The sequence below is a fragment of the Oryctolagus cuniculus genome, chromosome 7 (genome assembly GCF_964237555.1).
Source record: "Oryctolagus cuniculus chromosome 7, mOryCun1.1, whole genome shotgun sequence".
Taxonomy (NCBI): domain Eukaryota; kingdom Metazoa; phylum Chordata; class Mammalia; order Lagomorpha; family Leporidae; genus Oryctolagus; species Oryctolagus cuniculus.
The window spans coordinates 112,887,269-113,031,447 of record NC_091438.1 but is presented as its reverse complement, the minus strand read 5'-3'; the positions used below and the strand labels follow the sequence as shown (position 1 = coordinate 113,031,447).

The window sequence follows — 144,179 nt, the reverse complement described above, 5'->3', positions numbered from 1 at the left end:
TGACCAAAGCATTCTGTGTGACCTTTGTGTCCCTGCCATGGGAGACCGGGTTATTTTGGGAGGAATACAGTGCTTCTTTCATCTGTTGCATCCTCAGATCCTAGGACTGTGCACCTCGCTAGAAAACTGGTGTTCTTTTCTTCCAAGTATTCTGAATCATGTTTTATTCCAAGAGTTTTGAACCGTGGAAAATAGAGCCAGGCATTTAGGCTAGTGGTTAAGATACTCACATTTTATGTTGGTGTACCTGGGTTTGATTCCTGTCTCTGGCTCCTGACTCCAGTTTCCTGCTAATGCAGACCCTAGGTGCAGTGGCGATAGCTTAAGTAATTGGGTTCCTGTTGCTCATGTGGGAGACTCGGACTAAGTTCCTGGTTCCCATCTTTGACTAAACTAGTCCTCGTTATTGCAGGTACTTGGGGAAGGGAATATGGGCTCTCTCTCTCTCTGTATATCATATATACATGATATATATGCAAAGATACATATATAAAAGATCTCTCTCGCTCTCTCTCTTTATCCATTTCTGTGTGTCTCGCCGCTCATGTCTTTCAAATAAATTTTAAAAATTAAAAATTAAGAAAACAACTGGTTCAGAGATTCTTTTTTCCCCACTGTGGCTACTGTAACACATCCTTAAAAGCTTTCCCCGTCTCTGTTCTTTTTATCCTTCATTCTCCAAACAATTGTGAGAGTGGTCTATCCAGAAACCAATATTAATAGGCAACCATTTTATATTAAATCTTCTGATGGCTACCCAGCACTTTCTGGGGGGACCTTCAAATATCTTGAGTGTGCACATCTGCTAGTGAAATGTTTTTCAGCATGCACTCCCAACATAGACCTTCTTTGTCTGCTGCAGATTTGTAGTCTTCTTTCAAAAACGTACAGGTAGAAAGCCCAGCAGTCCTTGAGCCTCCCCAGATCCTGTCCCTGACCTCCAGAATCAATCGCTTCCTCCTTTGGTGCTTGAATAATGTCTTTACAGTTACCTCAACTACAATTTTTTGGTACATTGTAGATTTTGGGGTCTGTTTGTATTGATTTCCTGTTCGATTTGAGAGAAGAAGCTGTGTCCCTGACAAATTTCCCAGCTCAGAGTAGAAGTTCAGACACTGTGGAGTGATAAGCGAGCATTAATACTACGTAAGCCTGCAAACATCTCCCACACCGTGCCTTTATGAGCAAACCCCAGTAGCTCCAGCACTACATGGGGCAGCTTCAAGTCTCTGCTCAGGATCTTTTGATCTCTTGAGTTCAGAAGTTCTTTTAAAATTTTTTTCTCTTTTTTTACAAGAGCCTCTTGCTAGGGATTTTTCTTAGTGGTCCCCGAGAGAGGGGGAAGTTTTTTGCTTCACACACTTATCTCCCTCCCATGACTACGTCTATCATTTGTGCACTAAGGGAGAAGGAAGGGACATTCCCCTGGCCTTCTTGGATACCCCATTTTGTTTTTTAAAAACTCTATTGTTGCAGTCTTGTCATCTGATGTGATTTCACTTTCCGAGGTTGGACCAAAGACCTGAACAGGAGGAGCACAAGACTCTATAACAATTAATGGCTTTTATGTTGGTCTGAATGGTCTGTTGTCAACACAGTACAGCAGCACTCCATCTAAGGACTTAAGAAGCCACAGACTGTGTTTCCCAGAATCCCCTCCCCATGTGCATTAACGCGGGCCCATGAGCAGCAGATTTGGAAGGTGGAAGGGAAAAAACTGTCATTCTGCAGACTCGGTTGCTGCCATACGCAAAGCTATTTGCTTTGCGGCCTCAGACAGATGTGTTTGGTGGGGGCTTCCCTGAGCTGTTGTTGAGTCATCAATTTCATGGCAAGTTCTTTAGAATCCATTGTTTATTTATCTCTAATGCTTTTTCAAACTACATGTTTGTATGTTCACTACCTACATGGCTTTTGAGGAGCAGAAAAATACCAACTTCCTTATTGTTCCAAGTTTGAAATGAATAGACCTCTGATTTGAACTTCCGTATCATTTCCCTTAAGCCTTGCCACCTTAAAAAATTAATTAAAAGTAATCCGATAACTTAAACAGAACCTTCTCTGAGAGTCTAAATATTTTAGTCAGTGTTCATGGTCCTCGTGTTTCACATACGTCTGAAAGAACCCAGTAAGTAGATTGAGTTTCATTGATCTCTCCATATCTTAGATCATAAAATCTAGTGCACAGTACTTAGTCAACAAATACTAAACGAATGGATATGTGAATCAGCTCCTTCATTTCAGAGGAAAAAAAGAAGACATTCAGAACTCACTGTGAACAGGTAATGCATTGCCATTGATAGTAAGCTCCAAGGGTGTCAGCGCAGCTCTTACTAGTCACCAAAGACCCTCCTGGCTTCTCTCCTGAGCTTGCTTCCTCCACACATCATGTCCAGCTAAATTTCTGCCCTTTCTTAGTATCACAGCTTTGGCTGGATTTTTGGTGTTAGTTTTGAAATTCTTGATCTGGACCCTTGCTGCCCTATCCGAAACACTTTGGATTCAGTCTCTTCCCATGGTTGCCATCTCTGCCATCCAAACCATGGCTTTGACCACTCCATTACTATCTCCATGGGAGCAGGGACGATGTCTGTGTTGCTCACCAGCATCTACCCAAAGCAAAGTTCAAAAAGCATTATACAGCTGGAACTGAACTGAGGCCATGAACCAGGTCTGTCTGGGTCTCTAACGAGACTGTGGTTTAGAGTGACTGACAGAAATGTATGCTCATGTGCTATGGAAATGCCTTTGTGCCATGAAGGAGCAGGAGGGCAGGCTTTCTCAGCAGGCATCTTGTGAGCCAACAAGGCAAGCCATCCCTAAGGAAGCCTGTCTAACATTGCCACATTGAACCCTGTGTCAGAGGGGCCAATGGTGGCCAATTCCTGTGCATACGTGATCTCCTCCTCCTCCTTCTTCTTCTCCTGTCTCTCTCCCCCTCCCCCTCCCCTCCTCCTCCCCTCCCCCTCCCCCTCTCTCGCTCTCACTTCCTGGAGCACTTTTGCTTATTTAACTTCCCTTAATAACCAGCAGATGGCTTCTGTCTGGGCTATCATCAGCTGGTGCTTAACAATGGCGGCTTTAAGAGGAGACATGGGACTTGTTAGGGATGGGGAATCCAGATGCCGACTTGCAGGATGCCAGATGACGTTGTCCAATATTGCCTAATTGGTGTTGGATGCAGCGAGGACAGCTGAGAGGGGTACTGGGAAGAGTCCTTCCTGGAAGGAGGGGGAGACAGCTGCTCAGCCAGTCAGAGAGAGTCAGACAAAGGCAATGACAATGTGAATCAGGAGCAACTCTAAGACTGAGATGTTACCTAGTACAGTGTATTAGACAGGTAGGTAGTCAACCAGTGCAGTGAATGGAACTCAGATTGAGATGAGTTAGCTAGTATGGTGTATGGAGTTATCTAGTAAGGTGCAGTTATCCAGTATGGGGTATATGATATAATATTATGTATAATATATAACATTATAATAATATTATGCATGGTAAATAAAAACTGGGACCCACCATGTATCCATGTGCTCATCCATATAACAAATGTGTGTGGAAGTCCTGCTGCCCAGCAGGCTGTATCCAGTTTACATAAGCACTTGAGATACAACAACAAACAAATCATCGCCCCTGTGTTTTTTACTTTTTTATTTATCTACTTATTTTATTTTTCAAGAGTTATTATTAAGAGTAACAATATAAATAATTATAAATATAATAATATAAATTCTTAGTGCTGCTTCGATTGGCAAATCATGGTTGAATATGTTGAAGGGGGGCGGTTTGATGGTTTGATATTTGTATATAACATGGCATTGCATGAAAGGGTTTAAGAGCATTCATTCAATAGAATAAACAAACAAGGGGTTCATTGAGCTTTGGAGGGAGGAATTAGGCAGGCAATATGAAAGTAAGGCATGAAAATAATACAGGAAGACAATGAAACTCAAAGTTTGTGCAGAGAAGGGAGAGAAATAAATAGGAGCACAGAGTTAGAGAAAAATCTAAGAAGATCTTAGAAAAGCTCTACTTTGTTCAACCTGATTACACTTCTACTGTGAAAGTATAAATGATGTAACAGGTCACAGGTGAGGAATGTCAAGCCATTTATGACAGTGAGTAGCTTCCCTTCATGTTGGAGTCCAGGCAAGTTCTCCATGTACGTGCCCACTAAGCCTGTGGTATTTGTCTAATTCAGAATTCTGTTCTGGTGATGAGTGTGGGAAACAGTCAATGGCTATCTCTTGAGCCTCCTTTGTACTAGACATTGTCCCAGACTAGGCTCCATGGCACAAGTGGTTAAATTTTAAAAACATAATAAAAGCAGATGGCCTTCATTCTAGAGGGGACAAATGAAGAAAATAATAAGTATTTTAAATTCTTTCAGGCAGTCATAATTGCTATGAATATAAGAGAGTTAAGTAAAGTAAGGGTGGAATTCCCGTGATTGCATACTGGTGGCTTTATAAGTTGAGGGAGAGAAGTACCGGTGTTATGACACAGTGGGTTGTAAACTGTGTCTGCAATGCTGGTAATCCCTCATGGGTGCTCGTTCGAGTCCCTGCTGCTCCACTTCTGATCCAGCCCCTTATATTATGCCTGGGAAAACATCAGAGGATGGCCCAAGTCCTTGGGCCTCTGCACCCATGTGGGAGACCTGGAAAAGGCTCCTGGCTCCTGTGTTCAGCCTGGCCCAGCATCGGCCACTGTGGCCATTTGGAGAATGAACCAGGGGATGGAAAATTTCTCTCTCTCCCTCTCTTTCTAACCCTGCCTTTTAAATAAATAAATAAATAATCTTCTTGAACAAATAGAGAAGAGAGATCAAAGGACATGTTTATATGTACTCTGTGTTTCATTAAGAGATGCTCTGTTCCACATCAGGGATTTGCCAGCAAAGCCATCACCAAATGCTGCACACTTGATCTTGACCCAGAACCATGAACCAAAATTAAACTTTGTTCTTTATAATTTACCTAGTTCATGGTCTATGTGCTATGTTATTAACAACTGAAAATAATTATAATTATATGGCCTTAGACTTGGGTAGGATGGGTGAGGAAAAATGCAAGCAAATCCTGAACTCTTGGTAGTAGTTTTGTCCTATGCAGAAGTATGGTCAAAGCAATTCTTAGAACATTTTGAAACTTTATTTTTTTGAGAGTCACAGAGATAGACACAGAGAGAACTCCCATCCACTGGTTCACTCACAGCCTGCAATGGCTGGGATTGGGCTGGAGCCGGAGCCTCCAGCTGAGACTCAATCCAGGTCTCCAACTAGGTGGTGAGGACCAGCTACTTTAGCCATCTCAGGGTCTGCATTAGCAGGAAGTTGGAATCAGGAGCTGGAGCCGGGGTGGGAACCCAGGAACACCAACGTGGGACATGAGATATTCAAACTGGCATCTTAAGCAAGTAGGTCAAAGTTCCATCCAATTTTTTTTAAAGATTTATTTATTTATTTGAAAGTCAGAGTTACACAGAGAGAAGGAGAGGCAGAGAGAGAGAGAGGTCTTCCATCCGCTGGTTCCCCAAGTGGCCGCAAAGGCCAGAGCTGCACCGATCCAAAGCCAGTAGCCAGGAGCCTCTTCCAGGTATCCCATGTGGCTGCAGGGGTCCAAGCACTTGGGCCATCCTACACTGCTTTCCCAGGCCACAGCAGAGAGCTGGATTGGAAGTGGAGAAACTGGGACTCGACCAGTGCCCATATGGGTTGTTGGCACTGCAGGCGGTGGCTTTACTTGCTATGCCACAGCCCCAGTCCCCCATCCAAATTTTTGAAATATTTAAAAAATATTACAGAATCAAGTACCTGAGTAAATATGTTGATGTTCTGGGAACCAAGACTCTCACTATGAAAGAAGAGATAAAAATATGGAATGGGGGAAAATAGGGAAGTATCCTGTAGAGCTGGATTAATATTAGCAGTATCAGCAGTTTGATCCATGATTTCTGATACATAAGAAGAATCTTAAAAATCTTTTTTTGGAATAATAGAATTAAAAGGAAAGTTTATTTTAGTGTTAGCAATTTTTGCAATGCATGCATTTTTTTTACAATATGTCTTTTCCATGGACTTTTTGAAGACTCATCATTTATGGGGACAAGGAAGGGTCATGCTTACAACAGAACTTTAAGTGTCGAGGATGTGAGAGATGATGGATGTGGAAAGCCATCATTTTACAACATCATCCTAACAAAGACAAGTTCAGGCAAGAATCACCAATGGATGCTAAGTCAAAAGGGACACTTTGATGAAGAGCTGGATATTTTCAAGACCTTAAAATATCTGTTTACTGTACACTTCTTATTTGCAAAGGAAAAGATAGTAAGCATACAGTGGAGAGACTGGGCAACTTTTTGACCAGACAATACAGATAAAAATTACCAATGACGGGTACATCTTATGCCTCTGATTCTGATACCCAGACAATGATACCTGTTGTCTGCTGCATTGCCTGTTTATTCTTCTGGGCTGGAATACATAAACTTAATTTATATATAGGGAATCATAGATAAAATAAATTCTATTTAAAAAGTAGATAAGGGGGATTGGCTGTATTATTTTTTTTTAATTTATTTGACAGATACTTATAGACAGTGAGAGAGACAGAGAGAAAGGTCTTCCTTCTGTTGGTTCATTCCCAAATGGCTGCTACAGCCGGTGCTGTGCTGATCCGAAGCCAGGAGCAAGGTGCTTCTTCCTGGCCTCCCATGCAGGTGCAGGGGCCCAAGCACCTGGGCCATCCTCCACTGCCCTCCCAGGCCACAGCAGAGAGCTGGACTGGAAGAGGAGCAACCAGGACTAGAACCAGGCGCCCACATGGGATGCTGGCGTGGCAGGCGGAGGATTAACCAAGTGAGCCACAGCGTCGGCCCCAGCTGTATTCTTTAAAATACAGATTAAAAAAAAAAAAAAAAAGCTGGGAAAAGATTCCAGTATAAAGAGAAAAAAAAAAAAAGAGAGACACCATTTGGAAAAAAATGCTTTGAAGGGGGTGAGCATTCTGGTATAGCTGGTTAAGCTGATGCTTGAGAAGCCCACATCCTATATCAGAGTACTTGTTTTGAGTCCTGGTTGTTCTGCACTTTGGATCCAGCTCCCTGATAATGTAGGTAGGAGTCAATAGATTATGGCTAGAGTACTCAAGTTCATGCCACCCACAGGGGAGACCCAGAGTTCCTGGCTCCTGACTTTGGCCCTGACTCTTGCAGGCAACAGGTGGAAGATCTCTCCCTTTTTCTCTTTCTGTTTCTTCCTCTCTCTGTCACTCGGACTTTCAAATACATGGATAGATCTTTAATTCTATAAAGGACATCCATTGTGCATCTGTGTGTATCTTTTTCCTAAACACTTTGAGCATAAATTTGCATACATTCTGATCTTATCCAACTTTATTTTCATGTGGTTTAGAAAGCATGTTATACATTTGTATTTATAACATAGATACTTACATGCATTGTAATATAATATGCAGTTATTTACACGCACAAACACAGGGAGGAGAGGTGGAAGCACTCAAATGATAGATAACAAATAGGTCTGAATATTCATAGTAGATAAAGATGGGTAAAGGTTATATGAATTTCCTGTGCATTATTCATATTCTTACAAGTTTTTCTGTGAGTTTGAAATTGTTTTCAAATAAAAAGCACGAAGGAAAAAAAAAAGAAAAAAACAAATATCTGCAGAGCCATTGAGTACCTCAACCCTGGAGATGGTCATGAGAGTGTCTCTTGAATGTCCCATCTGAATTTGAAATTAGCATGTGCTCCTGAATGCAAAAACCTCAGGTGTGTTTTCCCTCTGCTGTTAGAGCTGAACTAATGCACACAAATGCTGTATTTTAGAAAGAGACGACAGGCTGGCGCCGCGGCTCACTTGGCTAATCCTCCGCCTGTGGGGCCGGCACGCCGGGTTCTAGTCCTGGTCAGGGCACTGGATTCTGTCCCAGTTTCTCCTCTTCCAGTCCAGCTCTCTGCTGTGGCCTGGGAGGGCAGTGGAGGATGGCCCAAGTGCTTGGGCCCCTGCACCTGCATGGAGACCAGGAGGAAGCACCTGGCTCCTTCCTGGCTTCGGATCGCTGCAGTGCACCAGCGGTAGCAGCCATTTTGGGGGTGAACCAATGGAAAGGAAGACCTTTCTCTTTCTCTCTCTCTCTCTCTCTCTCACTGTCTAACTCTGCCTGTCACAAAACAAACAAACAAACAAACAAACAAAAAAAACGAGAGAGAGAGAGGAGGAGTGATTTTTTTTTTTTTGGGTGTTCAAACTTCCATTTGCACTCTTGTCTTTCTATTCCACTTAATTTTAGTAGATGAACAATATGCATTTCCTTGCTTTGGTGTTGAACACCACGTAGGTTTTCTAAATGCTAATTAATTACAACTTTACCTGCTGTTGCAAAGACTGGCAGCTAATACTCATCATATGAATGACAGCTGTTTGTAACTTCTTCCTAACAATAAATAAGAAGGAGCTGGTGTTGTGGTGCAGCGGGTTAAGCTGCTGTTTGTGATCCTGGCACCCCCATATCAGAGTGCTGGTTTGAGTCCTGCTTACGCTGCTTCTTATCCAGTTCCCTGCCAATGTGCCTGGAAGACAACATAAGATGGCTCAAGTGCTTGGGCCCTGCCACTTACGTGAACCTCCTGGCTCCTGGCTCCAAGTTGTCCCAGATCAGGCTTCTGTGGCCATTTGGGGAGTGAACCAGCTCTTGGAAGATCTCTTTGTCTCTCTCTCCCTCTGTCTCTATCATTCTGCCTTTCAAATAAATAAAAATAAATAAATCTTTAAGAAGAAGCAAATAAATAAGAAAATAAAAACAACAATAATTTAAATGGAATGTGGTATTTTAAAACATGCTGTGACTTACCTAACTTTCTTCCTTTGAGTGGTGGGATCCCTCTGCCCCCTCCACTTGAATTGCTAGCTGGTAGAAGAATAAAAGGCAGCTGGAGTAGCAGTTGGTGTCTTCTGAAGCTGTCATGAGAGGCAAGCAGCCACCGTGTGGCTCTTAGAACACTTTGTTTCAGCCCTAAGCCAGCAGAGGGCCCGGCACCTTCAGGTCACCAAAGTGACCCAACTGGAGAGGCCACACAGATAAGCAACAAGATTACATGGAAAAAGATGCCTGTCCCCATCATTCCTGCTCCAGCACAATTTGACTAAAACTGCCTGAGGGACCCCAAGTCATAGCTCCCCGCTTGGATGCTTCTAGAGTTTTTGATCTCCGAAGAAATAAAAGGAGAGAAAAGGAAATGGCTGTTTTTGTTCTGAATCTCAGTTTTGGGATGCGTTACTCAACATGACAGTGGAAGAGCAATTCATGGCAGGAAAGAAGATGGAGGCATTAACAGAGAGGAGAATACCGGGGCCTGCAGAAACAAAGTGATAGAAAAGACAAATTAAATTCACAATGCACAAACTTGGAAAAATCTGAAAATTGTATCACTTGGTACTGAAGAAGGTGAGGCATGAGGCTAGAAAAAGATACTGCATTTTCCCTAAGTCTGTGTTAAAATTAGGTTCTTCCTTTGTCCTTTGCAGGTGGGCAAGAAGTCAGATTTGTAGTCTGTGAACATTTGAAGCAGAGTCTCCCACCTTGGCAACACAAGGCATAGTGGAGCAGAAGAGGAAGTCTCTGCATGGAAACTAGGAGGATTTAGTAGAAACCAACAGTGAAATCCTTCATTCTCTTCCAAATTTTCAAGTGCATGCTTCTTAACCATGATGAACAAGTAAGGAAATTCTCATTATGAGAAAAGAACCCTCCCCCCCTCCACCTCCCACATAACACACACACACACTACCCAGACTACAGAACATCTCTTTGCAGGCTAAAAAGACTTCCTGGTTGACAGAGCCCATCATGCGGAGCTGAGCCTCTGTAGACCTGAGAGAAGCCAAGTGGCCAGCTTCTGTGGAGGATGCTGATATCACATGCTAGTCTTCATAATTGAGTTTTTCTGTGCTGCTGTAACTGTTCTAGCTGATGACAATCTTATGCATCTTGAATATTAGCTGCCAGGCTTTGCAACAACACATAAAGTTGCTGTCTCTGTTGAGTCCAATTGCAACGTTCACCCAATTAGCCAGTCAAAGCTGTCTCTCTCCCAAACCAATCATGAGAACTTCCCCTTTCACAGCCTATAAAAATCCTTAGACAATCAGCCCTCTGTGGTTCCATTCTTCAGGGATCACTGCTGGGGACTCTTTCTCTGCTTTCTTTCAATAAACTACTTCTGTTTTATACATTCTTCTTTGTCCATGCTCCTTATTCTCTGTGGATGTGACAGACAAACCCGGCAGAGAAAAAGAATTTTAATAATTGTAGATTCCTGCCACTACATGAGCATCTAACACAATGAATGAAAAAGACCATGCAATGGCACATTAAGTTAAAATTGCAGACCACCAACATCAACACATGACTCCAAAATGCTCCACAAGATGGGAATGAGGTAATACACAAAATATAAAGTAGAATAAAGGCATTGATCTTTGGGAAGCTTGAAACCTAGGGAGGAAACCATGAACCTTACTTGTCATACTGCTCAACAGGATAGGAAGGAGCACAGATATCTGTGCTCCTAATGAGCTATAAATCCCCAAACCCTGGATTTTTTTTTTAAAGATTTTATTTATTAGTTTTAGAGGCAGAGTTACAAACAGATAGAGAGAAACAGAAAGAGAGAGAGAGAGAGAGAGAGAGAGAGAGAGAGAGAAAGGTCCTCCATCCACTGGTTCACTCCCCAAATGGCTGCAACGGCCTGAGCTGGGTTGATCCGAAGACAGGAACCAGGAGTTTCTTCCAGGTCTCCCATGTAGGAGCAAAGCCCAAGGACTTGGGCCATCTCCTACTGCTTTCCCAAGGCTATAAGCAGAGAGCTAAATCAGAAGAGCAGCCGGGACTTGAACGGTTATCCCGCAGATGGAGGCTTAGCCTACTACACCACAGCGCTGCTCCCAACCCTGAATATTTTTGTCCTTTACTACTAAAAATTGCCTAACATAGCAGTTCTATGAAGGGGGATAACCTTAGAACTGATGATCCAATTTCTCCTAGAAGACCATCAGAACCACTTCCATTCCATCCTACTACCTTGAACACCCGCCACCACAAGAGTAGTGATTCTGCGTCTTCCTGGATCCACATCCCTCTACATTTCTGAATATCCACTGACTTGACAATCCTGTACCTCCACCCAGCACCCCAGTGCTTCCACTCTGCTCTTCGGAGTTCACAATTTATTGTCAACAGAATCTTCCATACCTTAAACGCTAATCTGAATGATTCCTTAACTTCGTAGCTATAACTGAAACCAAACTCTACACTGCAGATATTGCTTCCCCATAGTCATTTTGACTTCAGTCCTGTAGGCTGTGTCTTCTCATGTCCTACACGTCACTGAAACCAGACTTGGATGATGTTGCGTGGCTCCTCGTTGTTGCTTGCTTTCTCCTTTCTGCAGCATCACAATTCTTTGAAGCACTAGTCTGCTCTTCACCCCACAGTGCTGCAGTTCATTGATGAACTTGATATCAAGCTTAATCTCTTTCTGTCCACATCTACTCTTCTCACACTCTCGGCGACTTCTATATTGCAAAGATGTTCCATTTTCCACCCAACACTCTGATAACTTGGGTCTTGGTCTCCCTACTTTTAGTGATCTTATCTATTCCTTTTAGCTGTACTCCCCATGGTTAGACCCTTGACAGCTATCTCTTTATAAACAATCTCCAAAAAATCTCCATTTTCAGTATCCCATCTTCCTGCTCTGTTTGTATGATTTTTACCTTTAATTTTCACCCCTCTATTGCTCTTACCTGCTTGCCTCTTTCTCACTCAACTTCCTACAACCCATGCTTCCCATTGTTCTCCTGTGCTCTTCCTGTTCAGCTGTCTCAGCGCCTCAGGTCATTGCTCCTGTGTGTTTGAACTCTCTCATCCACTCTTAGGTTTCCCTCCTAGAGTTTGGCCCCTTCTCCTTTGCATTATTATTTTTTCTCTCTCTATTGAATGATTTAGATAAGTGTGCAAACATGCCTTAATATTATTGAACAAGAAAAAGAATATCATTTTACTCCACGTCTCTCTCCAACTGCTGTTCTCTTGCTATGTTCCTCCTACATGAAAACTCTTCCAAGAAAATTTTATGCTTTCTAGACTCACTGTCTCCAGTTGAATGCAAGATCCTTTAATTCATGGATGTCTTAATATGGCTGCCTCCAAAAGCAACCCTCAAGATAAAGATGTGAGTGCAAACGGTATATTTGGAACATACAGAGAACAATGTCAGGTGATACAGAAAGGGAAACGGTAAGAAAAGAGGCATGATTAGGTCAGCTCTCCTGGGAGATGACTGGAATAAATTTTAGGAAATGGTAAATACAAACAACAAACAACAACAACAAAACCATGCTGTGGGGTTACCTCAGCCCAGAGAAGAGAGAGCTGGGGAAATTGTACAAATCAGCATCTCTGTCATTGGTTGGGCTGCTGCGGGTGCGTGTTCCTTCCACAGCATTTTTCAGATGCAGACATGCAGTGAAAAATACTCTGGGACACAACAAAAGGTCCAGTGCACAAACTATCTCTGATATGCTGAAACCTGAGCCGGCCTTTGATCACCAAAGACTAAAGCATGTTTGGAAGTTAATAGGGGCTTAAAGAATATTTTTGGAATGGGTATTTAGTCAGACTACTAATCAAGGATCAAGCAAGATTTGAAAAATGTGCTAAGATAACTCAATAGGGGAAATAAGAATCTTTTCAACAATTGTCACAGGAACAGCAGTATATCTATAAGCAAAAAGAGAAGTCTGGGCCTCTACTTCGCACTACTCAAAGTGGATCATCTCTCTAAATGTAAATATTAAAAAGTATTCAGCTCTTAGAATAAAACGGGCCGGCGCCGCGGCTCAATAGGCTAATCCTCCACTTTGTGGCGCCGGCACACCGGGTTCTAGTCCCGGTTGGGGCACTGGATTCTGTCCCGGTTGCCCCTCTTCCAGGCCAGCTCTCTGCTGTGGCCAGGGAAGTGCAGTGGAGGATGGCCCAAGTGCTTGGGCCCTGCACCCCATGGGAGACCAGGATAAGTCCCTGGCTCCTGCCATTGGATCAGCGCGGTGTGCCAGCCGCAGCGCACCGGCCACGGCGGCCATTGGAGGGTGAACCAACGACAAAGGAAGACCTTTCTCTCTGTCTCTCTCTCTCACTGTCACTGTCTGCCTGTCAAAAAAAAAAAAAAAAAAAAAAAAGAATAAAACGGGGTGGTACTGTGGCACAGTGTGTTAAAGCCCTGGCCTGCAGCACCTGCATCCCATTTGGGTGTCAGTATGAGTCCTGACTGCTCCACTTCCAATCCAGATCCCTGCTAATGCACTTAGGAAAGCAGCAAAAGATGGTCCAAGTCCTTGGGCCCCTGTACCCATGTGGGAGACCTGGAAGAAGCTCCTGGCTCTTGTTTCCATATTGGCTCAGCTCTGGCCATTGCTGCAACCTGGGAGTGAACCAGCAGATGCAAGACCTCTCTCTCTGTCTTTCAAATAAATAGAATAAATCTTTAAAAAAAGAATAAAACATGGAAGCAATGATTTCTTAGAGACAACATCTAAGACATAAGCCACGAAAGGAGAAATGATAAGTGGGATGTCATCCAGAATAAAACCTTTTTTTTAAAGGATTTTTATCTATTTATTTGAGAGGTAGAGTTACAGACAGTGAGAGGGAGAGACAGAGAGAAATATCTTCCTCCTCAAACTGCTGCAATGGCCGGAGCTGGGCTGATCTGAAGCCAAGAGTCAGGAGCCTCCTCCAGGTCTCCCATGTGGGTGCGGGGGCCCAAATACTTGGACAATCTTCTACTGCTTTCCCAGGCCACATTAGAGAGCTGCATGGGAAGAGGAGCAGCCGGGACTCGAACTGGCACTCATATGGTATGCTCAGAGGATCAACCTACTGTGCCACAGTGCTGGCCTCTAAAAACGTTTCTTAAAAAAGATTTATTCATTTATTTGATGGTCAGAGTTACAGAGAGAGGGAGAGAGAGAGAGAGAGAGAGAGAGAGAGAGAAGGAATGAATCTTCCATCTGTTGGTTCACTCTCCAAATGGTTGCAATGGTGAGGGATGAGACAGGCTGAAGCCAGGAGCCAGGAGCTTCTTCTAGGTCTCTCACATAGGTGGCAGGGACCCAACCACTTTGGGCCATATTCTGCTTCTTTTCCCAAACGATCAGCAGGGAATCAGTTTGGAAATGGAACAAGTGCCCATTTGGGATACTAGCGTCACAGGCAGTGGCTTTACCCACTATGCTGCAATGACCACCCCCTAGAATAAAAACTTTTGCATTTTGTTGACACTGACAAGAAAGTGACAATACATTCTACAGAATGGGAGAAAATATTTGCAAATTACATGCTTGGTAATGGATTCTTATTCATAAAAACATAAATCATCTCATAATACCATAATATAAGGCAAATAACAGTTAAAGTGAAAAAATATTTAAATAGATATTCTTTGAAAGATGTATTATTCACCAAAGAAATATTAAAGATATTCAGCATCATTAGTCATGAGGAAAAGACAAATTAAAACTACAATGAGATATTACTTCATACCCTTTAGACTGACTGTCATACAAATGATATACAAGTCACACAAGTGACAGGTGTTGGGTTGCAGCAGATTGAGAATCCTGCATCCCATGCTGAAGTGCCAGTTTTAGGCCTAGTCACTCTGCTTCTAATCTGGCTTCCTGCTAATGTGCCTGGGGAGGCAGTAGATGATGGCCTAAGTACTTGGGCACCTGCCACCGAAGTGGGAGACCAGGATGCATTTCCTGGATCTGGGCTTTGGCTTGGCCTATACTTGATTGTTTCTGCTATTTGGGGAGTAAACCAGACCGATTGAAGATCTATCTGTGTCTCTCTTTCTCTCTCTGTCACTCTGGCTTTCAAAAAATAAGTAAATCTCAAAGAAAATAGACATACAAGTAAAGTATTGGTAAGAATATGAATAAAATGAAATTCTCTAAAAATTGTTTTTATTTAGATAATGTGAACAAATTTCATTTATACAGATTTAGGAGCATAGTTATACTTCTCACTCTATTCTTTGTCTCTCACCTACGTTCCCACCCTCCCATTTCCCTCCTTTCTTATTCTTTCTTTCAATTTTTATAATGATGTACTTTCAGTTTATCTTTTAATCACAAATATAATTTATGATTATAAGTAAAGATTTCAATAAATAATAATAAGAAAACAAACAAACCAAAAAAACCCCCAAAAAACAAAAAGAACTCTTTCTCAACAGTAGAGACAAGGGCTGTGAAAAGTAATCAAATCTCAAAATGTCAATTTCGCTTATATATATATTACATTTTTTCTGCTCTGTTAGTTACCGCAGATCAGGAAACATATATTTGTCATTTTGGTCTCGCTAATTGCGCTAAGTGTAATGGTGTCTAATTGCATACATTTTGTTGCAAAAGACAAGATTTCATTCTTTTTTATGGCTTAGTATTCTATAGTGTATTATATTGCTAGTGGAAATGAAAAAATTTTGGAAAATAGTATAACAGTTTCTCAAAAATCTCAAACATAAAATTATTATACAACTCAGCAATTCCACTACTAGGTATATACCCACGAAAAGTGAAAACAATGTTCACATGAAGATTCATATGTGGTTATTATAGAAGTATTACAGGCTGACAGAAACTCACATTTTCATAAATTAATTAATGGAACAACAAAAGGTGCTATATTTATAAAATAGAACATACATTGCCTATAAAAGGATATGAAGTGCTGATACATGCTACAAAATGGATAAACCTCAAAAATATTATACTCTCTGAAGAAAACCAGACAAAAAGCCTATGTACTGTATAACTGATTTTACATAAAATTTCCAGAGTATGCAAATTCATAGAGTATGGGATGGGGTTGAGAATGAGTGATCCTTATGTGTATGGCATTATGTGTGTGTGTGTGTAGTGATAAAGTGCTCTAAAAATAGATTGTGATGTTGGTTGCATAACTGGAAATGCAAAAAAATTTAGTTATGCACTTTAATAGAGTAAGTTTTATGGAGTGTGATTTATAGCTCAAAAAAGCTGTGTTATAAAGAAAAATGAAAGCAGAATGGAGGCTTCCTAGAAATATATGCTTCCAAAAAATTTATGTCATAAAATCCACCACCAAGGAGATTGCTGAAAGATATGTTGCGTTGAGTCAATGGGATAAACCTAGAGATTTGTAAATCTATGATCTACATGACTCATGATACTGGAACTCTATGGTAAGACAGCAGCAAAGGAAAGCCAGGGTGGCGACCATGCAGCTGGCCTGAGGACAACCACATAAGCCGCAACTGAAGGAGTAGACTTCCAACCGGGTATCCCCAGGGAAAAGAAAGGATTTTATGGTTATATGATATATTTGATCTTGTGAAAAATACTATTTAGTGTTGACTTTTGGAAAGCTGGGGCGGAATTACTTGTAATATTATTTGAACACTAAATGAGCAGAGAAACTCAATTATTCATGTTGGAAAGCCAAAAACTCAAATAAGAAAGGAAACATAATCAGATTTGACTACTAGTTCCAGTGGTGAACAACACGTCCATAGTCACAATTATAATTGAATTGTGACAAAAATTAGTGTTACTGAATTGGCAATAGACAGTGTAACATACTAAGCAAATAGAAGAGTTGGGACTGATACCTAAGAGGGCAAAATCTACCAGAACCCCATATTCCACCATATTTCAGAACCTTGGCTCTACTGTTGGGTATTTTGAAAAACCAACTATTCCATCAATCTCTTAAAAAATCAGTTCTAGCTCTTTGCAACAATACAGTTTCTGAATATTCCTTTGTTTTTCTGAATAAATTAAAAATGGTTCCAGTGGGAGAGAACTGATGAAATATCATCTTTTGTCTTTTTGTTGTTTTAATTCTTTTCTTTTCTTTTCTTTTTCTTTTTTTTTTTTTTTTGACAGGCAGAGTGGACAATGAGAGAGAGAGACAGAGAGAAAGGTCTTCCTTTGCTGTTGGTTCACCCTCCAAAGGCTGCCGCGGCCAGTGCGCTGTGGCGGGCGCACCGCGCTGATCCAATGGCAGGAGCCAGGTACTTATCCTGGTCTCCCATGGGGTGCAGGGCCCAAGCACTTGGGCCATCCTCCACTGCACTCCCTGGCCACAGCAGAGAGCCGGCCTGGAAGAAGGGCAACAAGGACAGAATCCTGCGCCCCGACCAGGACTAGAACCCGGTGTGCCGGCGCCGCAAGGCGGAGGATTAGCCTGTTGACCCGCGGCGCTGGCCTGTTTTAATTCTTTTAAAAAGTGCTCCATTTCATCTATAAATTTTGTTTTTAAACACTTTTATTGAGATCTAATTCACATACAATTCACCCGTTTAAAGTATATATATAATTCAATGATTTAGTATTATATTATTAATGCTTTTAAATTGTGGCAAAACACATATAACATAAAATTTGCTGTTTCAGCAGCTTTTTAGTGTACAATTCTATGGCATTAATTAAACTTAAACTATCACTATTATTTAATTCCAAGTTTATTCATAACCCCAAACAGAAACTCTGTACTCATTAAGCAATGACTCTGTAATCCCTCTTCCCTCAATCCAATTATAAACTAGAATTACTAAATGTTACTTTACTTCCTGTCTTTAAAAATTTGCCTATTCTAAATGTTTTGTAAAAATGGAATCATGTAACATTTGCCATTTTGTATCTGATTATTTCACTTAGCATAATATTTTCAAAGTTCTTTCATGTTATAGTGTGTCTCAGATCTTCATTCCTTTTTGTGGCCCAATAATATTCTGCTGTTTGTATATACCACATTTTGTTCGTGTATTCATCTGTTGATGAACATTTAGGTTGTTTTCATCCTTTGGCTATTGTGATTAATGCTGCTTTGAACACTGGTGCACAAGAATTTATTCAAATTCCTGCTTTCAACAGCAGTACCATCTTAAAATGTAAAATACATGGAATTGGGAATTGAGAGGCCTCAAGTCTAGTTCTGCATGCCTGTGATTTGCTATGAAGTCCTGGACAATCAACTTTCTTCTAGGTTCAATGTTGTTATCTGTAAACAAGATAATTTTAACCATTTTCCTTACAATACTTTTAGATGTTAGGATTTCATCTAAGAATTCACATGGAAAACATCTTGTACATTGTACACTGTTAGTACAAATATATTTTACAAATTCAAATTTATAAGAGTTTATAGAGTGAAATGATGCTCATAATTTGTTATTTTGAGACATAGTAAATAAAAACCAAAGACTGTTTGATGACAATTTATGTCTGCTTTTCAGCACATTGAGAGGATTGCTCAATAAAGGCCATGAACAAAAGTCATTTGAACTGGTTTAAGCAAAATGCATGAACAGATAGTAGGCAGATGAAAGAAACTCCAGAATTGATAGAGAAGAAGGCCTGAAGTTTACACAGCCAGAAAAACACTCAAACTGAACTTTCTGGAATTCCTTTAGCTGTAGACTTACCTCTACCAGGCACTGGCTGTGTAGAGATTGAACACCTGGTTGCTACTACTGCATGCCTGGCACCAACATCTTTTGCTGCTCACCATCACCATTCTTTGCTACTTTCTTCCTCACTCCAGAAATGAACCCAAGCAGTGCCTGCTTCCTCACATTTTATGTTGCAAATAAAGATCTTGCAAGGCTCCCACCAATGGGGATAGGATAGGGCACATGAATATATGAGGGATCTCCAAAAATTCATGGGGAATTCACAGTATGAAAAAATGCATGGATTTCAAAATTTCCTCACACCGAAATAAACATATTTAATTATATTTCCATGAACTTCTTTGAGTGCTCTCATATTGGTTTGTACTTTGTGGAAATGGCAGGCATCAGGTATAACATGGAGAATTTCCCAAAGATAAATAATTTATCTGAAGTTCATGGTTTGCCACCAGTTGGACAAATGCCCAATGAAATCTTGATTTATTTCCTGTGGAAAATGAGAACTAATTATTCCATATTATGAAGCTACTTTATAAAAGTTACATTCTGGTTAATATAGCAAAATTTGAGTGATTGGTAAAGGTTTTTATTTTGCAGGCAATGGAATGAAATTGAGAGTTTTCAGCAGAGAAATAACATGATCTAGTTTGAAGTTTGAAGCACTAACTCTTTGTATTAATGTGGAAAGATTTATTTTGGGAGGGGCAGGATTGACACATGGAACCAGTTAAGAGACTATTGCAGTAATCTAGATGAAAAGTTATGGAAACTTAGGCCAGAATGGTACTTGCAAGATCATGAAAAGATGCTGTATTGGGGGCATATTTCTTAGAATATTTAAAAAAATGATTTCAAAGGCAGAGAGAGAGAGAGAGAGAGAGAGAGAGATAGTGATACCATCCATCATTTCACTTCTTAAACGTCCATAATGGCTGCGCTGGGCTGGGCTAAAGCCGGAGCAGGGAACTAAATCTCGGTTTCCTACATGGATAGTAGGAATCCAAATGCTTGAGGCATCACTTCCGAAGTCAATAGGCAAAGCCAGAAATCAAACCCAGGCCCTTTAGTGGCACATGGATGTTTTAACTGACATGGTAAGCACAAGAATAAATGCCCATCCTGAAGTTGTATTTTGAGCAAGCTTATAAAGATTTTCTGATATCATGAGTATGGAGTATATGAAAAATAGAAACGAGTGATTCTTAGGTTTTGGGTCAGTTGAGTTGTCATTTTATGAGAGGGTAGATCAAGTCTTGAGTGTTGATGGTGGGGAGATAGAATTCATTTTCGGAACTGTTAAGTTTGAAATGCTGGAGTACTTGAAGAGACTGTAGAAAAATAGAATTTAAGAGATAAGTTTATTCTGACACAAACAAATTTTGAAATCTTCACACATAATATGTATACATATATGTATTTTCATGAACTTTAAAAAATTCATTTTATTTATTTGAAAGGCAGAGTTACAGAGTGGGATAGGAAGAGACGGAGACTCCTCCTAGCTCTTGAACATCCAGGTGAAGGGCGTTAGATAGCTGTCTTCCAGAGGGAAGGCGAGGCTGGAGGTACAGACTGGGAAACATCAGCTGAGTGGTATACAAAGCCATGGTTCAGAACAAATTGACTAGAGAGACAGAACAAACACAGAGGAACAAAACCCAGAAGGCTGAACCCTGGGTTGCTCCAACTCCATGCCACTAACATAAGAAGAGATTTTGTTTGTGAGACAAGACCTAGGGCATAAGTGATACATTGCGTGGCCATCCACGGCCAGAGTGGTCCAGCTTCTGTCTAGTGACAACATCAACTTCCCCAAACAGCCATTTCCTGTGCCTCTTGCGTGGGTGTCCTGAGCCCAGCCTCACAGTAGAAAGATAGCAGTGAGCTGCAGGGAACCTGGCATAGTGATGTTGGCTCTGAGGGATGCCGGCTCTGAGGATGCATGTGAATTCTGATGATCACGAGGAAATGTGATCTGGGGGTAGTTATTAAACTGTGGAGTCAGGGGTAAGCTTCAATGCCTCTGGCGTGTGGCAGTGTCAATGTATTTACAGTTATGACATTCGGGGCCGACTCTGGGATATGGCAGGTGAGGCCACCACCTGCAGTGCCAGCATTTCATGTGGGTGCTGGTTGGAGTCCTGGCTGCTCCACTTCGGATCTGGCTCTCTGTTGTGGTCTAAGAGGACAATGGAAAATGGCCCAGGTCCTTGGGCCCCTGCGCCTGTGTGGGAGACCCAGAAGTAGCTCCTGGGTCCTGGGTCCTAGCTTTAGATTTGCCCTGGTTTTGGATCAACCCAGCTCCAGCCGTTGTGGCCGTCTGGGGAGTGAACCAGCAGATGGGAGACCTTTCTCTCTCTCTGCCTCTGCCTTTCAAATAAATAAATCTAAAAAAAAAAAAAGATATTCAAGATCTGAGGCTACTGTCTGACATATCCTGGATCCTTGCTCACCCTGTCATAAGACGGCTCAGGAGTAAGAGAGTGCCAGGTGGAAGTAGGCTCAAGCCTGAGTATCTGTCTAATGGTACAGAGGCTCAGCCCAGTCTTCCTATGACATTGACTTGATCTTCCTTACGGCTCTTTCCTCTCTCTCCCTCAACTTTACATCCTTCCAAAGCCCTTTCTGGGCACTCTCATTAATATCCCTTCATGGAGATATTTATGAATGGCTTGCTCTGTCCTGGCTACTTTATAAATATTTATTGCCTCATTCAATTGAGTTATCACAGTAACCCTATCATGTGGATATTTCTTATTCCTGTCATTCCCAATTTAGAGATGAGGATTTGGAGGAACAGGCAGCTCATGTAACTGGTAAGGGGGATAGAAACAGGAGGCTGGCCCCCATCTGGCTGTTTGTCTCCAGGACAGCTTTCTTTTGTTCTTTCTGGTGTCTTGCATCACTTTACCTATTGCCTTCTCTAATGTATAAGCGCCAACATGAAATAAAACAGGTGCATGGTTGCTGGTGAGGACACAGTGAATTTCACCAGGAAACATACAGGTGGGCTGTTCACAAACAACAACCAGCAGGTTTTTTTGTTTCTTTTTTTAGGAGAAACATCTTTGAGAAAAGGTGAATTGCTGTGGAGGAGGATGATGAAGGCTCTCTGACTATCTTCACACACCACGGATTTGCTGAATCCATTTTGCAGGGAAAAAGATAAAGCAACATAAAGCTTCATTTGTATCACCAAACCAAGAACCTGAGATGGACCTTTGACTTTCTGGGTGGCTGTTTAATCATCGTGAAGTCAGGGTGTTTGTGGCTTAGATAAGTGTTGGCGGTCTGTGGCTTAAAAGCCCAGGTTGTTTAGATGAAGGAAATCTAAGCTCTTCAGGCAAAACTGCTCCCTAAACCAATCATTTTGCTGTTACAATGCATACCCAACTTCCCTTTTTGATCCCCTTGGAATAGGACCTGAGTCTTCATCTCTGAACCAGCCAGCCTTTCGGCAGATGGAGTTCTACAGTTTAGGGTGAGAACTCCAGACACAAAAGCTTACATGAGTTTTAAGAATGAGCTGAGATAACCACGAAAGAAAGCCTGGGCTGGAGGAGCCACAAAGCCAGGAACAAATCTCCAGGCCATGTAATCACAAGGGGTTTATGCAAACCTCTTAAAGGAGGTTTACACAAATATACATCCAATTTCCTCTTTGGAAAGGGCTGTTCCTTTCCAATGAGTCAGTGTTTAACAGAGCTTGGCAAAGCATGAGCCCATCGGCTGCAAGGAGATGGGGTTTTTAAACTCGACCTATTCTTTAAAGGAGAAAATAACCCTTAAGCTGCATTAGCATGGCCTTCCGCAAGCAGCAGGGCTGGGGATTCTGTTATCAAGGCCTTCGATGGCTGCGGTGGCCTCTGCTTGCCTGCACCTGCCTTGTTATCTGCCTCCTGCAGAAGGGGCTTGCTTTTGTGTGCACCGCCTCTGAGCAGGGATCTGTGAACAAGGCTGGGCTTCTTGGGCTCTAATTTTGCATGAGATGGAAAATACACTCAGTGAAGCCTCTGCCTCTGGTGTCTCAGCTGCAGGGCAGGGTTCATTTCACGTTTCTAGCTCCTGAGGGGAAACGGGCATCTCCGGGAGTATGCATGGTGGGGTTATGCTCTAACACCCCATTTACATTTCTAATTCCACTTTGTTGTTTTCATTGACACATGCTAATTGCGATCGTTCAATACATGTGTGCAATGGGTGATGTGTGTGATCAGATCAGGGTGATTAGTGTTCCTGTCTCCTTATCATTACTTTCTGTTGGGAGCCTACACACTCCCCTCTTCTAGTTTCTCACAGAATATATAATAAGTTCTTGCAAACTCACATCACCCCGTTGTGCTATCTTTAAGTACTGAAACACTGGCCTTTTAATAAAGCTGTATGAATTGTTTTATATTTGTTTCTATAAATCTGAAAGCTGAGTCATTTGTGTCTTTTAAAACATATATATTTGAAAGGCTGGGAGAGAGATAGAGATAGAGAGAGATAGAGATAGAGATAGAAGGAGAGAAAGAGGGTGAGAGGGGGAGAGAAGGAGATATTTTCTTTCTTTCTTTTTTTTAAAGATTTATTTATTTATTTGAAAGTCAGAGTTACACAGAGAGAGGAGAGAGAGAGGTCTTCCTTCTGCTGGTTCACTCTCCAATTGGCTGCAACGGCTGGAGCTGTGCCAATCTGAAGCCAGGAGCCAGGAGCTTCTTCCAGGTCTCCCACATGGGTGCAGGGGCCCAAGGACTTGGGCCATCTTCTACTACTTTCCCAGGCCATAGCAGAGAGCTGGATTGGAAGTGGAGCAGCTGGTTCTCGAACCGGCGCCTATATGGGATGCCAGCGCTTCAGGCCAGGGCGTTAACCTGCTGCACTACAGTGGCGGCCCCAAGAGATATTTTCCATCCACTGGTTCACTCCCCATATGACTGCAAGAGTCAGGTCTGGGCCAGGCTGAAACTAGGAGCTTGGAATGCCCCTTGGGTCTCCCATGTGGGTTGCATGGATTTAAGTACTTAAATCTTCTGTTGCCTTCCCAGGTGCATTAGCAAGAAGCTGGATTGGAAGCAGGGTAGCTGGGACTTGAACTAGCACTCCAATATGGGATGACAGAATTGCAAACAGCAGCTTTAACAATGCCTGCCCTCCCCCACACTCTCATTTGTGTCTTGAGATCAAGATCAAAAACTCAACTTTTTCAAGGCAGGTAAAAGGACAAACTGCGGGACAGTCCAACAGCCTTGGCAGTTCTTCATCCCTTACATTCTCTGTAAATCCCAAGGTTGGGGCATCTTGAAGCTTGTATTGCAAGCATCAATTTTCTCTGCTCTCTTGAATGTGTGGAACATGAACTGACTGTGATCAGGTCACCCTGCGTGGATACCTGTGAATGATGACACTAAAGGAACCAGCTGAATCAGAAATGGCTTGGTAGAAGCCAATATTGTGAAGGCTGGCATTGTGGCATAGCAGGTAAAGCCACAGCCTGTGATGCTGGCATCCCATATAAGCACGTTTGAATCCTGGCTGCTCCACTTATCCAGCCTCTTGCTAATGTGCCTGGGAAGGCCTTGGAGGATGGCTCAAGTGATTGGGTCCTTCTACTCATCTAGAAGACTGGGATCCAGTTCTGTACCCTGGTTTCAGCCTGACTCAGCCTTAGCCAGTGTAGCCATCCGGGAGTGAACCAGCAGATGGAAGATCTTTCTCTGTTTATCTTTCTCTCTCTGTAACTCTGACTTTCAAATAAATAAATAAAAATAAATAAATCTTAAAAAAGAAAAACCAATGTTGTATATAGCTCTCAACAAAAAGTTTGTCTTCTTGAATTTTCCTTCTCCCGAAGAGCTTGCTTAACAAAAACATAGGTGATGGGGTTATTTGAGTGGAATCAGTTGAAATATTTGGACTTCTTTTGTAACACAGCCTCTCCCATAGCAGTCTTCCTCCTCCTCCTCACCTTACTCCTGTGTCTTGCACCTTTTTCTCTTGCCTTCTCCACTTCACTGCTGTTCCTTCTTGCTCCCAGTTCTCTCCCACACAAAAGCAATTGGACCTTCCTAGCAGAGCCAGCAGTTGGGGGTTGGGTGAGTCCAGGGTCCCAGGAGTGAGAGATGGGGGGCAGGGAAACAGGCTGAGCAGGGCACCTGCTGGCTGGCTGTCACTCCATAGGATTTCTGCTCGGAGAGACCCATCAGAGCCCTGGGGGCACTGCCCCTCCATTCCTCACCATTTTTTTTGGCTGCACAGATAGAGAGAGCAGTTACTGTGGTTCCATGAACAGTGGCACCACCAGCCAGAGGATGGAGCTGCAAGGGTGGTGGGCAGGTGTGAAAGGGGTAGGGGACAGGATCACACACATAACTCAGAGAGAAGATCTCCATGATGGGCATGTGCCTCTGGGCTGCTCCAACGAAGGCTGGGACTAAGTGGCTTGTGCTGTGTTCCTAAACTTTTGAAACCACTGAAGAATTGTAATTGGGGAACGTGGTTACTAAACAAGTCAATGTAGGAGAGAGAAGATGACTGCAACTTCTGAGCTGGATTCTCACACAGAAGCCCCCTTGGTTGTAAGGAAGCTAAATGAAGTCAACAAGAATCTCCTTGTGTGCCTCATTCTCAGCTTGCTGAAGACTGATCTGTTATGAAGTGAGACAACAGTGGAGGCTGTAGGTGCCCAGCAAATATTGGTGAAAGTCTCTTCTCTACAGGTTTTGAAAAAAAAAAAAGGTTTATTTATTTATTTATTTATTTGTGTGTGTGTGTGAGAGAGAGAGAGAGACAGAGAGAGAAAGAGAGAGAGAGAGATCATCCCTTTGCTAGGTCACTCCCCAAATGCCTGAAACAGCCAAGCCAGCTCTGGTCTAGGCTGAAGCCAGGAGCCAGGAACCCAGTCCCAGTGTGTGACCATGTGTGTGACAAAGAACCAAATACTTGAGCCACCATCTGCTGCTTTCCAGGGTGCACATTTGCAGGGAGCTGGATCACAAGCAGAGACAGGACTCAATCCCAGGCCCTCGGATATGGGAGGTGGGCATTCCCCATGACGGCTTAACTCGCTGCACCACAACACCGAGCCCTTAGTTTTACACCAGCATAAAACCACAGCAGGTCTGTGGCCCAGTCTCTCAGAAATTGGCTAGATGGCTGCAGTTGACCTGGTGAACATTTTATGTTAGAACTGATTGCAAATTAGAACCGAAGGGTGGGACCTTGGACAGCACCTAGCCCAGTGGCCCCCAGGGAATTTTGGGCAGGGACTGAAACTTTCCCAGGTAATATTTGCATAAAGCAGGAGAAAGGGACCAGTGGGACAGTTTCAGCAACCCTCAGCGCCAACTAAAGCAGCTCTCTGAACTTGGATTACTCTGAACTCCACGCTGTTGCTATCCCAGGTGCGGCCTCCCTCGCTCCCATTTCCCTGACTGCCCTCCCCTCCCTAATGTCTGGGCAGAGATGGGAGGGAGCATCTGTCCACTTCAGCTGCTTTGGGCCCAGGTGTCTTCACCTATGCCTTCTCCTGGCGTCTTCAGGAGTCAGGCCAACCCAGTGGCCCCTTAATCACTCATCTCACAGCAACCTGGCAAGACACACACACACACACACACACACACACACACACACACACACGGCAGGAACACCTCCAAGCCTCCAAGTCACCTCTGGCTTTCTGATACAGCGGCCATTTCCCACAGGTTTCTCCCTGTGCTCACTAGAGGGCGCCGGAGCCCACGTTACTGCGGCGATCTGAGCTTGGAGGCCCGAGACAGGCTCCTGCGGGAAAGTGATCAGAGCCAGTGCTTTCCAGAGGATGCAGTGACTCCTGGGGCTGGAAGGAAAGACTTAACCCCATACAGGCATCCAGCAGCACCGGGGATCCACCCGTCTGCAAGAGACACTGGCCGGCGCCCAGGGCAGTGGCTATGGGGGTCCTGGCCAGCCACTTGGGCGACCTTTGGGTTGGAGAAGCGAAGATGAGGGGTGGCGGGTGCCGGTTGTGCAGTCCTGAAGGGCTTTGGTTTGGAAGAGGCTTATTTTATGGGCCTAGAAACAACATTTATCAGCAGACAGATTTTGGCTCAACATAGGAAGAACTTTGCAGCGGGGTTGAAGCAGGGCTGAGGAGCAAGTTCTGAGCACAAGGTCCAGCCTCCCAGGACCAAGTCTGCTACCTGGCCATGCCGCCTACCCTCTGCTGGCCTCAGCACTCGCGTCTGTAAAGTGGGCCTCATGATGTCTCCCTTACAGGGCTGGTGTGGAGAGTTAGGATCTTGAACAAAGTGCTCGGTGTGGTGCCTGGCTTCTGTTGCTATCAGTATTGTTTAGGGAGCTCAATTTTTAAAAACTCTGGGTAGCAAGCAAATCTTGACTGCGTATTCTGTAAAGCCTGGGCCACCCTCCGTGCATTTTCTCTAATTCCGCAAATAACCCTCCAAGGGAGCGTCACTGCTCTGATTTTACACGGCGGCAAGTGGGGTTCAGAGCCGGCAGGAGGCTTGCCCAGGGTCTCCAGGCTGAGAGACTGCGGCCCTGAAATCCTCCACCGGGTCTCGGGGTCTCCTACGCCGCAGCGCTGCCAGGACACGGGGGTGCGAGGCCCCGGGTCTGGCGGGTGTATCCGTCACACACAGTGACGCACGGGCACATATGTTGTTCTGGCAACGCCGCGGCCCATTTTCCAATGTCGGTGGGAGCAGTGGATGAATAATACAGGCAGAGGGATCAACAGAAGGGGCAAGAGGAGGCCAGAGCCGCATCAATTCCCCTGCCCCCAGCAGGGGCGGCAGAAGGCGCAGCTGGCGGAGCCCCAGAGCAAGCTGCCAGCCAATCGCTTTGCCGCTGGATGCTGCACCGGCTCTGCCTCCCCATTCTTCCCCGGTCTTGACACTTGTGATTATTACCAATCCTGGTGGCGCTGACGCGCGGGAGTGCACTGGTTACCATGGCATGGTTAATAGCGAGAGCAGATGTTTGGCAGGCGAACTCCATGCATTCTAAATACACCGGGCGAGAGTCCGTGGAGGGCATAATGGACTTGCTGACTGCAGTAGGAAGCTGGCCCACGCCCGAGCTGGCCGGGGGCAGCCTCCCGCACACTGTCTCATCACGACTGACCCCCGGAGTAGGCCCCCTGGCCTCTGCCTCCCTTGTTATCAGTTTCCACCTGCTGTCTCCGCCTCTGCCGGGGGTAACACTCGCAGCCTCCCAAACACGCCACACATGATCTGTCTCCTCTCTGGGCCTCAGCACAAGCTGTTTCCTCCATCCAGATTCCTGTTCTTGGTTGTGTGGGCAACCCTCACGCGGTGCCCTGTCCACAGCCCAGACATCAGACTTTGGCAGGTGTCTGCGAGGTCCGATTAGCAGGGCCAAGCTGTTCCTATCCTTTCACAGAACTTACTGCTGTGCGCCAATTGAGTTTCCTGAGTGGAGGAGCCATGATTTTATAACAATTTTGACTGTGATGTTTATGGAACACTACATGAAATCTACCTTCTCTCCCTTATAGCTGCACCACATTCCTTGTAAAACACCCCACAGCTGGACCTAACCTCTGGACCGGATTTTTGCTCCTTGCACACCGAGTACAGTTCTGTGTGCCAAGTCTGTTTGAGGCATACCCCAGCTGGAAACCTGACGTTGTACCTTCATTCATCTCTACCTTTTCAAGTTTTGTGCATCAGTCCAACCCAATCTTCCACCACCACTTCTCAGCCATGTTCTGCTTCTCTAGCACCCCAGCTGCCACTGGACACATAATCCCACAACACCCTTTGCACCTCCCTCAACATCCCTATGACTGAGTTGCAGGCAGACAAGGTGCTTGTGAGCCCAGGCTTTGGTAGCAGGCCCAAGTTCGTGTCCTGAGTCTGCCACTCACTGCCTGTTTATCACTCTGGTCATGTGGATGGATCTCTTCCAGCTTCATGTTATCCTTTAGTGAAATGGGGGTAATCATACCCAATCCACAGGTGGCCTTGTGGAGTACCCGAGATGCCGAGAAACTAGATAACTCAGGGCATGGAACACAGACCTCATGGAATAGTTTACAGTTATTAAGTCACCATTCACATATTTACCTGCTGCTGCCTTCTTTGGGGTTGTGTGCTGTGATATCTCTGTATGCCCTGTAGCACGGTCCAAGTTCATGGTTCTCGTCAAGTACAACTGAGTGAAGAAAATGTACCCCTCCTCACTAAGCTCCAACCTCCTTGTCTATAAACTGGGGATATGGGATAATTGGGAGCAGTGAATATTTGAGCAGCTTTTGAACAAGGGAGCTCAAAAACAATTTGAGCCAAATTAAAAGGGCTGGTATAAAGGGAAAAGTACAGGCAATAGGCTGCTCTTTGAAGATGCTGGGGCCAAGGTCAGCTTGCCCTGGACACAGGTGCAGCAGCAGGTACCCTACCCAGAGCTGTGAACCAAGGTGAGGAAGAGAAGGTAGAGAAGTACGTGTGTGTGTGTGTGTGTGCGCGCGCGCGTGCATGTTGGGTAGGAGGGGGAGAGGAATGAAGAGATGATTTTCTAGGAACATACCCTGGACATTGGCCAGGAGGGAAAAAAGGAGAGATTTTGATACTTAAATTATTTTCCAACAGTCAAAACAAACAGTAAAGAAACAACCTACTCTGCGGTTACAAATTACAAAAGAGGAGAAAGAAAGTGGCTCCCAGGGGCTCGATGCAGGCCATTGATGAGAGTGGACATCATGAGGTTTGCAGAGCTGAGCCCTGGCTGGAAGGAGCTGATGAGACTGGAGGATGCCCATCATTTTGTGTCTGTGCTCATAGCTGGCCCCTCACCCCCATCTTGATGACAATTCTGTGGTTTTGAAAAATTAAAAAAAAATAAACCTCTTTCAAAGGAGTGGCTCATACTTCCCAAATATCAAAGCAGATTTCTTATGTCATATTTTTACTGGCTACAAATTGGCTTCTCTTTTGGAAAATGGGAGGGCATACATGGTCCTTTCCCACCAACCTGATGCTCCCTCGATGCCATGTTTGTGTCTGTGAACCTCGGGTGTTTTCAAGCACAGGCTGGCTGGGGTTTCTTCTCCCTTGCTTCAGTTCCAGTCATGTAAGATTTATGAAGAAGCCTCTGGGTTACTGCCCCTTGCACATGACTTCTCAGGCTCCTTGCCTGACAGCCCCACCCAACCCAATACACCAGAGAGCTAGCTTCTAAACCCAGAATACCAGTAACTCTTGACCATGGAATGCCTCATCTTAATTCTCTACCTTTGACCTTTCATCCAAGGAGTACCAGGCTCAGACTACATCATATTTTGTCTGCTCAGGTGATTTTTCTCCTGTTGTCTGTTGATCCAGTGAATTGCACTGAGTGATTCTTGAATTTTAACCAACTTTGCATTTCCAGAGTATTCCTCACTTGGCATTATATATTTAAGTGTCATTGGATTTGATTTGCTAGTATTTTGCTAAGGGTTTGCTGAGTGTATGTTCATGAGGGATGTCAGTGAGTAGATTTCTTTGTAATGCCTTTGGTTTTGTTTAGATGAAATATGAATTGGGTTATACTCCTTCCTCTTACATATTCCTAAAAAGTTGTGTAGAATTCATATTATTTACCCTTTGAATGTTCGATAGAATTTTCCAGTAGACCCATTATTGTGTGGTTTTTCATATTCTTGGGAGGTCTATATAACACAAGGTCCTTCTTGGATGACTAAGTGTCCTTCTTGGAAAGACTGGGAGGGGCTTTCCACTTAAGGTCCTTGCGAATGAGTAGCCAGAGAGAGGATTGCCCCCCATCCCAACCACATCTGGAGGGCTTCTGCTCTCTGATCACTGCTGGGGTCATCTGATTTATCTGCAGGCTGTGATGTCCCAGAATCTCTGGGCTACAGTGTGGGGCAGTGGAGAGAACTCATGCTATGGAGTCAGCAGGAGCGAACTAAAACCTCCAACTCTCACGCTTAGCAGTTGTGTGGCCCTGGGCACACATTCTCAAGCCTCCCAGAGCCTTAGCTCCTGCATTTGTAACTAGGATGGTATCTTTTAGCTTGTGGCAGTTGTTAGGATGGAATGAGATAATGCTTGCAAAATGCCCTTCACAGATTTCCTTTTCTTTCTTAAAAAATACTTTTGAAAAGATTGACTTGATAATAATTGTACATATTTAGGGTGTACAGTGTGATATGTCAACTCACGTAATTGTCAGATGATTAGATCAGAGTAATTGATATAGCGATTCCCTTAGCCATTTATTGTATTCTTTGAGAATATCCAGAATGCTGTCCTCTTGTGGTGCTGGAATACAGTTAATCATTGTTGGTCAACGTCATCCTACTGTTACCATGGAACACGAGATGTTGTTCTTCCTGCCCAACTGTACCTCTGCACTTTGGCACATAGGCTTTCAGTAAATGCTGGCCTCCTTTCCAACGATATAGGGACACCCAATTTTACTCACACTGTGGGTCCTATCGGGAAAAAGTCTACTTTACCACCTCCGAATCTGGGATAGAATTTTTGGAAGGGTGTCAGAAATGCAGACAGAGGTCTGTGTGTGTGTGTGTGTGTGTGTGTGTGTGTGTGTGTATTTTTGCCATCTGTTCAAAAGACATATGATTTACCTTGAAAATGTTCACACTACAGAATTATGCGTGCATGGGAAAAATTTGTTATAATGCTCCAATTCTTCTGCTTCTTTCTAGGTGGAGAGAATGCCCTCTTCAGTTGCTGAGGCTCCAGAAAGTGGTTCCTTAACGGGGAAACACAACAGGCAGCTATTCAAATTCTAACTCCAGCCCAGAACGATGGTTCTTTTTGATTGAAAAGAAAAAGTCATGAGTCAGCTGCTTAGGAAAATGCCTCTCTGATGGTATTAGTGCATAGAGGCAATTCCATCAGCCTGGGAAGCACATTTTCAGGAGACAAGATTGGCAGGGCAGAAAGGACAGAATATTAATAAAGCCCTCAGAGGGGCCAAACTGCTGTTCCAGTTCTGAGCAGCAGAGGGAGCAGTGGTCACCTGAACCCATAGTCAAGAATAGCAATCTCCAGAGATGTAGAGAATGAACTTGGCCCCTTCTTGTTGACTGTTGTAGAGTCCAATAGTTTATTAGAAAAAATATGCTTCTCCACTTCACTGGGAAGAATCAGAGGATGAAGGATGGTCACTTACACTAAAAGCCAGCACTCTGCTTAAAGCTTGTACTGTTCTGTAGGCACTTGTATGTATTAATTAACTCACTGAATTCTCATGATGGCAGTATGAGGTTGGCAAGCATATCGCTGTGCCTATTTCGGTGCTGAGGAAAATGAGGCACAGTGAGGTAAGTTGACTTCACCAAAGTACCACAGCCAGTCATTGGCAGAGCCAGGGCTTGAAGCCAAGTTCTTTTTCTAAAGTCTGTATTCTTTTTTTTTTTTTTTTTTTTTTGACAGGCAGTGAGAGAGAGACAGAGAGAAAAAGTCTTCCTTTTCCATTGGTTCACCCTCCAGTGGCCGCTGCAGCCGGTGCACCATGCTGATCCGAAGCCAGGAGCCAGGTGCTTCTCCTGGTCTCCCATGGGGTGCAGGGCCCAAGGACTTGGGCCATCCTCCACTGCACTCCCAGGCCACAGCAGAGAGCTGGACAGGAAGAGGAGTGACCGGGACAGAATCTGGAGCCCCGACCAGGACTAGAACCCCAGGTGCCAGCGCCGCAGGCGGAGGATTAGCCCATTGAGCTGCGGGGCTAAAGTCTGTATTCTTAACTATGAGTAACAACTTGCATTTGTATTTGTGATCCAGTTTGATGTTACAAAACTTCTATGAGATAAGCACATTTTATCACCACTCCCACTAGGGAGAGAATGAGAAGGGAGAGAGAGATAGAGATAGAGATAGGAGAGTGAGAGAGAATGAACTTTGCTAACTTTGGGCCTAAAGTGTTCTAAAGACATTTCAGTGCTAATATTGTAGGATTCTGTGCCTCATATGATTGGTCAATAGCATGGAGAAAGTATCAGTGAGTAGCACTCAGTTCCATTTCTTCTGACTCCAAGTCCTGTGCTTTTACCTCCATAGTTTTTCCTGCATACATCCTTCCTCTAAGTAAGACTCAGAGTGGGTGTGAAGCCTTGTCCCTGTACTGCAGATGCCCTGGACCACCCTGATCTCTCCCCTGCTTGAGCCTTAGCCAGTGGATCCAGAAGCACAGGGTGTAACTGGACCCCGGTGGCCTTGACCTTGGGTCTCTCTAATTCATCTGGGGAATTGCGTTTTTAGGAAGCAAGACAGATGGACAGAAGAAACAGACAATTTGTGCTACTGAATGGGAGAGGTGATGAAAAGTCCTTTTCTCTCTGAGCTTTTCTTTTAGTAAAATTTGAATGGTATACTCTCAAAGGTCTCTTTTAGGACTGACATTCTATAAATCTACAAGTATGGGCACCCTATGCAACCCGAAGGAATGGCTCCAATGCAAACCTCAAAAGTGTTGATGTTTTGGTTGAATGAGTTCATGTGGGTCACTGTTCTGGGACTGTAGGATTTATAGAAGCACCCATGTCCTCACTGGGTGTCAGAAGCACAACCTGTTGTGACACCTCTGATAGTGGGCATGCACACCTGTGTTAGACTCAGTAGACAGATGCTTTAGGTTGATGATGATGTAGTAATGCTGATGATAATAGCATTTTTAAACTCGCTGTTAAATTCTGGGTCCTGTTCTGAGCATTCACATATATTTTTATTTTTATCTTCACAACCATCCTATGAATATGTCATTGCTAACCCCGTTTAATAGAAGGGGAAATGGAAATTTAGTAACTTGATCAGGTCAAAAGATTATAAATAGTGAGACAGAACTGTTCTGCTAGTCTTTCTGGCTTCAGGGTCATACTGTTTGCTTTCTTCAAGGTAGTCTGGGCAGCAAGATTGATTGACAGATCTATCTATCTATCTATCTATCTATCATCTATATCAAAATATTTTTGGTGGCCATATTCTCTTAATGAAGGAAGCATCACTTAGACATATACTCTGACACAAGCATCCTATGTTGCTGCAGGCAGAGAAATGGAAATGTTATCTAATATTTGCATAGAACTTTGTCACTGACAAACTGTACTGCCTTCTCTATTCTTACACGCTCCCCAAAGGCATGTCTTTCCTGACATTTCATAGTTTACAAGAGACAATATAAGACAAGCTATCAATTTCCAATTGAGGAAACCAAGGCCCAGACAGTTAATGGATTTATCGTTGTCATCAAGAAAGTAAGATGAGAAGGGGCAGTGTTTCGGTGCAGCAGAATAAACTTCTACTTGCAATGCTGGTATCCCATATAAGAGTACCAGTTTGAGTCCCAGCTGCTCCATTTCCAATCCATTTCCCTGCTAATGTGCCTGAGAAAGTAGCAGATGATGGCTCAAGTACCTGGGAACCTGTCACTGATGTAGGAGACCCTGATGGAGTTTCTGGCTCTTGGCTTTGGTCTTGTCCAGACCTGGCTGTTGCAGCCATTTTGGAGTGAACCATTAGCAGATGACATGACATCTCTCTCTCTCTCTCTCTCTTCTCTCTCTCTCTCTCTCACACACACACACACAATTTTTCAAATAATAAAAACATCTTTAAAAACCCTGAAATATAATAAGTTGGGGATATAGAAGAGGTTTCAAATGTTTCCATTTATAGTCCACTACTCTTCTCAAGATAAGTCTTTGTGAAGAGGTAGCTGTCTTTCTCTGTGTAGCACCACAACATTGTAAAAACCCCAAAATTGGCCAACCTATTTCATGGGATAGTCTTCTATTATATGACAAGGCTATTGAAAGAAATGAAGTTATAATTTTTTGGCCAATCTACTTTCCATTCTAAAAGCATAATGCTGTTGGGAGTCTTTGGTGTCGTGCAAAGAGCTTGGGATTTGCAATCAGTCCTAGCTTCCCAAATTACAAATGACACAAACTAAAGCAAGTGTTAACCTCTCTGATCCTCACTTCTCCCATCTGTTGGCTGACACAATCATACCTACCTGTTGGGTTGTTATAATTATGATACGATGTGTATATGGTGTGTACAGTTCCTGGAAGACTGCAAGATCACTGTGGGAGTTAAGTAAATGTGATGCTTGTCTCCTTCCTTCTCTCTAGAGTGTACTTTCCAATCCACTTCCTGATCTCTAAAACTGTCTCATAACATAGTAACTAATAACAGTGGAAACTAATCTTTATACTAATGCACAATCCATCTGGGAGAAAGCCATTTCTCCTTAAATCAGGACTAATCAATGGGCCTCACGGCCCAGCTCTGTCCTGCCATGTGCTTGTAGGAACAGATGGAAAATGGTCTGGGCAGATGGAAAAACTCCATTTTCCAACAGGAATTATTTATTTGTGAAGTTTGAACCACTTGGAATGAATATTTTGAATTAGGAGGATGAAATATTGTAAGATGCATAACAGGACCTTGAAATAAAGTAACACACTGCAGTTATTGGTGTCATTGTGAGGCAGGGAGTAGGAATAATAACAGCGGTTTTAGAATATGGTCCAAACACATCAATTATTTACCTGTGGATGTCAATGATTTTTGAAGTTGTTCTTTGGATAGTGTTATTCCCCAGGCCCTTCCAAAAAAAGGCCATTCTCGTGGCAAATTCCTTGTCTTTTGATCAGGTTAATATAGAACACGAACCTTATAAAATACACAGCTACCATTGTGGGACCTGTCTAGTGTGAGACACATAGCTTATATCCAACCCTTATGATAATCCCACACAGGAGGTTATTGAAAGCCTCTTTTGTAGATAGAGAAACTGAAATTCAGGGATGGGAAGTGAGTGACTCACTTGAATCACACAGGTGGTATTGGCAGAGTTTTTCCTGTCTCTGTTCTTGCATCTCTAACTTGCTTCCCAGATGGATTCTGAGTAATGGTCACATCACACTCTTTTGCCCTCTGTATGAGCCTTAGCAAGGCATCAGTTCTCCAAGATCTTATCCTGCTTTTTCTGACTTTGCCTTCTTCCTTTTCATCTGGGATATCATGCATATATGTAACCATAGTTCACAATCCCCAGAATACTGGATGGATTCCTATCTCAGGGATCTTTTCATCTTTCTTGTCCTACTAGAAAGGTCATTTCTGTCACTTTCACCCTCATTCTGGCAAATCGTTTCTTTATCAGGATTCAGCTCAGTTGTCACTACTCTGGGACGCCTTCTTGAACCACAGGCACTTTCCTACTGCCAAGCTGAACCCATGTGTCCCTCTGTTAGGACCAAGCGCTCCTGGTTTTCCTAACTTTTCTCTCAAGCAGCATTTACACGCTATGGCACTTGACAGCCTTGATATCTGCCTTTGCTAACAGATTGTGATCCCATCCTGCCCTACTCATCTCTGTGTAACAAGTACCTGGTAAGCACCAAGTGCAGTGAGGCATCTGTTCTCACTAAACCTATAAATAAATGAATGAATAGACTGATGTATCATAATAACAAATGGTCCTTCTGAAGCATCTGAGTATTTTTGAGTATTTGTGGTGGCCTCAGGTCAACTGCAGTTAAGTTGTCTATGTAAGAATGAGTCACTAATGCCTCCTTAGGGTTGAAGGTAAGCTATGGTGCTGGCTGAGTGATATTCTTAGAGTGAGCGGCTGGACCAGGAGAGCGGTAGATGGAAGTGGACTTGTATTTTCTGACCCCCTAAGTACCAGGGGAAGAAGCTTCCAACAGACCAATTCCAGTCAGGGATCAGGGATCAGTATTGGAAGGAAATCCCATTGGCCATGGGTATTTTGAAGAGCATTACTGAGGAAGTCTGCCTGAACATATCTTCAGAAATCCATTCAAACTATTTACTGAGGGCTGTCAAGTAGTAAGTACAAATACTTTTTGAGTAAAAAAGAGAAATATGCAGGACTGAGCCCTTTGTTATATTCCAACACAAAGGGCCCCAGAAGAAAGCTATACCCAAGCCATTCCTGGTCCCTCCAGGCAGCCCAAAGCAGGGGCCAACATAGGCTTGGGAGCTGGGAATATTTCTGTTTGAGTCATGGTTTTCCTACTATTTTGTTGAGTTTCACCTCCTTAGACATAAAGCAGAAATAATTGTCTTGTTTGAGGGCTGTGTTGAGTATTGGGTGAGATCACATACCCTGGCCCCACAGCATATCTGAAATATTAACATTTCCTCTCCACTTCCATGAGGTACAGTGAGTCTTGGCCTGAGGCATCAGGAAGTAAGTCCCAACACTCACCATCTGTGGGACCAGAGTTTTTTGCATTCTGCCATTTTCCAGTCTGGCTCTTGGAATGGAAGTGGAACTGCTGCTCTAATAATAATAATAAACAACCAGGATGCAGTAGGACTGGCAGATCTAGCAAGGAATAGTTGTGCTGAAGGAATGCAGACCCTCATCTCAGTCTCCAGCTCACCTTCTTTCTTTACCAAAGTCACAGAACTTCTCTGAGTTTCAGCATTCTCATCTGAAAATAGTCACCATTCTTCTTTGATTCTGCCCTACTCTTGACGATTCTTGTGTCACAAATCAATGCTTCCAGGGAGGGGGTGAATAAGGAGACCTGATCACCCTTCCAGGGGCTGAGTGTAGATTGGACTTCACACTTTGGATGAACTGGACTTTGCTGTTGATCTGAATGAGAAACAGCAGGGGTGGAGTTAGAACCCTCTAGACTTCAATCAACTGGAGAAGGTGTTGGCATGATTACAAATGTGGACATGGCTATAAAAGGACAGAGAAAAATCCATATAATCTAGAGGGAATGTTAACCTAGGTTAAGGTTGGTGAAGATCTGAGAACTTCTTGGATTCTTCATAGCCAAAATATTCTGTCTTTCATCATAACTGATACTGATAGCTTTTCATCTACCTTGAGTGTCTCTAAGATCAGGAAACTACCAACATTAGAAAGCAGCCTACTTCATTGTTCATAATTTCTTATGGACAATGCTTTTTTCTTTTAATCAGGATGAACCAAAGTCCATTGCTCTATAATTTCTCTTGCTCATCCCTGATTCCTGGCCCCCAAAAGGAAAAATTTCTCCTACCTGCCATTTGTTCCTTCACTCTCTGTCCCACGTGATGAACATAGTGCCATGGCTGAGTAAGGATTAAAAGGTGTTGTTAACCAAGGTCGATGCTGGTGGGAGTAGTTGAGAGAGCTGACTTGGGATGGGCTGTTTTTTTTTTTCCTAGGGGCTGTAGTCCAGGATGTGGGTTATGGATACTTTTATATGATAATTATACGATAAAGGACATATGGTTAGGTCTTGCAGAATAAACAGGAATTCAAGAATTAAACGTGAGAAAGCACATATCATAAGGAGAAAAATTACATGTGTAAAGATGAAATATCATGAACATTAATCATATCTTTAGGAAGAAGTGAGGTACCCACGTGGCTGAACTAAAGATGGGTAAACAGTGGCAAATGAGGCAGGAGGGATGGACGCTGGTGAGACCAAGGAATACAATGAGATATTTATCTCTAAGAAGACATTAGCTAAGGTACTCTTGGTCTTATTTGGTGAGTAAGGGTAGTCATTTAATTAATTTGCAGTTTTGTGACACTTTTTTTTCAATTTATTCAACAATATTATTCAGGGCTCTGAAACTTTGGCAGCACAGAAAGATCTGAGACACGATATAAGCTTTATATGTATTTGAAGAATCAATATGTACTGTAGGTGGCTTGGAAGACTTAAGGTTCTGGAACTTTACCTAGGACAGGATTTCTTGTACAGTCTTGTGTAGAATGCTAGTTTGGAAGTATGACAAAATAATATCTGCAAATAAAAATACCTTGGTTGAATAACTTTGGATTGAACAAGGGTATGAGAATAGTTTTGTATGGGTTTGTTTAGTTGTACTGTGCCTTGAACATTGGAACTCAACAAGGGAGAAGGGTTATTATCAATGGTGTTTCCCAAACTATCTTGAACCTGGAGCGCGTGTCTGGAAGAACATCTCTTGAATTTAGTGTTCCAGGAAATACATTCTGAGAAATAGCTATTTGTATATCAAAGTAAATAAGTTAAATGACCTTTATTTTTAAAAACATGGTGAAATAACACAGAGATAGGGAAAAACGTAGTTCTTTCTTAAAATATCTGACTATGATGGGCCGGCGCTGTGGCTCAGTAGGTTAATCCTCTGCCTGTGGCACTGGCATCCCATATGGGCACCGGTTCTGGTCCCAGCTGCTCTTCTTCCCATCCAGCTCACTGTTATGGCCTGGGAAGGCATTGGAAGATGGCCCAAATCCTTGGGCCTCTTCACCCACTTGGGAGACCCAGAGGAAGCTCCTGTCTCCTGGCTTCGGACCGGCACAGCTCCGGCCATTGCGGCCATTTGGGGAGTGAAACAGTGGACGAAAGACATTTCTCTCTGTCTCTCTCTCACATTGTCTGTAACTCTACCTCTTCAAATAAATAAATAAAATCTTTAAAAAAATCTGACCATGAAGGAATATATGCCACTGTAGTTTACATTCCCTTGGTGAGAACTTGTAAAAAAGAATCCATCCCTAGATACCAGGAGGGGTTGCAAAAAGAGTCCCTACTGTACAGTTACTTTTTACCTTGAATTCCCCATGGAATTCCCCATGGAAGAGAGAACACAAAATTTGGCCAACAGCTAGCTATTTCTGCCAACCTGGGGAAAGAACTGGAGCCTTCATGACTGAGTTGGAGAAAGCTCAAACTGAAGAGCATACAGATCTTGCTGGGTCTTATCTCCCTTTCCTCTTACCTGACAGGTCTGTCAGTAAGCTCAGTTGAGATTTGTCATGATCATAGATGATCTCACATGATTGATTGCTTATTTTCCATTCATTGTCAAAGGTTTAGTTTTGTTTATGTGTATTTCATGATGAGATCTGCAATGTTGGTTTTTTATCTGTTTTATGTTGCCTTTACCCTACATTCTAGTCTACTATCAAAGAGATTGTAAGCTTGGGGTAGAAGGAAAAAAGAACATAGAAGTGGCACAGATTGATCTTTAAAGCTGCTATTAGAAGCGATATATTATGGGAAGCGGGATACACAGCAGACTCATAGAATGGCAGATGCCCTAAATAGTAATCTGGCCTCAGAATCAGCCCTTAAGGCATTTGGATCTGGCTAAAAGGTCCATGAGAATTTCTCAGGTATGGAAAGCCAAGACACTGTGGCAAAGAAAAATGTCCTAAATGAAAAATCTCTGTGAGTGAGATCCCAGCGGAAAGAACTGGCCATCAAAGAAGGAAGTACCTTTCTCTGAAGGGAGGAGAGAACTTCCACTTTGATTATGGCTTTGTCTAAAGGTCAGAGTTTGTGAACTCAAGAGGCTCCCATAGCCTTGGCAACTCATGACAAGAGCCTCGGGTGATTACTGACGTCATAAATAAGAGTGTCAATTGTTAAATCAACAACGGGAGTCACTGTGCACTTACTCTCCATGTAGGATCCTTAATATGTTGTACTATGCGAATTAACAGTAAAACTAGTATTCAAGCAGTACTTTATATTTTGGGTTTCTGTGTGGGTGCAAACTGTTAAAATCTTTACTTAGTATATACCAAGTTGATATTCTGTATATAAAGATAATTAAAAATGAATCTTAATGAAGAATGGGATGGGAGAGGGAGTAGGAGATGGGATGGTTTGTGGGTGGGAGGTTGGCTTTGGGGGCAAAACCACTATAATCCAAGAGTTGTAATTTATATTTATTATTTATTAAATTTATATTTATTAAATAAAAAGTTTATGTTTACATTATATTTGTTAAATTTATTTTCATAAATAAATTTATATTTATTAAATAAAAGTTTTTAAAAAAAGAAGTGCTATGTTAGTTCTATCTAACTTCATGGATGGAAGTAAGTTATTGGATACAACAAGGTGGAGTTTATGTTTTTCTGATTGAGGGGCAAGTTGTGAGTCACAGGCCAAGACTGACACCAGTTTAGTAGTAAAGTATTGTCCCTGGGGAGAGGAATTAAATTTTGGACAATAGTTATTTGAAAAAACAATGCAATCTGCCATACAGAGGACCAAAATTTTCAGCTTTGGAGGTTAAAGTACTGGAAAGTCTGTGGAATTTCCCATCAGTTTCAGGCAGGAATCACTCTTTCAGGTATTGACACTCACTCATCATGAATAGAGTATATCTGTGAATCTCAAAGGTCAGATCCCACCCATCTGGAGCTATTCTCAGCACCTCTGCAGTCTTCAATTGTCAATACTGTCAGCAGGGCATCAGTCATGATGAGGGAAGGATCCCACATCCTGGGATGGGATGTAGAGAGAGAAGGAAGGGTACATACAACCTAGGATACTTCTGTATATATGGGAGGGGGCAGCAAATCTTGATAAACTATCATGATTATCTCTAACATGCATATGCTTTTCCCATTCCTGAGAAGGTCACCTTGCTTCTCAACACCCCAGCTGAGCTTAAGTGTCTTCTTTCCCAGGAAGCTCCACTGATCCAGTTAAGTGGAGACATTTATTCTTTCTGTTGTGCATTCATTATGCCAAGGGTAAATCTTATCACACATATATAGGGCACTTACTTATTTACTTGCTATTGTTGCTTAAATTGTATGCCTATATGAAAGACCTGTTGGAATCCAAACCCTCACTATCTCAGAAAGTGATCTCATTTGGAAATAGAATCTTTCCAGAGGTGATCAAGCTAAAATGAAATCATTGTGGTGGGTTCTCTTTCAGTATGGCTGGAGTCCTTATTGAAAAGGGAACTTTAGACACAGATGTAGACAGGTACAAAAGGAGAATGCCACATGAAGATGAAGTCAGATATCAAGGTCTTGTAACTACAAGCTAAGGTGCACAGAAGATCGCTGGGAAACCACAAAAAGCTAAGAACGAAGCATGGAAAAGATTTTCACTTGCAGCCCTCAGAGGGATCCAACCTGGCCAACATCTTGAGTTTGGACTTCTAGCCTCCAGAGTTTGTGGCTATGAATTTCTATTATTTAAGCCACCCAATTTATAGAACTTGTCTTTAGCAGCCATAGCAAGCTAATACACTTGCTTGTAGTCTGTTCCCACAATATTCTTTCATCTTGAACCATGGTCCCAACTTGATTCCATTCTGGAGGAGAAAAAAGACAAGCTCCTCTCTCTCTCTCTCTCTCTCTCTCTCTCTCTCCCTGATGCCTAGAGAGAGTCAAAAAGAGATCGAGAGACCAATTTTGGATGAAGAGTTGGAGTCAGAAGGAGAGGAAAACACAACAAGTAGTGAGCTTCATATCTCCAAAGGTGTCCAAGCCCAGGGAGGCTGCAGGAAACCCTGCTCAGGGTTGGCTCCACAGGAATGTGGAAAACTGTTCTGCCAGTTGGCATTTTCCAGGAATTTTCCTGTTGACCTGTATTTTAGAATGCCAGTGAGACAGAACCTGGCCAGGTTTCTCCCTCATGTAAGTGTAGAAGACTTTGGGAGAAGGGCGTGTGTGTTTTGAGCAGGGGCCAATAACTTTTCACCAGATAAGTCTTGCTCAGCCTTTGTCAGAGCTCAATCTGCTTGTGAATTTGTCTGGAATCCATTTCCAGCAACACCATCTGTTCATGATTGTCCTACCATCTGACCATTTGCCCTCTATCAACTCCCTACTCTGTGTACCCCTACTGCAAGTTGGAGTCCACCCATTGTCCAACCTGGATAAACTGAGTCTGAGGAGGAGGCAGGTCAGGAGAGAGGGGAAGAGGAGGGTGATGGTCCAATGCACCGACGTTTTCAGCCAAGATGTTTCTGAGGAGGCCCCATCATGCCTTCCCACAGAACCTGGAGAGACAGCATGTGGCCAAGCCAGAGCCATATTGTGCCCCAGGCAGTCTCATGACTCCACAAATAATATTGATGCCTTTTGTTTGGAAACTCTTTGTGGAGGCTTCCCATTTCCCAACAAACCACGCTAAATGCTGGGCCTCCCCCAAGCCACGTTGCCTTTTGCACAGTCCTGTGGCCAACTGTGCAGGCAGATGAGAGCCCCTGAATGCTAATGAGGGTAACGGCTGGCATTGCTGAAGAGCCCCGGCTCTGGGAACCCCGCCTTTGTTGCTAAGGAGCATTGGAGCCATAGCTGAAAAGCTCTTGCAGGAGGGAGGGTGAGGAGAGGCAGAGAAGAAAGGCAAGCATTTGTTTTCAGAGCTTCACAGTTCTCCGGCCAGCTCCAAAGCTGTCCAATTTCTGATTCCAATTAGAATATCAAATCCCCCGTTATTGTTTCTCTTAATGATCTTGGGAAATTCCTCCGAAGAGTCAGTGAGCACTTAGCAAACTCTTTGGACTGTGCCATCTCCACAGTTGTGCTTCTGGTTGTGTGAACAAACCATGCCAAGTAGTGCTGAAAACACCCTTTATTCCAGTCCCCTGAAGGCGGCAAGGAATCCGGGAGAGCTCGCGGAGCGCACGCAGCGGCTGGGCTTTCATAATGCTCACGCAGGGGCTCCTTCAGCAGTCGCTTTCCAGCTGCCCGCTTGGTGGTGAATCTGGGCTCTGTGTTGCACACCAAGGTGAGCGAGTTTGGCCTCGCTTGGTGTTACCTCCACACTTGCTGGAGAGATGGCCCCCACCCAGGTGATTTGCTCAAACTGGTACAAGTGTGGCACTGAGAGGCTGGGGTATGACTAGGTTCTAGCTCTGGCTTTGTCTATTACTGGCTGCCAGGCTTTAGGCAAGTACATACCCCAAACCTCAGTTTCCCATTAGTATAATGGACATAGAAATGCCAACCTAGTTGGTTTACTATAAGGAACAAGTGCAGGCAGGAATATGAGGAAGAAAAAATATGGAAGACATTTGTCTTTGCCAGCCAGGACCACAAAAGCCATTCTGGAAGGCTTGAAAGCTGTTTGTACCTGGCAAAGGCACTTAATGATTTGACCCATTGACTGGAGCAAAGTGAAATAACTATATTCACAATAAAATAATGTTATTTCCTTTTATGGAATGTGTCTTTGTGCCACTTACAGTGCTGGGTAATTTGCATACACTATTTAATGTGAAAATGTCTTACTCCTTTCAATCTATAATTTAGTACCCAGTGAAAAACAAGTCCTGGTGTTTTATTATACAATATGATAACTATACATAATGCTAATGTACTGTATATTTCTCTCAAAAATTAGAAGAATTTTGAAAGTTTTTACCATAAAGAAATGTTAACTGTATGAAGACATAGATAGGTTTAGCCTGAATGGACATTAGACAACACATACATGTATCCAAACATCACAGAGTACACCGTAAATAAGTACAATTTTTATGGGTCAGTTAAAAATAAAAAATATTAAAAATAAGAATGATGCTCTTGGGTAGGTAGTGAATTATTCAGGAGTGCTCCCACTTAGCTGGGAGAAGGTCAATGCTGTTGGTGAAAACCTCTGTCATTCTTCTGGGTTTTCCTCTTCTTTCTTTTATAATTTAAAATATTTTAATTTTGTTTAAAAGGTAGAAAGATAGAAACAGATAGAGAAGAATCTTTCATCTGCTGATTCACTCCCCGGTCTGCAACAGCCAGTGCTAGACCAGGCTGACGCCTGAAGCCTAGACCTCAACCCATGTCTCCGATGTTGGTAGCAGGGACTCAAATACGTGAGCCACCACCTGCTACCTCCCATGATGCACATTAGTAGGAAGAAGCCGGAATGGAGAGTGGAGCCAAAACTTGAATTCAAGCACTCTGATTCAGGATTCCAGTGTCCCAAACAGAGTCTTAACAGCTGCACTAAGTGGCTGTTCCTCTCTCTATCTTAAAGGCTGAAGCTTTGGATAGTGGGGAGACCCAGATGGTACTAAGCCTCTCCAGGCCCATTGTACATATCAAACAGCGGGGGAGTTCTGCCTGAGGAAGCTGGTCAAATCAGACACCAGGTTTCCTCCGTGTCAATGACACAACCACAGGGAACATACACAATGCCACTGGCATGAGAACAAAAAGACAGAGATAAGTGAGAAACTTTCCAGAGGCAAGCATGAAGTTCTATCACAGAGGTTGCAATGATTTTCTGAAGTGTGATGACTTCATAGCATTTTCCTCTTTGTATCCAATGGTTTGCCTCAAAGCCAGGCTTCATTTAACCTCTATCATGTTCACCTTGTGTCCTGTATTTAAGCTTTCCCCTGTGACTTAAATTGAATATTCGCTCTTCTAATGTCTACCCGGAGAAAAAACTAATGATGATTTGCTTCAGTAATATGCAAGTCTTCCAATAAACACACATGCACACGTATGCACACACTGACAGATTATCTCCTTATTGCATGAGACTCCTCAGAGGCTTCTTTCAACCACACGACATTCTTGGGAACATTCTTATTAGCCTCTTTGAGCTAGGATTCTGCCAAGTCAGTCTAGTCAGAATCTCCTACCCTCAAGATCTGATAGCCTTTGATATTTAATCAAGCACTCTTTTTTCCTGACACTCCCCCACCCTGGTGATGTCTGCTTTGCCTTCAGAAAGAATCCTGTTAAGTTAGACAGAATGCCCCCTTGCCTGATGCTTCTTCCTTTAACTTTCCATCCAGGGCTTCTCTACCATGCTGCTGTCCCTTAGCTACAAATTATCTTTTCCTTTTTGTAATCAGCATTGAGTCCAATCTCTTTCCCCACTGTAACACTCCATTGTAGCTGTCACTATACCTATTGTGAAAATTATGCCTTAACATTTTCACAAGAGGAAGAATAATGTTTTGCTGAATACACACACATATACACACAACACACGTCTGTGCACACACACACACCTTGGAGTAAAAGAAGTGGGGATTTTTCAGACAAGAGATCAATTGAAAGAAAATCATTGCAACCTCTGTGAAAGATGTTTTCACATCGTTCTATGAGAGTGATATATCTCGAAATTTGTTTTTGCTATAGTAATGATCTCACTTCTTGGTGTCATTTCATAGAGACCATTGTTCAAAGTGGTTTAAAAAAAGTTTTATTTATTTATTTATTTGGCAGAGTATATGAGCGAGTGAGCAAGCAAGCTGGTTAACTTCCCAAATGGCCACAACAACTGGGGCTAGACCAGGCTTAAAGCCAGGAGCCAGGAACTCTATCCTGGTCTCCGTGTGGGTGGCAGAGGCCAAGTTCCTGGGACTTTGTCGCTTTTGCAGGCACATTAGCAAGGAGGTGAATTGAAAGCAGAACATCCAGAACTCAGATATGGTATGCAGAAAATGAAGGAAGCATCTTACCTTACTGTGCCACAACACCAGCCCCTCAAAGTGTTTTTGAGGACTGCCTGATGCTCGGCAGCTAAAGGGAGAGGCATGAGAAAAGGTATATCCCTACCTACTTGTGAGGAGCTGTCCAAATGCCATTGCATTTAATGATCCATTGAAATAAATGTCATCCAAGGGCGTCTCTACTCTGAATTGCTTTTATTTTTGTAGTTCTTGAGTTGCCCAGAAAAGTGTCTTTTGAGGCAGACTAGTCAGTCTTTGATGACTGCTATATCTTTTTTTTTTTTTTTTTTTTTTTTTGACAGGCAGAGTGGACAGTGAGAGAGAGAGACAGAGAGAAAGGTCTTCCTTTTTGCAGTTGGTTCACCCTCCAATGGCCACCGCGGCTGGCGCGTTGTGGCCGGCGCACCGTGCTGATCCGATGGCAGGAGCCAGGTGCTTATCCTGGTCTCCCATGCGGGTGCAGGGCCCAAGCACTTGGGCCATCCTCCACTGCACTCCCTGGCCACAGCAGAGAGCTGGCCTGGAAGAGGGGCAACCGGGACAGAATCCGGCGCCGCAAGGTGGAGGATTAGCCTAGTGAGCCGCAGCGCTGGCCAACTGCTCTATCTTTTTAGAACTCTTGGGTCATTTTAGCTACCTTTTAGGTCAGCTTTGCTAAGATACATATTGTTAGTATGTTTATTTTATTATAATATGGAAATCCTTCCTAGTATGGTACTAAGGGAAGGTCTGACCTATTAACTGAAGAATCATGTATTAAGGTCTACTCTTTGCAGGTACTTATGGCAATTGAAAATTTCTAGTTTTTTGTTTTGTTTTGTTTTTGTTCTGTGGATTTTTTTTTCCAAAAATAATCTGATTAGCAGGGTAGGAAAAAAACATGAAAAATTAGTCATAAGCTTTATTAGAATAAAAAGGATTTTAAGTAATCAGATTCTTGCGACATCAGCAGAGAAAACCCAGTTTTCTCTGATCACTTTGTGCGAAGATCCAAGTCCAAATGAAAGCATCTACAACGGTTGCATCACCTCAGCTTTGACAGCGCCTCCACCACTACTCTCAGCTGAAGAGAAACACATTTCCAAGTTAGATAAGGGAAACATCTGTTCTCACAATATGGGTTTGTTATCATAACTCCTTCAAGTACTGCAAAGCTGGCTCCAATAGCATATTTTCTCCAGAACGGAACCTCTGCAAGGCCTGGTCGATTTTCCGAGGGCTCAGGGACAGGTTGTAAATGAGATTGTAGTTGTGAATGAGGCGTTTGGCTCGGTCCTTCTCCAGGACTCCTGTGATTGGTTTGGATACATTTTTAAAGAGAAAGGGAAAGACAAAGACATTTGCATATTAGTTTGAATGACTTCTGGATGGATATTTAGTACTAATATTTTGAAATTTTAAGTTTTTAAAGAATTGAGTTGCATTTAAAAATTTTAATGTCTTGTATATGCATCATAGATTTCAGGAGGAATTTGAGTGCGATTTTGGAGGAGAGACAAGAAAATGGATAAATTCTAAAGCAATCTAAGCTTGTTGTTTTTAACCACACAACTTTTAAAACTGAGTTTGGCAACAAGCGGGATGCATACTAAAAGTAATTTCCACATTATTCTGATTTCTTTCTATCAGTTGAAGTATCCAAAATGTCCCTAAACATGCAAGGTTTAAGCAGTTCATTTTAAAATGCACTTCTGGGGGGATGGGTGTTTGGTTTAGTGGTTAACACACAGGTTGCTAAGATGCTCCTATCTCACTTTAGAGTTCCTGGGTTTGATTCCCAGCTCCAACACCTGATTCCAGATTCCTGCTAATGCAGCCCTTGAGAAGTAGCAGTGATGGCTCAAGTAATTTGGTCTCTGCCACTCACATGGGACATCTGGATTACTATGGCTCCTGTCCTAGCTGTTTTGGGCATTTGAGGAATTACCTGGCAGATGGAAGCTCTCTGTCTCTCAAATAAATAAATGAATATTTGACAAAGCATTTCTGGAAATATATTTTCTGTGCCTCTCTCCAGTTCACTGTATGATCGCTGTGAATCATGTAACTTCTATTGACTGAACATGTGTACTAGAGCTGGTGTTGTATCATAAGATGTGTTCTGGTACCTGTGTTCTGTATATCCCAGGGCTAATGCCAGAATGTTGTCTCCATTGGTGTTAGGTGAATTCTGATAGTTGCTGAGAGGAATTTAAGTGTAGATCATGGCATCACTAAAGATCAATAGCACATTCTTAAGTCCCTGCTAGTGAACTTATATATGTCAGATACTCTGCTTGGACATATAAAGGACTTTGGGAAGTGATCTGTTACCTCCAGAAGCTTCTTGACCCACTGAGAGTATAAATTGTGCAGAAAATCAACTAGAATGCGACAATAAAACAATAACTTCTGATACTTACATATAAAGTTTAGTGTATCCAAGGCCCTTCTCCAAGTAATTTTACCAATACTAACGTATGTAATCCAGACAATTAGCCCATTGCACAGAGGAAGGAACTGAGGCCTAAAGGTGCTAAGTCACTTGTCCAAGATCGTCTATTTTTAACCACTATAGTACATTACGGAATGCTGCGGAAGAGATTGCTTCAAATAGGAGTCATACTGGTTCCTAGAGATGTATCTTGAAGTATGAAGAGTCATAATACAGGTTCAATGAAAAGCCTAAAAGCTTAAAATGTCTTTTATACAGATGGAAGAGTCAATGCTTTCAGGTTGAATCTTTTCTAATCTCCTTTACCTGTGGAAACTTTGAGTGATTGTGAAATTCTTAAAGAACCCAGAAGCAATGCCCTATCCAAACTGTAGAATTTCATCACTAGGCCACTGGTGCTGGGCAAGGGTGAACACCTGTCATCTCAGTTTAAGCTAGAAAGAACTGTTCATGTTTACAGGATCAAGATGCTCCCCTCTGAACTACTCTTTCCAGGCTGATGGGGTCTACTCCATTCTACTCCATTCCATTCTGATTTGTTAGCTTTTCCATTCCAGTTCATTTATTGTGTCTTTATTGCCTATCTACTATTTTAAAATGTTGGTACTTTATTCTATATAAACTTCCATCTTTGAGTTGGTCAATTACATCTTTGAAGTTCTCTGGATTGGTTGGCTGCTCTTGGCCCTGACCAGGTTTATTCTCTCTGGACATTTCCCTATGCTTTGCTTCTAGAAATATAAGTCACAAACTTTGCAGTGAGTTTCTGAATGTAAGATCATAGGGAAGTTACTTGAGTTTTTAGCATCAGTTTCCTTAATTGTAAAATAAGGTTAATTAAATTGTATGAAAATAAAAAAATAAGTGCTTGGCCTGGTATCCAGTGCTAGCAAGCACTCACTAATGCTAGTGTTACTATAATTATAAAAATTATATCAAGATGATTTAAAATACATAGTCTTTATTATCAAAATATGTAACATTTAGTTAATATTTTAATTAAGAATAAAAGTAATGTTTATAAACTACATCTAAAAATCATGGTGGTGTTTTCTATCTTCTAAGATTTACATTGGGGCCGGCGCCGCTCTCTAGGCTAATCCTCTGCCTTGTGGTGCTGGCACACCAGGTTCTAGTCCCGGTCGGGCTCCGGATTCTGTCCTGGTTGCCCCTCTTCCAGGCCAGCTCTCTGCTATGGCCAGGGAATGCAGTGGAGGATGGCCCAAGTGCTTGGGCCCTGCACCCCATGGGAGACCAGAATAAGTACCTGGCTCCTGCCATCGGATCAGTGCGGTGCGCCGGCTGCAGCGCACCGGCCGCAGCAGCCATTGGAGGGTAAACCAATGGCAAAAGGAAGACCTTTCTTTCTGTCTCTCTCTCTCACTGTCCACTCTGCCTGTCCAAAAAAAAAAAAAAAAAAAAGATTTACATTGGTAAAGGATTTCTACTGTCAAATAAAAGTTTAGACTTACATTTAATAGCTGTCATTTTTACTCTGTCATTAGGAATGCCCTAAGAGGCACATATAATAACCCTCACAATCTATGTTAGTGTTGGAAAGGCTATTCTTTCCAAGCTGGAACCAAAATGAAAGAAGTAGTAGTAAGAACCTCTTTAATATCCATTTCACTTTTACAATTTCAAACAACTTTTGAATATCCTATCTTATTTGATCTTTTCTCAAATATGGGAGGTATGTTTTATTATGAGTCTCATTGTATAGATGAGGAAACAGGTTGAGAGAATGTATGTCACTGGCTTTCAAGGTTCAGCCACTGGTAACACCTGGACTCGATTCTAAATCTTTTGGTAAGAACCAACCAACCAACCAACCAAACTAACAAACAAAAGGAAAAGGAAAAGAAAAGAAAAGAAACGAAGCAAGATCTCATGTTCTTTCTACTATGTTACAGGGCAGGATGTAGTAGGAAGACAAGTAGAGCTGGGTTTGAATTATGGCTTAACTTCCTACTGGCTATTATTGTATCCCTTTGACACTGACTTTTTCCTCCTTAAATAAGAACACGAATTCCTTCAGCATGTGGTTGATGTAGGAATTTAGTGATGCAGGGTATGTAATGTCCAGACCCAGGAAGAGAACGTCCTTTAAGTCACTCTGCCTCCTTGAACTCTAAAATACTTTCTATCTAGCAGTTAGTTCACTGGGAAAATTCCAAATGTACCATTTGCGCAGACATTTATCCCAACCACACTTCTTTCTTTAGAAAACATAACCTGTTATTCATAGTCATTCCTTATTCTTTCTCCTTAAGGATATTTTCTTGACAACCCTCATTAGAGAATAAGCATGGGAGGTTCCCAGAAACACTGATGTGATGATGGATGGACTGCCTTCATCCTGGATGAAGAACACCCTGGCCCACATATTTCCTTGCACATAATAAAGAACAGTGATTCATCTGTGAGCAAAGTAGGTATCATCTGCTCTGCATCTAGAGTGGGACCTTGGTGGTCTGCTAAATACTGTGGTTAATAAACCAACAAAATGACCTCAGTTAATCTCTTTCCTCATTACAGACATTTGTAGATGTTCCCAGATCTGGCTGACACATTCTTTGGCCACCGAGGAACTAATGAATTTCATAGAAACGGAGAAAACAGGCATAAATAGTGAAGAGACCATGAGAAAAGCATTTCAAGTCTGTCAGAATCTGCCTCCAAAGTCAACAAAACTCCATTTTTCCTCAGAACAGTTCAGCTCCTATGAGAAAGGTCCAGGTCTTTGGGGAGACTCTTAGCAGCTAAATTTATGATCCATCATCCATCATCACGACTCAACATTTGTTTCTTTAGAAATGTCTTCTCTATCTCCTTGGATTTTTGTTTTTAAAGATTTTTTTTATTTGTTTGTCTAGTTTTTAACCCTATTGTCACTCCTATAGTCCTGGTACGTACATTGTTAATGGTTTGGATATTTGTTTGGGTGTCCCCAAGGGCCATACATTAAAGGCTTGGTCCCCAAAGTCCTATGTTAATGGATAATGGATTAGTGTTAATGGTCGATGGATTAAGGGTGGTGGCTTGATCCAAATATGGTGTCTGAGAGAAGGGTCTAGATCTTTAGGGGACATGCCCTTGTAAGATAGGTGTCATGAGAAAGTTGGCTGTATAAGCTGAGTTGGTCCTAGTTTTTTCCTCTGCTTCCTGGTTTGCTGTGTGATCTCTACTTTGTATTTGTTCTATCACCATTGCCACATGATCTCGGACTGTGCATCTCCAAAACTATGAGCCAAAATAAGCCTTCTTCCTTCACAAGTAGCTTCTCTCAGGTATTTGTTAGAGTGATAAAATCTGACATACACAGGGGCTGGCATTGTGGTGCAGTGGGTTTAAATGCTGCCTGTGATGCCAGCATCTCATATGAGCTCCAGTTTGAGTCCTACTTCTTCTTCTTCTTCTTCTTTTTTTTTTTTTTACAGGCAAAGTAGACAGTGAGAGAGAGAGACATGGAGAAAGGTCTTCCTTTACCGTTGGTTCACCCTCCAATGGCCACTGCGGCCGGTGCACCACCCTGATCTGAAACCAGGAGCCAGGTGCTTCTCCTGGTCTCCCATGCGGGTGCAGGGCCCAAGCACTTGGGCCATCCTCCACTGCACTCCCGGGCCACAGCAGAGAGCTGGATTGGAAGAGGGGCAACTGGGACAGAATCCGGCGCCCTGAGTGGGACTAGAATCCCAGGTGCCGGCACCGCAGGCAGAGGATTAGCCTATTGAGCCAAGGCACCGGCCTGGAGTCCTACTTCTAATCCAGCATCCTGCCAGGAAAGCACAGAAGATAGCCCAAGTGTATGGGTCTCTGCCAACCATGTGGGAAACCCAGATGGAGTTCTAGGTTCTTGGTTTTAGCCTGGCCAAGTTATAGCCACTGGGGCCATTTGGGCATGAAGCAGCAGATAGAAAATCTCTCTCTCTCTCTGTGTTTCTCTTTTTCTTTGTAACTCTGCTTTTTAAATAAATGAAATTAAATCTTAAAAAAAATCTGACTAATACCAATGCCCAGACCCAGAGTTATTTCAATAACTTATTAGTCTCCTTTTCTCCATATCATTGTTCAGTAAACCATCTCACCTTTCATTATGGTTGGTTGAACATTTAGTGGATATTAGGTAGTGCAGGAAGCTTCATCATAGCCCCTAGGACTCATGCAAGTGTGTCAGCTTTACTACACAATTCTACAAGAACCTCCAGTGCTGTCTTCCTCACTCTCATCTCCTTCTTACCCATTCCCCCTGCCCACCTCTTGCAGGAGATGCTATCAGCCTTGGAATGACCTGCACACCTATACAAAGGCTCCCTCCCTTCACGTCTCAGCTCCATCTCTCTCTATGAAGTCTTCTCTGAGTAGTTCAGCCTACATTACCTGGTTAGCTTCCTTTTATCTCTCCTCTTTCCTTTGATTCTTTAACTCTCATTTGTTCCTGAAATTTTAACACCTTACTATAAACTGCCTTTTATTTATTTATTTTTTCTTTTTATGGGCATTGAAGTATTTCCAGTCTCTGGGTCTTACCTAAAGTAAACTCTTTACCTAAAAGTAAGCTTTTCTGGTTTTCCTCCTGGTCCAGCCCTTAATATGGGGTTGGGCATATACATACATATATATATATATATATATAATTTATTTGACAGATAGAGTTAGAGAGAGAGAGAGACAGAGAGAAAAGTCTTCCTTCTGTTGGTTCACCCCCCAAATGGCCGCTATGGCCGGAGCTACACCGATCCGAAGCCAGGAGCCAGGTGCTTCTTCCTGGTCTCCCATGCCGGTGCAGGGGCCCAAGCACTTGGGCCATCCTCCACTGCATTCCTGGGCCACAGCAGAGAGCTGGACTGGAAAAGGAGCAACAGGGACTAGAGCCCGGCATCCATATAGGATGCCAGCACCGCAGGCGGAGGATTAACCAAGTGAACCATGGCGCCGGCCTGTGGGCTTATATTTTTAATAAATGGTTTTCTAATTCAGTCAAATCGATCTTTAACTTAAAGATCTAGGGGTTTGTATCCTCTTTTTGGTATAAGTATTAAGAATCCTGTGGGTATTATATGGTAGTTATATTTCATGTAATTTGGAATTAAGTTGCTTTAAAATAAAAACAAAAAAAACACAAAGACAATGAAAAAGCCATTGCAATTTTACGTGATTATTTTTAGGAAGTACTCTGTTCATTAACTCTTCATGAACCACATTAAATAACTAAGTATGACAGTTCTAGTCCAGGTGTTTTTGTGTCTGCCCCTTCTTTTCACTTGCTAGGACTTTGGCCCAGTTTTGAACTTCATTTTCTCAGCTGAACATTGCATTAGCCTCCTTTGTTCTTAATTTCACTTTCTGCACACAGTCATCAAAGATCTTCCTTAAAACACAATTTCTTCTGCTCCCCCTCTGCTTAGAAAGTCTCTGTGCTACTCATTATCCTTGAATTAAATAATTCCATAGTATTATATTTTAAGCCCTTCAGTATACAGCTTTATTAATATTTGCCTTTATCACTTAATATTTTTAAAGATTTATTTATTTATCTGAAATTCAGAGTTACACACACACACACACACACACACAGAGAGAGAGAGAGGTCTTCCATCCGATGGTTCACTCCCCAATTGGCCACAATGGCCAGAGCTGCACTGATCCGAAGCCAGGAGCCAGGAGCTTCTTCCAGGTCTTCCACACAGGTGCAGGTGCCCAAGGACTTGGGCCATCTTCTACTGCTTTCCCAGGCAGTAGCAGAGATCTGGATTGGAAGTGTAGCAGCCGGGTCTCGAACCCATGCCCATATGGGATGCCGGCGCTTCAGGCAGGGCATTAACCTGCTGCACCACAGCACCGGCCCTACTTAATATTTTTCTTAATAAAGCCAATGTTCTAATCTGACTGAACTTCTTGCATTGAGCCTCACACAGTATTTCACTTAGCCAACCTTAAACACTTGCTAGAAAGGCTATTTCATTCCTTTGTGTCTAACCTGCACTTTACCTTCAATGATCAACTTAACATGAACTTAGCCTTCCCTAATAACCCCACAAAAAAGGGATCCTCCTTTCACTGAATGCACACATAGTACATTCTAATGGCATTTATCATCTTACATTTTGTGGTCAGTTATTTATTAAACATTCATTCATTCATTTATTTGCTCCTTTCTTGAAAATGTTTAATTGTGCAAGGTACCAGAGATAAGATAAGACTGTGGTCTACTGGTGAGGTGGTAACAAATTCCCAAGTGGTTTATGTATATATACTCATGTATCTTGGATATAGTCATGAATGCTGAAGAATCTAAGAAGCCAGATGTAGGTTGGCTTAGGTATATCTGGGGAATCTCAGAGGAGTAGTGCTTGGATTCAAATGTAAGATATTTAGGTATCAATTACCCAGGTGGACAGAATGGGGAATTGGCGGGGGTGGGTAGATAGAGGAGAAGGAGATAGCTCAGATGGAAGGCTTAGATTTGGAAAGGCAGACACCGAGGGAGCAAGGCATGTGATTCATTATGACTGGGCAGGATTAGTTGAGAGAATAACAGGAGCAAGAGACTGGACAGACACCAGATTTTGCCTTGTTAAGGAGTTTGGAGTTCATGCTGTACATGGGTTGGGGAGGGGGGATGTCTTGAGTATTTTAATCAGGACTGAATTGTGGGCTAGACCTTGGTAATAGAGAGTAGGAAGGACTGAAAATCGACTGCAAGCAACCTAGCAGGGTCTCTTGTCTGATCCATCTTTGTATTTCCAATTGTATTTAGCAAAGTGTCAGGCATGTGGTTTACATAGAAATTATATTACCCATTCAGGAAATGAAAGAAAAGGAAGTGTTCACTTTTATTCTAGCACCTGAATAGAAAGAAAGATACATCAGGGCCGGCGATGTGACGTAGAAGGTAAAGCCACTGCCTGCAGCACCGGCATCCCATACGGGCGCTGCTTTACATGCTGGCTGCTCCTCTTCTGCTCCAGCTCTCTGCTATGGCCTGGGAAAGCAGTGGATGATGGCCCAAGTCCTTGGGCCCCTTGCATCCATGTGGGAGACCCAGATGAAGTTCCTGGCTCCTGGCTTCAGGCCAGCCCAGCTCCAGCGGTTGTGCCCATTTGGGGAGTGAACTGGCAGATGGAAGATATCTCTCTCTCTCTCTCCCTCTCTCTTTAACTCTGCCTTTCAAGTAAATAAATAAATAAATCTTCAAACAAACAAACAAGAAAAATATATCAGCTTTCAAATCCATTCTTCACCTGTGTTGCTCAGATCACACAAGTAGAGAGCGTTTTCGAGTTTCCTGAACCTGTCGATCCACGTCTCACATTCCTCAGCCTCATTCTTCATAGCTGGGCTTGTGGAAGGCTGAGAGGTTGGTTGGATCTTCCAAGAGTTCAGAGGATCCTCAGGGGCTGGAATCTCAGCGGGAGGGTTTTCTGGCTGCAACTCCTCTTCTGGAGTTTTCTACCAAAACAACACAAGCATCTCACTGGCAACGCATTCACCACCCAGAGCTTCTCCAGACTCTTGGCCAAAGATGAGGCCTCGCAACTAAGAAGATTTATTGTAAGGTCTGGCTTCGGAAAGCAAGGAGGATGAGTTTCAAATCCTCAGTGCCACAGGACCATATCTGCCAAGTTTTGCTGGATACAAACATGTTAAGTGTGTTTGTTGTTAAGAAGAAGGGTGACATCATGACTTTTATTCACTTGTCATTTCTGACTTGCACAAAGCAAAGGATTTTGTAATTGGCTGAGACTTTTTATGATGTTCAACTGTTTTACATTAGTGGGATCTATAGTGGATTGGCTTCCGGCAATGCTTACAACGCTATGGTAGGAACATTTCTAAAACCAGGAGGTTTCAATGAAGAGTGATTAGAACAATTAGTGATATTATCTTAGAAAGTGCAAGTGCTTTTCTAAGATCACACAGAAATTATAGTGAATCCAAGACTACTGGAAGAAGTTATGTCCAGTGCACCTTGGTATCCTAACCCCAAGCCTCGAACATGGTAGAGATGTTTTGAGAATAAAATGAACAAATTGCAGTTGTGCCATGTAAGGCATCTTGCCTCCTACCATGGGGAGAGAGTGAACACCTAACCGTAGGATCTCCAAGCCCTGCTTTTCCAGCAACTGCCCCTCCTGCCAATCCACATGGTTGCAGAGAGAATCACTATGCAAATATTCTATTTGCATAGTTTAGGACTAAATTGTGGAATAATAAATGCCATTTATTTCTATAGGAGCTAGAGAATAAATTGTTGCTGGGATGCAATAAAAATCCTCAAATAAGAGACAAAATAAAAGAGCAAGTGTATTTTTCATAATCTTATTCACAACAGACTTAACACTCATGGAGAAAAGCACTCGCTGTTGTTTCTTATGTGGCAAGAAGCTTGCCAAAATGGATACTATTTTCTAAACTATTTCAACGTGTGAAGTGCATGAAGAGGCCTCTCGTCATTTCAGGATGAATTACGCTCTAATCCGGGCATTTAAAAAATAACAACACAAAAACTCAGGCTGTTTTTCAATTCTCTGTACAATGCCTCCTGGCTGAATGCTGGGAATATTAAAATGCATTGTAACTCTTTGCCAGATTTTGCTATTTTTTAATTTATTTTTAAATCAGAGAGCCTCTTACATTTTAAAATCTGATGTCTGGGGAAAGGTCACACAATTTCTGGAAGCTAGACTTCAGATGTCAAAATAGGGCTCAGAAACACCCTTGATTTTGATGGCATTTGGGGTTCAGCCCCAAGCTGTGGAAAGCCATCCATACACTGGCTAGGATTTCAGCTTCTCGGGGCAGGAGGCAAGCACATTATCCAGCGGTAGCAAGGAGTATCTCCTGGCAGCTAGAACACAACCCACATTCCAGTAGTTCAGTCTCCCCTCTCTGCTGGAGGGGAGCCTTGAAGTCCAAGGCAGTCTGACATCAGGGGTCGAGGGGAAATCAAAACCCACAGGGTAGGGCCCCATGCAGCATCAGTGAAGAGAAGGCCAAGTGTGGGAAGACCTTTCCCAAGCTCTCTGCACCAGGTGCATACCACATGTTCAGTTCCAGGGACTTCATCCTCCACTGGAGTGGCTGGGGCTTCTTTTTCATACTTCCCTGAGCAAGAAAGAAAACAAATGGAAGAGTTTAGTTCTGTCTTTTTGCTTCACACACACACACACACACACACACACACACACAGCAGGCAAAGAAAACAGGCTGTGTTGTGTGGTTGACATGGTGTTAGGGGGTAGGGACACACTGATGAATAGGAAGGGCCTGGTTCCTGCCTCGGGGGAAGTCCAACTGGGGAGGTAGATATCAGCAATTATTCAAAAATTATCCTACCAGTATTCTAAATACTACCAAAGAAAAACATGGGGAAGTAGGAACGGTGTAAAGCTTATTTTGGAGCAGGAGATGAAGTGGAGGGGGACCAGTGCTGCCTTTTTGGAGGAAGGGACCCAGACTGGAGCTGAAAGATGAACAGGAGTCCTCCAGACAAAGGAGAGTGTGGATGCCTGGAGCCCAGAGCTCCAGGCGACAACAGCCCCTCCCTAGAGAGGCCCAGAATCACATAGGGCCTCAGAGCTTAGGGAGTGGGCAGGGCTTTTTCCTGCAGCCCTGCCTTTTCCTGGCGGGCACTTGTGCCTCTCTTTCCACACAGATGTGCATCTGAAGCACTAGGCCGGAATCTTTCTCTTCTTCCTTCCTGCTTCTTTCAAAGGTCAGCGGTCTGGTGTGGGGAACATTTGCACAGCATCCCTAACCCAGGGGCTTCTACTGACTGTGCAGGTGTTAACTTGCTGGAGGCTGCTGTCTTCAGGAATAGAGGAGGTTTCTTCCAGATGCAGGAAAAACATGGACCTTCTGTGGCAATGCTCTAACGCTTACTGTGGGGATCACTGATTTACCACTTAGCACCTGCCATCTGATTTGATAACTTATTTGTGAGTGCACTGCAAAAAGTTTGTGAAAAATGTGATTAAAAATCAGCTTATTTTGGGGGCCGGCACTATGGCACAGTGAGCTAAACTGCTGCCTGCAACACCCTCCAGCATCCCCTATTGGAGCGCTGGTTTGAGTCCCGGCTGCTCCACTTCTGACAGCTCCCTGAGAAGGCAGCAGAAGATGACTGAAAAATCTGGGACCCTGCCATGCATGTGGGGAACCAGGACGAAGATTTGGGCTCCTGGCTGCAGCCTGGACCAGCTCCGGCTGTTGGGGCCTTTTGGGGGAGTGAACCAGTGGATGGAACAGTCTCTCTCTCCCCATTCCTCTCTTTTTGACTCTGTCTTTCAAATAAATAAATTAATCTTTTTTAAAGTTTATTTTGGTGCAACACATTTTTGAAATCCATGCATATATGTTTTTATATTTTTTCTATGAATTTTTGAAGATCCCTTGTATGTATAGATTTCTAGATAATTTGGCACCAAAATAAATATCTTTTAATTTTATTTTTCATTATTTTTTTGAAGTACTTTTGTATTTATTTGGCAAACCTCTGTCATGACCTCACTGCATGGATTTCTGGAAGCATCAGCTTCAGTGTTCTGGACACAATTCAAATATGCCATCTCTCTCTCCGTGTGTGTGTGTGTGTGTGTGTATATATATACACATATAATTTCTGAGCTGGTCTCTCTATGGTTATTAGAATGATTCAATCAATAAATTTAGACAAAATCTAGAGGGAGCTAGTGTAACACAGAGATTTGAGAGCATTTGTATAGGCTGAGGCCAGATGGCATGGGTTTGAATTCTGACACCTATCTTTAATAACTGCATGATCTTGGGTAAGTTACTCTCCTCTGTGTGCCTCAGTTTCCTCTCTGTAAAATGGGGATAATGACACCTATAGAAGATTATCATCATTAAATGAACTAGAAAGTGTCAAGCAAGTATCTAGAGTACAGAAATTGCTCAATAAATGCTAAGTAATAGAGGTATTTATGTAAGGAAGCTTTATAAGTAAATTCACATACCAGATTTAAAAACCTTTTGTTAGACTGTGGCATTGTGCCTATACATCAATAGGATTCTTCTCCTTCAGTTTCTTGATGGAGAAGACAATGTAGTTTCATAACATTCTCTGAAGCCCTAGCAGCCAGCACTAGAGAAGGTACTCAATGCATGATTGTTGAATAAATAAGTGAGCATGTGCCCTTATTGGAATTTGGAAAAAAAAAAAGTCACTGAACATATATTTCCATTTCTCTAATTCCTTTTCCGATTCTTCTATTTTTAAAGATTATTTATTTATTTCATTGAAAGGGAGAGAGAGAGAGGATAGAGAATATATTACATTTGCTGGTTCATTCCCCAAACGGGTACTACTGCCAGAGCTGGGCCAGGCCAAGGCCAGGAACCAGGATCACCATCCAGGTCTCCCTCATAGGTGGCAGGGACCTAAGTACTTGAAACATCATCTGCTGCCTCATGGGAGCATTTTAGCAAGAAACTAGATCAGAACTGGAACAGCCAAGATATGAGCCAGTGCTAAAATATATAATGTCAGTATTGCAAGCAGTGGCTTAACCTGCTGCACAGCAGTGGTGGCCCCATCCTGTTTTGCCCTTGGAGAGATTTTTCTTTGCATTTAATTTTTAAAATTCTATTTATTTGTTTATTTATTTAAAAGGCAGTGAGACATAAATGGGTAGAGATCTTCCATCTTCTGGGTCACTACTCAAATGCCTACAACAGCTGAGCTGGGCCAGGCCAAGAACAGGAACCTAGAATACAACCCAGCTCTCCTAGGTGGGTGGCAAGGACCCGCATTCTTGAACCATCATTACCTGCTACCTTGCAGGTCCACATAGGCAGGAAGCTGCTGTTGGAAATGGAGCCAGGACTCCAACCCACATACTCTGATATGAGATGCAGTTAGCCCAAATGGCATCTTAACCGCTGCACCAAATGCTCACTCCTTTGTGTTTATTCTCCATACATAACCCAGGTACTATAACCTTTCATAAATGGTTAATGTGGATATTTTAAAAAATATTTATTTATTTGAAAGTTACACAGAGAGACAGAGAAAACAGAGATCTTCCATCAGCTGGTTCACTCCCTAGATGCCCATAATGACCATGAGCAAGGAATTCCTTCCATGTCTCCCATGTGGATAGCAGGGGCCTTAACACTTGAACCATCTTCTACCTGCTTTCCCAGGTAATTAATGGAGAGCTGGATCGAAACTAGAGTAGCAGGGACATGAACCAGTGCCCATATGGGATGTCGGCATTGCAGGTGGAGACTTTACCTGCTATGCCACAATGTTGGCCTCAATATGGGTCTTGATGGCAGCCACTTAGGGCACCCTCTTTAATGCCGATCTTATCTGATACATTGAAAATTTAAGTTGTCATGGAAACCCATCATCACCTGGTGGTTTTGGTCACTGCTTCTTTTACCCAGTATGTCAAAAAAAAAAAAAAAAGCTTTTTGTTTAGTTCAGGAGAAAAAAAAGGTTCAAATTACTCTTACTCATAAAGCTTACAGTTAAAGGGATTATAGAAGCAATATACAGCACAAAGGTAAGAAGATAGATTTTAGTGTCAGATCTGAATGCTAATCCCTTTTTTATAAAGATTTATTTATTTATTTATTTGAAAGGCAGATTTACAGAGAAGAGAGAGAGAGAGAGAGAGAGAGAGAGAGAAAGAAAGATGTCTTCTATCTCCTGGTTCAATCCCCAAATAGCTGCAACAGCCATAGCTGGGCTGATCTGAAGCCAGGAGCCAGGAGCCAGAGGTACAGGTGCCCAAGGACTTGGGCCATCTTCTCCTGCTTTCCCAGGCCATAACAGAGAGCTGGATTGGAGGAGAAGTAGCTGAAACTTGAACCAGCACCCATATGTGATGTTGGCACCACAGAGGCTTAGCCTACTATGCCACAGTGCCAGCCCTAAGAGATTTTACATGTTAATCTTATTATCTGACTCGAACTGGCATATGGGATGCTGGTACTGCAGGTGGTGGGTTTACTCGCTACGCCACAGCACAGGCCCCAAATGCTAATCCTAGGTCTTACCTGCACCAACTGCAAATTTTTTTTCAAGATTTATTTATTTATTTGAAAGTCAGAATTACACACAGAGAGAAGGAGAGGCAGAGAGAGAGAAAGAGAGAGAGAGAGAGAAGAGAGAAGTCTTCCATCCACTGGTTCACTTCGCATTCAGGAGCCAGGAGCTTCCTTCTGGTCTTCCCACTTGGGTGCAGGGGCCCAAGTAATTGGGCCTACTTCTATGCTTTCCCAGGCCATAGCAGAGGGCTGGATCAGAAGTAGAGTAACCAAGACAGGAATCGGCCTCCATATGGGATGCCAGCACTACAGGTGGTGGCTTTACCCGCTATGCCACAGTGCCGGCCCCAACTACAAGTTTTTGGATCACAATCATTTCATTTGTGAAATTACAATAATCTGTATTAATATTGTGGTGGTAAAAATAAAACAGGAAAATGCTCAATACAAGGTATTGTTACTTGCTGTTGTGTTATTATTATTAAATGACCTTAAGAAAATTTAGTTCTCCAAGTAAAGAGAACCTAACATTAATTACAATGCACCAGGCATTTTTTGGCCACTATTCAGTACATTATGCCTTTTAGAATGAGATCTAGAACGCAGACTTTTTCCCAGTCCTTTTCATCTCTACTGTGCATTTCAGAAAGTTCCATTAGAAGAAAATACATGCCGGTCCACTCAATCTCTTTTAAGCTTCCCTTTCCCCTTTCTAACATCCAACGGAATATAAAAAGGTAATGGTTTGCGTATGTAAAAACTTTTTGAAAATTCTGAGGCAGAGCTCATTTTTCCTTTTCTAACACAGCAGGGTGGATAAATAATAACCATCTGTCTAGGCTGCCAGTAGAAGATTTGTATTGGAGGCAATAAACCAGGCTGGTTTCTAGAGATTTCCAGGTGTTGGAAGGGGTAGGTTTTACATGGCTTCCAGTAGATTCTTACGGTTCTATAGCCAGTCCTCCTGACTGTCCCAACTAATGACTTGAAATCAGTGATCTTCAGTGCAGGCTGCACATTAGGTCTACCTAGGGAGTTTCCAATGGCATCCCGCCAGACATGCTAAATCAGAATTTCAGGAGGTCAGACTCCAGTTTGGTGCTTTAAAAAAAGTCCCTAGGTGATTCTAAAGTAGCAAACAACTGATTTAAATCAAGGCTTCTGGCTTCATCAGATTTATAGAATGAAGCATTTGTGAGAAGGAAACTTAGATGTGTTAAAGATTTATAAATAACACCTTCTCCACGTAATCAAATGAATTACAATATGAGGGAGCAATTATTCTCCTTTGACAGACGAAGAAACTGGGGTGATAGAAATTTCAGTTTCCTGAGCAAGAAAACAGAGACCGGATTAAGTCTGTGATTCTAATTCATTTATTCAGTCAACAAACATTTGTTAAGCACTTACTAATGCCAGACACTGTCCTAGGCACTATGACACAACAATGACCACAGCAGATTCTTTCTTCTCATGAAACATGCTTTCTATTGCTGAGTGCAAACTAATAGATACAGAGAATCACATTGGGTTAAGCTGCCTTTTGACATGTCAGCACCCCATATCGCATTGCCTCTTCAAGTCCTGGTTGCTCCGCTTCTGATCCAGCTCCACGCTAATGTACCTAGGCTAGCACTGGGAGATGATCCAAGTACCTGGGTCCCTGCCACCAATATGGCAGGCCCAGAAGACATTCCTGGCTCCTGGTTTTGGCCTAGCTTGTTGCAACCAGTTGGGGAGTGAACCAGCAGGTGGAAGAACTCTCTTTTCCTCTATTTCTCTATACACCCCCTTGTCCAAGTCTTTAAAAAATCATGCCAGGTACTGAAAAGTGCTATAAGCCTGATTAAAACTGGTTATGAGGGTGGAAAGTAATGGAAGGTGCTATTTTGGAATGGGAAACAGGGAGTGAGCCATGAGAGCATACAGTAAAAAGTATCTGGGGAAAGAATCTTTGGGGGATATAATTACGTAAAGGCAAAGACTTGAGGCAGAAATCTCTGATGCTTTTAAGCACTAGCTGAGCAGAGAGCCTGGCTAATGCACAAGGGAAAGGAAAGAGAAGTGCATTAAGTTTTTGCAGAGATAAAAGGCCTCATGGGCCATGCCACACAATTGTAGTTAATCCCATCCCTCCCCTTCCCTTCCCTCCCCTTCCCTTCCCTTCCCTCCCCTTCCCTTCCCTTCCCTCCCCTTCCCTTCCCTTCCCTTCCCTTCCCTTCCCTTCCCTTCCCTTCCCTTCCCTTCCCTTCCCTTCCCCTCCCCTCTCTTCACTTCCCTTCCCTTCCCTTCCCCTCCCCTCCCTTTCCTTCCCTTCCCTTCCCTTCCCTTCCCTTCCTCTCCCCTCCCCTCCCCTCCCTTCCCTCTCCCTCTCCTCCCCCCCCTTCCCTTCTCCTCCCCTTCCCCTCTTTTCCCCTCCCCTCCCTTTCCATCCTTTTTTTTTTTCTTCCCTTCCCTTGCCTTCCTGCATCCCAGGATCTGTTCCTTCTTTGGTGGTTCTCTCCTTCATTATCCCCTTCTGGTGATAACAACGGATTTTGCTTTGTGGGACCATTCTTCCCCCTTCCCAGGTCTCGGTGGTTGAGAAGGCTGAGCTCCAGTTCCAACTCTAAACTTTGTCTCTGATTAATTTAAGCCTATGATGGTGTAGTAATAACAGTCCTGGTTCAGACATGGATGTAAAACTTAATCTGAGCCTCTGTTATGCTTGCTACAGACACAGGTAGTACAATTTACTCTCTCTCTCTCTCTCTCTCTTTTTTTTTTTTTTGACAGGCAGAGTGGACAGTGAGAGAGAGAGAGACAGACAGAGAGAAAAGTCTTCCTTTTTGCCGTTGGTTCACCCTCCAATGGCTGCCGCGGCAGCGTGCTGCGGCCAGCGCATCGCGCTGATCTGAAGCCAGGAGCCAGGTCTCCCATGCGGGTGCAGGGCCCAAGTACTTGGGCCATCCTCTACTGTGCTCCTGGGCCATAGCAGAGAGCTGGCCTGGAAGAGGGGCAACCGGGAAAGAATCCGGCGCCCCGACGGGACTAGAACCCGGTGTGCCAGCGCCGCAAGGTGGAGGATTAACCTATTGAGCTGCAGAGCCAGCCACAATTCACTCTTTCTTGGCAGAACCTACTCTTTTTTATTTATTTATTTTTTTATTTTTTGACAGGCAAAGTGGACAGTGAGAGAGAGAGACAGAGAGAAAGGTCTTCCTTTTGCCATTGGTTCACCCTCCAATGGCTGCCGCGGCCAGCGCACTATGGCTGGCGCACCATGCTGATCCGATGGCAGGAGCCAGGTACTTATCCTGGTCTCCCATGGGGTGTAGGGCCCAAGCACTTGGGCTATCCTCCACTGCACTCCCGGGCCACAGCAGAGAGCTGGCCTGGAAGAGGGGCAACCAGGACAGAATCTGGCGCCCCGACCGGGACTAGAACCCGGTGTGCCGGCGCCGCAAGGCAGAGGATTAGCCTAGTGAGCCGTGGCGCCGGCCAGAACCTACTCTTAAAGAAGCTGTGAAAACCTTAGGACCATAACTACCACAGCTAATTTACTATTGCAGAAGGAATGTCTGGAGTCATTGAAGGAAGTTTGGATATAGTTTGTCTCCCAAAGGTTCATGTACTGGAAGGCTGGTCTCCAGGATGACAGTGTTGAGGTGGTGGAACCTTTAAGAGGTGGAGTCTCATGAAGGTAATTAGGTCATAGGGGTTCCATCATCATGGATTGATGCTCTCTCAAGGAAGTGGATCATGTCTCCAGGGATTGAATTAGTTCTCTCTAGAGTGGAGTTGTTGTAAACTGAGGTCACCTTATACCTTGGTTCTCTTTTGCATACGGCTTGCTCCCTTTCTGCTTCTCTGCTACAAGGGAGTCCTGACAAAAGCCTACTTCATATTGTTTGGACTTTGCAGCCATGTGAAGCATGAGTCAAATAACCTCTTTTCTTTATCTCTTACCCAGAATCACATATTTGCCATATCAATACAGAAGAGACTAATGCAGGGGACCACCATGGAGAGTGGGGGAGAGTATAGCAACACCAGGTAAAGAAAAACAGACGGCCAGAAAGAAAGCAGATCTTTGGTCGGACATATGAATGGCTAGATGAAACCATGCCCAGAAATCCTTGCAGCTGCCATATTTTTTTACCTAAATAAATCAAAATCCCTTTATTGTATGAGCTGAGTTGTTTTTTTTTTTCCTGTCCCTTCAATCTAAATGGTTCTAACTAGTGATTACTGTGGATAGTATTTCCCTTAATAAAACAGGCCAACTCTCCAGTGACAGGTCATCAGGAAGTGTTTGGAGAAGGGAATAAATGAGCCTCCGAAGCTACCCTTCACTCCCTTTAAATTTTCTCCCATTGGCAGCCATGCTTCAGCTCAGCTCTTTGCTTTCTGCATCTCTTTCTCCCTGTCTCTCAGTCATAGTACCACACTGTAGAGATTAAAATTGAGGGCCACACTTTACTTTTTTTTTTTTTTTTTTTTGACAGGCAGAGTGGACAGTGAGAGAGAGAGAGACAGAGAAAAAGGTCTTCCTTTTGCCGTTGGTTCACCCTCCAATGTCCGCCGCGGCCGGTGCACAGCGCTGATCTAATGGCAGGAGCCAGGTACTTCTCCTGGTCTCCCATGGGGTGCAGGGCCCAAGTACTTGGGCCATCCTCCACTGCACTCCCTGGCCACAGCAGAGAGCTGGCCTGGAAGAGGGGCAACCAGGACAGAATATGGCACCCCGACCGGGACTAGAACCTGGTGTGCTGGCGCCGCAAAGCGGAAGATTAGCCTAGTGAGCCACGGCGCTGACCTCATACTTTACTTTTGTGAAATACTACTTTAGACTTTAAACTCTAGCAGTTGGGGGCCAGCGCTGTAGCGCAGTGCGTTAATGCCTTGGCCTGAAGAGCCAGCATCCCATATGGGCACCGGTTCTAGTCCCGGTTGCTCCTCTTCTCATCCAGCTCTCTGCTGTGGCCTGGGAAAGCAGCAGATGGCCCAAGACCTTGGGCTCCTGCACCCATGTAGGAGACCTGGAAGAAGCTCCTGGTTCCTGGCTTCAGATCGGCGCAGCTCCAGCAGTTGCAGCCATCTGGAGAGTGAACCGGCAGATGGAAGACCTCTCTCTTTCTGTCTCTATCTCTTTCTCTAACTCTGTGTTTCAAATAAATAAAATAAATGTTTTTTTTTTTAAATAAACTATAGCAGTAATTTGGCAGAGCCTATGCTGTTTTGTATTTGTTTTAATGAGAGTACATACCAAATCTTGGCTCTTTCTTGATTTGAATTCTTTCAATATTTTTGGAAATACCTCAGTAAAAACTCCTTCAAATATTACTTCGTCTCTATTCTCTTTCTCCTATCCTTCTGGGACTTTAATTACATGGATGTGGGATGTTGTCACCACTTCCTCTTATATACTTTTTGTATATTTCATCCTTATTTCTCATCTATATTTCAATCTGAATATTTTCTCTCGAGCCATATTCCAGTTCACTTATTGTCTCTTCAGCTATGTCTAATGTTCTGTTAGATTCATATATTGAGTTTTTAAAATTCAGTTTTTGTGTTTTTTCACACAAAGCCTATTACATAGGCTCAAATTCTTTGCTGAAAGTTTTTCATCTTACCATTCATTTTCTTGAACATATTAATAATGGTTATTTCAAAATGCATGGTAAAATGCATGGTCTGTTTTGCATCATTCTATAGGAATTTTTTAATCTAAGCTAAACATTTTGCATGGATAATTTAGAGATTTTTTAATAAGATGTTGTTTTCTTCCACCAAGATTTTGTCTTCTCCATATTTCTGTTAATTCAATTTGAATTCCCTTCAAATAAATGTTTTTTTTGTCCTTTATCTAGCCCTCTAGGTGTTATTGCCAGGTGGTTTAGTCTTCTGCAAGCTAGTCTATCTTGTCATCAGTGAAAGTCATAGGTATTATATATTTTTGCTAAAATCTTATATATATTAAAAAACAAGTTCACAGGATTAAAAGGATTGACCCTTTTAGAGATGAGAAGTCTGAGAAAATGGATAAATAAAATAAGCACTACATTATGTAAGGTGATTACTTGCAAAAACAAGATTCATCCTATATCTTATTGTTATGCCATATGCCATGGACTCAATTGTATTTCCTCTAATTTATATGTTGAAGCCATAACTACCAGGACATCAGAATGTGACTCTGACAATAGATAAAGCCTTTAAAGAGCTGACTAATTAAAGTGAGGCTGTTAGGGTGGGCACTAATGCAATCTGACAGATGTCCTCATAAGAAAAGGGAATTTGAACAGAGAAACACCAGCAATGCTCACACTGAGAAGAAAGGCAGTGTGAGGATAGAGCAGGAATCTGTCCAGCATCAGGGAAGAGGTACTGCTGGAATGGCTTTCAGCATCCTCAGCACTGGCCCTGTGTGAACGTTCAGAAGTCAGATGAATACTCCACAACATCTCTTCAGGAGTCTCAGCATTGCCCCCTGAAAAGATATGCTCCAGCACTAGTCGCTGGTACCTAGGAAACAGTCTTTTCAGTTATAATCTAGTCAAGGCAAGGTCATTTGAGATTTGAGTGGGTCCTAAATCCAATGACTGGTGTCTTTATAAGAGAAAGGAGAGCGGTCTTTGGATACAGGGATACAAGGAAGAAGGTCATGTGAAGATAGAGGCAGGGTGCCCTGGGGTCATTAGAAGCTGGAATAGACAGGGACGGGTTCCTTCCTGGAGCTGTCAGACCCTGTTGATACCTTGATTTCACACTTGGCATCTCTGGAACTGTGAGAAAAGAGATTTCTATTGTTTTAAGCCACCAGGAGAGTGTTAATTTATTATGTCAATCCTGTGACAGGGAAACTAGTAGACTAATCTTCTATTTTTCTGCTCTTTCAGCCTTCTGATACTTATGTAACTAATGCCCCATAGTAAATTCCCTCTGGGTGAAATGTTTAGCTCCATCCCCCACCCTCTGTGTGTGTATGTATACCTAGCACTTTTATCCGAAGGATACCAGTAAATGCTTGATGGATATAGTACATAGAGAAACTACAAAAGCAGATCAATATCCATGCATATTTTTCAACTCTTATATTTAAAACTTGCTAATTGCCAAATATTTTGCCCAGTTCATCCTTATAACTTTGCTTAATAATACGTCTTAGAAATCCAGCCACATTATTTTACAATTGCATAGCTTTATCAATTTGTCATACTGTATTTTAACTGAATGGTACCTGAAGGATACTTTTGTGATTTCTGTCTTCCAAAAATTAATTACAAAAGTGATGCATTCATCATTTATGTACAACTTGGAGGTTTTTGGTTGAGGTATCAGTAGAATAAACATCAAGCTTCAGGACTCTTAGATTTAAGGGACTGTGCAACTGAAATCTATTGAATAACACCAACTTCTGTTAAGTATGCTGTGTTCATTTTCAAAGGCTGCCATTGAGAATGCCTCATGATGCAATTAAATGGAGAATTACACCTTTTATTATCAGCTGGGCTCAAAGAATAATTTTTAAGATAAATATTACTCTCATTTTTCCTTTACTGGTGCTCCATTTACATTTTAGGGAGAAATGAGATGAAACCTAACAACCACTCAAGCTAAGCACCATAGTTAACAATAGCTCTGGGAAATGGAAGATCTCAAAGGAACAACAAAATAATGGAACTTACCTGTAGGCAAATTGGACAGTAAATCAGAAGAGGCTCTGCTTAGCAGCTCCACAAATTTCTGCCATCTGCACAAATAAAGGAAATAATATCGGTGAGCCACATCACTGTCCTGGAAGAAGGTACAGCGAAGCTTGTAGCTTATGTGGGTACTGATATCAACGGAGCTTTGTGATAACTGTGTCATTCATGGATAAATGGAGGAAACAGAGCCATTTAAGGTGCCTTTAGTAGGAAGATCTTTGATAAAGGGAATTAGGTTCCCAGATTACTGCAAGCCTAGTTGGTTGGAGGTCAGGGTCTGTTGCGAGGTTCAAGGTCAGGTCTCAGAAGATATTGTTCAGAAACCAGGGAACTTCAGGATAGTCTGACTGATGTCTCACTGGTTCCTAGTCATGATATTGGTGATCATGTAATACCAGGGCCATTCTGGCCACTGAGAGAACGAATTCACCATTCTCCCACACCATCCCCACTTCTGCTCTTCAAATCTCATACAAATACATCTCACTGGTAGAATTGAACTCATATCTAGAATGTTTGTGTCAGTTGGGTTTCACAAATGTTCTGTTTGGCCTTCACGAGTATGGGAAAGTATTGCAACACATAAAGGAACATAGAAGGAAGTAGATAAGCATGCTGAGTGCAAGTAGAAAATATTTAATTACATGCAAGCAGAAAATGTACTGAGCAGTATGTCTGTGAGTGACTTTCAGGGAGTCATTTAAAGTTTAAAATACTGTAACAAGCTTTCATAGTGAAAATTATTTATATTTCCTTGTCCAGCATCCACCCTCTATTTATATATAAATACTTGCATAGTTTTCTCTAGGGTAATGTGTCCCTGAAATTCATATACTGAAAACCTCATTCCCAAGATAGTAAGATATGGGGCCTTTAACAAGTGATTAGGTCATGGGCCAGAACTCACAAATGAGCTTAGTGTTTTATAAAAGAGGCCCAAGAGAGATCCCACAATACTTCCTCCATGTGTGGACACTGTAAGAAGAAAATTGTCAGGGGCATATGCATTGATTTCACCTTCTCAATCCAAGAATTTTTTTTAAATGTTTATTTATCTATCTGAAAGACAAGATGAGAGAGAGAGGGATCTTTCATCTACTGGTCCACATCAAAAGGCCACTATGGCTGGGGCTGGGCCAGGCTAAAGCCAAGACGCAGAAACAACATCTGGGTTTCCCATGTGGATGGCAGAGACCAAATACTTGGACCATTATTAGATGCTTTCCCAGGCACATTAGCAGGGAGTTGGGTCAGAAGTAGAGAAGCAAAGTCTTGAAACAGAGTTCCAATATGAGATGCAAGAGGTACAAGTAGTGTCTTAAATGATCACAAAACTGGCTCCTCAAGCAAGGAATTATTTTATTCATGTTACTTAACCGTGCTGCTGTGATACTCATTAAACTGCACTATCTTCCTGTATTTTCACCTTCTTGTTCGTAGTTCAGATTGTATCCTTTTAACCTTCTTTTAACTGTGAGAAGTCCAGCCTTTCCTTGATAAAGAGGTGATATACTCTCAAATCCATAAAGAAGGATTCTTTTATCCATTTGATGAATGACTAGTTTTTTGACAAATGGGCTGAAATCACTCCCTGAAGAAAGGATGGTCTCCTCACCAAATAGTGTTGGAAAAATTGGATCTCTATATGCAGATATATCTATACAAAAATCAACTCAGAATGGGTCAAGATCTAAATCTAAAACCTTAAACCATCAAATTACTAGAGGAAAACATATGAAAACACTGAAAGACATTGGCTTAGGCAAAGATTTCTTGGATAAGATATTAGAAGCATGGGCAATAAAATTTAAATTGAAAAAATGGGATTACATCATATTAAGAAGCTTCTGCACAGAAATGAAACACCCAACCAAGTAAAGAGGCAACTGACAGAATGTGTGGAAGAAAATATTTGCAAGCTATGCATCTTATAAGGGATTAATATCCAAAATATAGTAGGAGCTCAAGAAATTCATCAACAACAAACCAAAAATTCAGTTAAGAAAAGGGCAAAGGACATGAACAGTCACTTTTCAAAGGATGAAATGCAAATGGCCAACAGAAATGTTAAAAAATGCTCTGGATCACCAGCCATTGGAGAAATGCAAATAAAAACCACAATTACAATGGCTTTCATCCAAAAATTAAAAACAAAAAACAAAAAACAAAGGTTGGTAAGTCTGTGGAGAAAAAGGTACCTAATAAACTGTTGGTGGGAATGTAAATTAGCACAACCATTATGAAGGACAGTATGGGGATTCTTCAGAAATCTGAAACTAGATCTACCATCTGACCCAACCATTTCACTCCCGAGAATATACTCAAAGGAAGAAAAATCAGCATATGAAAGACTTATTTGGCCGGTGCCGCGGCTCACTAGGCTAATCCTCCACCTTGCGGTGCCGGCACACCAGGTTCTAGTCCCGGTCGGGGCGCCGGATTCTGTCCCGGTTGCCCCCTTCCAGGCCAGCTCTCTGCTGTGGCCCGGGAGTGCAGTGGAGGATGGCTCAAGTGCTTGGGCCCTGCACCCCATGGGAGACCAGGAGAAGTACCTGGCTCCTGCCATCGGATCAGTGCTGTGTGCCGGCTGCAGCACACCAGCTGCAGCGGCCACTGGAGGGTGAACCAACGGCAAAGGAAGACCTTTCTCTCTGTCTCTCTCTCTCTCACTGTCCACTCTGTCTGTCAAAAAAAAAAAAAAAAAAAAGAGAAAGATTTATCTGTAACCCATGTTTATAGTAGCTCAATTCACAATAAATAAGATAGAGAATCAACGCACATTCCCATAAACTGATGATAGGCCAAAGAAAGGGTGGTATATATACATGATGGAATACTACTCAGCCATAAAAAAGAATGAAATCCTGTCTTTTGCAACATAATGGATGCAACTGAAGACCGTTATGCTTAGTGAAATAATCCAGTCTCAAAAAGACAAATGTATTTTCTCTGATTTATGGTAGCTAATATATAGAGTACAAAAAAATCCCTGAATGCATAAGTGTGAAATTGACATCTTATGATATGATTGTTGTTTATAATATTATAATCTTTGGAACAGTGGCCTTTCTAACTTTACTTGTTGAGCACTATATTTAGTGGAGCATTAAGCTTGTGATTATAAAGTAAATCAAAAGTATGTTATTGTGGCCGGCGCTGTGGCTCAGTAGGCTAATCCTCCACCTGAGGCGCCAGCACTCCTGGTTCTAGTACTGGTTGGGGTGCAGGATTCTGTCCCGGTTGCTCCTCTTCCAATCAGCTCTCTGCTGTGGCCTGGAAAGGCAGTGGAGGATGGCCCAAGTGTTTGGGCCCTGTACCCACATAGGAGACCAGGAGGAGGCACCTGGCTCCTGGCTTCGGATTGGCTCAGCGCGCTGGCCGTAGTGGCCATTTGAGGGGGTGAACCAATGGAAGGAAGACCTTTCTCTCTGTCTCTGTCTCTCTCACTGTCTAACTCTGCCTGTCAAAAAATAAAAAGTATGTTGTAAAAATTAAGAAAAGAAGGAAGGAGGAAGGAGGGAAGGCAATATCACTGTGTTCTTAAAACTGTATCTTTGAAATACATGAAATCTGTCCTCTTTATATTAATAAAAAAAAGAAAAGAAAAAGAAAAATCAATCATTTATCCATTTCCAAAGCCAGTGAATTTCAGAACCAAGATTTCCACCTACAATATGTGATTCCAGAGTTCATGCTGCCTTTTTCTGGGGATAAGATTGAAGAACTGGTGGAAGACTTGACCTGATAAGAAGTCTGCAAGCCCTGCATTTTTTTTGGATTATACCTGTCCATGATGCTTTTATTAAAAGCTTCCTCACTTTATATCTATATCCCATATCTTTCTGGGGTCCTGATGGAGACAGGCAGTGCTAATAAACTTCTGAAATCCAAAACCACATTCAGTACCAAATACAATGGTGAAGCCAGCTCTGGATTTCAGACAGTTAGTCCAGAGCCCCTATGCCTAGACAAAAAACTTCTTAGCTTTTTAGAACTTACAGGAGAGGTGTTATAGTGTAGTGATTTAGAGCCAAGACTCTGAATCCAGAGAGCCTGCATCTGACTTTTTGATTTAGACTCTCTGGGACTCTACATGGGTTTCCTCATTTGAAAAATAATAGTACCTGCTTCATGGGTTAGTTGCAAGGGTGAAAAGAGTTAATATTTATAAAGCATTTAGAACATTGCTTGGAATATGATAAGCACCATAAAATGTTTGAATTGATAATAATGACATTATTATTATTATTGGCATCTGGAAGTGAAGAACAAGGTTTAATTTCTATAAAGCAGCCAATGGGCAGATCTCTACCATATCTTTAGTAGCGTACTGCCTAACACCACTTTTCCTATTCCCTTTAAAACATAATTGCTGAATCAAACACCTCATGTTTCCTTTATCTCCTAAAATCCTCTGGTTGTAGCTGGGATTAGCAGAGCCAGTCCTTTTCTATCTAATTGCACTCTCAATAATGGGCCAGATGTGTATGATAAGTCTTACTTGTGGCTATGTCAATTGCTCTACTCTATTCAGGAAGCTTCCAGAGCAGTTCATTATTTATCCCTCTCCCCCAACCCAACTTGGCATGTGTGCATGTGTTTTAAACTGGTCTGAAGCATTTAATTTTGCCAATACAATTTTAGAGTATTAGTTTGCCTCCTGTTCTCTCTTTGCCCTCCTTAATTACCATTTATTACAAAGTCACCCAGAAACATTAAATGCAAATTCTGACTTAGAGGTTTCTGGCCAAGAACAGGGATAATAATTTCCATCCAACACAACCTGAACTCATTTTACATAAGAGTAATTCCGAGTAGAGATTTGAAATCGCAATCAAGTCTTTCTCAAAATCGCCTTACCCTGGGCAGTCATTCACTAATGTCTCTGCTAATTGGTAGGCAAACAGCAAAAACCAAAATCACAATGTTAAAAGAAAGCAACAACAAAAAAAACTTTGTTATAGGGCTCACAAAATTGCTCCTCTTGTCAGCTCTTGCAACATGACAGTTTAAGAAGAGAACACAACTCATTTTATTTGGTTAGATGGGGCTAATCCCACATCACCATAATCCCTCCTGATGTTTTATTGATTCTAAAGGACATTTAATCAGGAAACAGCTCAGCACTAGAATCCTGCTAATTAGCAAGCAGCCACATTCCAAATGGGTTCCCAATTGAACAGCAGATTAATGGACAATATGTACTAAAATAATGATTGTGCATTCAGCTCCTAAAATGTGTGTCTAAATTGCATCTTTAATCTCTTAAGGATATAGGTTTGCATACAAAGCCTTTAACCAAATGGATTTAATTCAACAGAAGCTTTAACCAATGAGTGTCTAAGGATGAAACAGGTTTATCTCTTACAAATGCAATTCTTTGATTCTCATGGTTTTGATGTCCTTGAATATTCAAAGGTCAAAGACAAGGTGAATGAAAAACCTGTGTGTGTCCCTGGTCTGCACAAATCAGTGGATATTTGAGAATATTGATACGATAATAAGTAGCCTATTTTCCATTGTTGTTCTCCATTCTCACTCTTGTTCTTGCATTCTTGATTCCTGAAATCTTACCCAAATTTCTTAAAGATTTATTTTATTTATTTGAAAGGCAAAATGACAGAGACAGAGGAAGTGATTTTCCATTGCTAGTTCACTCCCCAAATGGCTGTAACAGCTGGGACTGGGGTCAGGCCAAAGGAGCCTGGAACTCCATCTGGGTCTCCCAAGTGGGTAGCCGGGGCCCAAGTACTCAGGCCATCTTCTTCTGCACTCCCAAAATTATTAACAGGAAGCTGGATTAGAAGTGGAGCAGCTGGGATTTGAACTAGTGCTCTGCTATAGGTTGCTGGTGTCACAAGGGGTGGCTTAACTCACACTTATTTAAAAATATTATTTATTTATTTAAGAAACAGATAGGAGGAGAGGGAGAGAGTGAGAGCTCCTATCCCTTGGTGCAGCCCTTAAATGCCTGTTATAGCCGGGGCTGGGAATGAGGCTGAGGCTGGGATTTTGGAGCTCTAACCAGGCCTCCCACATGTCTAGCATGAACCTGGGTACTTGAGCCATAATTGCTGCCTCTCAGGGTCGATATTAGCAGGAAGCTGGCGTCAGGAGTCAGAGGCAGATAGTGAACCCAGACACTCTGATATGGGAAATGGTGTCTTAACTGGTATCTTAAGCACCAGGCCAAATGACTGATCTTGAACTCCAAAGCTTAATCAACAAATATCTACTGAGGCTTTAATACATATGAGTTACAATGTGAAGTCTGATGCTTTAAATTGATGGCTTCCTGCAGTTCTCAAAATCAGCTTCTTAGGTTTGCTATTCCCTTCCTAGCTCATCTTTTGCTCTTCTAGGTTTACCACTCCTTTCACCCTAACTCATGTACTCCTAAGATTTGGGAGAAGGCAAAATCCCATGTCAAAAACTGGTTGGTAGAAATTCATGGGATAGACTCAACTTCCTAAGCTTGTTAATTAATTTATTCATTGATCTTACCTCTATCATTCCCCCCTTTTCATTTTCTGTATCTCTCTTGTTACCATGTGATATGACATGTATTATAAATTGCTTACTGTTTGCATTACCTACTTGAATGCAAGTTTCATGAGAGAAGGCACTTTAATTTCAATATTCTCAATATCTACAGTAGTGATCAGTTTGGAGTAGGCATTTAATAAATGTTTGTTGAACAAATGAATAAGTGAATTCATAAGATATTTGATGTGCTCTTCCATGTGCTATGTACTGGGCTAGATTTTGGGAATAAAGTGTAAAGAAAATAGCCATGATCCTTGCCAGCATGGAGATTGCTGTGTAGATATTAAACCAACAGATCACACAAATAGAAGCTTGCAAATAGTGATAAGTGTCAGGAAGTAAAATTATTGGATAGTATGAGATTACAGTGCAGGGAACTTTTTTTTTATGAGGTGGATAGAAAAGGCTCCCTCAACATAACCATGAGATAGGCACGAGGCAAATTCAATGTGTTGGTATATCTGAGAATATTTTGAGATTCTCTTTGTTTCTTAATCCAGTTAGTCATTTATAGAGCACCTACTATGTGGTAAGTACTGCACTAGACACTTTGAGATATATCAATGAATAAACACAGATCTTGTCTATTCCATGGAACCATGATCTACTGTCCATTAGGGAGAGATAGATAACAACAAGCAACAAAGTATATTAGCAAGTTACTAATTCATTAGAAGTTTATTAGTGTTTAGAAGAAAACAAGCAGATCGTAAGTTAAGGAGAGAAAAGGATGGATAACAATAACTTAAAAGAGTAGTTATGGGATCAGCGTTGTTGCACAGTGGGTTAAGCTACTGATTGCAATGCCAGCAAGGAGCAGAGGTTCGAATCTCAGCTGCTCCACTTTTGGTCTAACTCCCTGCTAATATACCTGGGAAAGCAGTAGAGGAGAGCCAATGTACTTGGAACCCTGCATCCATGTGGGAGACCTGGAAGAAACTCCTGGCTATTGGCTTCAGAGGAAGAGCTGGGGAGTAAGAACTGAAGGAAGATCTCTTTCTCTGTCTCTCCCTCTTTATCTCTCTCTCTCTGTCATTCAGCCTTTCAAATAAATAATATAAATCTTTTTTTAAAAAATTTAAGTGTAGACTTCATTGATAAGGAAACAATTGAGTAAAACCTGGAATAAGGTGAGGAAGTTGATACAATCTGGGTAGGACATTTCCAAGTAGAGGAGACATTCAGAAGATTGTTGCTAAGGTGGATGTTTGCTGGGTATGTCTAAAGACAAGGAGAGTAATGTAACCAGAACAGCATAGGCAAGTATGGTTTTAGATGGAGTCAGGGGAGTGATGAGCAACTGTTTATAAGGACTTTGATTTCTTTTCCCTGTGAGTGAAAGAAGGTGATCTTTTGAACAGAGCAATGATATGAACTGCTTTAGTCTTAGACAGCTGCTGAATTAAGGATAAAGTGGGGGTAATGAAAGAAGCTGAATTCAGAGAAGAGGCTATTGTAATACTCTAGGAGATTATGACCATGATAACTTAGATGGGCTGTAGTTAAACAACAACCAAGTAGTAAGAAGTGACGAAGTGACCGGAGAGATTCTGAATGTGTTCTGGAAAAAGAGTAGACTTACTACTGGATTAATGATAGATCACGTTACATGTGTGAAAAAAGAGAAGCCAAGCATTAATGGTATATGTTGTGTTTTTGTGTTATTGAATTTCATTAATGTTTTCTAGTTTTTCTTGTAATTTCCTTTTTGACCATGGGATATTTAAAGTGTGCTTCGTTTGGATATTTACAGGATTTATCTTTGTTTTTGGCTTCTAATTTAATTCTGTTGTGATCAGAGAACATATCTTGCATAATTTTACTTCTTTTGAGTTTAATGAGACTTGTTTCATGGCTCAGCAAACAGTTCACCTTTTAAATTTCCATATACACTGAAAAGGAATCTATATTCTGCTATTGTGTGGAATGTTCCATAATTGCCATTTTGATCAAGTTGGTTGATTGTGGTTCAAGTTTTGTTTATTCTTATTGATTTCCAGACAACCTTTTCTATTAATTGCTGACAGAAGGGTATTTAATTATCCAAATGAAATCTTGAATTTATCTATTTCTCTTTTTAGGTTTGTGCTTTTCCTTTTTATAACTTGAAGCTATGTTATATGGGCACAAACATTTACAACTGTTATGTTCTCTTGATGAATTGGATTTCTGGCAATATTTCTTACTTCAGAATTTACTTTGCCCAATATGAATGGAAACCACTCCAGCTTTCTTTAGTCTGGTAAATCTTTTCCCAAACTTTTGCTTTTAGCATGTCAATGTACTTATATTTGTAATGAGTTATTGTTGATACATTTAGTTGAGCCTTCCTTTTTCATGAAATTTCAGATCTGCCTTTTAATCACTGCAGTTGGATCTTTTAAATTTAATATAATCATTGATATGGATGGTTTTAAATCTATCATCTTGATGTTTATTTGCCTTTTTGTCATTTCAGTTTTAATCACTTTTTTCCTTGTTTTTGTCTTTTTTAATTGCTTGAGTATTTTTATGTTCCCACTTTACTTCTTTATTAGCATCTTTACTGATTACATTCAAATAAAAATATACTACATTTATAGAATAAGAATCTTACCACAATACACTTTCACCCCTCTAGCTTTGTGGGCTATCGTCAAGCACTGTAATTTTACCTATATTATAAACCTCACAGTGTATTGCTCTTATTTTGACTTCAAACCATTTATTTAAAGATCTATTTTATTTACTTGAAAGTCAGAATTGGAATGATAAAGAGAGGGAGAGAGAGAGAATGAGAGCATAAAGTGAGTGAGTGAGATCGTCCATCTGCTGCCTCACTTCCCAAATGGATGAAACAGCTGTGGCTTGGCCAGGCCAAAGCCAGGAGCCTGGAATCCCATCCAGGCTTTCTACATGGGTGGCAAGAAACCAAGTACTTGGGCCATATTCCACTGCCTTCTCAGGCACATTAGCAGGGAGCTGGCTCAGAAATAGATCAACAGGGACTTGAACCAATGTCCATATGGGATGCCAGAGTTATAGGTGGTGGCCTAACCCATTGCACCACAAAATGCTGGCCTCTGCCTCAAGCCTTTTAAAGAGCATTATTATTAAGGCTCTAATCTAAGTGTCCTATCTACTTGGCCTCATCGAAACTTAATTACCTTCCAAGATCATCATCCCTTAATACAATCAAATTGATAGTTAGGACTTCACTAATGAATTGAGGAGTAAGGAGCACAACCATTCAGTCTGAAACAAAAGTCAGCTTACCTTATTTCATCTTGGTATCCCAGATCTTGACGAGTAAGCAATGTTTCCAGAAGGCTCAAGGTCAGATATAAGCCGTGCTTCCCACATAGAGCCCTGATCTGCAAACAGGGAAAAAAATAAAGCTTCACTAAAATGAAATTAAGATAAAATTTCCCTTCCAATGATCAGAACCTATATAGTTTTGACAAAAATTGATAATCAGTAGTGCATTCTACTTTTGAGATATCACTTAGGACAAAATTGTCCAACTGAATGGTCCTTAGTAGCAAATGTTTATTTAGTTAACACAGAGGAATAGCTTGTTACTCAAAAGCTATTAGACTTTCAAATGCTGATCTTCCATTTTTGTCAGCCATAGGATGGGTGGTCAAGGCCTAAGAATTATCCACACATCATTGTGTAGGTAAATTACAGAAGACTTTGTATCATCTACTTTCACTGACAAAACAAGATTCTTGCACTAGTAGGGTCAACATTGCTATCTATCTATCTATATATTTAAAGATTTTATTTATTTATTTGAGAGGTAGAGTTACAGACAGTGAGAGGGAGAGACAGAGAGAAAGGTCTTCCTTCCGTTGGTTTACCGCCAAAATGGCCTTAACGGATGGAGCTGCTCCAATCTGAAGCCAGGAGCCAGGTGCTTCCTCCTGGTCTCCCACGTGGGTGCAGGGGCCCAAGGACCTGGGCCATCTCCCGCTGCTTTCCCAGGCCAGAGCAGAGAACTGGATTGGAAGTGGAGCAGCCGGGACTAGAACCGGCACCCATAAGGGATGCTGGTGCCGCAGGTGGAAGATTAACATACTGTGCCACAGCACCAGCCCATGCTATCTATATTAGTACATGAGTAAACCAGGACTCAAAGAGGTTAGGTATTTCCTTAATGTTGCATAGCTAATAAATTATGGAACCCAGTATAGAAACAAGATGCTAAATAAATCTTTGCTCAGTGAATGAATGAAGTATCATTGCAGTTTCTCAACTACTTCATATGTTCTGAGTCTAGCTGCAAAGCAGTTCAGTTCTTAGGCTAGGGGCTAGTTGATACTTAGAGGCAAATACTGTACACCAAACTTTCAGGAAGGTAGTGCTGTATGGGTGTGTATTTAGAATATTAGCTGAATATATAGACTTTCGTATCAAACAGAGCTCATTTTGAACAACAGATCTATTGCCTGCGATCTGTGTGATTTTGCTTAACCTTTCTTTGCCCAATTATTTTATCTACTAAATGAGACTAGTATATTCTGCTTACCAGATTCTGTGAAGATTACTTGACAAATTAAGCTCTTAGAATGGTGTCTGGCTCTTAGTAGGTATTTGATTAATACTTGTTGAATTGAAAAAAGGAAGGAAGAGAGAGGAGTGGAAGGAGAGAGAGGGGAAAGAGAAGGGAAGAAAGGGGGAATAGAAGGCAAGAGTGGAAGGAAGAAGGGGAATAGAGAGATAGGATAGGTTATCAGAGAAGAAATAAAGGAAATGGCTATTGTTAAAATATTTTGACAGGAAGTTCAGTATGGTGACTGCATTAAGCATATTTTTTATTCAGATGCTTTCTTATTCTTTCTTATTTAGGGGCTTTTTTATTTTTCTTCAGGCAGAGTGGAGAGTGAGAGAGAGAGACAGAGAGAAAGGTCTTCCTTTTGCTGTTGGTTCACCCTCCAATGGCAGGCATGGCTGGCGCGCTGTGGCCGGCGCATTGCGCTGATCTGAAGCCAGGAGCCAGGTGCTTCTCCTGGTCTCCCATGGGGTGCAGGGCCCAAGCACTTGGGCCATCCTCCACTGCACTCCCTGGCCACAGCAGAGAGCTGGCCTGGAAGAGGGGCAACTGGGACAGAATCTGGCGCCCCGACCGGGACTAGAACCCGGTGTGCCGGCGCCACAAGGCAGAGCATTAGCCTATTGAGCCATGGCGCCGGCCTTTAGGGGTTTTTAAAAGCCTGGATAAATTGTCCTTCATAGGGTCAATCAATTTCTAGAAATACTACAGAACTTATCTGAAAGTGAACTTTTCATATGCAAATCAATTTACCCTGAGCTCACACTATGGGACTAGGTACCCAATAACTAGAATTAGGATTAGCCACTATTCCCCAGAGTCCACTGAAGTTATTCAGACTAGCCAATCCTAACCCTGTTTACTCTGCTCTGCCCATTCTTTCTCAAAAAATACTACTACACAAGCTCTGGACCAAATTTCCCTGTGTCTGCATTGTCTCTGGTGCCTCCTTGTGTGGCCCTGCATGGTGTATCAAGATCCTTTCTAGTAATTATGAGAAACATACTATCATTTCAATGGCAATTGTTTCTTGATCTATATGTGCCACCAACTGAACAACAATAAATCTGGGTTTGAAACTTGCATACATTACTTGCTAGGTGTAGAGGAGTTTTGCAAGGGAAACTTAAGAGGGAAAAAAGAGTGAATTGAAAAATGATAATATGAGTTTCCCAGAAGAATAATGAATTGCGGAAATTCTAGTAGAGTAAAAACTTTTGTAAATAATATGTGAGAGGGTTGTGTAGTTTTTAGAAATAATAATATCCACTTCACTATCATTTTAGGCTGCTTTTCCAGTAGGGCAGTAATGATCTATTACTTGAGTTTTCTTTAAGACAGCAGCTTACTCTGGGCTGTAACTGTGTTTCATTCATTTTCTTATCACCATTGCCTACCTCAGTATTAAAATGAAAGGATCAATAATTGTTGAATAAATGAGTAGATGTATGAGTAAAGGAGTGAATGAATGAGTTAATTGCCACTGAGGGGTGGAGTGTAGGTGGAAGGAAGTAAAAAACGAAGGTAGAGAGGTAGAAATTGGCCACATTACGCCATTTTACTCCAGAAAGAACTGGATTATTTTCATGAGGAGAGCAAATGGATGTATTTTTAAACATCAATATTGAGAGGGTATTCTAAAAACAGATCACTTACTTCTGGCAAGAGTTAGTTTGCTCTAGGCTAGAATGAGCTGCAGATTAGAAAAAGTACATCTGGGTTCCTAGAAGCAAGTTGACTGACGGCTGCTAAGAACTCACTGCTGACAGTTCTAGAGGAGCAATAGAAGCATATACAAAAAAGCCTCATAAATTAGTATTATTCGGCATCATTATTAAAATCTTTTAAAGCCTGGGTATTTATAATGATGACTCCTAGAAGAAAATGCCTAATTTTCTTGGTTACTAAAGAAATATTTCCAATCAAAAGTAAATATCAACATTATTTAAAAAATGACATTGAAGTGGACACTTCCTTCCTCATAATGCTCCTTGAAAGAGCAACACACACTGTCATTATTTCTTCTCTAATTAAATACAGCTTCACATTTTCTGCCATTACTCTTCTTAACTTTGTTTACCAAAGCTACTAGGAACTACCCTGCTTTTAGAATTGTTGAATATTTTTCAGTCGTAACTCTAGCTGGTCTCTGTGCAGCATGCAACAGGGCTGATCATGATTTGTGTCTCCAAATTCCCCTTTTGGCTTTCTTTACAACTCCAGCATTTTCTTTGATTATTTTTAGCTCCCTTAGTTGGACTTTTGTCACCTGTTTACCTTTACCAATGAGTGCCCTCCTCAATCTTATTCTCTTACCACTTTCTGTTATGTCCTTGGGTAATCTTCACTACTCCTATGCTATGCTGAAGAGTCTTATTTCAATATTCATTCAGCTCTAATCTCTCCTCATAGATCAACATGTTCAAAATGAAACTCATCAACCCTTGTTCTACCCATCCTAATCACTCCTTTATGGATTCCCACGGCATAGAATGGCGTCACTATTCAAAAAGTTGCCAAAGCCAGAACCTGGATTGAAATTCATTCTTTATTTCTTTTAATTCAGGGCCCACATCAAATTAATCTCCAGACTTGCTTTGCTACTCCCTTAATGTCTCCATCGCCCCTGTCAGTACCTTGGTTTAAATCCTCATAATTTCCTGTTTTGATTGTTGGAATAGGTTTCTAAGGTTCTCTCTGTCCTCAGTTTTATAAGTTTCTAACTAATTCTTCAAATTCTTTTAGAATGTTCCTTGTTTTCAAATTTCAAGTGTAATCATGTGTTTCACTTATTTAATATTCTTACTCAAATCTCAGAATAAAATTCACATTCTTTATAAGGACTCTTCATTAAAAGGTCTATATTTTCCATTTTATAGAAGATTTATTTATTTATAAGTCAGAAATTACACAGAGAGAGGGAGAGACAGAGAAAGAGAGAGACAAAGAGATATTGCATCCACTGGTTCACCCCCCAAATGGCCTCAATGACTGGGGCTGGGTCAGGCTGAACCAGGGTTGGGACATGAACCATGTCCCCTTCTTGGGTACAATGACTCAAACATTGGGCCATTCTCTTCTGATTTCCCAGGCCATTAGTAGGGAGCTGGATTGGAAATGGAGCAGGTGAACTTGAACTAGTGCCCACACGGGATGCTGACTCCACACTGCGGTTGAACCCACTGAGTCACAGCACCGGCCCCTCTTATTTTCCATTCTAAAGTCAACTTGAGGAGGAACTTACCAGCAGTTTCTTGATTTAGTCATGATATTTTCATATCAATGTTGTTTCACATTGCTTTATTTACCTGCAACAACTTTTCTATATCTTTTACTGCCCTTGTTCCCTCTCCACCCCCAACACCATTATTTGTTGCCGAAATTGCTTGTCCTCTATGATTCAGCATTTGCACCATCTCCTCTGGAGATTATTCAAACTAGGCTATTTTGGTGTCACTGCTCTGTGTTCAAAGTTCCTGGAGAACTCAGGAATGAAATAATAAAAGCATGTAGTCATCAGTGCCCATCACGATGACTAAACACACCAACAATTATTAGGTTGACTGTCAGAATAGATTAAACATACCAAGATGCTAATGCATTGCAGGTATGGAATGAGTCAAACTTAGTAGGAATCCTTTTATAGTTTGAAGGTAGAGTGTACATATACAGAAACAAATAAATGTGGAAAAGGTGCCTAGAAAGCTGCAGAAGAAGGTCTTTCATTCCTGGTTCACTAGGCAAACTAGTGTCTTAGCTGGAGTCTTGCCCCAAGAATGAGCTCCATATTCACAAATGCTGGTTAGCTCAGTAACAGGACTCCCTTCTGATGAAAAGGAGGAAATTGTAGGAAAATAAAGCAAAGAATAATCAGAGGTAGTGCAATTTGTGTTTTAGCCAAACTCTTCCTGAGAGGAAAGTGTGGGAGCAGTTTGGAGGAGTTTGTGATATGAAGTAGAAAGAGGCTGAGTTGAAGGTGTAAAGATTATGGGTTGTGTATAATGGGGGTAAACTAAGCTTGCACTTTCCTGCACTTGAGGGAAACCAGGGAACTAATGGGCCACACCCCTTTCAGCCATCACCTCCATCCCCCCACCCCTCAAACAACAACAACAAAAACCCTCTAATTCAGACATGGCCTTTCCCAGTCTACTCTGAAGTTCTGTGTCCAGAAGCAAGGAAGATGGGGGCAAGTCTGTTGTTGCTTCCTGTAGCCAATGTCCCTTGGGTCTCAATTTGTCTCACATTCTAGGGAAACAGAATTCTATTTTATATGCTTCCCAGAACTGTGATATACTTTGAGTGAGTTCCAGATGTCTTAAGAGATGCCAAATGGCTCTAAAAAGGTAGATCAGCTTCAAGGAAAATGTGCCCTATTTCCTTGAATCTGGATCACAAAGTCAAGCCTTCTGGGCCAGCTGTGGGGATAAAGAGCACTTGAAATCTTCCCTAATAGCCAATGTTATATAAGGCCATCCCTTGACCATGGGAAAGATACCCTTTCTTTAGGCTGTTTTGAAGTGAGATTCTCACCAAACTTTTTATTTATTATTAAAAAGAAAGGAAACTAATAATTAACGAGGACCTTGTATGTCAGATAATATGCTAGGCATCTTCACATATTTATTTCATTTCATCCTCACCAAAGATAGATAGATATTTGGCAGGTAGATATTTGGAATCCAGTTTTTCCAGGTGAAATCTGATCCTCAAAAAGATTCAATAAATGTATTTCTAATCCATTCTGTATCATCTGAGAAAATTGAAACATCTCCTGTCTGAACATCTCCTGTGCTGTCTGTGGTTTCTAATCTAGCAAACCATTGTACTTCTTAGACTTAGATCTTCTCATGACCATGGTAAAGGCCGCTAATGACATATGGACTCTCCTGCACACACAGGTGTGAAGTTACCTTAGTGGTGTATTTATTTCTCAATGTAAGCTTTTATAGATGTCTTATAGATCAGATGATTGGTCACAATGGGTAAATGAGATCATGTAAGTAAAGCATTTAGCATAGTCCTTACCACTGAAAACTCAGTGGTAATTATTATTTTACCAGCATCCAAGGTGGCATTGTGATTGGTGTTTGTTTAGCTACAGAAGATCGATGAGTTAATATGTTTTCTGGATCATCTTCCATAAAATGCATCTGTGCTGTTAATTACTGCTAAAAACAGCATGCTAACCTCTGTCAGCAATAAATTACATCAGCTCCTAAAATTTTGTGTTCCTAAGGAATAAGACACCCCATGCTGACTTCACTAGAAGCTGAGAGAGGGCTTGAAAAATGAACATTTGGCCTTGGAAAAATGCTTGCTTTCCATTGTGAAATACTATTTGTGTATTGTCATATATTCTATTATTAACATAAAGCATAGACCAATCTAAATCGTTTTGGACCAACTCTGAATATTAAATAATTCCTTTTCCATTTTGTTTTTCTTCTCTTGGACACAGAAAGCAAACAGTTGTGTAAAGTGATCCAAGGCAGAATCCCGGTTATCATTGTGCCCAATCACTCTAGGCCCAACATGCTGAAGTAGCATTATAAAGGTGAACAAATCTATGATCTGATTTTGGTTACCTTGGGTGGGGGTAGGCAGCCAGAGAAGGAGTGATCTTCTTTTCGAAAACTCAGACTGAGGTTCTCCATGTTGAGTTTACCATTGGCTGTCCTTAGTGCCATCTTCAAAATCTCCACCAGGTCCTGGTTCACCTCTGCCTGTGAGCTGGAGTCTTGAGGTGGAGGACTGGTGGGAAGCGGAGAGCAAGAGCTAAGAAAAGATTGTCCACTCAAAGCAGCTGCAGGCTTTCAGGCCGCGTCTGTCAACTGTAGACACTGTGGAGTCACAGAACCCACTTTGGAGGCCTTCTACCTTGATCACTCGGTCCTGTGGTTGCATGTGGATGTTTGATTGATTAGCTCAAATATGCCCCACTTGAATGAGCTCTACACTTTCCTCTCCAGGAGGCACCAACCAATTTGAACATGACATAGGCCAACATCCTTAAGCCACCTTTCTAGCTCCTTTTTTCCAGGTGGAGAAAAAAAATAAGTGATCGTAATTGTTTACTTGCCTGAATTACTTTTCTTAAACTCAGAAAATCATTGATGGAAAAATCTCCAAACTATCCATGGCCATGAGCAAAGCAAAACAGAACAAACCAAACAAAGCAAGTAACTCCTGCCTGATCCCTGCAACTAGGGAACATGTATAGGAGGACATCCTGAATCAGATGAACTTTATGCATTATCATGGACTTTGGTCTTCATATCTGGGAAATTCTATAATGCTTTACTTACAGTTTGGCATGAAACTCTATGTGATTATTAAGCGGGTTTATCCAACTTTTTACTTTGAGTAATAGGTGAAAAACAACAGGGTGATATAGTATCATAGTCAGTTGTTTTAATTTGATGAAACTAGTTTGAGATGTTTATCATTTAACATTCAGATCTATTGATCCCCCCAAGTACAGTTAGACTATTGGCTCTGTGTGGAAGCTCTTCCTGAGTTCCAGCATCTCCACTTAAATGCCACATTCCCTGAGGGACAGTCTATATCCCCCAAACTCCACCCTTGTACATGTAAACCAGTTTCCTTTCCATGGTGATCTGGAAATCTTTAGCAGCCAACTCTCAAGAAAAGCCTTAATTTGTGGCATTATCAGTTTCCATAGTGTAAATATTCCCACCATGGCTGATTTCCTCTGAGAATGAGGAGTTGGAAGGAGACTGTGCATAATCAACTTTCGTGCCCTGCTCCAGCACAGCCCTGGTAGACACACACTGTTTCATAGCACCTTGTTCTCCTCCTTATTAGACTCCCTCAAATTGCAATCACATCTGTGGTTCTTTAGATACTATTTCAAATCTGACTCCCTTGATAGATCACTCCATGGGGTCAAGACTGTTTTATCCATTACTATTTCCCAGGGCTATTGTATAGTACCTAGAAACAATTAGTTTTAGATGTATATAGCTTATTGTAAAGGTCATATTGTATTTTTTCTGTAACTCATACATAAGCTTTAGCCTAAGATTATACTATTCTGAATTACTTATACTATTCTGAATTACTTATTTGTAATATTTTCCAACAGTTCAGGGAAGGAATAGTGTGCATATGTCTTTCCTTTGGTCAGCATATTCTGTACCTGCTACTCTTTTTTTTTTTTTTTTTTTTGACAGGCAGAGTTAGACAGTGAGAGAGAGAGACAGAAAGGTCTTCCTTCGTTGGTTCACCCCCAAAACCGGGACTGGAACCCGGGGTACCGGCGCTGCAGGAGGAGGATTAGCTTAGTGAGCCACGGCGCCAGCCATCTGCTACTCTTGCTCAGGGAGTCCCAACACCCAAGACAGAGTCTGCTCTCTCTAGCAGAGCAGAGTGCCCGCTGCTTGCTTTACCAGGCTCTCTTCACAGCTAGGGCCCATGACCCTGACTCTGCCAATCAATTATCTCTGTCCCAGATTCAAAGCAGAAGTTTTCCTTCCTCTTTTCTTAGAACACCAGAGCTTGGGGGTAGGAATTCCTGAGGTTTTGGCCCCTGGTTCAGTATACTGAGTAAGGAATGGGCAGGTGTTGTATGGAATCTATTTACTGCAGCTGGTGGGGTTCCTTAGAAAGCCTGGTGCAGGAGTTTCTTTCATCTGGTTCAATTTAGGAGAAGAGAGCTGCTGCCACCCCTGCTACTACCTCTGCTAACACTGGCAATTCAGAAACCTTTTAAAACATCACATAGCTACCCTGTTAGAGGCCCTAGCTACTAGACCATGATGAGGGTATTTCCCTGGGCTGAAGATTGATTAACAAAGAGCCTGGCTCATTACAAGCCATCAGTCCCATATTCCTACAAACACACTCTCTAGATTATAGAAAACAGCATTTTCTCTAATGAGCTCAAAATGATCTCCTCATACATTGCTCTTTTTTATAGAGAAGGTATCCAGGTGTCCCCGGAAGTGAAGTGATGTAAGATCTTTAATTAACTGTAGGTGTCAATTGTATTCATCAAATATGTATCAAGCATCTCCCACAGGCCTATGTGAGAACCATGCTAGACAGTTGGTCAGATGCCTACATGTCTAATCTTAAATGTCAAATAAATAAGTTAAAATGCAATGATTATTATGAAGAAAAAAAGACTATTGGACTGTATAACCAGGAGTCATAACCTTATCCAGGGGTCAGGGAAGGTCTCCTGTGTAGAGTTCCTAGGACCCACATCTGCCAGTGAGTGGCTGGGTATTCTGCTACATGCTCTATCACCTCTCCTGGCAAGCATTTCACAATCTGTATTATATGAGGAATGGTTCCTCATTATTAAGCATTTCTAGGGCTTTATTGCTCTCAGGAGGATAGTTCCTTCCAGGGTGATATTCGGCTATAATATCCGCATGGCAATATTGTTTTCTTTGGACTACGAGCACTCAAGAAAGACTGAGCCTTGCTAACCTTGGAATTCCTTTTGTACAGTAAGTGGGGCTGTAGAGCAGATGGCATTAAAAGGATGTTTGCTGTATGAAGTATCAGTGCTACAAGAGCCACACTGCAGAAGGGACTCAAGTCTAACACTTAGCTGAGGGACATGTTCCCAACTATGTTTATAAAGTGAAGTAATTCCCTTCAATGACATGGCTCTTAGCCACTGTATCACATGATAGAAACTGGAGAGAGACTTCTCTGAGAGATAGCTTAGAAGTATAACAATATTTATACAGTACTTACTAGGCACCAGGTACTTAGCATCTATTAACTCAGTTAATCTTACATATCAATATGATTAAATCTATTCTCATCCCAATTTTACAACTGAAGAATGAAAGAACAGAGAGATTAAGTGAATACTGATGTCACAGAGCCACTACAAGGAAGAGACATGAGTTGAGTCCAGCCTTCTGTCAGAGGCTAGCCTCCTAAGTATCACACTTTGTCAGTTGGTGAACAAGGAGAATATCATAGTTCACGTTGCTTCATATTTAATGATATTCATCACATCTTATTGTTACTTTGAGTCATTCCTTAGTCTTAAGATTATGTGAAGAGATTAGTGATTCCTGTATCTCAAACCTTTCTTTGCTAGTATTTGTAATCCACGAGTTCATGCACTGAACATATTTCTGGAATCACATTTTGTAGATGAGCTCTGTACCCGTATACACAATCATTTCTTGTTCCATAATGAGGTTTTCATTTTCACATGGCAACCTCATAAAAAAAAAACACATGCTTGATGTTAAGAAACATATGCAATGGCTGCAAATAACTTTGCATGCTGGCCTGCGTACAAAAGAGAAAGAAAGAAAACTAAAAACCTGAGCCAAGAGCTGGTGAAGAGCAGTGATTCTGTGCTGGGTGAGGCTTTAGAGTGAATGCCTGTGTGATCTCTGCCAGATCTAGGAGTCTAGAACTGAATGTTCATTGAGCTTCATATGTCAAAACCCTCCTCTCAGTGTGATGATATTCGGAGATGGGGTGTGGGAGGTAATTAGGTCATGAGTGTAGATTCCTCAGGAGTGGGATTAGTGCCGTTAAAGGCAAAATACAGAGCGCTAGCTAGCTCTCTTTCTGCTATGTGAGGACTCAAGGAGAAAATGTATCTTCTACAGCCTGGAAGGGCCCTCACCAGACCTTTTACTTTCAACCTCCAGAACTATGAAAAATAAATTTTGGCTGCAGTCTGTGGTGTGTGACTAGGACCTTTAGGAACCACATGCTCATCCAAAGAGAGAAAAGTACCTTTGCTCGTGTTTGCTGTGGCTCAGAGTTGTCCACCTGTGGTTGTCTGCATCCACTTGATTCGCTGGTGGACCACCGGAAACTGCATCTTTTAAAAACCAGAGTAGTTTTCCATAATTCACCTGGAAGTTGAAAAATAGAGCAGCTTCACTTAATTTACATGTAAGGGAAAGATGCTTGTTTTTTTTTTTTTTTTTGAAATCTTTACTTAATGTATGCTAAACTGATCTTCTGTATATAAAGAGAATCGAAAATGAATCCTCATGAGAATGGAAGGGGAGAGGGAGTGGGAAAGGGGAGGGTTGCGGGTGGGAGGGACGTTATGGGGGGGAAGCCATTGTAATCCATAAGCCGTACTTCGGAAATTTATATTCATTAAATAAAAGTTAAAAAAAAAGTTTTTAAAACCCCATCTTAAAAACACAGTATCATAATTATTAGTGCTTCATACTAACTATTTCTATTATTCTCTCGTTTGGACAAGTGGGAACAGTGTACTTTCTGGTTGCCTTTGGGTTGGGGCGGGGCATGTGACTAGTCTGAGCGAATGAACTGTGAGCAGAAGTGATGTGTGCTACTTCTGGGTGGAGGATGAAACTACTGACAGGAGACCCTCCAGAGCTCCCGTTTTACCCTCTGCCTTCCTATCAGAAGTATTCTAGAGTGGCTGTTTCATCAGCCTGTGTCCTGGGGCTAAGATAATGGCAGTTCTGAGAAGGGCCTGTTGTGGACGCATTATGGAGATGTAATGTAAATGAAAAATCAGCTTCTGTTGTTCAAGCCACTGTGACTTTGGGCTATTTGCTACTATTGCATAACCTAGTCTCTAACCCCTCTCTTCCCTCACTCTCTCATCTCTAACATATTTATGATACAGAATATATTCTTATATTTAAATGTGTTCTACAGATATGTTCAGTTTTTCAGGGGCCAATAATTTATTAGATTAGGTGAAAAATCTCAAGACCATTTTTTTTTTTTTTTACGTAAGAGAGGACTGAAGGACCATCACAAATTTTCATTACAGGACTGGATGGCACCCTAGGGTCTCTGTTGGGCCAACAACTCTGGGGTGGGAGAGGGGACAACAACAAGGGAGGGAAGCTACATAGGGTCCTGGATATAAACTAGGTCTCTGCCAGAAAATATGAGTGACTGATGATTCATACAGGTTGTACAAATAAACTAACATTGTACTGCTAAATACTTCTCATAAATATACAACTAACTCCATTATGGCAGAAGAGAAAATATACATTTTAGCATCAGGTAAACCTTGGACACCAGTCTTGTAATTTGAATTTATCTCATTACTAAATCACAAGAATTTATCTATGAGGTTGGTGTTGACTTGTTTTATAGACACTGAGGTATCAGAAAATGAAGTAGAATGTGCCCCTTGTCACAGAGCTAACAATGCTGGAATTAGGATTAAAGCCCAGGACAGGACAAGTAGATAGCTTGGTGGTTAATACACTGGATAAGATTTCCACGTCTGGCTTTGATCCCCGGTTCTGGCTCCTGATTCCAGCTTCCTGATAATGCACAACCTGAGGGGCATCAGGTAGTGGCTGAATTAACTGTGTTCCAACCACATAGGAGACCTGGACTTGATTTTTGGCTACTGGATTTGTCCCAGTCCAGCCACAGTCATTGCAGACATTTGACAAGTGAACTTGTGGATGATAGCTCTCTTTCTGCCTCTGACAAGTTAAAAATATTTGATGTCCAGACCATTTTTTAAAGAATCGTTCCATTTATTGCCTTGCTGCTGATACACACTCACTGATTATTTGCTTACTGCTTTTATTTCTTCCTATTTAAGACTATTTTCCTCTGGCTCCTTGATTTTTGTTGTAGTTGGACCATAATATATTCAGTCACAAGTATGAGTTTGGAAAACACTAAGTCTAAAGAACCTATAGGAGAACCTGTGTCCCAGCCTTGCATCTGCCGTTAATACCTTGGGTGTGCTGAGTTCGTGACAACCTCTGGGTCTCAGGTTCCTAAACAGTAAAATGGCAATGGTAGATTGTATTTCAAAGGTACTTCCCACATCCAATTCTTTAAGAAACTGTCCCCAAAATAGGACATCATAGTGAAGTTCTCTATTCTTTCCTTGGGACTTGCAGATTGAGTTGATTTATGAGTGGAATCAAATGGGTCCCTATTTTGAATCTGTAACTATCCTCAGTGTCGAGAGCCAATGATAAAATTTGATAGGTAGAGTTACAGAGAGAGGTCTTCCATTTGCTGGTCACTCCCCAAATGGCTACAGTGGTTGGAGCTCCCACATGGGTATAGGAGCCCAAGCACTTGGGCCATCTTCTGCTGCTTTCCTATGTGCATTAGCAGGGAGCTGGATCAGAAGTGGAGCTGCTGGGATGAGAACTGGTGCCCATATGGGATGCTGGTGCCACAAGTGGCAGCTTAACCCACTACACCACAATGCGGGCCCCCAGGAACACACTTTATAGAACAATTAAACAAAGCTGAGAGACCACATTTATTTTCTCTTCTAGTCTATTCTAATTTTCCACCTAGTAGTATAAATAAGCTTTTTCATCTTAGTCCAAGTCATTTTCAAGAAAGAAACTAACCTCTTAATCCCATTACCATGGTGGGGACCAGCAAAAGCAACAGAAAGAATTCACGCTTAAAATAGAACATGGCCCTACCATTTCATGGGAGCCCCTTCTAGAAAATCTCTGGCAAAGAATCTTGACTGTTGGTAACTGCAGAGGGACTTCATGCCTCAGGAATAGGCAGCTCAGCTGAGACTGGAGAAGAAACCCTGAAGAGGTGGGGTCCAGGGTCTCCAACTCCTTCTGAAGTTTATCTAAGTAGCTGGCGCTCAAACGGTGTGACTTGAGTTCTCTTCTGAGCATGGCAAGAAGAAATGTGTCTTCTTTTGAGATTCCACTTGGCTTCTGGCCAATTTCCTAATGTAACAATGCGGGGAACAAAGAAAAAGCAGCATGGATGTAAAACAAGATGCTAAAGGTCCACACAAGGAAGCAGATGCCATCAGGGCATCCACTTTCAGTACAAGGTGGCTCAGGCAGATGCTCAATCGGGGTCTATTCAAGGGGTTAGCATGCTTCCAATCTGCTCCTTCAGGAGAAGAAAAGAAGCCAATCTTTCCAAAATACGTACCTTGTTAGAAGGCTCTTTCAAGTCCATTGGCTGTCTTTCATGGAGTGCCTATTTGTGCAAGAATTTAGAATAATAGCACATCTTAGAGACACATTGAATCTGGGAGTTTGGTGCTGGGGTAGAGATGAAGGACAATATTAGATCCTGACAGAGTTAACTGGGAATGTAGTGGCCCCTCCCATGCTTAGGAAATTTTGAAAAGAAGGAAGGCAGGAGGAAGATGAGGACTTCAGTTGAGGTATTTAGATTTTGCTGGCTATCTCCCCAAGGATGCTTCCTGGAAAGCTGACTGGACATCTGGATTCTGGTGTCCTTGCTCCCATCCTCAAACTGCCTTTTCAACTGCTCTGCATCAAAATGTCCAGTCAACAGACAGTACCATTTATCCGTAATAGAAAACAACTTAGCAACTATTAGTATACACACCTCAGATTGGTTAGAGCCAGCTACTGCCATCTGTTCCAAGGACAAGTCTTTAAGCTTTCTCCTGGGGAGGCCATGCACATAGGATAGAGACTGGTCTCCAGTTGGCACGGAGCTGCAATGGACATTTTCCCAACTGGGAACCTTAAAGAAACAAAACAGAAGCACGTAGCAGAAGAGGGGAAGGAAGGGAGAAAGGAGAAAGAAGGGAGAATATGAGCAAGCCAACCAATTTCTTTTTTTCTTTTTGACAGGCAGAGTGGACAGTGAGAGAGAGAGAGAGAAACAGAGAGAAAGGTCTTCCTTTTGCCATTGGTTCACCCTCCAATGGCCTCCGCGGCCAGCTTGCTATGGCCAGTGCATCGAGCTGATCCGATGGCAGGGGCCAGGTGCTTCTCCTGGTCTCCCATGCGGGTGCAGGGCCCAAGCACTTGGGCCATCCTCCACTGCACTCCCTGGCCACAGCAGAGAGCTGGCCTGGAAGAGGGGCAACCAGGACAGAATCTGGCGCCCCGACTGGGACTAGAACCCTGTGTGCCGGCGCCACAAGGCGGAGGATTAGCCTATTGAGCCACGGCGCCACCGGCCAAGCCAACCAATTTCTTTAAAGACATTCCTAGTTCTAAATGAAATTCGGTCCTTGTAAGAAAGCTTGCTTCAACACCAGTTTCAGCATTATACGGTTCACACAAGTTTAACACATGTATTAACAATTAGACACTGTCTCATTTGTGCAAGAAAAGGTGTCTGCAACATAAAAAGGTAGGTAGGCCATAAAATGTAAGCAAATGAAGGAGTTCTTGTTAGTGATAGCTGTATCCCTAGACTGCTTGAGTTCGCATGCCCAGGAAGGGCAGCAAAGATGATCATTAGAATGTAGCAGAAGGGATGGGAAACCCACAGTATTGTACTCTCAGGGCAATATTGTTAAAGGGTACAGTAGAATGAATGCTGGAATTAGGGTCAATGATAAAATCTCATTCCTGCACACCATAGAGTATGGTGTATTTGACATTTAGTTTTTAAAAGCTTTTTGTATTTCGTGATGGTTTGCCATCTTGGAAGGGGGACTCCCTTGGGTGCTGGGGGACACTACCCCTCCTAGAACGAACTCATTCCTAGAGACAGTCAATATTTTGCCTGCAATCATACCTTTCATATACAATACAACAAATCTGAGTACAAATCCCCAAACATTTCTTTGTCTAACTCTCATACACTAAGTCAATATTTCCTCTGCCTGAACCAACCCAGGACTGGGTTCCAGACAACCAGGGTCAGCACCTATGCCCAAAGCCTGTCTGTTTAATCTTGCCTTTCCCACAGAAGCTCCACAAAAAGCTGTGGCTTTGGTGTTTCTCTCATTACTCCCCTCTTCTGCTTCCCATGTGACCCTGCATAGTGTGACATGTCCTGTTCTCTTGGGAAATGTAATTAACTCTTCTTTCAAAGGCAGTGGCTGCCATGTCTGTCACCCTATTACACTCCATTAAAACAAAACCTTGGCTAATGAGTCAAGATTTTTTTTTTTAATATCAGGAAACTGAAAGGAGATAGAACCAGAATGATTCTCTGAGACTTAATGTCTGTACTCAATTGATAGTCATGGTGACTGTCTTATCAGTATGCACTGCAACCTATGGACGCTTTGTAGTCATGACATTCTAATGAAAAATCAAGACACTGTCTAGAATATGCAGAGTAGGCAAGAATGACACAGAGTTCTAGAGTGAGCAAAAAATAACAAGAGTTATTTATATGACACATACTTTGTATAAGGCACCATATGGAAGATTTTCTTATGTCATTCAACTTTTTATAATTAAAAAAATTTAAAGATTTATTTGAAAGGCAAAGTTACAGAGATGCAGAGGCAGAGAGAGAGGGAGCGGTCTTCTATCTGCTGTTTCACCACCATCATCTATGGAAAGTAGAAAACACTTTATGATCTCTAAATGCTGAGAAAAATGGATGTCCTGTATTTAAAATATTTATTATTTATAAAACTATTTTCTGTATTTATCTGTTCTATTTGTGTGTGTTTGTTGTTTGTGTTTCTCCTTTGCATAATACGATTTCCATTTGCGCCAGGACTCTTTTATATGCTGTTGACACCCACCATCAGATACAGTGCTGCAAATGCTGGCTGAACAGAGAAAGAGTCACAAGTGGTAGGGAGCTCTTGTTGCAGTGGCTCAAAGCAGCCGTCTGCCGGGCTTTAGTTTTCTCTCTCTACTGATATAAATCACTTCAGGCTATTGGGTCTTTGAAAATATTTATTTACTTACTTGAAAGGTAGAGTGACACACAGAGAGAACAGAGATCTTCCATCAACTGGTTCATTTTCCAGAGATCTCCAACAGACAGGGCTGGGCCAGGCCCACACCACAAGCAAGGAGCTCCTTCTAAGTCTCTCCAGTGACCTAAGAATGAGTCCATCACCTGCTGTGACAGCATGAAGCATCCAGGGCATGCGTCAGTAAGAACCAGAGTGGAAGTGGAGCAGCCTGGACTCATATCAGTGCTTCAATGTGGATGCAGATGTCCCGAGAATCTGCTTGACCCGCTATGCTACAGCACCTGCCTCCAAACTGTCTCACTTTTTATCAGCAGAAACCTCTCTGAGTTAGGTCCTGAGTATTTTCTTAGTACAGTTCTTGTGAATTCTTTTTTTATAACTTTTATTTAATAAATATAAATTTCCAAAGTAAAACTTTTGGATTATAGCCGCTTTTCCCCCCCCTAACCTCCCTCCCACCTGCACCCCTCCCATCTCCCACCCCCTCTCCCATCCCATTCACATCAAGATTCATTTTCAATTTTCTTTATATACAGAAGATCAATTTAGTATATATTAAGTAAAGATTTCAACAGTTTGCATCCACACAGAAACAAAAAGTATAAAGTACTGTTTGAGTACTAGTTATGCCGTTAATTCACATAATACAACACATTAAGGACAAGGTCCTAACATCTTCATTACTGACAGCAAAGTACACATATCAGGGGTAATTCAGCCTTCTGAATTTTACTGAACACAATGCAGCTGCTTGGGTGCTCCGTGTTATGGATCTGTCATTGTTTCTAAGATTTTTCAGTAGACAGAGGTAGGAAATATAGCTTTAAAAGAATTCATACTGATATTTCCGATGAAAATGTAGCATTATAGGGATTTTATGTAGTACCATCAATATTACATTTATATTTCATTTCTTGTATACCAAAATCTTACCTACCAAGATAATATCTCATTTTTTTTTTCTCTCTCTCCATACACACACATAAACACAGTATTGATATAATGGTTATTGAAAACAATGTCAAAAGCATTTTCTTTAGAATACATATCCTGTTAGGGACATGGAATGAAGTCCTTATGTTTTAAATTAATTCACAATAGTTTTAGTTGGTTTAACTGCCAATTAATACAAAGCTATATTCTAAGTTAGATTCAGTGATCCCTGCTTCCTGGTTTCATGACCTTATGTAGTCTTTCCCTAAACTCACAGATTTTATTGAGGATTAATCTATGTGACCAATGGAATACTGTACACTAAAATGATGGGACTTGTATGTTACTTTTGAGATTAGGTTATAACAGATACTGCAAATTTGGGTTTGCTTGTACAAGTTCTTGTTCTCTATCTCAAAGACACACTGGAAAATATTTAGGCAAAAGTATTCATTGCAATATTACCTGTTATACGAATACCAACAAACTATATGCAAGCCATATATCAAATGATAAGGGAACAGTTGAGTAAAGTAAGGTAATCCATATACATGTAGTACTACCATACTGTACAAAGAAATGATGAACTAATATGAATGCTACTGTACATCACTGAAAGTGAAGTTTCCTTTCAGAAATGAATGCATGTGTAGTTCTTCTAACTATTGTCAAATTTTTTTTTCCAAAGTGGTTATTCCATTCTATATTTTCTACCAGCACAGCAGGATTCCAGCAAAGTAAAGTGTCAATTTCTTGGGTTTTGCCAGTGAGAAATCATATCTCAGGGTATAATTAATTTATATTCAATTACTAACAGCACAGTAACATCTTTTGGTATGTTTGAGGAACATTTACTTTTGTTTTGGTGAACTTCGTTCATCTATTTTGCTCATTTTCTAGTAGCTTACTGTCCTTTTTATTCTTCAGTTTTATACTGAAGATTCCATAGGTTAGGGCTATATTTATCTATGATATAAGCTGCAGTTTCCCTCGTCCCCCGGTCTGTCAAGTGTTTATGTCCATTGTTTACAGTGGATCTGGCCATATGTAGATGTTAAAAATGATCACTCTTTTTCTTTCTGTATATGTATTCTGAGTCATAGTTTCCACTTCTCAGATGATAGAGGAAATCATCCAAGGTTATTTATATAATTTTATATTTTTATACTTAAATCTCTCATCCATTTATAATAAATCCTAATATATGTCATAAATACACCTGGTATTTGAAAAGTAAACCCAGTTCAAAAATTTATCTGTGGCTGTCCTATAAACCCAGCATCACTGATTATAAATTTCCAATATCACTTTTATCATACACAAAATTATAATAAGCCATTGAATCAGATTCTGAATTTTTCTTTTTAGTCCCGTTGGTTTTTTTCATTGATTTATATTACAAAACTACACTGTTTTAAGTATAGAGGCTTTCTGTTTTAACATCAGGTAACTGTATCTTACTCATTACTCCAAACCATTTCTCCTCTTTTCTGGATTTTCTTAATTATTCTTGCTCATTTTCTATTCCAAATTAAATGTATGATCAATTTGGCTAGTTTCAGAACAAAACAAAAATCTAATATGATTTATGATTTTTATTGGAATAACCAAGCTTATAAACTTCCTTAAGAAGGGTTGGCATCTTAATGATGTTAACTTTGTATGAGGATGTTGCATGCCTTTTCACTTGTTCAGATCTATTCTTGTGTCTTTGAGGAATTCTCTCTATATATTTTCTCATGAATTTTCAGACTTTTAAAAACTTTATACCTTGGCATTTGGTATTTAGTTAATTTAGTTGTGCATTAATTTTCTAGTGTAAATGATGTCTTCGCTTTGTGTTATTGATGTTACAACTTCAGGTGGCAAATTTTCTTACTGTTCTAGTAATTTCTCCATTAGTTGTTTTGAGATTTTACATTTAAAAAAATATTATTTATTTGAAAGGCAGGGTTACAGAGAGAGAGAGGGAGAGGCAGAGAGAGAAGTCTTCTAATCACTCATTCACTCCCCAGTTGGCCACAATGGCCAGAACTGGGATGATTTGAAGCCAGGAGCCAGGGGCTTCTTTTGGGTCTCCCACATGGGTGCAGAGGCCAGGCACTTGGGCCATCTTCTACTGCTTTCCCAGGCCATTGACAGAGAGCTGGATTGGAGGAGGAGTAGCTGGGACTTGAAATGGTGCCCATATGGGATGCTGGTGCCACAGGCAGAGGCTTAGCCTACTATGCCACTGTGCCGGCCCTAAGAGATTTTACATGTTAATCTTATTATCTGAAGAGATTAAACAGTTTTACCTCTTCTTTTGTAAATATTTTGTCTGTAATTTCTTTCTTTGGCTTAATTGCCTTGGCTGATATCTCCAGTATAAACTAAAAGTCAGTGGAGAGCGTGAATACTCTTGACTTCTTCTAGACTGTAATGGAAAAGCCTCGAGGGTCTCACCATTAAACTAATGGTAGCTTTGGTATATTGGAAACAAAAAAGTCCGGGCCGAAATTCTTTTCAGAGGCCTTATAGACTTTGGAAAGAGAAAGACAAAGAAATATCCTATTTTAATAGTACCATGACATTCACTGTAGTATAATATTTACTATAACAGATTCACATAGATTAGAAAAGAAACTTATCTCAATCTTGGATCAGACACTTCTTGATAGAGCTGATACCGAAGTTGAGGCCCCAATATGATTAGGAGTTGGTTAAACCAAGAGAATTCTACACCAAAGTAACAGCATAGGCAATGGATAGGAGGTGAAAGATAATATAATTTTATTAATGAAAGCGGCCAGAAGGGAGAGAGAAAGAGTCCACTGAGTTGAGCTGGAATAGATAGTAAGTCAAGGAGTTGGAGTTTTATACAAACCCATGGAAATTTGACAACAGGTTTTAAGTGTTTTAAGAAGAGCTACACTTCATCCATGGCTTTGAAATTTCTCCTGGAGGGGTCAGTACTATGGTGTAGTGGTTATAGCTGCTGCCTGCAGCCCTGGCATCCCACAAGGGTGCCAGTTTGAGTGCTGGCTGTTCCACTTCCCATCCAGCTCTCTGCTATGGCCTGGGCTAGCAGTAGCAGATGGCCCAAGTCCTTGGACCCTTGTACCCGCAAGGGAGACCTGGAAGAAGCTCCTGCCTCCTGGCTTTGAACTGACCCAGCTCCGGTGGTTGCAGCCATCTAGGGGGTAAACCAGAAGGTGGAAGATTTCTCTCTGTCTCTCTCCCTGCCCCCTTCTCTGTAACTCTGACTTTCAAATAAATAAATCTTAAAAAAAGAAGAAATTGCTCCTGCAATATATTGACATACATATCCCTGCCACACTAGAGTCTTGATTGGACATATGGTTTATTTTGGCCAATAAGATGTTAATGGAGACACAAAGACTAAAATACATCCGTGTAGCTGAGTCTGCCCTCTTGAAACGTTTCTGTCTTTTATGAGTATAACATAGTGTGACGGGCCCACTGGATTCAGAACAAGAAGACACAGACTTGAACCAAATCCACATTTTGGAGCCACCTGAGATAAATAAGAGATGTCTTAGCTCACATCTCTATTTGTGACCATACATGGTTATTATTATAAACCACTGAATATTTTAGTGATTTGTTACACACCAGTTCTTATTACAATAGCTAACTAATACAGGTATGTATAGGAAAGCGACAAGCAAGTTAATGTGAAGACAATTAAAATGTCTCTGGTGAGATAATGGTAGTCTGACTAGGCAATGCAGGGGAAACCAAAGTAAGAGGGCATTTTGAGAGACACAAAGGAGGTAGAGTGTAACGGACTCAGTGATTGGTTCGTTGTAAGTATTAGAAAGAGAGGTAGAAAGCACGCCCAAGTTTCTTCCTGGGACCATCATGTGAGAACCAGACCACCATCAAAGGTTCTGCTTTGAACTTGTTGAATCTGAGCTGTGAGTGCACAACCAACAACCAAGTAGAAATGACCTTGACATATGTCTATTCATCTGTCAGCTAGGGATATCAACATATGCTTCCACCTGCCTCACAGGGATATTGTGAAGAAAGAATAAGAAAAATCACACAAAAGGGCTTTGAAAAGAACATCCTACCAATCAACTGTGATGATGATTAAAATTAAAGAACTAACACTTTCATTTACATGCTGCCAGATGCAAAAGGCACACTCCAATTTTATTTTTGAAACTGTGATACTGTGCCTGTTGCTCATCACACATATTTCTCTTATTTATTTATTTTTTTGAATGAAGACAGAGATGGTGTTTCTGAGTAACAATATAAACTGAAATAGCACGTTCAAAGACTTACCCATAAGGAGTAGAATTTGAAGGAAAAATATCCTAGGGCTGGTGGGCAGTAGAGCCCAGGTCTTTTCTTTTGAGACCTTGGACAAATCATTTAAGATCTTTGGATCTCTCATTCTTCCTTTGTGTAATGAAGATTTGTGCTTGTTGATTTCTAAGACATCTTACTCTTCTCATATACACAGAACCAGGGATTGTCTTTACATTTTCAGCTTTGCTTATCTCCTACTGGTGATATGCTTCAAACTTCATCTGTCATTTGGAAAAGAGCTTCACACTTGCCTGTCTTTACCCAGGCTAGTTAGCTCAGTGTTTATCAGTAACGTCTCTCTTGGAGCCAATTCAGCGGATCCAGATTGCCTGTTAGGTCCCAGGCAGGAGAGCTGATTTTCATCTATGTGTGAGCAATAAGGATCTAGAAGGAGTTCTGATTGGTTTGCTTCTGTAATTGCGCAGGATTCCATTTACCACTTCATGAAGGTGGTAATGAGGGCCTCTGTAACAAGCAACTGTGGCGGCCATCTGGCAGGCCAGCACCACACTCCTGCTCAGCAGACAGAACCAATTAGTCGGTCCTCACGCCTCCCACAAAGCCTTCCTGTGTTTGGTGGCTGTGTGTTAGCCCCACTGAGCTTCCCACAAAAAACTCTGTTGAATTCTGGAAGGGGAGGGGCCAAATCATCTCCCTCTGGTTCCTCAGAGCTAGCAAATAATCCCTATCATGGAGGTCCAGGGGCAGTGTACGTTATGACTGACCCATTCTAATGAGGGACAGAGACCATGTCAGGAAAGGGCAGCTGGACATATTAGGATTTCTGTTTATAAGAGAAAACTAGAAATGGCTTCAATGGCCACAAGGCATTGATAAATGAATCAGGAAACCTCTGTTATCAAGGAACCTTACAGTTTGGTGATTTAAGGATCCAGAGCCGCGACTAGAATTGTGGCTTTGCGCTTTTCAGCCTTATGACCTTGGCAAAGCACTTGATCTCTTTGTTTCTCAAAGAAGCATGAACTAAAGATACTAAGAATTTCTACTTCACTGAGTGTATGGGAATAGTAAATTAGTTAATATATGTAAAGAACTTAGAATAGTCCTGGCACACAGTAAATGTTATCTGTTAGTTCTGAATATAACTCTCATAGAGCCATTAAAGAGATGCATCTGATGAATTTTTTATGCCAGTTTTTGACATGAAGTGAATTGAGCAGTCTAACAAAGACTAGACTAGATATATCAGGATTCTCATTCTATACCTCTGCATGGAAAAAAGAAGGGAAAGAAAGAGACAGGTAGCTAATAATTTTCTTTGGTTTCACTGTTATTTATATTCTCCTCTGTTCCTTAAACTTTCTATAAGATTATGTAATTTTTTATAATTAGATCTGCTAAAAGTTTAAGTAAAAATAAAATACCTGGGCAAATATTTTATCTGTACTTTAACTTTTTGGAGTCTCAGTTTTATCATCTACACTGTGATAGTATAAATAACTGTCACCTCCCTCACAGGATTAATCCCAAAAGCAAATAATAAAATTTATCTGAAAAGAGTCAATAACAAAGCATTTTTACTACTATAAAATTATTACCGAGGTCATCCTTGGGATCAACACCACCAACATATATAAATGCCAGAGTCAAAACCAGGGTAAAAACTCAGAGGTCCTTAGAAATTCATAACAAATTATTTCACCTTTGCAGATTCATCATCTCCTGTTCTAAGCAAGTCCTAAATTCAGGGATGCATCATAGGAAAGCATGCATAGAAAAGAACACATTAGGGGCCAGCGCTGTGGCACAGTGGGTTAACGCCCTGGCCTGAAGCGCCGGCATCCCACACAGGCGCCGGTTCTAGTCCCAGCTGATCCTCTTCCAATCCAGCTCTCTGCTATGGCCTGGGAAAGCAGTAGAAGATGGCCCAAGTGCTTGGGCCCCTGCACCCGTGTGGGAGACCAGGAAGACGCTCCTGGCTCCTGGCTTCGGATTGGCACAGCTCTGGCCATTGAGGCCAATTGGGGAGTGAACCATCGGATGGAAGACCTCTCTCTTTCTGCCTCTCCTCTCTCTGTGTAACTCTGACTTTCAAATAAATAAACAAATAAATCTTTAAAAAATATAAGAACACATTAACTAGAAATTAAGAGGCCAGTTTCTGCCTGGGCTGTATAACTAACGTTTTGAGAAAATCACTTTTATAAATGAACTTTAGTGATTATATCTTGAAGAATATAGCCTGAATCCCATTGGTGGGCTGTAAACCACTCCAAAATTATAACGATTTGTGTGTTCTTATGAGCAAAAGATCAGAGACCCATAGGCATTCATTTTCTCATGTGACTAAAGATGAGCTATTACCTCAGTGATTTAGAAATGACTATTAAAACTATAAACTAAAATAGTTATGTTACAGTTTACTGCACACTCTAATCAGTATTCTACTAAAATATCTGGCTGTCACTTAATGCTGGCAGCCTTGCAAAACTCCTACTCTATGTATCTGTTTAATTGCAATTTCAGCAATTTTTGGAAATGGTGCTTTGTTATCAATGAATCATTAGTTTTGTCCTGATTTAGATCCAGCTTTCAATTGCTGTTATACTTGCTTTTTAATTACAAATTACTAATCATTTAGATTCATCATTATCAAGTCAGCTTGTTATGGATTGCTTGGTTGATTGTTAACAGAATGCAGTTATATATGTTTCTATCACGACAATTTTGAGCCTCTCATTTTTTGATATTTAGACATGATTCCTTTGGGTTTGGAAAATATGAATTATCTGACCTGGTAATGTGAAAGCAAACAGTCCCTTCCTCTCTAATATGTTCCAATTTTGCATATACAGTGACACTTATATCTCTTACTGAGTGCCACTGCGTTAACCACAGAGAATACTGACCATCTTAACTAGTGGCCAACAAAGAGGAAAATCTCAAATGACCTTGAAAATCATTTTTAGAGTGAAAAAATTGACTTTAATTTCCATCTCATGCAAAATTTATTATTATTTGCACAAGTGTGTATTTGTGTCAACCTGATTTTTATCTATATTTTCTAGTAATACCACGAAAAGCTTTTGTATTCCTTGTTACTCACTTTGCCATCCAGGAATCCGCTGCAGTGTGCCACTGTCTGCAGTTTCTCATTATCCTCTAGGTGTGTACTCTCCTCCACACAATTTGGGTTGGAATTGGTTTGTTGATCAGTGAGATTCGACTGAGCTGCGGGTTCTCTGCTCATCTGCTTCACATTAGCCGTCCTGAGTTTCTGTGGTGTTGCTTGTTCTTTCAAGTTCACATTCTCCTTGCTGGGAAGAAAGAGTTTGACACTTTGTTACTCACAGCGTAGGGTCCTCATGCACTAGGATGGCATAACAAATGGAAGGTATTAGTCTGGTTGTATAAACAGTGGTCCCTCAAAGTGTTGGAATGCAGATGCAAACACTGGGTATTTATCTATGGATCACTCACCATAGAAAGACCATGTTATGATCTCAGCTTTATCCTTTCCCCTTCCTTCTTTCTCATACTTGTAAAGATAATCTACCCTTTTGCTCCAAACCCATTACTGTAAGTAATGAACAGTGTCAAAATTAAGCCCTAAAGGTGATCTCATTTCATAGTTATAAGTCTAACAAGCATTTTTGAGCTTTGAAATTAGAAGAAGATCCAGAGGTTTTGTAGCTCTAGATCTCCTCCGTGTCTTTCATCAATTGTCTCACCTTGAGACTTCAGTTTCTCTTGTAGCCCTGCATCAACATTACACAGAGGAGAAAGAAATAAAATTTGTAGCAAGTGATTCAAAGAAATAAAAAAAGCAAATAAAAAAGTCCAACATGGTTTAATAACTAAAGAACTGCAAATAAAAACAATAATATCATTATTTAAACACTGAAAACTTTTTGAAAATAAGAAATTCAAACATTAATGGCCGCAGAAACAGGTATAATCTGTTTTTTTTTTTTTTAAATATTTATTCTATGTACTTGAAATGCAGAGTTACAGAGAGAGAGAGGTCTTACATTTGCTGGTCTATTCCCCAAATGGCCTTCTCAGCCAGGGCTGGGCCAGGCAGGAGAAAGAAGCCAAGAGCCTATTCTGAGTCTCCCACACAGGTGCAGGGGACCAAACACTTGGGTCATCTTATGCTGCTTTCTCTGGCACATTAGCAGGGAGCTGGATCAGAGGTAGAACTGCTGAGACTTGAACTGGCACCCATATGGGATGCCAATGTCACAAGAGGTAACCCTACTGGCTACACCCCAAGCAGGCCCCCAAAACAGGTATAATTCTTCTTCTTTTTTTTTTTTTTTTTGACAGGCAGAGTGGACAGTGAGAGAGAGAGAAACAGAGAGAAAGGTCTTCCTTTTGCCATTGGTTCACCCTCCAATGGCCGCGCGGCCATTGCGCTGCGGCCGGCGCCTCGCGCTGATCCAAAGCCAGGAGCCAAGTGCTTCTCCTGGTCTCCCTTGTGGGTGCAGGGCCCGAGCACTTGGGCCATCCTCCACTGCACTCCCTGGTCACAGCAGAGAGCTGGCCTGGAAGAGGGGCAACTGGGACAGAATCTGGCGCCCCAACTGGGACTAGAACCCAGTGTACCGGCGCCGCAAGGCGGAGGATTAGCCTAGTGAGCCGTGTAGCCGGCCAACAGGTATAATTCTTACAGTAAGTGATCTGACAAAACATCTTAACAACCAGGAGCTTAAAACTCTTTGATTTTTTTTTGTACTAGATCAAGTTCCACGTGTATTAGGGAAAATATGCAAAAGAAAAAATTTTAAAACTAAATATTTGGTAGTAGGTATGTATTGAATATTTTGTTCTATGTTCATATTATGGAAGGTATAGAGATGTTAAAATAGTTATGAGTAATTTTAATGACAAGTAAATATTAAATTTAAAAAATGAAAATGATTATTTCAATTATGCAATATATATGTCTATAATGTGCTTACATATTAAAACAAGAAAAAAATTACAGAAATCAACATATCCAGGTGGTAAAATCCAGGGCATTCCATCTCATTCCATCATTATTCTAAATTTTCTACATGAAAACTACTATTTTGTAATCAGAAAATAATAAATTTCAAATAGGTATGCATTGTACCTGGAAGGCATTTTGTAAATTTTGTCGGTTACTTAGCTGAAAGCATTCATTTTAAAATATTTTAATGCAATCTGAGCATGAAACAATTTCTCCCCCCACAATACTTGTTTGTCAGAGTGAGGGAAACTATGGGTGATGGTTTGAATGTGTGCATAGTTTTTACAGTCGTTTTCTTGATAGTGGTAGCACAAGAAGAGACACAGTCGTGGGAAAGAACTTGATGGATACCCACATTTACAGAGGGCAGAAAAGCCTTAAGAGTAGACTAGAAAAAATTTCCAATAAGGTAGGAGAAAAATCTGAACGGTGGGGTCTTGGCAGCAAAGCACAGAGACTGCTTCCAGAGAAGGGCGTGGTCATCAGTAACATGCTGCTGAGAAGAGTTCAAGTTTGAAAATGGTCCACTGGCTTTAGCCATAAGGATGTCATCAGGATCTTGGTGAGGGAAGTTTCAATGGGGTAATGGTGGGAGGTGCTACACTGACATGGGCAGTAGAAAGAAGTGGAACAAAAAACTCTAGACAAGACCCACAAAGCCCATTGTGAAAACATTTGTGTGCAAGGGAAGAGAGAGAAGGTGTGGTGACTGGAATGGAATGTGGAGTTTAAAGGGACAAATATCATATGTTCTCCCTGATCGGCGACAACTGAGCACCAAAGGGGAAACTTGTTGAAGTGAAATGGACACTATGAGAAACAGTGACTTGATCAGCTCTTGTCCTGATGGTTGATGTACAATGTAATACTTTATCCATTTTAGTATTTTTTTGTTCTAGTACCATTGGTTGAACTCTGTAATTAACACACAATTATTCTTAGGTGTTTAAATTTTAACTGAAAAGTGAGCCCTGTTAGGAATTTGGAAAACATTATGCTGAGTGAAATAAGCCAATCCCAAAGGGACAAATACCACTTCTTCTCCTTGATAGGTGACAACTAACTGAGCACCATAAAGGAAACCTGTTAAAGTGAAATGAACACTACGAGAAACAGTGACTTGATCAGCCCACACCCTGACTGTTGATGAGCAACTTAATATGTTATCCCTCTTAGTATTTTTTTTGTTTGTTCTACTTAATACTTTTGGTTGAATACTGTAATCAATACACAATTCTTCTTAAGTGCTGAAACTTAACTGAAAAATGATCCCTGTTAATATAAGAGTGGGAATAAGAGAGGGAAGAGATGTGCAATTCGGGACATGCTCAAGCTGACTTACCTCAAACGGTAGAGTTAGAAACATACCAGGGGATTCCAGTTCAATCCCATCAAGGTGGCATGTACCAATGCCATCTCACTAGTCCCAGTGATCAATTTCTGTTCACAATTGATCATAATGATAGGACTAAGAACCAAAGGGATCACATAAACAAGAATAGTGTCTGCAAATACTAGCTGATAGAATAAAAAAGGGAGAGAATGATCCAACATGGGAAGTGAGATACACAGCAGACCCATAGAATGGCAGATGTCCTAAACAGCACTCTGGCCTCAGAATCAGCCCTTAAGGCATGCAGATCTGGCTGAAAAGCCCATGAGAGTATTTCAGGCATGGAAAGTCGAGACACTCTGGGGGGGAAAAAAAAAAACCTAAATGAAAGATCTCCGCGAGTGAGATCCCAGTGGAAAGAACAGGTCATCAAAGAAGGAGGTACCTTTCTCTGAAGGGAAGAGAGAACTTCCACGTTGACCATGGCCTTGTCTAAATATGATCAGAGTCAGTGAACTCAGGGGGCTTCCATAGCCTTGGCAGCTCATGACAAGAGCCTAGGGTGATTACTGAGGCCATAAACAAGAGTGTCAATTTGTTAAGTCAACAACAGGAGTCACTGTGCACTTACTCCTCATGTAGGATCTTTGTCCTTAGTGTGCTGTACATTGAGATTTAATGCTATAACTAGTACTCAAACAGTATTTTTCACTTTATGTTTCTGTGTGGGAGCAAACTGTTGAAAGCTTTACTTAATGTATGCTAAACTGATCTTCTGTATATAAAGAGAATCAAAAATGAATCTTGATGTGAATGGAAGGGGAGAGGGAGTGGGAAAGGGGAGGGTTGCGGGTGGGATTGACATTATGGGGGGGGGGAAGCCATTGTAATCCATAAGCTGTACTTCGGAAATTTATATTCATTAAGTAAAAGTTAAAAAAAAAAATGGGGATGTTGTTATCATCATGTTTAAAGATGCTGAGGACTATTGTTAAATGCCAGTCTTGAAAAACAAGCTGAGCTGGAGAAGAAGAGACTGTCATTGGTGAAGTAAGATGAAAGCTGGTAGAGTTATTTGAGAGGTAAAGTTACAGAGACAGGGAGAGACAGAGAGAGAGGTCTTTCATTCACTAGTTTACTCCTCAATTGGCCAAAACAGCAGGAGCTGGGCCAATCCAAAGGCAGGAGCAAGGAGCTTCTTCCAGGTCTCGCACTCAGTTGCAGGGGCCCAGACACTTGGACCATCTTCCACTGCTTTCCCAGGTCAGAGCAGAGAGCTGGATCGGTGAGTAGTGGTGGGGACTTGAACTGGTGCCTATATGGAATACTGACACTACAGGCAGAGGCTTAGCCTACTGTGCCACAGCACCAGCCCCAAGATCATGGATTTTTGTAGCATCAGCCTGAGAGGGTGGATGGTCTTCTTTAGGAGTGTCCTGTAGTACTCATGGAGATGCAAAGGAGGCAGACAGTAGGGCTCACACAGTCTGGGGCTTTGCCTGACAAGTGGAGCCGGAGAACAAAAGTGCCATGTGGGAATATTAGCAGGAGCACGTATATTTGGCAAGTGTTCTCGCATGGGAAAAAGATTTGTATATTCCTTGACTTAAAGAAACTCACACTTCCTTTGATTATCTAAAAATAATATAAACAATAAAGTTAGCAACTGGTATAAACTTAATTCTAGAAGCTTGGATATTGGTTTGTTTTGTGGGAGGTATAGAGTTCAGATGGAAACATGAGAGGGCTTCTGGGACACTGGTACTAAGTAGTTTCTTAATCTGGGTATTTGTTGCGTGGGTGTAGCATGTTTGTGAGAACTTCAGTGAGCGGTAGACTTACAATATGTGCACTTTTATGTAAACTAGATAGTTTTCTATAAAGTATTAAAGTAAATTGGCATAAAATTTGCATAAATCAGATGAAACATACTTAGTTGGCATATAAATAAATGTTAGCTGAGTCAGTACTGTTTGGAGTTTATAAGAAAGAGAAACAATGATGGTTTGCAATGGTTACCAACGTAATTGTATTTCTGAACATTTAGCTCCATGACATGCCCTTTGTATACATCAGTTTATTTATTCCTCAGGGCAATCCTATCATCAGGTCCTCATGTTATTTTCATCTTAAGACAAAGAAATCAAAGTTCAGAAAGTTTGTGTGTTTTGTGCAATTCTACATGGCTTTTCAGTAGTGGACTCAGAATTCCAATCTAAGTCTAGTGGATTATATAACCTCAGATTCTACTGCCAGTACAGTCTGGGTAGGATGCAGGGGATTATCTGAGGAGCTGGCAAGCAGGGAGGGCAGGATTGTAAGGTGTCAATGGTCATGGCACAGACAGCCAGTTGCTCTGGATGAAGGCAAGGGAGATGTATGATTTTTCCTTTAATCACCTTCAAAATCCTTTTGTGGGCAGTGTTGGTATAGAATTGCCCAAGAAATGTGGACCATATCTGCCCATCTTTGAAAACAGCCACAGAAGATATAAAACCAAAAATAGTCTGTTAAATCTGTTTCAAGTAAGAACTGTTTCTTTTTTCTTATAAAAAATACATAGCACTTTAAAAATTATGAAAATGACTCTCCAGCTGAGACACGGCATGTGTCTGTGGTTAGCACAAACAATTCGTCAACACACATTTGCCGTCATGTGGTTCACAAACGCACAGTTCTTTCTTCTGGGCTTGTTTGCTCACTACCTACAGGACTGAAAATAGCAGTTTGCCATTTCAAAAGAACAGGGGTGGGGAGAAATGCCATCAATGGTGTTTTGGAATCAAGACACATCCAGTTTCTACATCCTTACTTCTGACCTCAGCTGCTGCTCCCAGAGATGCCATGAGTTCAGTGATATCCAGGAACTAGAGCAATTAGGGAGGATTACTGCATTGCTGAATGATAGCTAAATGAGGAGAAAACTGTCCAATTGTTCCCTCTCTCACACTGGGTTCTTCCTGCAAAACAGCTCCTCTACCACAGCTCAGGGTTAGAAGAAAACATTGCAAGGGTGTCTTAGTAGCATCCTCTGCCCAAAGCAATGGAGGCATCCTCCACTGGCCCCACCTCCCATGCAACGCCTCCTCACCAATTCTCACATTGATTTGGATTCTACCCTGCAGAGAACATAAAATTTCAAATGGAGGACCCAGGGGGCTCAGCAAAAGGTCACCAGATGCCATCTTAAAGGTCTGCCAGCATTGGCAGGGATGCAACACGACCAATTTCCAACTGTGCACCATCTAATAGGCCCCAAACTCTCTGGAGAAGACAGCCCATGCAATGAATGGGAATCTAATTTCAGTAAATGAGAGAATGTTCTTATTTGGAAGTCATAAGCACTCATCAACACAACCAGACTTCTTCTTTTAAAAAGACAATAAAAAGATAAAACAGGAAAGGGAAGGGGAATACAGCTGAAAGTCCCACCAAACTCCACAGGGAAGCTGAAATGTGAAGCCTAATGTTAGTGTGACAAAGTGGAAGGTTTTTTTTTCTTTTTTAATTCCATGAAGCCAGAACATGTATTGTTATAGAAAATTGATCTTTAGAAAGATCTTTAATGTATTTAAAGTCAACTCCCAAATCTGTGCCCAAATCAATTTCTTCATTGCAGTTTTGCTAGCTAACATTTTCCATATGCCTAATGTGTTAGTCACTGCACACAAATTCACATAAATTCCTTCATGTTATCATAGTAAACTGCGAAGTTGCTATTATTAAAATTATTATACAGAAGAGAAAATGGGCGATCAAAGGGGATAAGTAGATTTCTCAAAGTCCCCTTGCTAGTAGATACGTTTCCAGCTCTGGAAGAAGAGTTGTAGGAGAGTTGTAGGGCTCCAAGCTTATGCTCCTTGCTTTCACATCTATTATATGCGAATTGTCTGTCCTGAAACAAGATTCCAATCTTGTTTCTTCTTCTGAAATGTTAGTATAGATTTAATGAAAACTAACATATAAAAGGCATTTAATCCATCCTCCAGCCTAGTATCTCTATCAAACAACTAAATGGGCATTCAGGGTTGATTTTGTACCTTTCAGAGACAGGGACTTTATACATTCCCAAAGTAGCTCATGTCTTTCATTGTAACATTGAGTGAAACCCTGACATCAGTGAAAAGAATCAAAGTTTGTTTTTCATGATGTTTGCACTGTACTATTTTACAAAATCAAACTGGTTTCTCAGTTTAGAGTGATTCAGCACCCCCCCCCCCCCAATAGCAGCTACTTTAATCAGCAATTGTTTCCTGGTGTGATTTACTTTAATGTTACAAAGACTGATATTCCAACATACCTCCTGCCTGTACCCTTTTCTTCACTTACATTCAATTCTACAGCAGTCAATACATTTGCACTACAGAGGTTTTCTTCCCTTTGACTTGTCTTTCAGCTATGTACAAAGTACTTCAAAACTACATGGAAAAATGGAATTAAAAGATGCATTTATTTTGGTGTGAAAAAATTTTGAAAACCTCATCTAGCTTTTTCTTAATCTGCATTTCCCATGAACTTTTTGAAGACTCCATGTATTACTGCAGTCAAAAAACAAAATTAATAGCAATTTAGCTCAAAGATATTAATTGGCATTATTTTGTGCTAGACAACACCTCATAAAATAAATTAGAATAAGTATTCTGATGGGCTGTGTAGAAGAAGTTAGTTTAATAGACAGGAAAGAGCTGGAAACAGAAGAAATTGTAAAAGAAAACCAGTTTGGTGATCTCAATGTTAAATTTTGTATTGCTGGCGCTGTGGCATAGTGGGTAAAGCTGCTGCCTGCAGTGCTGGCATCCCATCTGGGTGCCAGTTTGATTCCTGGCTGCTCCACTTCTGATCCAGCTCTCTGCAATGGCCTGGGAAAGCAGGAGAAGATGACCCAAGTCCCTGGGCCCCTGCACCCATGTGGGAGACCCAGAAGAAACTCCTGGCTCCTGGCACAGCTCCAGTCATTGTGGCCATCTGAGGAGTGAACCAGTGGAGGGAAGAACTCTCTCTCTCTCTCTAATTCCGCCTTTCAAATAAATAAATAAATCTTTAAAAAAATTCCTATCAGCTAAAGAACATATAACATTCAAACAGACTCCAGGTAAACTAGCATAAGAACCCCTCTTTCTAAAACCTCTTTGTGGCTCAACTGTACTTAAAGGGTTTTTGACATTGACACCTGGTCCTCAATTGCTTCTCTCCAAGCAGGCAAGCAGATCACACTAGCAAGGAGGACAGGTCCATCCTGGTGATGAGGGCAAACCAAATTAAGCTACAGGAGGTGTTTTCAGAAAAAGATTTTGATCTCAAGAGGACATATAAAAACTGTCCAGATCAAGATGTAGTTTTTATCAGCTGGCATTGTAGCACAGCTGCCTCCAAAGCAAGCATCCCATATGAGTGCTGGTTCTGGTCCCAATTGCTCCACCTCAGATCCAGTTCCCTGTTAGTGAACTTGGGAAAGCAGCAGAAGATGGCTCAAGTAGTTGGGTAGCTGCTGCCCATGTAGGAGACCTGGATGGAGTTCCAAGTTCCTGGTTTTGGTTGAACCCAACCCTGGCCATTTTGGTCATTTGGGGAGTGAGCCTGCAGATGGAAGATCTCTCTCTCAAGCCAAGACTCTGTGGCAAAAAAATCCTACACAAAGTATCTTTGTGAGACCTCAGTGGAAAGAAGGGGCCATCAAAGAAGGATGTACTTTTCTCTGAAGGGAGGAGAGAACATCCACTTTGCTTATGGCCATGTCCAAATACTGATGGAGTCTATGGTCACAAAAAGCATGGCAAGAGCCTCAGGTGATCACTAATGTCATAAATAAGAGTGTTAATTGTTAAAGAAACAACAGAAGTCACTGTACACTTACTCCCCATGTAGAACCTCTGTCTTTAATGAGTTGTACCATGAGAATTAACCGGAAATCTTGTTCTCAAACTGTACCCTATATGTTGTGTGTGTGTGTGGGTACAAACTGTTGAAATCTGTGCTTAACATGGCATTGGTCCTCTGTATATAAAATCAGACCAAAAATGAACCATAATGAAGAAGGGGATGGGAAAGGAAGAGGGAGGTGGGATGGGAGTCGGGGTGGGAGGGTGGGTATGGGGGAAAGAACCACAATATTCTTAGAGCTGTACCTATGAAAAATGCATTCATTAAATAAAAACTTAAAAAAAGAAAAAAGATCTCTCTCTCTCCCTGTAACTTTGCTTTTCAAATAAATAAGTAAATCTTTAAAAGCTGATAGAGTCGCTGGTGTCAACCTTAAGCAAAAATAGATACATCTTGGCTGGCGCCGCGGCTCACTAGGCTAATCCTCCGCCTAGCGGTGCCGGCACACTGGGTTCTAGTCCCGGTTGGGGCACTGGATTCTGTCCCGGTTGCCCCTCTTCCAGGCCAGCTCTCTGCTGTGGCCAGGGAGTGCAGTGGAGAATGGCCCAGGTGCTTGGGCCCTGCACCCCATGGGAGACCAGGAAAAGCACCTGGCTCCTGGCTCCTGCCATCGGATCAGCGCGGTGTGCTGGCTGCAGCGCGCCGGCCGCGGGCGGCCATTGGAGGGTGAACCAATGGCAAAGGAAGACCTTTCTCTCTGTCTCTCTCACTGTCCACTCTGCCTGTTAAAAAAAAAAATAGATACATCTCAGAGGTTATGAAGAAAGGGTTCCTATGCATGATTTCCTGAAACCACTATCACAAAAGACTGCCAGAACTGCAGCTATACACAGGGCTATCATTTCAAAAGAGAAAAGTGGACCAATATGATGCCTTGTATTCTCACAGCACTGCACTGGGGGTTCCAGACCTGAGAAAACCCTGCAATCTCTCGGTGCACAAGAGGCAAGGATTAGTACAAAGAATATGGACTCAAAATTTGGGCATAATGAAATACCCAGTGGTAAACTCTTCAAAGAATATTAATATTGTCACCCGAGGTTGGCTGACATGCCTGAGAATGGTACAATCACCAACCATATATACATTGAGACAGAGAAATTCACTTTTGTAGAGCCCTCCACAGTACAAACAGAACAAAAGGGAAGTTATTGACTTATTTCCCTGCTCCTGGAGGACTAATACCAAGCCATTATTAAATAACCTAAATGCAACTCTGAAAACTTTATCATCTATAAATATAGCTACCTTGCTCCCACAACCCTCTGGAGGAAGTTATATGTGACTGATTCTAGATTATTGAATGAGTATATTTCAGCAGGCCAAACCTGACTGATGTCCCCTCAGAAACTCCGTATCTGCAATTCTTCATGGATAGAAGTATCTTCACGGGCAAGGGAAATTAAAAGGCTGGAAATGCAATGGTAACTCATCACAAGATTTTGGAAGCAGAAGCGTTGCCACCAGATTCCTTGGCCCAAGAGACTGAACTCAGAATTCTCACCTGTGCCATAAGCCTTGGAAGAGGCAAGATAGTAAATATTTATACTGACTCTAAGTATGCTTTTTCTGCATTACATGTCAACAGAGCTACTTGGATAGAAAGGAATGTTGACATCAGGAGAAAAAGACATGAAGCAGGCTCAAGAGATTTTAAGGTTAGCAGAAGCAGCAGCCACCAAAGCAGTATCCCAGATATCAAAAACCAGACGGTAAGCTTTCTCAAGGAAATTAGGTCTGACCGTGCCCCAAAAGTAGCAGCACAAACTAAAAGCCTTTAGTGATGGCACATATTCAAAATTCAGACTGGACCCATTTTAAGTCAGACTATTTCCCAAAGGACTTAAACTGTCCTGGGAGTAGAGTTTGGATTCCTGACTAGTAAATGGCCAACGGATAATTTTGGTGCCTGAGCCCCTGATGAAGATTATAATTAAGTTTATATATTAGAGCACTCACTATGATTGAGATGCACCCCTACAATGGTTCAAAAGTCCATAATTGGCCCAAACATGCAGAAGGCCAAATAGAAAGTCATAAAAATGTGCATGAGCTATGCTAAAAACAATCCTAAGAGAGGCCTACCATATAACAAGGTGGAAATGCAAGTTAGTGGAGAGAGTTCAGGGGAAAGGCTGGCAAGTAGACTCTACTGTAAGACTGGAAAATAGACATTGTAATGTCAAAAGAAGAGGAAACTTCAAATGTCTGTTGGTAGGAACTTTCACTTGTGGGCTGAGGTTTACTCTTGGCACTTGGAGAAGGCATTAGAATTATTAAAATTATGTTGAAGGAAATCATCCCCCAATTTGGACACCCTTCTCTATTCAAAGTGATAATGGGAATGTTTTCATTGCTAGCATTACATAAGTAGTATACAAATATCTAGGAAGTAAATGGAATTTACATGCCTCTTGGAGACCTCTATCAACTGAGAAGACTGAAAGAAGAACTATAGCTAAAAGGTGCCAGGGCAACAACTGGACTTGAGATAAAGATTTGCTGATGGCATTGCTTAGATTCCCAGAATCCCAGTGGCTCCTTGAAACAGGTTCCAATCAAACCCCTATAAATTATGGTATGTGAAACCATTCCTCTGCTCTTGTGCCTAGATGAACAAACTCATTTAAAAATTGAAAGAACTAGACATGACTTTGCAAATATATGCATTCCATTCATTTGCTTCAAACTGTATGCTTTAGCCTACTGGCATCCCTCTCCATCATTTAAAACTGGAATACTGGGTACTCCTCAAAACTTGGAAAGAGACCCAGCCTGAGTGCCAACTTTCACTCTTGTGGGTTGGTCATTTAGATGCTGACCAGGGGTTACATGGGACTTGCTCATCTGTTAGATTTGCAAGGGTCAGGTCTTGGAACAATTACACTTATGTGAAGGCAGTATCAGATGCAAAAGTAGGCTCACAAGCCCCTGCCTGCTGGACTGAGAGAAAAGAGAACTTCCCAGAGATCAATGATGCTGTGAGACAGGACTCAGACTGAAGTTGAAACTAAAGAACATAAGAGGTGACACAAGACAATTGTTAAGTCAATAGCAGGATTCACTGTGCACTTACTCCCCATGTAGGATCTCTGTCCTTAATGTGTTGTACTACGAAAATTAACAGTAAAACTACTACTCAAACAGTACTTTATACTTTGCATGTCTGTGTGGGTGCAAACTGTTGAAATCTTTACTTAGTATATACTAAGTTGATCTTCTGTAGATAAGGATAATTAAAAATGAATATTAATGAAGAATGGGATGGGAGAGGGAGTAGGAGATGGGATGGTTTGCATGTGGGAGGGTGGTTATGGGGAGAAAAACTGCTATAATCCAAAAGTTGTACTTTCAAAATTTATATTTATTAAATAAAAGTTAAAAAAGACTCAAAATGATGGTCCCAATTATGCTAATCTGTGGAATTTTGCAAATTTAATGTTCCTGCTTTAATTATAGGTGGTGGTGGGAAGGTGTAACAGACCTTTTCCTAGATTGGGTCCAGCAAAACACACAGATTACGTAAGTTTCATGCTGGATTTGCAGGATACTGCCTTGACTCAGCACCTCAGGCGTAACCTGGTGGGTGTCCCCCTTACAAGGAAAGATCTGGGCAATGAATCTACAGTCATTGATTCAAGACCTTCAAATCAACAACCCTTCACTAGGGTATGTATCTCAAGATGATATCACTTTAGGACCTACCAGCAATACCCTTGGGTGTCCAGGACATAATAAGTACTTCTTTTTGGTTGAGATTTGTGTTGAAGCTCAAGCAGTAACCATACCCCAGCTGGAGGAGTGATAACTGCATGTTCCTAAGGTGCTACCCAATAATTTCCAAATATGGGTCTAATGGGAATGGAGAACACAATCTATTCTTTTATCTCTCTCTCTTTTTTTAAAGATATATTTGTTTATTTGAAATGCAAAGTTATAGGAGGACATAAAAAACTTCTACCAGCTGGTTCACTCAGCAAATGTCCCCAATGCTAGGGCTGGGCCAGGCCAAAACCAGAACTCAGGAACTCCCTCTGGATCTCCCACATAGGTGGCAGGAACCCAAGTACTTGGGCCGTCTTTCCCTGCTTTCCTAGGTGTCTTAGCAGGGACCAGGATGAGAACCAGCACTATATGGCATGCAAAAATTGTATGTTGTGATTTAACTTGCTGTGCCCCAAAACTAGCCCTAGAGAACATATTCTTAAGAGAACAAATAGCACCTGAGAAATGGGGTGGATTCCTGTGCATCACTGTCAACACATTATGGTTCTGCAGGCCCATGGTTTCTGACTGACCAGGAGCACAGGCCAGGAACAGCAGGCAGTTTCCAATGGAAGCCAATGGCTATGTAACATCGGTCAGTTGCCTTGGCTTCCCCTGGGATGGAGAGGAAGATGCACTTTGGGTTCAAGGAAGATGGGTAAAGAATATATAAAATGTTGCTAACTTTACAAACCTGCTCCTCCTATGGACCAGCTTCGTCTTCCCTCGAGATGCTTACGTACTCTCCATCTTTGCCAACAGATAGGGCTGGATCATGTGATTTGGCACATTGAAACGCTAACAAATTACACTCAGTGTGCCTTAAGTGACAGTGCCAAATACGGAAGTCTTTCTAGTGAGGAAGGCAGTCTTCCAAAACCAAGTGGCTTTGGAAGTTCTCATGGCCTCCCAAGGGGGAACTTACGTCCTCATTAAGACAGAATGTTGTGTGTACGTCCCTGACAGCTCTGGGAGCATTTCCCTAGCTCTCCAGGATATGCATATCCAGCTTAATGCTATGTCTGGCCTCACCTTGAGCCTAATCAATGGCTGGGACTGGAAAAACCGCTAATTGGCAAAATCTGCTTATCTTTGTGGTTTGTGTTTTAGGTGTAGGAATATTAGTATGTTGATGCTTTTATTGTTGCTGTGGAATGGTGATGCACCTGCAAGATAAAATTATGCAGAAACTACCTGGGCCAGATCCTAGTGTGATGCAGAGAATCTCTTCAGTTAAACCCGAGACTAGAAATTTTATTGAAAAGAATGCCTACAGCTTCCTCTCCTCCAATCCTGAAAATTCCTGCTATACCCCGTTTCACCCGGAAGTAGCTAGAATGGTTGCCCTACCTATATGTTTTATGATTAAAGAGTTACAAGAAATTGAAACCAAGCTTCTGCTCCTAATGCCTGTGACACAGATGTTATCAGGTCCCAGTTACTCCCCCTCAGATGGCAGTTCATCTGTCTTCACTTTGTTGATTACAAGTCAACTCCTTGCTAAAAATTAGCTCACTAAATTAAGGGAGTAGTACAGGATCAGGTCTGCCTTGCATGACCCTGAATCATGAAGACTCAGAATTCAATGATCACCTCAACAGTTAACATTCTAATGCTAGACTCTATTCTGTTCTGAGAGATGTTCACAGTAACTCCAGGCCCTGATCAAAACCAGTCATACCCAATGTAGTTGATGACCCACAAAGAGCAGAGCCAAGTTTGCCATTACAAAAGGACATGGCCCCTCCAATCCCTGATCAATCAAAGGAAGGCCAACAGCACTGTGAACCAACCCGAGAGCCTCACCCAAGCTGATCATGCACTGCTCAGTCTCAACTTTAACCTGTAGGATTCAGCAGCCTAACTTGCTCGGAGTGTCTGGGAATTGAATGATAGCTGCCCATCTCACTACTGAATGCACTGTAAAGTAACTCCCTACTGTCTTCTACCATGCCTTTGTCAGTTATTGACTTGCTACATGTTGGGTGGTAAACTCAGGTTTTTATGGATTCTAAAACAAGATGAATAAGTATTAAAATACACTCCAATAAAGCAGGATTCTTTTAAATAACATCCTGAAAGATTACTCAGGTTACAGAAAACAAAATAAAACCCAAAATATGACAGTAATATGATGTCCTTGGGTGGATTGTTTCCAATAGCTCTGCAGGTTGTACCTTCTGAATCTTTGAGTCAACTCCATAAGCTTGAAACTTAATGTTTTTTTGTTCCCACATTGCATTCTCTCCTATTTTGCTTCTGCAAGCCTAAGCAAAATGATTGTGCCACTGCCTGGCCTCCTCATCAGCTGCAATATAACGTGGGTATCTTACATATCAATACTTAATGTCTCTTCAACAACACTTAAATATCTATGTACAGGTAGTGTTTCATTGCATGGATATACAGAAGTATACTTAATTAGTCTTATAATGTTGAATATTTACTTTGCTTCCATATTTTTATTAATTTAAGTATTGCCGCTAAACTATATATTTTTTGCCCCTAGATTTTCACCGTTGTTCTCCACTCCAGGAAGCTGACCAGTGTGGACTCTACCAATAGCTCCTAAGTCCTTTTATTGTGGTTAATTTTACCCAACAGGTAACCCTGCAGGAGGTGTTTCCCTTAGACAGCAGTTCCATGTGTCCCTTGACCAAAGGCCACTACTTTTCCCAATGTGACCAACGCTACAGCATACTTCTTCCATTAATTTCAGTAACATTTCCCTTCTTTTTTTTTTTTTCTTTCTTTTTTTTTATTTAGTAAATATAAATTTCCAAAGTACAGCTTATGGATTACATTGGCTTCCCCTCACCCATAATTTCCCTCCCACTCGCACCCCTCCCTTCTCCCACTCCCTCTCCCATTCCATTCACATCAAGATTCATTGTCAATTATCTTTATATACAGAAGATCGATTCAGTATATATTAAGTAAAGATTTCATCAGTTTGCACCCACACAGAAACACAAAGTTAAAATACTGTTTCAGTACTAGTTATAGCATTACTTCACACTGGACAACATATTAAGGACAGATCCCACATGAGAAGTAAGTACACAGTGACTCCTGTTGTTGACTTAACAATTTGACACTCTTGTTTATGGCGTCAGTAATCTCCCTAGGCTCTAGTCATGAGTTGTCAAGGCTATGGAAGCCTTTTGAGTTTGACATTTCCCTTCTTTTACCTCATCAGAGTCACTGCTGGTATCAGTGTTGAAGTTGATCTCACACAGTTCTTATACCTTGCTGTTCTCTTCATGTCAGCATACATCTTTGTAATTAATGTTTTCATGACTAAAGTATCCTTAAATCATCCTAATTTGAGCAAGGGATCTGCTTCCTATTGGGACCCAGACTTACCTACTCTTCTGTAAATCTTTGAAGCCATTACATCCATTCACAATTATTTCCACAGAATTGAATTACAGATACATGCAAAGTGCATACACTGTCTGTCAAAGCTTTTGGTAAATATATAAGGGTAACTCAAAAAGTTCAAAGAAGAATGGAATTAAAAGATAATTTTTTGTGCAACAAAATTTGAAATCCCTGCATATTTTTTACAACATGCATTTTCCATGAACTTTTTGAAGTTTTCTTGTACTTTAAAAAAGGTAGCATGTGAATATTCTTTTTCTAAACTTTCTAAACCCTGTCAACCCTAATTATTTCCTTTATAAACACATTCCTAATTTGATTTGTGAAAAAGCATATCTCATTGCTGTTTAAAATTCTTTTACTATTTCTTTTATTCAACATACATTGAATCCTACCCTCATACATATGTCTATTATTTATTTTTATTTCTTCTTTTGTCAGTTGCCTGTTTAGGTCAATTGTGAATCTTTGAAATTAGATTGCTCACTTTTTTTTCCCTACTGATTTGTAGGGTTAACTTTATTCTGTCATGGGTGTTGTAAATAGTGTTTTGTTTTTCACTTTGGCTTTTTATTAGTTTTTTGAAATATGGAATTTCAAATAGTAAACAATGTTGACTTCACAGTCTCAATTACTGAGCACTGATTTTCTAAATAAAGCATCATTTGGCATTCACTTGTGAATTTCTGAAAATGGCAATTACAGTCTCTGATATCTGCTCTGATATTATTTTTAGTTTTAAGGAGAGTCTGAGTTCATACACATTAAGATATGAAATTTTTATGGTAAGAAAAGCAATAAACGAAAATAAGGTATTATGGTCGATTATTTCTCAAAAATATAATAAGTACAGTATTTGAATTTTTAAACAGAGTTTAGCCAGCATTTATTTAGTGACTATAACCAGTCATTGCTACCATCTCTTGTCTCAATGACTGGATTATCTCTCAGAATGATCTTTCTCTTTTCATTCCTATCTATGGCTCAGCAACCAGAACCATTCTTTAGAAAGCATAAATACAATGTTATCCACTGCTCTCAATTCTCCAGTGGATTCCCATCTTTGAACAAATTCAAAGTACCTTCCTTGGCCAAGCAGCTCACAGTCTGAGCCCTACTCGTCTCTGTGGCCTCATATTTTTATGAGGTAAGCGTATGTTAACCTTGTCCATGCAGTTTACTTGGACTGTAGGTGGTCCACTTAGGTGACATTTGTTTGTAGCTGTAGCTGGGAAATCCAAATGTTCAGTAACTGGAGAACTTGGGGCATGTGAGAAGTTGTAGCTGCTGAATCTGGAGCAGCTGTTAGAATCTAGTAGAGCCACTCACTGGGATGGAGGCTGGTTCAGTTTTAGGTGCTCACTGATGGTTAAACGAGGACAATTCTCAGTGGGTAGTTCTTGCTGCATGTCTCCACCCCACTTAGGATCAGAGGACACCTGCTCAGACAGGATTTCTGGGAACACCTGTTCTGACTTGATACACCCTTCTCAACATCCTCGGCTTTCCTCACTGTGCTATTCTCATTCGAATGGTCATGGTTAACCTGTTTTTGGGAACTTACAACTAGAACTTTAGGTACACTACTGTATCCCAAGGCTTGAAACTTAGTAGGCATTTGGTTAATGTTTGTGGAAAGGATGTTGCTAGAGTTCCATATACGCATTAATTGCTAATACTATTAATATTAACTCATAAGAATATTAAACAAGTCACAGAGAATTTATAATTATGAAGGGTATTGAGGGATTAAGAAATGACAGAATATGGGCTCCAAAAGAGTCATGTGAGAAAATACCATACTTTTGTTTACCTAAGCATAAATATGTAAATTATTGCAGATATGTATGATCCTTCTCTATCAAAACTTGCAGCCAGCTTCCACTGTGTTTTGCGACACCATACAGCAATGTATCCAGGGGATGAAGGAAGTGGTTTGGGTCCCAAGTCTCAGCATTGGAAAGAACGATGGAGGTCAGCTTTATTCACTGGTAGCTTCTCTACTCAAAGGAGTTTCTTGAAGTTGATTTACTTCCTTTTCTGTCTAACAAATCAATCCCCAGATTCTTCAAATGTTCCTCTAGGACATATTTTACACAATGCCCTATGCTGCCCACACTTTTAGTATTTGAGGATCTCTCCTCAAATGTGGAACCCAGAATGAAGCACTGAGTACAGTGGGCCTCTGCATCCCATCCCTCTGCTCATGTTAATCTCAAACACAGACAATGGTCATTTTCCCATTCAATTATTGTCTACAGCCATTGTCTATATTTGCATTAAACTAGGGTTTTTTGTTTTTTACTTGTTAAACTTCTTATTGGGTGAAGTATTAAGTCTTTTTATTGTAATGTAAATTTAAAATATGTTATCTTTTAAAATTAAAAAAGACAAAGGGAGAAGAAAAGAGTGTAGGAGGGAGAAAGGGGGAGAGAGGAAGGGAGGGTGGAAGGCAACATTATTGTTTTCTTAGACTTGTATCTACAAACCATATTGAATCTTTTAAAAAAATAATTAAAAATTTTAAAAACTTAACATTGATTCCATGTAACCATGAACATGTATATTTATCTAAAGAAAGACTTTGCATATTTCTCTGATGGTTTGATATTATTTGTTTTATCCCATCGTCCTGCCAAGTTTTCTCAGTATTCAGCAGCTTGCCTGCATGTTTACAATAATCATTTTTCTGTCTCCTTCTGAAAAGTTTATTAAAAACTGTTGAGTAAGAGCAGGGTCACAAGTCCTCCACATGTCCAGCAGGTTGGGTTTAGTTATTCAGTCACCACCATGTTAGTATTTATCTGCCTTAATACCATTCAGCCACAAGTCTCTGTCTTGTTTCAGGACTTTGTGAGAAAAAGGTACCTACTGGTCATTGAAATCAACAATACTATTTGTCTATCATTCTCTTCATTGGGCTACAGTGACTTCACCAGTGAAGGAAATGGGGCCAGTTTGCAATAATCTGATTCAAGTCAACATTTGTCTACCCTTAGTAATTATCACTTTCATGTTTTGTTTTCATAGTTAATATATTTAATTATTTAATCTAAAATTTTATTAAGGTTGCCTCTGGTTTTGTTTTGTTGTTGTTGTTTTTTTCAAGTCATTCTCATCTCCTTTTTGGAAATCAGATTATCTGTCTTTGTCACCTGCTTTTTTCTTTTCCAGGAATATCAAAAATTGTATCTTAGGGTTCCATAGTAGCATCTGCAGGCTATTTTAAAAGCATAAACATTTAGACTTAGCTTTATTTAAAATAACTAAGTACTGTCTTTGTAGATCTTTACTTTTCTGGCAATCACGTTGTTATAATTCATTTAATAGACTTTGAACATATAAGTGATTATGTCCTCTGTGCTAAGGATATAGTTGTGCACACAAATTTACAGTAAAATGAGGGAGACACAAATGGACGGGAAGTGGTCACAGAGTAAAATCATCCCTAAGAGTGTAATAGGAGCCCCAGGTATGGCAGGGAATTCTGGGACTGGTGGTGGCAACACATTATCAGATTTGTATTTTGGAAAGATCCTGCTGGCCTTATTTGAGAATGGAGCTTCTCAATCTGGAATGTGCATTGGAGTGCCTAGGGCAGATTCTGACTCAACATCTCTGAAGGGCGTGCTGAGATTCTGAGGTTCTGTTTCCAATATGCTCCCAGGTGAGGCTGATGCTGATGGCTCATGGACTACATGCTGAGGAGCAAGGCTGCAGAGAGGGATTAGACAACAGCTTACCAGTAAAGAGCTGGGTTGCAAGGCTGTTGCAAGAATCTGGGAAGAAGATGACCAAGATACAAATTGGAGGACACTTACTTCATTCTTTGAAGTTTATAGATTGAGCAACTTTGCAAATTAATATGTATGTTAACAAGATGTTCATATTTTCCTCTCATCTCTCAACAACAATACAGGTTAAATTAAGGAAAGAGGGAAGGAGAGTTGGCTTTCCATCTTAGTTCTTAGTAACTGGTCTGGAGCTTTGGCCTGCATTAGGCTGAGGCCTTAGTTATCTCATCTCATCTGTAAGATGAGAAGTTGGTTGAAATGGATGGAATTGTATGCCTGCCAAGATTCTTGTGTTGAAGTCTTTACCCTCATGCCTCAGAATATGACCTTATTTGGAAATAGTGTTTTTGCAGATGTAGTGAGTTAAGGTGATGTCATATTGGAAAAAGATAGCCCCCTAACCCATTGGACTGGAGTCCTTATAGAAAGGGAATATTTGGGGGCTGGTGTTGTAGTATAGTGGGTAAAGCCACTGCTTACAATGCCTGCATTTCATATGGGGTTTGGATCATCTCCCAGCTGCTCCACTTCTGATCTAGCTCTCTGCTAATGGCTTGGGAAAGCAGTGGAAGATGGCTCAAATGCTTGAGTCCCCTGCTAGAGATGTGGACGAAGTTGCTAGTTCCTGGATTTGGCCTGGCCCAGCCCCAGTTGTTGCAGCCATCTGGGGGAGTGTGCCAAAAGGTGGATGATCTCTCATTGTCTCCCTCTCTCTCTGTAACTCTAATTTTTAAATAAATAAATAAATAAATGGGGGGTGGGATTTGGACACGGATAAAGAAACAGGGAGAGAGTAAGGAGAAGTTCAGAGTTTGATGCCACAAACCAAGGAGCTGCCAGAAGGAAGGAGAGAGACTTGACAGGGGCAGAGCCTTCCCTGGCACCTTCACATGTAGGGGCTCTGTGGATACCTTGGATTCAGATTTCTACCCTCCAGAACTGGGAGACAATGAATTCTGTTGTTCTCACCCACTCTGCTTGTTGCACATTATTACAGTGGCCCTAGCAAGCCAATATACTGATGTACATCTTTAGGTGTGACACACTGTTCAACACATGTCCTATAGAAAAATCAGACCAGGGACCAACACTGTGATGCAGCAGCATCAGCCACTGCATGCAGGGATGGCATCTCATATCAGAGCACTGGTTCAAGTCCTGGCTCCTGCACTTCCAATTCAGCTCCCTGCTAATGCACCTGGGAAAGCAGCAGAGGATGGCTCAAGTCCCCCTCTGTCTCATGTCTACTTATGCTCTCTTTACAGATTTCTACTAAGGTGTTTGACTGATTCAACCCAAAGACAATACCAACTTGAGGACTCACCTTGAGGTTGTAAACACTGTGGGGGAGACAGATTCTAGGACATACAAGATAGTGGTGGATCTCTCCTTATCCCAGTAACATTAGGCCTGCTGAGAACTATTTTTTGTTGAATCATACCAGGATATTTATCAAAGCATGTTAATTAGCTACACTGTGTCATCCTGTTGGATGCATAAAGTTCTTAGAAAGCAGATACAAAGAAAATCGGTGTCATGGATGATACAGACTATTTTAGTTTAGAACTGTGTTTCAATTTATAATTAATTGAGGCAGGTCGTGGTGCAGTAGGTTAAGCTGCCACTTGGAAAGCCTGCAACCCATAATGAATTAAGTGCCAGTTTAAGTCCTGGCTATGTCACTTCTGATCAACTCCCTGCTAATGTGACTAGGAAGCAGTAGATGCTGGTTTAAGTACTTGAGTCCCTGCCACCCTTGTGGGAGACTTGGTTAGAGTTCCTGTCTTGTGGCTTCAGCCTGGTCAAGCCCTAGCTATAGTGACCATTTAGAGACTGCACTAGTGAATATAATTTCTTTCTTTCTCCCTTCCTCTCTCATTCTCACTCTGCCTTTCTAATAAATGAAGTAAATCTTAAAATAATTTACAATTAATTAGCTGATTTAATGTACTCTTATTTCCTAGCTTTTGAAATTTAAATATAAAGAGGAAGATATGACATCTTCTCACATAAAGTATTTCTTCCTATTAAAAAAACAAACAACAACAAGATCTCCTCTCCATCCTCATATTAATAGCATATTAAGCTTGATACCCCTGGAAAAAAACAGTAGTTTTAGTAGTTTTGAATAAAATGAAGCTAACAAAATACTTAAAGAGGAAATTGAGTTAATAAAGTCTTAATGTAATCTTTCAGGTAGAAGATCTGAACTGGGTATCCAAAATAATCTTATTTACTTTTCATGATAGTGATGGAAATTTGACAGATATTGAAATAATCACTAACCTTATTACAGTCTCTTAGTTTTCTCATCTACAAAGCAGAAAACTTGCATTCTAGGCATAGGAGATAAAAGGGATGGCAAACATTTCATAGAAAGAGATTTGATTGGTTTGAGTAAGCATTTTGAAGATCATAGTCACTGGAAAGGTACTTTACATACTCTTTTTTCTTATTTAATCTTCCTAACAACCCTGCTAGTTAGGTGTTGTTTTATAACCAATTTATATATATAGAATCTGAGGCCAGGGAGATCAATCCACATTTCCAATGTCAAAGGCCAATATGAAACAGAGCTGATATTCAAACTCACATCTCTCAGCCCTGTAAGGGTCCCAAATGTGAGCCAGACATGGGAACTCTGGGTTCAGGGATTAAGGGTGGAGCAGTAAAACCTATTTGCTTTTTATGTTTTTTTTTTTTTTTAAAGACTTTTATTATTTATTTGAAAGACTAAGTGACAGAAATAGAGAGACAGACAGAATGAGAGAGATCTTCCATCTGCTGGTTCACTTCCCAAATGATTGCTACTGAGATTTCTGGCCAGGCTGAAGCCAGGAGCCCATGCCTCCATCTGGATCTCCTACATGGGTGGTAAGAGCCCAGGCACTTCCTCTTTCACTGCCTTCCCAGATACATGAGCAGAGAGCAGCCAGCCTGGAATTACAGCCCAGGACCCCCACTTGCCTTTCTGAAGCCGTTGTGGAGCCTGTTCATTGTAATCCTGGTCTTGATGACCTTGACCCAGTAGGCTTCCAGCTACATCCCAAATCTTAATTTCTGAGGACCTGCCAGGTGTCTTTGATGGAAGTCAAGTATAGTCACTATTGCTTTCCATACCTATATTCAATTATGCCCTCATATTTTTGTTTGTGTGTATATTTTTTTATTTGTCAGCGTGTGGATTTTTGAAATAGAGGAAAGACCTGAAGAAATAATCTTAGGAGGGAACAGCCATGATTGACTCACTATCACTTACATAAGAAAGGCAGGTCTAGTAACTTTTCGCCTTTCGTGAATCACCAAAACTCCGCGGAGAAGAGCTGCTCACACCCTTCTGAGACAAGCCTCTAGTGAATTCTAGAGATCTATGTGTCCTCCCTCCAGTGTGACTGCGATAAGTTTGGAAGGGAAGGAAGGTACTTAACTACCCTCTGAAAGCCCTGCTCAGTGGAAGATCCGATGTTAGCAAGAGTAAGTGAAAACCTTACACGTTATGATATATTGTTCCTCCCACTCCTTTAATTTATAACAAGTTGCCTACCAGCCCTCCTCCTCTACCCCTCTATAATACATTACCACACGTGGCCTATTAGCACGCAGATGAGGAGAAGCTGCAGTTCTCCATTAATATTTATAAATGTCACATTGCTCATATTTCCCATCTATTTGGAAAATCAGCCCGAGTAATTAAGAAGAATGGGGAATTATAAAGAAGAAAAATATCAGGAAAACAGTGCACATGGAAGTTATCAACACTATTTTAATTCATTTGTAGCATCTTAATGACTTAATTTTCCACAAATTGCATTTTTTTAAATGTAAATTTCTGGGTTAAAAAAAAAAACACAAAACTTCATTATCAGCCAAGCGAAACATATTTCTCAAGCTGCAAACTTACATGTTCGGCTTCTCCGCAAGATGTCGAAAATGTTTACCTCCAATGATTTTCACCATGATCTTGGGCATTGCATCTGAGCCCTGAGGATTCTTCCAGTGCAAAGACATGATATTTCTCACAACTTCTTCAAATCTGGGGAGTAGAAAATGAGCAAATTATTTCTTTTGGCTTTTCATGCGGCAACTTGCAGCAGTCTTGTCAACAACAACAAAAACAGTGTTTACAGCACCACGTGCTTGCCAATGAAGGAGTTTGAACACACCATTTTGGTATATTGACCATGGAAGTTAGTCACTTGATAGGGGCTGATATTGTGTAACGTGTGGCCAGTAAGACATCTTATATGGGCACTTGTTTGTGTCCTGGCTGCTCCACTTCTGATCTAGCTCCCTGCTATGGCCTGGAAAAAGCAGTGGAAGATGGCCCAAGTGTCTGGGCCTCTGTCACCCACATGGGAGACCCGGCTCCTGGCTTCAGCCTGGACTACCGCTGCTTGTTGCAAACATCTGGGGAGTGAACCAGTGGATGGACAATCTCTCTCTCTCTGACTCTTTCAAATAAATAAATAAATAAACAAATCTTTTTTTAAAGGCATTTGATCAATAGGAGGTGTAAAAAACTCACTGATCTTTCTGTGGTTTCTAAATAGCAGAAGCTGAAACTACCATGTGAAAGATGTACCATCCTTATCCTCAAGGATGAGCAGCTGAGATGGAATTCTGGACAGACATTGTTAACGCTTATGTTTTAAGTCTCTCCACATCATTTAGTTATTGCATTACAACTTACTGTTCTTTGTCTTATATTCAGACTATAAATAACTGAATCTGAGTTTTTTTTTTGGGGGGGTGCAGTTCAGCTACTTATAAGGACTCTTGGGCTGGCGCCGTGGCTCACTTGGTTAATCCTCCCCTGTGGCACGGGCATCCCATATGGGTGCCAGGTTCTAGTCCCGGTTGTTCCTCTTCCGGTCCAGCTCTCTGCTGTGGCCCAGGAGGGCAGTGGAGGATGGCGCAGGTGCTTGGGCCCTGCACCCGCGTGGGAGACCAGGAAGAAACACCTAGCTCCTGGCTTTGGATTGGTGCAGCGCAGGCTGTAGTGGCCATTCAGGGGGCGGCGAACCAACAGAAGGAAGACCTTTCTCTCTGTGGCTCTCTCTCACTATCTATATCTCTACCTGTCAAAAAAAAAAAAAAAAAAAGGACTCTTGTGCCATGTAAAACTTGAAGATTTATATTCTTTTTTCTTGTTAATCGGTTAATCTCAGATCCAGTTAGGGCCCTCAAAGCATGTAGTATGCTACATTATCTCACTATTTGTAATAAAGGTATGAGCAAAACACTTTTAATTACTATTATTCTTGACTCACAGTTGGAGGAATGGGTATAATGTAGAAATGTAACTTACTCAACATCCCAGAACCAATAATGAACAGAGCTGGCTGCCCCACCCAAGAAGTGTGCAAAACAAATCTACTGGGGCATTAGATGATCAAATGCGGCCCTTGTGGGGTCCCCGAGGAGGCTGAGGCATTAATAGGAGATATGAATATTCCATATTCAGAGTGCTCTGATGCTCAGTTTCCCCTTTACAAAACCAGGATGATTTCAGCTAGGCTCTCAGGTGAAGGAGAGCGTAACTCAACAGGGAGACAATGTGTTTGAAGCAGCTCTTCTGGCAGGAAAGAGGGAATGGTTATCACCATCAGTTTCTGCAACAATCCAAGCAATCGGAAATTGAGATTTTGCATGACATAAGCACTGATTGTTTAAATAGGTCCTATGCTAATGGTGACACACAGTTCTCTAAACCTGGCCACAAGCTAAACACTTTTTAATAAGGGCTCTTTTAAGACTGAAAGGCCTTTGGAAATCATCATGATCCGAATCCACAGAGTTGAACACTTGCTCTGTGAGTGACCTCCTGCGAATCTGCAACCTCCGGGAAACTGCCTGGAAACTTCAAGGCCCAGAATTAGTTAAGGTTATGTCCCCTCCCTGCCCAGCAGCTGCATGTCAGCCCTGAGCTCAGTCTTACCGCTAGGGTGACGTGTCCCGACCGAGGGGTTCACAGGTGTGCAGTCCTTGCCTTGCCCAGGAACCCACGCGGGGGGACCGGGTGGACAGGCACGGGGCGTGGCGACCCGATCCCAGGAATCTGATCAATCACAGCGCCCTGCTCCAGGGCTCAGGCTGCTCCCCCCTCGTCGCTAAGGACGCAGAGGGCTGTTGCTGGAAGGCTGTAGCTGGGCGGGGACCACCACCTGAGCCAGGAGGCGGGCCCTTCTCTGTCTCAGTCTGGAGAGCGACTGCTGACTGGCAAACAGCCCAGATCTTCACAAATCTGTGCATTCCCAGTAATGCAAATATCAACCAGAGCCTTTCTAGATGCGCATCTTGCTCACCGGGTAGCCGCCTTTCTCTTTAGGCTTCAGTTCCCTTTGTGAGATTCGCACATAGCTGGGGATCTTACCCTGTGGGTTTGAATTCAGGCGTCTCCCTGCCACCCCTGAATGGATCGTGGAAATCCCTTTTTTGAGACTCAGTTTTCTCATTTGTAAAAAGAAGCAACATGGGCCCAAAAATGAGTTGGTGATGAAATAAGAATAAAATGATAATAATAACTTTGAGTGCCACCCATATACTAGATACCTTATTTAAGCAAGCCATTACCTTGTAAGTTAACAGTTACCAATAAAATAATTTTATTTAAAGACGAAGAAAATGAGACTATGTATGTTACGAAATTACTCAAGGCTGCATAGAGGCAAGGGAGAGGCAAGATTCCAATATAGATCTGTATCACTTCAATTCCCAGGTGCTTCTGATTCTGCTAAAAGGTGTCAGGAAAATGTGGGTAAAGGCAGTTTGACTACAAAACGGTTTAGTTAATGGCAGTAGCAGCTGTCTTAGCATGCACACCTCCTGCCTCCCACCCTCTAGCTGTTTAGCCATTTCCTGGATGAGCTCCTGGCAGGTGCAGCCAGAGAGGGGCACAGCACTGGACTCCCCTCCAGGGGCTCACCCTGTAGTGGCTGAGACACACCGCGTACCGCGTATTCTATCACATGCAGAGTGCCACTGCAGTAGAGGAGAAAGGGCAGCTCTCTTTCTCCCCTGCAGCCCAGCCTTCCCATTGCTGTGAGATCAGTCTTCCCAAAGCCCAGCTCTCACAGAGTCCCTCCTCTACTCACAAGTCTCCAGGATCTCATCCAGTCCCAAAGAATGTTTCTGCTTTCTGGGGATTCCACATTCTGACCTCACGCTGTATCCCTAGCTGGATCTGCCACTACTCCGAGGCTTGTTCTGCTCCACCCAACTTGGTCTATTTGCCTTTCATTTCCCTGCCTCTGATCCTTTGTCATTCTGTTCCTACCATGCCATTCCAGTTCATCCCTGTGTCAGTCTACTTAGTTATTCCATTTTCTAACTTTTTAACCTAGAAACCTTTTATTTAAGGTATACAAACTTCATGCATTTCATATATATAAGGTTAGAAACAGTGATTCTTCCCACCCTATCCTACCTCCTGCCCACATTCTCACCCTTCTTCTTCCTCCCTCTCCTACTCCCACTCTTATTTTTTACAAAGATCTATTTTCAGTTAACTTTATACACATAAGATTAGTGCTGCACTAAGTAAAGAGTTCAACAAGTAGTATGAAAAAAATAAATAAAACTGTTCCTTAACAGCAGAGACAAGTGTTAGGAAAATGATGCAGTCTTATCTATGGCACGATCTACACCCTGACACCATCCTAGGCTCTAGCCCCTGCAGCCATTGCTGGAAGCCAGGTGGCCACATGGCCCAACCACCGCTGTCAAGCTCCACCCCCATCCTAATGGGGTCCGCTATTCCTACTTCCCTGCCCGCCCCCTGGAAAAGGGATGTTAGACCCCCTTCCCAGACACGTGCTCTCTTTTTACACATGGCTCTCTCTTGCTCTCTCTTCTCTGTGCTCTCTGCTCTCCTCTTCTTTCCCCCTCTCGTCTCTCTTCTCTCTGCTCTCTCTCTTCTCTCCTCAATAGCTCCTCTCCTCTCTGTCTCTCTCTTACGCTCTCCTTCTCCCTTTTTCCCTTCTTTGCCCTCCGGTCTGCTGGGTTTTCCCCCAATAAACCCTTTCCCTTACTCCGGTGTTTGGTGTGTTTTGTGACAACCTCACAACAAGGGCTGTTCAAAATCATTGGTTCTCAAAGTGTCAATTTCACTTCTATAGATTACCTTTTAGGTGCTCTCTTAGTTACTAAAGATTAGGGAGAACATATGGTATTTGTCTTTTGGGGACTGGCTTATTTCATTAAGTATAATGATTTCCAGGTGTATCCATTTTGCTGTAAACAACAGGATTCATTTTTTTTTTTACTGTTGTGTAGTATTCCATGGTGTACATAAACCATAATTTCTTTATCTAGTCTTCAGCTGATGGACATCTGGGTTGATTTCTGTGTCTTTGTTATTGTGAATTGAGTTGCAAGTTAGTCATCCTTTAGCTTTATCTCAAATAGTCAAAGGTATACACTTAGGAATCAGACATCTTGTATTCAAATGGTAGGCCTGTTATCTCACTCCAATCTTAGGCAAGTCACTTCATGTCTTTGTGCCTTACTTTCCTCTTCTGTACAATGAGAATGCGTTTTTGTAAGGATTAAGTGAGTTACCTAAGTAAAGCAGTTAGAAACATGCCTGACAAATAATGAACAATGTTTGCTATTGTCATTATTTGTCAAGAAGCTGAAGTGGATTTCAGAAGCTGAAAGTGGCTTCTTTATCCTATGTATAATCTGTGGTTTCTCTCTTAGAAAATACATCTTTCTATTTATTTATTTTGCATGTCAAATCTTTCTGGATGATATTTGTGGTTGGTTGCATAATGGCTCCCCCAAGATATTCACATCCTGACCTCCAGAACCTGTGAATGTTATCTGCTATGTCAAAAGGAACTTTGCAGATGTAATTAAGTTAAGACCTAGAGATGGAGAGATTATCCTGTCTTCCTCAGGGCCCCAAAGGTAACAGGAAATGGGGGCGGGAATTTCCCTGCAGAAGAGGCAGTAGAAGGCATGACAATGGAAGAGTGAGGGAGTGAACTGCAGTAGGGGTCATAAGTAGGGAATGCTGATGACTCCAGAAAGACTCTCTAGAAGTGTCCAGAAGGAACCAGCCCTGCTGACCACTTGATTTTAGCCCAGTGAGGTTGATCTTAGACATCTGGCCTACAAAACTGTCAGAGAATAAATGTGTGTTGGAATAAACACGTGTGTGGTAATTTACAGCAGCTATATAGTTTTATAACTTTTTAATTTTTTTTTGGAAAAATTTTGTGAAAGTCAAGTGTTCTGTAAACATTTTTTGGCTGAATGAATGCAGAATAAAGGAAAAAGTAAACATCAAGATTTTCTGAAAAATACTCTAATGAACATGCTACTTGCTAGGGTTTTGTCTACTATATCCTATTTCCCATCATTCCTTTCTGTTGATATAACTTTCTTTCCCTTCCTCCCTTCCTCTCTCTCTCTCTCTCTCTCTCTCTCTCTCTTTCTTTCTTTCTTGCATTTCTTTAGGGGCCGGCGCCATGGCTCACTTGGTTAATCCTCCTCTTGTGGTGCCAGAATCCCATATGGCCACAGGGTTCTAGTCCCGGTTGCTCCTCTTCCAGTCCAGCTTTCTGTGTGGCCAGGGAGGGCAGCCCAGGTGCTTAGGCCCCTGCACCCGCATGGGAGACCAGGAGGAGGCACCTGGATCCTGGCTTTGGATTGGCGCAGTGCCAGCCGTGGCTGCCATCTGGGGAGTGAACCAGTAGAGGGAAGACCTTTCTCTTTGTCTCTCTCTTTCTCACTGTCTATAACTCTACCTGTCAAATAAATAAATAAATAAATAAACATACGTTTATTTATTCGATAGGTAGAGTTACAGACTGAGAGATGGATAGACAAAGAAAGAGGTCTACTATCTGTTGGTTCACTCCTCAAATGTCCACAAAGGCTGGAGCTGGGCCTATCTGAAGCCAGGATCCCGGGGCTTCTTCTAGATTTCCCACATGGGTGCAGGAGCCCAAGCACTTAAACCATTCTCCATTGATTTCCCAGGCCATAAACAGAGAGCTGGATCAGAAATGCAGCAGCCGGGATATGAAACAGTGCAAATATGGGATGCTAATGCCACAGCACCAGCTCCACAGCTTTTTCTTTAGGACCACCCTTTCCCATTCCAGGGAGTCTTTGTGTGTTGTCAATCAAAGTGCTGTTTCTGTTGTGGTATAACTAGGTAACTAGTTTAGGTCTGAGTAAGCCGAAAGTCTACAAAATGCCAGTATAATGCCATCTCCTTACTTGTCAATCAAAACGCTCCCTTTCCAGGGATGCACTTGCTGCATTTGGGACCTAAAGGCATGAAACCATGAAAATATGGATATTAAATTCCATCTGGAACTTGTGGAGGTATCATAAAATTCCCAGGTGGTTTCTTGCATGTAGAGGCACCACCCCACCTCATAAAAGAAGCCAAAAATTGAGGGGGACTATGTTAGGAAAATGGCACAGTTTTATCTATGGCGCGATCTGCACCTTGATTTACATCCTATGCCTCGGCTCCGGCTGCCATTGCTGAAAGCCAGGTGGCCACAAGGCCCAACCACTGGTGTCAACCCCACCCCCATCCTAGTGGGATTCCCTGCTCCTGCTTCCCTGCCCACCCTCTGGCAAAGTTTTAAAAGTTCCTGAACACGTGGCTCTCTTGGCTTTTCTCGTCTGCTCTCCTCTCCTCCTCTCGTCTCTCTTCTCTCCTTGCTAGCTCCTCTCCTCTCTCTCTCTCTCTCTTATACTTTCCTTCTCTCTTTTTTCCTTCTTCACCTCTTCCCTCCAGCCTGCTGGGTTTCCCCAATAAACCCTTTCCCTTACTCCGGTGTTTGGTGTGCTTTGTGATGGTCTAACAGGCTATCTCTCTTTTCCTCCCTCCCTTTCTCTCTCCCTTTTGCTATGGACCATGGATGGAGGTGCTACTCGGGTACTCCTTCCTGCACTCCTTCTCCACTTGGTTAATCCTTTGGCCCACTCATGACAGATATTTCACCATGTGGGGCAGTCCACACTGATTCATGAATGTATGTTTTCTCTCTTACTGTGAAATAAATCCTGTTCCTATTTGTGTACTTAGATAAATGTCTTCACTTGGAATGCTTGGCTTTAAGTGAGGCAAGAACCTAGAGTAAGATTAATACATCCATATCCATCTGACTTCTATCTTAACTTCTTTATGTAACTGATCATACCCCATGGCCTAAATAGGCCAAACGGAGTCCTTATCAATGACCTATGTACAGATAATAGAGAAAAAGGCAATAGTTCCTCTTTGGTTGGTTGTGAGTTTAAGCTGTTAAGGCTTTTGGGAAATATTTGTACTGTACTGACTAACAGAGGGAAGCAGAGATGAAAATAGATCTAGTGGGAGGAAGGAAAAGAAAGCAAAACACCTGGATCCAGCTATGCTGCAATTTATTTTATACTTCTCAATCACAGAAGGAATGAAATTCCCATTTGCTTAAGATATTTTGAGATGGGTTTAATTAATCTTTACCCAAAGAATCCTAACAAAGAGACTCCTAAACTTCAGGTTTTTAAAGGTAACACATGGGGCATAGTTCGTAGATTGAATGGCATTTAGTTTTTCTTGTAAATTCTGTAATAAGCATTAAAGGAGTACACCGATTTTTATTAAATCAGCTGTTTTACTAAAGACTATCCTTTGAGTTTGTGTTGACTCTATGCAGACTTGGAAACATAAGGACATTGGAAGGAGGCTTTTTATGGAACACCTCTTCTGTCAGTTTGATGTTACTCAAATGAAATTTGTTACATTTTTCAGACTCAAGGGAACCTTGCTTTGCCACTTCCTTACCAAATGACCTTGAATAAGTAATTTAACTCTTATCTGTAAGATAGAGACAGACAATAATTACCCTGAATGATCATTATCTAGATTACATATAATGTGCCTGAAGGCTTTTGACATGTAACAGCTTACAATAAATTATATTATTGTTTATAACAACTGCAGCTGGTATTTAGTGAGTATTTATTATGTGGCAGACATTGGACATGAGCTTTTCATTCAACATTTCATTTAATTTGTAATTCAATCCTATGAAGTAAGAACTGTTAATATCCCCCATTTTAAAGATGAGTAACCTAAAGCTTAGAGAAGATAAATAACTTGCTCAAGGGAAAATGTTGGAAGAGTTAGAACTACAATAAAAAATACAGATGTGTCTGACTTCAGAAGTAGCTTTATAATCTCTACTCCACATTTCTTCTGTGGCTTCTAATCATTGGTATCACAATTATTATTAATGTTAGTCGGTTTTTTTTTTAATTGGTGTTATTTTAAGGCCACAGTTCCCTTAAAAATGCAGATTCTATGATAGAATTCTTAAGGGGTGGCCTTTTTCTTATCTCATATTTTCTACCTCACACTTTATGAAATGACATAACTAAGAAACATCTCTCCAGTGGTTTATATTAAACAAGGCAAAACAAAAAGCTATGCAATAAATGTCTTCATAAGATTAAATACCGTGGTTAAAACTGCCTTCCTTGGATTTAACAACTTTAGATTATGAGTCACCAGAGAAAGATTCCATAGAAACATCTCCATCCAATAGAGTCAGTTCTTCTCTTTTTTGCTCCCAAAGAAAGATGAATAGCTGTAATAAAGAGACCAGAGAATGCCCCCTCCTAAAACTTCATGATTTTCCATTTACCATCAGAGTAAGGCAGAGAAAAAAATTCTCAACATTTTGTTTTTGCCCATATAAGTCAAAGTAGAATGGGTTTATAAACAGGAAGCAATAAAGAAATACTCCTTTGAACCATTTAATCATAGATCCATAAAAATGAGGCATCTTGCAGTGAAGTCTTTGTCCAAATAGCAAAGAGACCAAAACTAATGTTAATACAAGCTGTATTGCAAAGAATATGGGGTATTACCCTGTTGTTTTTTCTTTCAAGGGACATACAGGAGCCAAGTCCATGATCTTTATGATGAATGGGGAACTTCAGGTAAAAGACATGCAAAGGCAGGTTGGCTGATTTTAGAATAGAGCGCAAACATGGTCAAGTTAGTTTCCTCCTCAAAATGTGCTCATGGCTGCTGAAAAGCCAGACTTAACAGCATGCTGACTGGATGTGGTGACACTGGGTTCTGCAGCAGTCTTCTAGGGCTGCCACAACATTTATCATTTCACAATAGTGGAGACTAGAAATCTGAGATCAGATTTGGGCATGGTTGGCTTCTTCCAAGGGTGGTGAGAGAATCTGTTCCACATTGCTTCCTAGTTTCTGTTGGTTTGCTGGCAATTTTTGGCATTATTGGCTTGTAGATCTCTGTCTTATTGTTCACATCATGTTCTCTCTCTGTCTCTGTCTCTCTGTTTCTCTCTCTGTTTCTCTCTCTGTCCAAATTTCTCCTATTTATAAAAACACAAGTAGTATTGGATTTGGAACCTACCCTACTCCAGGAAGACCTCATCCAAAATAATGACTTCTGCAATTCTTAGATTTGTATGTAAGGTCACTTTGTGGGATACTGAAGGAGAAGTTTACACTGGTAAATGGTATAAACTGCACTAGTGCTAACCCTAGGAAAAGCCAGTTCTCAAGAAATCCAAATATGGAAATGACCACAGATCTCAGGAATAATCAGGGTCTGTGGAGGGAAATTTTCTTTTTCTGCCTCTCTTCTCTGCTCCACTTTGTCTCTCAGTCTCATGTATTCTCTGTAGCACACACAGATGATCTTTGATCCCCCAGACCGCGGAAAAGAAAGTCACAATCCATAAGTTTGCACCATTTACTTTTTTTTTTTTTTTTTGACAGGCAGAGTCAGACAGTGAGAGAGAGAGAGAGACAGAGAGAAAAGGTCTTCCTTTTTCTGTTGGTTCACCCCCAAAGTGGCCGCTACGGCCAGTGCATTGCAGCTGGTGTGCTGCACTGATCCGAAGCCAGGAGCCAGGTGCTTCCTCCTGGTCTCTCATGTGGGTGCAGGGCCCAAACACTTTGGCCATCCTCCACTGCATTCCAGGGCCATAGCAGAGAGCTGGACTGTAAGAGGAGCAACCAGGACAGAATTTGGCGCCCTGATCGGGACTAGAACCCAGGGTGCCGGTGCCGCAGGTGGAGGATTAGCCTAGTAAACCGAGATGCCGGCAAGTTTGCACCATTCATTCAAGGGACTAGAGAAACCTGGAATTCTGTAGTCCCATCTGCTAATGAAGAGGACATCTGAACCAGTTATTGCACTGGGAGGACTCATGTACAAAGCTGTTGGTAGGAGCCCTTAGCTGTGGGGAATAGAGGTACCCACAACTTTATCAGATGTAAGAACTTGATGGAGGTCAACCAGGTAGGGGGTTTGAATAACTTGCCTTGTCTTGTGGAAAATAAGTGCAGGGCAATGATTCCAATTCACATTTGACTGAACAAAGAAATGTTTCTGTCCTAGGAGAATTGCTTTAAAAATATATAATATAATGAAGAAGGTCTAGAAAAAAAATCTTGTAATAAAAAGTCCTAGAGAATGATTGCAGAGCAGGGTTCTAAACCAGGAACAAACCATCTGGCCATTTTTGCCATTTGCTCACTGTCTTGTATTATTAGGAACCTTACCTGCTTTTAAGTTTTAACATCTGTGAATAGAATACCAACACTATATACTGCATGCCCCTCTGCCTATTCTAATGTCAACTATTGAAATCATAACCTCTAAGGTGATGGTATTAGGACCAGGGGGCTCTGGAAGATTATATCAGGTGAGCAGAGCCCTCCTGAGTGGGATGAATGCTCTTAGAGAAGAGGCTCCATAGAGCTTCCTTACCCTCTCTACCATGTGAAGATAGAGAGACGTCCAACCATGAACCGGAAAATAGGTTCTTACTAGACTTTCACCTTGGACTTCCAAGTGTTGCAAACTGAGAAATATTTTTTTTTTTTTGCACTTTCCTGGTAGTCTGAGTTTTCCAAATTTTTCTGTTCTATTTTCCTTTGCTCCTGAATTTGAGCATAAAAGTGGTTACAAGGAACCCCTCAGGAGCCTATATAATCTGCTAGTTATAAATTTCCTCTCTCAGATAACCTATCCATTTCTCTTAAATTCTCCTTTTCACAAAGCCTTAGGGAATAGATACAAAGCTGCCCAGTACTTTGCTACTTCCTAACAAGAGTGGTCTCTACTCCAATTTCTGAAATGAAGCTCCTCATTTACATCTGCAGGTTTGTTTGTATGGCCTCCATTGTCTATGTTTGTACCACTGTTCTGCTCATGATCAATTAGCTAATCTTTAAAGACTTTTAGGTCTTCACTACTCTTCTCCTTTTCTGAACCCATTCCAGAATTGCCCATAACACTCTTTATAAGCAACAAAAGCCTTGTCTTTCTTCCCCAAACTCTGCCCATTGCTCGGTTCCAAAGCTGCTTCTGCATTTTCAGGTATTATTATTGCAACAACTCCATTCTAACTACTGATTTTCTGCTGCAGTCTGTACTGTTTTGCACTAACAAGAAATGCCTGAGGATGGGTGATTTACAATGTAAATAAGTTTTTTTGTCTTATAATTCTGGTGAGGAATAGTTCAAATAGTATATGCTGGAATCCTGGAGAGCATCTTGGTTGCCTCATAACATGATGGTGAAGCAGAAAGAAAACCAGTTAGTTGCAGAAAGGATCACACACAGGTCAGAAAGGGAGAGAACACGGAGGGACCAAGCTTGCCTTTTCATAACAATCTACTCTGGTGGGAACTAATGTGCTACTAACAGATCTGAGCACTCCCAGTGAGACAGCATTGACCTTTCATTCAGGGAGAGTCCCTTGAACCTAATTTCCTTCCATTGGATCTCCCATCATAAAATCTCCACCATGTTAACACTGCCACACTGCAGCTAATCTTTCAACACGTGAAAACTGGGAAACAAAACATATCCAAATTACAGCAGTGCCCCTTAAAATTTATTGTAGTTTTAGTTGTTTTTAATAATTTTGCAAGAAGTTCACTTACAGTCTTATGGGGGCTCTCCTCTATATACAATTTGCTTTTCCCTCACTGCTTCCAATACTTTTTGTCTTTCAGGTTTTTTTTTTTTTAAGATTTATTTATTTATTTTAAAGTCAGAGTTACAGAGAGAGAAGAAGAGACAGAGATCTTCTATCTGCTGGTTCACTCCCCAAGTTGTTGCAGTAGCCAGGGCTGAGCCAAGCTGAAGCCAGGAGCCAAGATTTCATCTGGATAGCAGGAGCCCAAGAACTTTGGCCATCTTCCACTGATTTTCCCAGGCCATTAGCAAGGAGCTGGATTCGAAGTGGAGCAGCTGGGACTTGAACTGGTGCCCAAATGGGATGCTAGATCGCAAGCAGTGGCTTAACCTATAACCATAATGCTGACCACTGTCCTTCACTTTTGACAGCTTGACTACAATGTGCTATGATGTGGGCCTTTTTGAACTTACTTTATTTGATGTCCTATGGGCTTCCTGGATCTGGATTTCGATTTCCTTCCTCATATTGAGGAAATTATATTATTCTTTCTTTGAATGTGTTTTCTGTTCTTTTCTTTCTCCTCTTTCTAGTACACCAGCAATGTATAAGTCATCTTGCTTGATTGTATTCCGCAAGCATCTTAAGGTATCGTCGCTCTTTCTTTCCCATTTTCTCTTGCCTTTTTTTTTTTTTCTTGTACTTCAAATAGGTTGATTTCCACTGGCCTGTCTCAGGTTCACTCATTCTTCTGCTGGATCTTCTGCTGTATCTACTGAATTTTCCACTTCAGTTGTAGAACTCTTCAGCTCTATCATTTTTCTTCAGTATGTTTATATTTTCAATATCTTTATTGAATTTTTCAGCTTATTTTTTCAAAAATATGTCTTCATTTTATTATTTATTTGAAAGCCAGAGTAATACACACAGAGAGGGAGAGATGGGGAGAGAGATAGGGAGAAAGAAATATCTTCTATGTGCCGATTCGCTTCCCAAATGGCCACTGCAATGGAGGGGCTAGACCAAGCCAAAGCCAGGAGCCATGAACTTAATGGATCTTCCCCAAGGATGACAGGAACCCAGATTCCTGAGCCATCATCTGCTATTTTATCAGGTGCATTTGCAGGGAGCTGGATCAGAAGTGGAGAAGCCTTTTCAAACTGGCATTCCCAGTGCTGTAAGTGGCAGCTTAACCTGCTGCACCACAATGCCAGCCCCTCAGCTTATTCTTACATTTTTGTCTTGAGCTCTGCCATCATCTTTATGTCCATTTTAAAAATTCCCTTTGAGTAAATCACAAAATTCTGCTTCATTTGGGTCAGTGTCTGGAGATTTATCTTGTTTTGTTTGGAATATGTTCTCTCTTTCTTCATTTCCCCTGACTCCCAGTGTTGGTTTCTGTGCATTCATTAAATGGGATAGCCGCCACTCTCCATTTTTAGACTGACCTCACATAAGAGAAGGTTTTCACCAATTTGTTCACCCAGAGATTTTCAGGTACCTCTCAAACTTTGGTGTTCATCCAGGCTGTTTTTGGTGGTCCTCTGGAGCTTAAGGTATGCCAACTCTTGTCAACATGCCGAGAGCAGAATGATAGGAGAGTCTCTAGCTGTAGCTAGAAGGGTTGAGATCTTCCTGTGTCACAGTGAGGCTGGGTGTGGGCATTCTTTCTCCTATTCTTTCTGCAAAAAAACCAGATAGAATCTCTGTGAGATATACCTGTGCTTATGTTCAGACTGTACCTTCTGATCCTGAAGAGACAGCCACATTATGTGGGCCTGTTACATGTCCACCTTTTTGTTTTCTATTGTCTTGGGTCACTTGGGATCGCAAAGTGTCAACAACTTCAGAGCTAGGTTGTGAAGGAGATAGTCTTTCAGGTGGGATTCATGGAAGTTGTGATACTTGGCACATGGCCAAACTCCTCCCAGAAAGAATGAATGGGCCTGGATTTATCACTAGGGTGAGGCAGGGAGAGGTTTCCTGAAGTTCTGAGCTCTGAATCTGAATACCTAAGGACTAATGTCTTTTTGCCTGGTTATTTCTGAGATGCAAGTTCATTAGAAACCAGGCCAGCAATAGTCACTGGGCGTACATGCCCTAAGGCACTTCCAGAAACTGAGAGCCAGGTGTCTCTGCCTCTTTTTTGCATTCCTCTAAGGGAGTGTAGTTCTTACACAGAAGTGTTGGGACCCACATTTAAAACCACCTCTTTGTTCTGGGATGAAAGGAGACACACATGTCTAACTCTTCCTGTTCCTAAGCTACTAGATTTAGGAGGCAGTCATTCAAGAAGGTGCTTTAAAAATGGAGCTCTTATTATGTGTCCTCACCTCCTTCTGGGAAGAAATAAGAAGCTGTTTTTAGCCCTTACTCAGCTCTGTTCCAGGGGGATGAGGTCTCTGGAGGTGCTTGCATGCCCATATACAAAAGATGCATTTTGTCTTCTGTCCAGTGTGAGCTAGTCCTGCTCCGTTAAGAGAGTTCAGATGCAGCCCTTAGGTCGGTGTTGCAAATGTTGCATTTCTCACAGATCTGAAGGCTGGAAAATCCAAGATCAAGTTGCTACAGGTTCAGTGTCTTTCTGGTCTCTGCTTCTAAGATGGTGCCATGAACATTATGTCCTCACACCCGGAATGGAAGGAAGAGCAAAAGGTGCCTGAGATGGTTCCCTCCAGCCCCTTTAGAAGGCACCAATTCACTCAGGAGGGCAGAGCCTTCATTATTTAACCACTTCCTCCAAAGGCAATGACTCTTGAATCACCACCATGAGGACTGAATTTCAACATGATTTTTGCAGGGAATGCTGTAATTTAAGCAATAGCATGGGGCCATTAGTAATCAATTGAAAGCAACATCACTTCACATTTGTAGTTGAGTTCTTAGTTTATAGAACTGCTTTCAAATATATTAAGTGGTCTGATCCATAACACAATCACGTGGGCAAGCTGAGCACTCTATCTCCAGGAGAGTTTTACAAAAAGATTGAATATGGGGAGGTTTCACAGCCCAGCCTTAGTTTGCATCCAAGTGACTGTCTGTGACTCAAGAAAGCTACCGATCTTCAATGTGCATCGACCTCTTCATCTGTATAATGGGGACAACAATAATAATAGTACCTGCCACATAAGGATCTGGAAACTGTTAAACTAGATAACCTGTGAATTTCCTAGAATAGCCCATTATAAAGCTCCTTTAAACCCCAGTTACAGATAGAAACACTAAAGCTCAGAGAAGCTAAATAATTTACCCAAGGACAAAACCAGAATCAAAATCCAAGATTTTCAAGCCCTGGGGCAGCACTATTGGCACCATAATATCCTGTCTGTCCATTACTTTTCACTTTCATGATTCATTAATGTCCTAATTTTAAATCATTCTGAACTTCTTTGTCCTTTAAGCGATTATAAGTTTAACGCCTCTCCCCATGACCACACTAGTCATTCAATAAAGATTACATTTTCTCTATATTAAAAAAAGTTGGGCTCGCAATGTCAGTGAAAATTACTCCTAGGTAGGGGGGGCAGGCTAATAATCAACCGTCCTCTTAGTTATGTACTGCAAGTTAATTAGCAGCCAGGTTGCCAGGTAGCCACTGTAGGGGTGTTTTATAAAACTCTCTGGAGGAAGACAGGGGCCTGCATTGTTCAAGCTCCTTCTCAGGGCTGTTCCCTGGGAGATGGAGTCCCTTAAAGAGCTTGAACACCCAAACAAAACTGCTGCTTTCCCTCCTGTAGTCTACAGAGACATGGATGGGTCTAATCTACTTTGCTCTCATAGTTGCTGAATTAAAAATCAAACCATGAAGAACCTTAGGTTTAGGGTCCTGCATGTAGGATCCAGAACCCTACTCCAAAGGGAGAAAGTATGTGTTGGAGTTTTCTTTACCCTACTTTTTTTTTCTCTTCTCTTTCTTTCTTTCTTTCTTTCTTTCTTTCTTTCTTGACAGGCAGAGTGGACAGTGAGAGAGAGAGACAGAGAGAAAGGTCTTCCTTTTTTCCATTGGTTCACCCCCCAATGGCTGCTGCGGCCGTCGCGTTGCGGCTGGTGCACCGCACTGATTCGAAGGCAGGAGCCAGGTGCTTCTCCTGGTCTCCCATGCGGGTGCAGGGCCCAAGGACTTGAGCCATCCTCCACTGCACTCTTGGGCCACAGCAGAGAGCTGGAAAGGAAGAGGAGTGACCGGGACAGAACCGGCGCCCCTACCGGGACTAGAACCCGGTGTGCCGGCGCCGCAGGTGGAGGATTAGCCTATTGAGCCGCGGCACCCTACTTTTATGGCTCAATACTTGGAGTGGGGTCCATGCTCACAGGTGACTGGGCT

General features: G+C 41.6%; 1 protein-coding gene and 1 long non-coding RNA gene across 2 annotated transcripts; one reads left to right on the top strand and one right to left on the bottom strand.

Annotated features, from left to right (window-relative positions):
• The first annotated feature begins 29,737 nt into the window (after nt 1-29,737).
• Nucleotides 29,738-40,201, top strand: LOC138850420 (uncharacterized). Its single transcript, XR_011390158.1, has 3 exons — nt 29,738-29,839; nt 31,220-31,840; nt 31,953-40,201. It is a non-coding gene; the product is annotated as an uncharacterized lncRNA (long non-coding RNA).
• A 6,383-nt stretch (nt 40,202-46,584) lies between these two features.
• On the bottom strand, nt 46,585-130,029 carry C7H1orf87 (chromosome 7 C1orf87 homolog). The gene is made up of 12 exons (XM_051856420.2): nt 129,871-130,029; nt 127,834-127,965; nt 103,887-104,097; nt 93,268-93,408; nt 92,364-92,627; nt 89,686-89,807; nt 85,530-85,695; nt 78,663-78,760; nt 68,841-68,905; nt 57,191-57,255; nt 55,392-55,599; nt 46,585-47,002 (listed from the first exon to the last, which is right to left on the bottom strand). Exons 2-12 carry the CDS (start codon nt 127,938-127,940, stop codon nt 46,842-46,844), a joined length of 1,608 nt encoding a protein of 535 aa, XP_051712380.2. The 5' UTR covers nt 127,941-127,965; nt 129,871-130,029; the 3' UTR covers nt 46,585-46,841.
• Between the last annotated feature and the right edge of the window lie 14,150 nt (nt 130,030-144,179).

Coding starts and splice junctions, on each gene's coding strand:
- C7H1orf87 (XM_051856420.2), bottom strand. CDS start 127,940: ATGTCTTTGCACTGGAAGAATCCTCAGGGCTCAGATGCAATGCCCAAG. Junction 57,256..68,840: donor ACTGTCCAATTTGCCTACAG/GTAAGTTCCATT, acceptor TTTCTTGCTCAG/GGAAGTATGAAAAAGAAGCC. Junction 47,003..55,391: donor GTGTGATCTGAGCAACACAG/GTGAAGAATGGA, acceptor AACCAATCACAG/GAGTCCTGGAGAAGGACCGA.